The sequence below is a fragment of the Tachypleus tridentatus genome, chromosome 9 (assembly GCF_004210375.1).
Source record: "Tachypleus tridentatus isolate NWPU-2018 chromosome 9, ASM421037v1, whole genome shotgun sequence".
In the NCBI taxonomy this organism is placed as follows: Eukaryota; Metazoa; Arthropoda; class Merostomata; order Xiphosura; family Limulidae; genus Tachypleus; species Tachypleus tridentatus.
Genome location: NC_134833.1, coordinates 49,471,965 through 49,616,143, shown reverse-complemented (window position 1 = coordinate 49,616,143; position 144,179 = coordinate 49,471,965). Strand labels below are relative to the sequence as shown.

General features: G+C 32.6%; 1 protein-coding gene across 1 annotated transcript; it reads left to right on the top strand.

The window, feature by feature from the left end:
* Positions 1–30,190: 30,190 nt before the first annotated feature.
* On the top strand, positions 30,191–142,728 carry LOC143225214 (nephrin-like). Its single transcript, XM_076454229.1, has 13 exons — positions 30,191–30,519; positions 107,138–107,464; positions 109,050–109,160; positions 111,382–111,585; positions 113,616–113,912; positions 116,647–116,937; positions 123,916–124,203; positions 125,322–125,618; positions 131,398–131,538; positions 133,644–133,671; positions 137,747–137,835; positions 141,117–141,259; positions 142,534–142,728. The coding sequence occupies exons 1-13, from the start codon at positions 30,423–30,425 to the stop codon at positions 142,708–142,710; spliced, it is 2,490 nt and encodes an 829-aa protein (XP_076310344.1). The 5' UTR covers positions 30,191–30,422; the 3' UTR covers positions 142,711–142,728.
* The last annotated feature ends 1,451 nt before the right edge of the window (positions 142,729–144,179 follow it).

Here is a 144,179-nt window from a genome sequence, read left to right as displayed (position 1 = left end):
TGTAATTATTCGGGTATTTTTTTACCTCCTCTTGCTATCAAGACCTCCATCTGTTCTATACGTGTTTTCTGCTCGCGGTTGATTAAGTTATTGTTGATTCATATGAAAGATACAGTTTTAGAGACTCTTGAAATATTTTGTGACATTTCACGATGAAAATTCATCTTTAAATATCATTCATTAATACAATATATATCTGTAAGAATTTAGTTAACTTTTTATATCCTAAACTGATAGATATTTGGTTGCTGAACAATGAAAAATTAAAGAAATAAAGATGAAAGAAAGTTTTTACGGGCGCAAGTTTCAACTAATAGTAATATTTATTGTCAATAGTTAGGTTCTATATATTAATACAAATTAAACGTTTCAAATGACAAAATCAGTTACCTTGTACATGAAACTAACACAGTCACTACCAAATTCACGACCCCCAGTGGCAAAGCGGTATGTCTATGGACTCACACAGCTAAAAAACGGGTTTTGATGCCAGTGGTGAGAAGAGCACAGGTAGCTAATTGTATAGCTTTGTGCTTAATTCCCAACAATGAACCAACCAAATTCATACGAAAAATAATTTTCCACGCGGTGACTTGCACATGCATAAATAATACAAATAATTCACGGCTATCAATGTAATAAGTAGATTAATTCTATAAATTACAGGCCACAGGTACTTTTAAGGCAATAGATATCATTTGAAACTAGTAACTTTTAAACAAGTTGAGTTAGAGAATTGATTTTCATTTCATACAAAAACTGAAGCGTTGATTTTCCTAATATCGTTTCCTGTGTGTTTAAAATGAAGCACAAAGCTTCACAATGGGCTATCTGTGCTCTGCCCACCCGAGTATAAAAACCCGGTTTCTAGCGTTGTAAGTCTACATACATACCTCTTTGCCACTGGGGGCAAAATTCTCTGATTCTGTTATTTTAGTTAACAAGTATAAAGATTTTTAATAAAAAACATTTGGTTTGTTTATTTGCACTAAGTCTGGTTCTTCTACATACATTTTACCCAAATTATTTTCGTATATACATATTTTAGCTTTTTCTTGCCATTAAGAAATTTCCACTTAAATGATAGGAAGTATATGATTAAATTATCAAACAGTTAAAGCAATGGTTTAATGTTAATTCAAAAATTTTATCTGAAGACAAATATGAGGTTCATTTGCGATCACTTGGACGTAACGTATTTACGTTTTGTAATTCACTTTCAGAAAAGTTGGAATCGTGACTGTCTTGAAAGCAAAAAAGCAGAACGTGACATCTCATGATAAAACTACAACTGGTATATTTAATGTGTGTAACCTTCACTTTCCAAAACATTGTTTAACCCGAATATTTAATGTATACTTTGACATTCTTACATCATGGGAAAATAAAAAAAGGCTAGCTATGTTTCATCGATCTGATATTTCTTTTCTCATTTCAATGAGTATTTTCATATAATATTTGTAGATATATAAGTTAAGTAATTATATCATGAAATATCGATAATTTATTTCTAAAAATGACGGATATAGGTTTAGGAATAAATCATATTATAGGATTAGACTTGCACGTTATGTATATACCAATTGAGGATTAACTACTAAACAGAAACTTTATTCCAGATCCCAAATAATGTAAAGACTGGGCAGAGGGTGAAATACAAAGCATCTGTCACCTTTAGATCTTGTTGGACAGTCATCTTCATCACAACCACAGTTGGTTCCAAAACAACAGATAACAAGAGGGGATCATTTGTTTCACAGATAAACATCATTCTACGTAAGGATGGTAGAACTTGTTATCAGCAGCGCAACGAAGGAGATGCATATCAGAAAGAAAGCTTTCCTCCTAATTGTTAAAAGCAACCACAACGCAAACAGACAAATACTGGGTAAAAATAAGAGTATTTGGCCCTTGATGAATGGAAAAAGTCAAAGCAACTGCATAGTAAGTCCATCAACCAGATGTATGTGTTTGGCCATGCAGAAAGTTGAGGAAACCTCTATAACAAATTCATCACAATTTTACCAGCAAGATATCGACCTCCTTTACGTTAGTAAGACAAAAAGTCTAAATCAACATATATAATACTAGGAAACAATGTACCATACGGTGTAGCTAAGAAACGTGAATTATAGGTGAATGAATCGGATAATATACATTCAGAAGGCCATTGGTAATATAAGTAATGGAACTATCTTCTAATTCTTGCGAGACAACCAGTTTTCACATTAAAAGTCCCTGAAATTATATCTACCATTCAAATCAACTAATAAAAAAGATGGCGTTAGTTTTATATTAGCTTATTACTTGTTGATATTCACAATCTTTACCATAGTTTGTGTTACAAAAATCAAGTTAACTACAAGTTGTTTTTCCTTTTTAATCGGTTTACCTTAGTTTATTCGCTAACGTTTACGAACCTCAAAGCATCGACAAACCTTACAATCGTCAGAGTTTTGTGTGTGTGTGTGTGTTGTGTTGCTCTATTGAGGGGAGTTAGTGGATAAAAAATAAGTTGTTAAATTTCACGACTTCACTTTCACTATCCACCCGTAATTCAAACATATTCCTTCTGTAATGTTCTCCAGAACATAATTCATTACTAATTTGAAAACATTGCTATCACTTATCTTCAGCAATATATTTAATATTATGCATATGTTTTCGTGTCCCAACATAGGAATACTCATCCTAGTCTCAACATCATCTAACTAGTTTCAGAAAACGGGACTCTGATACCAGGTGACTGTCAACCAAGGTTTTTAGGTAGATGCTGACAGGCTTTTTGTACTTCAAAATTCATTATTCTTTTCCAAAATCGTGAGTCAGTAGAATTGGAAGCATGCCAGATCCGCTTGACTTTGATCTGGGGACGCGTTAAATAGCCTTGACGTGATGCTATCATGAAACATTTTGTTTGTATCAAACTAGTAAATGTATACAGTACATTTCCCGACCTACTTTTCGATCTCCTTATCTAACGTTAGCAGAAATAATATACATGCAAATGAGACAACTGAAATGTTTGTTTTATTTCTAGCGTGATATTTTAAGTTGTATCTGTCAATTTCTTCTCTTGTTTACTAAATTGATGACTTGTTATTTTTAGAGAACGATAATTATTAGATTAAAACACACATACACACATGTATATTAATAAGACTAAATATTTTCATTGTTTAATATTTTCCCATACAATCTATTACAGTAGAAACTATAGCATACTTGAAACAGATAACTCAGAGGGCTTTCAGAATAGTCATTAGTGGCTGTTGTTGGTGTTTTATGTTTCAGAATATTACGATATTTACCACAACTAATGCTGTTAGCAGTCTCACTATTTCAATCTTAAGATATTTTTAGATGTCTGAATTTTTATATGTTTTCTCTGTTAAAAATACTTGAAAGAGAAGACTAATTTAGAAGTTTTAACCGCAAAGGTATACAGAGGTTGCGTGCTTTCAATTATTAATTATAAAATTATTTTGTAACCTCACCGTGTCTTATAGTCCATGCTCTATTTAACGACTGTGCATCTTGAGGATAGTTCTGTAACATAGTTCACATTGCAAATAGCTCCATCGTAAGACCGTCATGTCTGAAGCACATATCTGCTTCCTGCTGGCTTACCAACATTCATGTAATGTAACGGAATGACAGTTTCCCAGCAACTTTTTTTTCAACAGCCACTCAACACAGAAATCAGTAAGCGCTACATCCGTCAATTTGACTGGTATGTGTCGGAATGGAAAAGCATGAATACTCATTTCACACTCCAGTTGCATGAAATATGTGATGGTTGAATGGAAGACATAAATGGAAACTTTATTTTAGCAAAAATAACCCACTGACCTCGTTTTCAAACAGATATCCTTCTTCATTGCGATTCTTACTTTTGCCAAAAGTGAAAGACTTGTCACTGACTTTTGTATTCGTGGATTCTCATCTGTCACAAGACTCTGTAATTTGCTTCCACGATGGGATACAACTTGTTAGAGATTTTTCTCTGGATGGTTCTGGTTCTCCAAGTTGAACAATATATCCTTATTTTCAAACGCTATTAATAACAAAGGATTATCTCCACCTTGAAAATTCTATACCCCTGAAATGAATATATGAGGCTATGAATATTTTGTGTCAGAAAGCCCTTATGTAACATTTTACGTTTCAAAAAAATAAAAGATTATTTATTTGGTACTTGTTTGTTTTTTATTTTAATTTCGCGCAAAGCTGCACTAGGGCTATCTGCGCTTGGTAAAAAAAATACTGGGATGGACTGTAATATTATAACGCTTGTTATAATAGCTCAAAGGGCGAGCATGTTTGGTGCGATTGGGCTTTGAGTTTGCGACCCTCGGATGACGACTCAAACGCCATTTTTCGGTACCATCACACTACTTATGAAAGGCGAGCAGTTCCAAAATGTAATTCTAATTCGTGTCATTCCACCATGAGTTGTGGTTGTCATGTAACGTACTGATTTGCGTGTTCAAAACTGTTTTATTTTAACGTACTCAATTCTCTGTAAACGTGATTTGTTTTCGCGAAACCACAGTAAACCAGTGGACATAACTGAGGTCATGTCAGTTTGACAGATTCATTAACTTGTAGTATGTAATATACCTTTAAAAACAAAATAGATAATAATAATATCTTTAATAGGTATGATAGAAAGGTAGAAAAACACTGTTTCTTTTTTTTTCACAAGCTCTACTTATATTGCTTTGGCCAAATTATTCTAATCAATATGGTTTTTAAAAGTATTTGATAGAGTTCAATGATTCAAACTTTGCCTTATATTATCATATATATAATATCATCGCAAACATCAATAACTTCTGAATTTTACATTTCTAGCATTCACATCACAATAAACGTCAATGGTTTTCGTCATAAAAGAAATTTATGGCAATTTCATGTAATAATATTTAACTCTTTTTACATTTTAAGCAATAAACGTAAGAGTTAAGAGGGCATTTACTATTATACTGCACGCATTGGAATAGTTATTGTATAGTTACAATAGGATCTTTGCATGACATGCAAAATGATTATAATAAATGTACTTTCGTGGAGGAGAGTCCCCTGACTTTGAAGGCGGAAATAATTCGCAAGATTCAAAGACTAAATTGCGACGCCAATCAAAGACAATGTCTGTGCTTAATCATCCATTAAATTTTATATCTCGCATGGTCCGAAGAGTGTAATAATAATCTTAACCTTAAAATAAAATTATAGGTTTCACTATCACATGTTCTTACAGATGACGTAAAGACATATGAAAGTAGATAAAATGGATTAAAATCGTTTTTTATTCAAGTTATCATATTTAGTAATTTTCAAGCCTTAACGTATATGAGTGTAAACTGGATTTGTATTTTTGTACAATTAAGAGAAGGGAAAATAGCAGGTAGTTATAAATATTAAACAAATAAGGAATCTTTATATGTATCTCCTCCAGGAATCAAAGGAAATAAACGGAAATTTAGTCAGACAGATTTTGTTGAAATTTGCGAAAAGCTACGAAAGAAATGTCTACGTTAGCTGTCCCTGGATTTCACTCGATAGACCAAAGCAAAGTCAACTAGTCAATACTACTCACCGCAAATTCTTAGGATATTCTGAAGCGTAGTGGAATTTAACACATATTCTTATATCATACCCGCTACCAAATTATATAGAGCATGATTCTGTGGTAGTATGACTCGATTCATGGGCCCTTGGATTCACTGTCTGAAAAGCTAATATTTAAGTCAAATACACAAATAAAGAGACAATAAAGTTAAATGACTTTGTGTTTTAGATATTTCAAAATATAATATTTAATAAACTTGTAGTAAAACCCTGAAGGATAAGTTGATGTAAAAATATCTTTGTTCAACTTGTTCTTTATTCCCGTGGTAATTCATCATCTACTTAAGGATATATTCTAGTAAAAATTCTTCTCAGGCCACAATAATCACATAATGCAGCTATAAGATAAATAGCTCATCTTAAGAACATGAAAATTGAAACTACAACTAATAAAACCACCCACACATATCAAACTAAATATTTGAGAAGCCTTTTTAAAACGTGCCATGACTTATTCACAGTTCTGTTGTGCAAGTTAATTCATACCTTTTGCAAATTGTAATAAGATATTTTAGAAGATCAGTTTTGTCAGAACTATACATGTGTATATGAGCTAGAAGACTGGGGAAGAAAATTTTACAATAATATAAAACGCTCCAAGTTTTATAATTTCGAAATTCAAATATGGACTCAAATGATTTATATTATCCTGTTGAAGAAGCAAGTGTAAACTCAAGACAAAGGTGTCAATTAATTGATTTATTGTGATCTATTGTTTAATAATTATTTTTTGTATCATTGAACGATATTTCAAATACGTTTTTCCACAGCTTCGATACACATGATGAATGAATGATTATACTCAGACTTTGCTGTAGAAAGGATGAAACAAGCCCAGCTAATGCCAGAGCACTGATATTGTCGCCACTGAGGCAAGTAGACAAACAAATAAAAAGACAAGGGATGCTCAACGAGGCATTACCTATTATCTGCGAAGAAAGCTCATATACAGCTTTAACTTATATCTCGTTTTCTTGATGCTTAAAGACATACATTCTAGATTGGGGAATGTTATCGTTTGTTTTCGTGTTAAAATAAAGTATTTTTCAAGTTTTTTCAAGTATGTCAATTCTTTTTTTTCCGTTAGATCCTTACAGCAGTTTTGTCTCAGGGGTTTCCCTTGTTAAGTATTTATGGTGTATACAGACGTTATTTCGATTTCTTTCTATTTAAACATTTGTTCTTCTCAGATTTCCTTTTCTCTGCTGTGTTGAAACTTATATGATGAAGGTGATAGGCTTACATAATAGTGAAAAACTATTTCATTGTCAAATACTTTTAATATTTTATTAGAGTTTTGTTTTTCTTCTAAATTTAGTTTTAACTTTATAAAACACTTTCTAGTTTTGTTGTACCTTAATGTGTTTATCGTGTTTATTTTTAAACAGTATTCTATCGTTGTACTTCCTGGTCTGACTTCTGTTTTTATTTTATTTTATGATAATACCAGCTCCTTTTATTTTATCTACTTTAAGTCTTTACAGGTACTAAGGAAATAATTAACTTCTACAATGTTTGTGCAGATGTTTTTTTATTCAGTGTCACACTTTGAATTAAAATATATACAGTAATAGGAATAATTAGAGAACACACAAAAGCGATACAGTTACAAGTCACAAACAGCGGGTAATGACAACCAGAGGGTTAATTTATGAATAGCTCGTTCACTTCTACTATCAGTTATATCCTATTTTATATCTCTGGTTACATTTCTTACTGAAGTATACAGTTATAACACAATTTTGTGCATAAAATATTCTTGATGAGCCGAAATTTTTATTTCTACATATTTATCATGCGGAAGTGTGTCGGACTGATTCAAGATAATAATATTGGATATTGCATGACACCGTATACTGTTATAAATTTTATATTACGGTGGATCATTTTGATTGGTCGAATGATACCCAACCACAACGTGACTATACTCTGGTTTAGTTTATTTTCACACGATAAAGGAGTGGTATTACTATAGTATTTGACTTTTAACGTATTAATCTTCACCATTTCTATAATTATTGTCAATAATGTACAAATAAATGAACTAATAAAAATAGATTTGTGCAGAAAATTTAAAGTCATATTAGTGAATTACTTCTACCATGAATGATTGAATGAGTAATTTCTGATAAAAGTATTGTAAATAAAATAAATTTTATAATAAACTACATACTTACAACACTGCCCATTGTACTTATATCATTGATTTAGGTGTATTATATCGGGTGTGTACACATGTGTGTGTGCGTGTTTCAAAAATTATAAGTTAAAGACTTCTAGTACAATATCTGTCATTAACGCAATAAAAACAATCGTCAACAGAAAATGTTCACAATAATATTTATGCTTCCGATAATATTTGTTATTGATATTTAGTTCGAACATTATTAGTAAATATTTGGAGAATAATGGCTGTTGTTTAAATTAAATTTTAGGGCCAGGAAAGCTTTGTAAGTTGTAATATGTTTGCCGTTAAAGTATTTTGTTAAATTTTCTAACTTTTAAAACTAACTAAAGAAGTTCACTTCAGAAGTATATGTTGATGATATCTGTTATATTTACACTGTAATACAAAGATAAATTTAGTTCCAATGTTATAGAAGATTGAAACTGACATGTAGGAGTGAGTGAGTGTTTCCTTATAGCAAAGCCCCATTGGGCTATCTGCTGAGCCCACCGAGGAAAATCGAACCCCTGATTTTAGCGTTGTAACTCTGTGGACATACCACTGTACTGTTGGTCAATAATTAATATGATACTACCTTGAAGGTTAGGTTTCGAAGAATTATTTGATTGTTTTTGAATTTCTTGCAAAGCTACTCGAAGGCTATCTGCGCTAGCCGTCCCTAATTTAGCAGTGTAAGACTAGAGTGAAGACAGCTAGTCATCACCACCCACCGCCAACTCTTGAGCTATTATTTTACCAACGAATAGTGGGATTGACCGTCACATTATAACGTCCCCACGGCTGAAAAAGAGAGCATGTTTGATGTTACAGGGATTCGAACCCGCGACCCTCAGATTACGAGTCGCACGCCTTAACCCACCTGGCCATGCCGGGCCGGTTTCGAAGAAAGAGTTGCATTTTTGTAATGTAATTTGGTCAGAAATGTTTTATTTTCATTAATCTATTTTATGGTTTTAATAAGCTAAGTAAATTAATTAAAACAAGATTTCCTAGTAAAATATAATTTGAAACCATTGAAAATATACATCATTCACCAGAAAGTACTAAGTGGGCGAATAAGATCGTTTGAAGGGTATAAAGTAATATATACATACATGAAGATTCAACTAGCTACTAAAGGATCAAAATGAAGTAAACAATTCTTAAAGATAGAATTGGTTTGAAAATAGTATTTAAATAACTTAATTTGAAATATTTGTTCACAGATTTGTTTGTTTAGAATTAAGCACAGAACTATCCAATACTCTATATTTGCTCTGTCTACCACGGGTTTAGAACCCGGTTTCTAGTGCTGTGAGTCCGCAAACATTCCGCTGTTTCACTGTGGGGATTATTGACAAGTAGGTAGATATGGTGTAGTAGTATTTAAATGTTTATACACACATAAAGACCTGAAGGTGATAGTCTTTTATGATTACGCACATTAAATACCTGAATGCCTTCACGACTAAACACATATGTTGGTCAGAAAATGATATGTTTTCAGTATTTCATACACTTAAAGACCTGAAGGTGGTAGGCTTTTATGATATACCATTAAAGACCTGAATATAATATATTTTTTTATGACTACACACATTATTACCCAAAGATCAAAAGGTGATAGATTACCCCCACCTAAAGACCTGAAGGTAATAGGTTACTTCTACATATACTATAGTTACACTCATATCTAATGATGTAATAATGATGAGGTTTTAAAATTATATACACATCTATACACTCTAAGATTATTTTTATTCATGATAAGTTACACATTTAAAGACCGAAATGTAATGCATTTTCGTAATTATTTATTTACATCAACATAGTTTATTCAATGCACTTACTTGTAGATAAACCTTAACGATATATATGTATATATATATATAACATGTATTTATTAATGAATAATTACATATACCTAAATGTCCAGGTAGCATAAACATTGATATTTGTATTTTATGTTACGTATTCTAGTTTATCTCGGTTTTCAGTTACCGGAAATTTGAATTTGAATTTAGAAGTTTACTAAATATCGATATGTGTTAAATTTATGACACTTGACATAAAATCAATACACACAATTTTCTTTTTTAACACAAATATATTTGAATATAAATACAACAATACAATTTATAATAATGATTATTAGCAATAGTTATTACAAATAATGGTTTATATATGGAAGTTTTACAAACTTCCAAACAATACTGAGCCTCCTCCTATATGGTCGGAAATTGATTTTTTATCGACGTTTGATGGTGAGCGAATTAATTCTATGTAGATACACGGGTACACTTCTCTTGATGGCTTAAAGCACACGCAAGTTTTTTACCGACGACAATATCTAATGTCCTTGTAGAAATACAAACGTCCGAGATTAATTCTCTGAAGTTGAACGGTTCGAAATACATATAAATGTTTCTGGGCAAATATTTGTAGTTTCCCGATTAATAATTTATAAACCTTAAGATGAGGTTTTAGAAAGTTCAATTGGTAACAATACCGACAATCACTAGTATCTTACATACATTGTACATTGTTGATTCTTCCTCTCGAGAATCTTCCACAAATTTAGAGAACATACAGGACATGCGCAATACACATATAACAACATAAGTTATACACCTTTATAAATATGTATAAACTGAAACACACAAAGATATTAAAATGTTAAATACATCACAATTTATACGCAATTAAGTACTTAAAAATAAAAATTATTAAGGTTTATGTAATTTCTGATAATCATAATACGAAATACGTTGCACATTGATATTTTTTGTAATTACAAACTTTCTAAAAATGAGAAAGTTTTAATATCTGTATAATTAAATGCATCCATAACACGTAACGATGTTACACATTGATATTTTCTACTGATACACTTGGACGTATTACATTTAGACATTTTACATGTTTTTTTGTTTTTTAAGATTAAAGCTAAAAAACTCATATTAAAATTTACATGCACCAAAAGCGTTCTCAGTTCACAATAATACGACTCTAAAGTACATTCTTGTGAAGAAGTTGATGACGGTGTTATGTTTAATATACTTATTCACATTACAGTAATAGCTATAATATCTTTCTAGTTTGGTTGCTACACTCTCTGCAACATATAAAAGCAGTGAATGTGATGACATAATATAAAGTAGCAACAAAAATAAATTTGAAGTAAAAAATTAAGACTCACCGAGATAACCAATGCACACAAGTATTTATGTAGAAGAATAGTTAGTACTTCACTAAATTGTGCTGCTAATAGGGTTAGCATAACATTCAACGAAAATTGAGATTTATTGACATTTAAGATTTGCAAAATTTATTTTAACTTTCAACAGTTATTTGTTTATATTTTTTGCTTCTGTGTTCAACAAAATGATAAAAAATCATTTGACTGAATTAAGTTTGAATTTTATGATCGACGATTGGTTTATTGTATAATGTATACAAAGTCTCAGCTAAGAATAACGGCGATTAAAATTCTTCTTAGAATCTTGTGTCAAATAAGTTAATAAAAAAACTACTTTTTGTGTAATCTTATAAACTTCGGTAATTCAGGCCCAAATAAAAAAATATTTATTAGTGGCAAAACATGCCCAAAATAATAAAAAAATTAACGTCGAATCAAGTTGAGTGGAAGGTTATTGTAGTCATATCGAGTATTATGGTGACTGTAGATCAGTCTCAAATAAAAATATTATTAATGTCCACAGTTGTCGAGTAAAAGAAGATTGTAGATCATTCTCAAGTAAAACTTAACATCTAAACATGTTAAACATAATAATTTATTGGGTAAAAGAAAAGAATTTGCTGTTCGTAACTGTACTATTTATTTATTTGTAATGACGTTTGATAAACAAGAGAAGGTTGATAGTGAACATCTTTCAACTATTTAATGTTTTGTGGGTAAGATCAGGTCTGGATTGGTTGATATTGTTACTTTGTAGCAGTTAAAGCATGCTATGAATTTTGTATTTTGAATACATTGCCTATTTATGTACCTGCCATCCATCAAACTACCAGTATAATTTAAAACTCTAAGGTTTTAGAAGATGTAGGATTTCTTCAAATATTTAAAATCCACATACATCAATAACTGAACTAAAAATCTCAGTGTGTTAAAGGTTAACAGTGATTACTATGATTGCAGGAGGCTTGTGGGAGATTTTACTAAACTATTTGTTATCTATTGATTTTTTCACTTGCTGTTAAGTACAATCAAAGAGTTTTGAGAACGTTTTTATGTTGCACAATGTGATAAAACTATAATTGTTTCTTGAAGGAAAATAGCGAGTTGTTACTTGGAAAACGCATCCAATAAATCTGAAATACGATTTTGGTATGTGTAATAGTTGTTGTTGATGGTAGAGAACTAAAAAATATTTATCTTTGTCGTTCCGGATTCACTCCTATACCTGAAGAAAATATGTTAGTAAATGTATAGCTAGTAATATTAGGCTTGAACCAAGCCTTAAGTCTAAGCAATTTTGACCTTAATTAGACCTTCTTTACTCTTTGTTTTTGGATTTAACATTTATGTTTTGAAGGTGTTATTAATTATCTTAAATTGATTTTTTTAATTTAGTTGTTTGTAAAGTTTATGGTACTTCTCTACTAAAGCCTACCCAAATTAGCTAAAGTTCTTACAATCATTCCTTGTAACAAGAATGTGTGGTTTGTAAGTCTTACCAAATAAAGCAAAATTAAGATGTTGATGGCCATGCAAATTTTGCAGCTTAATTTGACTGGCTAATATAACGGTTTATTAGAATTAATGAATATTTTCTCATGCTGTGGATTCAATTTGTAATAACATTAATTCTGACAAAACTAGAACTCATGTAACACACGTGTAATGTGCTACTTGTTTACCTTATGTTCAAAACTAGCTCTAACAATTAAGGGAAGCTTAATCAAAATGGAAGAAAATATACAGTAAAAATCTCGGTAAAATTTAGTTAAACCTGATATAAAAATTTTGTTAATAAATTTCTAAAAAGTATAGTAGATAATATTATAACCACAACGCACATGAGGTTAAATACTTGTACTATGATAATGTTCAAAGATACTGAAAGAAAGTTGTTAAAATAAAGCAAATTCCAACATTCAGTGTTCATATAATTAACATTTATTTGAGCTGGGTATCAGCACACTAATAACAAAAAGTAACAAAAAAAGTTATTTTAATTTAAACATGTAAGTCAAACATTAATGAAGACCAAGGAGTTTCCTAATCATTTTATTGAATAAGTCCAGTTTTAACTGTCAGTTTCCAAAAATTATTATTTGTTAAACATTTCTATAACTGAGTGCTTATTGTTGTCTATTGGTTTGTGATATCATGGTTATGTAATAACCTTCCTTTATGTTTTCAATTTCAGTAGTTTACAATAAGTATTTTGAGCTTCACCATAAAGTTCATTGATTCATTAAAATTGTTCAAAGGAAGTAATTAGTACATAACAAACGAACGTTCTTGTGCCGTCCTTGTTGAGAGATATGTCCTTTTTTTTCTCACATATTTTCATTTATATGTACCCAAGCTGTCCTTAGGAGAATCACTAATAGGCATACAGACTTACAATTTTAAAAAGTGGGATTCAGTTACCGCGGTGAACAAACTTGCTTGTTTATCATACTCTTTATCTTTCTACAGTTTATTGAAATCTATTATGCTGAATAATATATTTTCTTCTTGATTTTACAGGCCACGTTTTGCTTATAAATAATTTTAAAATCAGTTTTATGCGGAACTATTTATTTGCGTGATTCCTTGAAATTTAAAATTTTATATATAATGCATATTTATCTCACTAGATGGAAATGTTGAGATATACGCCTGCTAATTATTTCAATAAAAAATTGCATAATTTATATGCTAACTTACGGGAAATAAGATAAATAACAAATAGTTATTGTAAAACTCTAGTTATCTGAAAACTCTCTAACTATAGTATATAATAAAAATTTAAGACGTATGCATACGTTATAAGAATAATTAATATAAAAACAAATGTAAGCGATGTCATTATTATAGTACGTGATAATCAACTTTCGAATCAAAATTTCCTACTGAGCCAATAAAAAGTTCATAGATTTGTTAATAAATCATTCTAATTACATTGATACAGTTTATTCGAGATTTATTTAAAGGTTTTACATTAGCAAAAATAAAATTATCTCCAGAATAAATTGTCCTGCACCTGGAGTTGTTGATGTAGTAGTCGCCATAAAATACGAAACAGAATGTATGTGTGATGGGATGACACACGTCCAGCACTGAAGTCCGATTTTTCATTCATCCTTTTCACGCAGACTTGGTTAATTATTCGTAATCAATTTATTTTTTAATATCACGAATTTAGCCCTATTTTATGTTTCAGTAACTCACTTTTTTATCACAAAAATTGTCGTGTATTCATTCCCTTGGAAACGTTTACATATAAAGTATTTGTATTTATAGTAAAACTACTAAAGTCGTCACTAATTTTTAACTACAGACCAAAGGAACTGCCTTCAGTTAGAAGCACCCTACTACCTAATATCCACTCTGACTGCCATTCCTATAACCCATCCAAAAGTTAAATTGTGAGGAATATTCTGTGGTATTGAACGGATTCTAAACCGAATTGCTAGCTCCAACATCTATATTTCTTCCATTGGAACAAACCTACCTGGACAGAGATGAGCTGGAAGTTGATAAAAGTAGTACGTTGAAATAAACGTATATTTTAAATATTATAAAGGATTAATAATCTATATTTCATTTTCCGTTTTATATTAATTTATATAAACACTATAAATAATTTAATGTATGAGTTTAGGTCACGAGTGTAGGAAAAACAATTGCACCTAGATGTATAATGAAGTGTTTCTAAAACTTTAAACTTTACACACAAGAAGTGAATACTACTTACTTAAGGAAAAACATTAACAACAATATTATAAATACAATTACCTTTCAGTTATCTTATCCAGTTATTTAGATGAGTTGCTACGTGTGAGCTTCCAAGTTGACAACTGAAATACTGGATTTTTCAAGGTGGCCTTTCAAAGGAAGTTTCAAATAGACACTTGACTTCAAGAAAGTTGTTTCACTTACATTTATTTGTTTTATTTCATTTGTCACTAAATCACGTGAACAAATGCATTTTAAAATGTGTTTTGAAACTGGGTTATTCCTTAAATAGTATTATAAGTTTAGTTATGTTTACAAAATATTTTGATAACTGTTACATCCTGACATATCGATTGAACCCTAATAAAAACGTCATCACGTTCTCTTAGAATACAATATCTTGATAATAAATTGATGCATAATCAAGTTTTAGTAAAAATTTCACTTGATTCTAATAAAGTAATCTATATATTTCAAATTATTATTAAATATTAACGTCCTTTTCATTCAGCTCAACGTTGTAACTGTTAATGAATATACTTATACAACTTTTGTTTGATTGTGTAATAGGAAGGAAGAAATCGATTATAAACATGTAATTTCTAACATGAGGACTATAACTTGTTTGGTTTTCTAATTTGAAACTTTACTATTTGTGAGAGGCGGTATTATCTTATAGAACATTGTCCCTCGTACTTACAATTAATAAACAACTTTGCAAAAAATATGTCTGATGTGGTGATGTCAATGTCAAAAATGCAGAAACAAGGTAGGGATGAATACATAAAACTCTGGAAAAATCCCTAAATAAGAAGCCAGTAAATACGGAATCAATCTTATAAGCTTATAGTTATTAGTCACTGTAAGTCTGTATAACGTTATTCAGTTTAAAATATTTTATTAGTATCTAAATTCTTATTTATATCTTATATATTTTTAATATATAATTTTCTCTACAAGTGGGTTTTCTCGTCATCACGGACACTTGAACTCGTACAACTGACAGGGTTCAATATTTACTTTGAAATAAAGAAACTATTATTGGAAAGAGTTGGCTACTTGTAGAGTAGTTTTCTACGTTTTTATTTATTCCTTTCTACCTGGTTTCTTTACTTTCTGTACCCCTAGATCATACTTAGTTTTTTACAAAAAAAAAAGAAAAGAAAATATTTCCTCTTTTTTCAAACAATTACTTTGTTACAGTTGTAATGTAAACAGCTACATTGTTACAGTTGTAATGTAAACAGTTGCATTGTTACAGTTGCAATGTATATTGTTAATATCATATCATTGTTGTCAATTTCTCTAATTTTGGATTACCTTGGAACCTGTGAAGCTGGAATGTTTCCTCCAAATCAGTACAAGTAGCCCGGAGTAATGTATCAACGTTAAGGTGATATTCACAAAAATCACGTCTTCCAACTTCTCGCCAACAATTTGCATGTACATATAATAGACATGTCAGGGTCATATTGATTAACAAGGAGTATGTCATGTAGATCCCAGGTCATGAAGGCATACACATACGCAGCTGATGAGCTTGGTACACCTTGAAACTTGAAGTAAAGTATTTTGATAATTAGGAAACTAGTGTTTTTAAATTCAGATATCGATAACATGTACACAGATCTGTCTGTTCCTTCAGTACTTAGTGTTATTACAAGCTGGTGAAAAGTAATATAATTCGTAGTTTTTTTAGAAGCATTACTAAAACCACGAATGCACAACATTATTTTCAATAATTTATGTTTTTTATTATTGACAAACAATAACGTAATGACAAGAATTTACCTTAAGTGTTAACTCGAATTGACTAATCTGTTTCATTTTTTTAAATTTCCTATGTCTATCTAAGTTCATTCTTTACCAGCTTATATAATTTGCGCTTACAGTTAATGTTGTACTTTTGTATTATTTCTCAATTTCTTAAGTGAGCAGTAAATATTTGTGTCTTATTGTACATCCGAGCATAAATATCTCATGATTATACAAATACATTCTGAAATTTTGGTCCTCTTATTATCCTCGAGGACTAACAACTAGAAGTAGCACAATATTAATTTTAAGGACTGTTTTGGAGCAACGCCCATAATTGAGTTAGGTAGCGTGTAAAGAAGGTTGATTCAAATTTATCTCTTTATTTACTCTTGTTTAGTCGTTTCTTTGAGTAATTTGAGAGCTCTATCTCTTATATTTTGGAAAGATCCATAGTAAGAAAAAGAATAAAGATGATAGAAGATGAAATTTCAATTGATTTTTACAAAGACATCAGGGTCACGTGTATACATGCACTATACTGTGTAGCAATCTGCACTTTCAACCAATTGCTAGAAATACTACACTAGAGGGATTTTTCTGCTAAAAATAGTACAAAATGAGATTTCTGTCCGTGCTGTTCCTGGTAGAATTAAGGGTAAGTTTGAAAGGTACTTTATGATATTTAGAGTTCTCTGTGTTTCCAATGTCGATCTATTTTACCAGCATTTTAATCCTTTTTTCTCCGTGTTTTATGTTTTTTGTGCTTGTGTTATCAGAAACAAATGGTGGAGTTTCTGAGTTTGTATTATAATAGTTCAGTGCTCTCGTTTACAACAATTTTACCTTTCAGCTGTTAACGAGAGAGTTTAATAAATGTGATTCTATAACAAAAGACACGTCCTTTTCTAAGTAGTTGTTTTTATTTGTGCTGTAACTAGAACGTAAATTGGCATATGAACTACAGAGATATTTTAAAAAATACTGTTTTTATTTTCAAATTGTACAGTCATATGGCTGTTGTAATAAGTTTATTCTTGTAATTTTTAAAATAATTATATAAATTGTAGAAACCTTTTACGTGTTTTTATTTTTCACAAATATTGCTTTAAGAAACTCAAGCCTTTTAACATTGTAAAGAGTTTATAAAGTATATTTACTATTATTACTACTGAAACAGTGGTAACTCTTTGGATTTACAACGCCAAAATCAGGAACCCGATTCCCCTCGGTGGACACTGTGACTTTACTATAAAAAACACACAAACATTATTGTTGTTACAACAGTTCATTGCTATGTTTCTAAACATTACTAAATAAAAATCGTAGCATTGATACGTTAAAATACAAAATTATAAATTAAATATACTATTCTCCTTCTATATGTGGTATTTGTAAACAAATAAATCTTTTTAAAATATTGCTGATGAAATTTGATTCTCTGTTTGACGTTTCGGCATTTAATCGTTCCACTTTAAAGCTAAATTGTTATTCTCAGATTATGGCTATTTTACATATCTGATTTCAAAAGTTCAATATCATGTGGGAAATAGATTGCATACTCAACACGGGAAGTTGAAGCCTATGTCCAGAAAATAAGAACCATTTTATTTAACAGCAACGTTTATTTCGTGACATGCGTTTCCAAGGTGTTGTAAAACACATAAGATATGTATATTTATTTTTAGTTTTTAATATTTTCTCCTTGGCATATTTTACTAGTAGGGGGGACTGAGAGTACTTCATATAAAGAGGCTTGAGAGAAAAGCACAGTTTAAATAGAGAGCATAATCTAATTGTCTTCTTACATTAACGTCTCCCAGTGAAACAGCGGTAGGTTTCCGGATTTAGAATCTTAAAATTAGGGCTTCTATTCCCATTTGGACGCAGAAGAGAGGTCGATAAAACACTGTTATATGAAACACATATATGATTGTACATAAAATTTAAAAGTACATTTGAATTTTTGGTTACTCATATTACAACACTTATAAACGTAATACCACTTTCAAATAATCTTACTTTTTTCCCTGCCTGTCAATCTATCTCACTGACTGTTTTACAATAAAATACAAAATTTCAAGTTATTCTGTAAATGTAGTTTCAATGGTCTATCTAATGGAAAGGCTTATTTCACTTTTTTTCCCCTTTTCATTGCCCGACCTCTTCAGTTTCAACATAAACCAAACTCATTGTGAGAGGCTGCTTTATTGACTAAGAGTTCTGTTATGTCTTTCCTTAATTATAATTTGTACTTTTAACCTCAGGTTATACTAATGCTAGGATGACTGATATGATCAAAACGAATACAACTCACTTATTCATAATTCATTCTAATAAAACGAACCGAAAAATAACATCCGTCGATTCCATAATGGAAATACGTTTTTCATCATTATTACATAGATTAAAAATAAAACAGCGTTTGAGATACAAAAACCTTCATCAGGTCAAATGTATCATATTTGAACTTGCTCAGTAATATCCACAAATCTGAGAGGAGAACAAATGATATATTTTTTAAATAAGTTTCATTTTTTACAGTAAGGAATATTTCTCTTTAGAACAGGAACGGCGTTGAGATCATTGGTGCGATCAATATCAAGTACATAAGTCTTAACTGTAGAGAAAGTTTCAATAACACTGCACAACAAAGTGTTTGCTTCTTGAACACTGTTGGGTGTTCCTTATGGATTTTTGGCTGCTGATCACGAAAATCACATCCAAATTTGCCCATCACGTACCGTTTCATCGAAATATTCAGTTTTGTTATGTTTTTTTATATTTGTGTCAAAACATTTTCGTTTCTGTAAGAGACTTATGAACAATGTTTTGCGCAATCTGGGCAAGTCCAGGCATGAAATCATGCCAGGTGGGAAGTATGCAGCCTGGGCGTCTCTGGGTAGGCTGGAGCCAGCTTGACACTGTCTTAGCAGGCTATAAAAGTTGCTTGCATACACAGATGCTACTCATTGGATTAATACAGACCTTATAGTGTGTACATATTGTTTTAGAATATAAAATTGCCTCAGTAGCACTGTAACCAGTAAGTTAGATGTTATAGACGTTTTACAGGACGATTGGTGTCGGTCAGTATGTCTTTTCAATGTCGTAACAGCCGCGATACATTCTGCTATATTTGTGGCGAGTATACGCTTGTTCATCAGAAACGCTCAACGACTGCCCTTATGAAGAAAGCATATCATCTGTACTTCTGCTGTAAAAATGGTGATCAACACCATGAATGGACACCTCACATTTTGTAGTGCGACATGTGCTGTCTGTCTGAGAGCTTGGCTCAGAGGCACTCGAAAGACAATGCCGTTTGCTGTCACAATGATATGGCGAGAACAGAAAGACCATGTGACGGACTGTTACTTCTGTTTGACTAATGTGTCTGGTTTCTCTGCCACAACAAGAAATCAATTGAATACCCTAATCTGCCTTCACCAGTAAGACTAGTGCCACATGACAACAGTCTTCAAATTCCAAAACCACCAGAGGAATGGACCATAGACGAACCAGATGAAGAAACTGCAATGCAGAGAACTGGCAGTGACATTGATCCGAATTTTGAACCGTGCTCCTCAGGCGATCATAACACTGTCAGAATTAAACAATCTTGTCATAGATTTGGGTCTGTCAAAACCAAAAGCCAAATTGCTGGGTTAGAGATTGCAGGAATGGTGTTTGCTGTCACCAGGTATGAAAATTTCTGTTTTTCGAAGCCGCCAAGATGATATAACCAAATTCTTTACACAAGTTGACAGTCTCTGTTTCTGTGTTGACATCGAAGGATTGTTCTCCGCTTTGGGTTGTGACCATGACCCGCAAGAGTGGCATCTCTTCATTGATCCATCATTGTTAAGCCTCAAAGCTGTTCTGTCACACAATGACAACGTTCACCCTTCAATACCTGTTGGCTGTGCAATACACATGAATGAAACCTACGAGAACATGGAAATGCTGCTGAAGCACATCCAGTACCGCAAGTACAACTGGAATATCTGTGGAGATCTGAAAGTCGTTGCTCTGTTACTGGGACTGTAGCTCAGCTATACAAAGTACTGTTGTTTCATCTGTGAATGGAACAGTCGTGCCAAAGAGTCACATTATTCTAGACAGAGCTGGCCACTCCATAAAAAGTTAGTTCCAGGACAGAAAAATGTGGCGCATGAACGGCTTGTCAACCCGGCATAGATTTTTTTTGCCTCCTCTTTCCATAAAATTGGGACTTATGAAGAATTTCGTGAAAGCAATGAACAAAAATGGTGAAGGTTTTCGTTATTTAAGAAGATGTTTCCAAGAATAACTGAAGCCAAGATCAGATCAGACATGTTATGAGTGACAAGCGGTTCGAAGATCTGTTAGTTGGGCCGGAAAAGATTTCCTGAAAAGCCTTCAAAGACGTTGTTGACAAGTTTCTTGGCAATTACAGAGCCCCACATTACATTTAGCTGGTAAACAAACTTCTCAAAGCATACAATACAATGAATTGCAACATGTCACTCAAGATTCATTTCCTCCACTCACACTTGGACTTCTTTTCCGCAAATATCGGTGATGTCAGTGACGAACACGGTGAAAGGTTTCACCACAACTTTGCTACAATGGAAAAACGATATTAGGGCAACTGGAATCTGTCAATGCTTGCTGACTACTGTTGTACACTGCAACGTGATGCACCGGACATTGAATACAAACGAAAATCAGGAGCAAAACACTTTTAATTATATTGAACTTAATAGCATATTAGAAACATAAACGCAATTAAATACGTTATTGCCAGTTAACAGTTAACTGTCTGTTTCTCAGAGTTCCTACGTGATGAAGTAAAATCAAAACTATATTTGTGCATACAAATGCTGTCACAATCAGCAAAAACTTTTCAGGAAGCAAAACTTATCAAAAAAATTGTTGTGCAGTGTAATAAAGGCATCCAAGTAGTGTGCTATTTCTAGTGGTAGGGCAAATAGATTTTAGGTTGTATCTATATAACAATTGAATACAATTATAAAGAGGTTATAATTTATTTTTATAGGTCACTAGTTAAGTCACATTTGGAACATTGTGTTCAGTCATGGGTTCTTTACTTCAGGAAAGATATTGAAGTGTTTGAAATGGGTCAGGGAAGGGTTACTAAAATGATACTTAGGATGGAGGGGTTGTCTTATGAGGAGGGATTAAGATCCTTAAAATTATTTTCTCTTGAAAAATGAAGAGAAGGATCTGATTGAAGTGTTTAATATTGTAAAATGGATTTATAATGTTTATGCATAAACATGTTTTATACTTAACAGCAAGAAGTTTAGAACTAGGAGATACAAATGTAGAAGCCGGTATAAGCCGCCTTTAGCTAAAACAATTTTGTTTTTCAAATAAGGAGGTTGGTCTATGGAATGGGTTGCCTTTGGATGTTGTGGTGGTTGTAAATTTGAGTGCGGCTAAAGGAAAGCCTGATAAATATATGAATGAAAAGGGCTAGTTTTATTTTTCTTAAATTTAATAGTTCAATTTGGCTTAGACGATGAGATAGTCAAGATGGACCAACAGGTCCTTCTTTCTGTGTGTTTTGTAGTAGTATTTTCTAAATTTTTGATAAATAAATGCTAATATTTTCTGTATATGAGATAATGCAAGTGATGGGATTTTGTTTGTTTTGTGGAGTGTTTGAGTTTGTTTGTTAAGAGTCACTTGTTTGTGTTTTTAAATTCGTTAATAGTTCTGCATTTACATTATTATTGAAATGGTTTTTATTTTCCTCGGTGAATTAAATGTATGTCTTTAAACAGGTTGTTTATGTGTTTAAGAAATTTTTTTTGTTCACCTTGAGAAGTAAATTTGCAAAAAAAAAAAATCCTTAAACATAACTGAGCTAAAATGCAGTCTTGTATGTGAAAGTGACTGTAGAATGTTGTGATGTAAGAAAAGAGTGACCATGATACCTCATAATGGATTTCTCATGGCAATTCCGTGTAAATGAAAGAAGTACGATTCTCTGTATTGAAAGTAAATAAATGTAGCTAGTTGTAACAGTTCTATTAGGTGTTTGTGTTTTATGTTGATTCTCTTTTGGGGGTTTTGTGAAATAATTTCTACAGTGAGTTGTATTGTCTGATGACAAGGGATTCGAGGGAATAGATTTAGGACGTCAAAGCAAAACATAAGTACTTCAGTGTTTAAATGATGTAAGTGATGTAGTAGGTGTGAACTACATCACTTTTTTAATTAGATGCTTATTTGGAAAACATAATGTTCTAAAATACAGGTAAAGTATTTATCAAAGTTGTAGTTTTAAGAGTTATAAGAAGATATAATTGGACATAAGGTTATAAGGTCTTTAGGTAAAGATAGCTTCCAGTGTTCTTTTTTTCGATGTTGATGTAAATAGTGAAATCTTCTTTGCCGTTAAAACCTGTTTACTTGAGAATAATTGCACCAGTGATTGAAGCTTTGTAACTGTTGTAAAAGCAAATCAACTTTATACCGTCCGCTAGTAACAGACGCTGTATATAAATCGATTAATTGTTTTGTGTTTGTTGAACATGTTTCAATTTAAACCATTTAATACTTTATATTGTCACTTTTGGTTTATGTTTTATTGAACGCTGTGAACGAAACGTTGAGTGTTTAAATAAATAAATACAACATATTGGTGATATAAGGTCGTTTATTTCTAGTAGTAATGTTATTTTTACTGAAAGAACAAGAGGAATGTTGTTCAATCGTTTTCATAAAGCAGAAAACATATTTCATTAGGCACACTGTATGTTCACCTACACCTTTAAGAACAAGTTAGTAATTTGGGGATTACAAGCTAATAACATGAGCTCTGCAAAAATAGGTTAATTGGTTTGTGTTTGTTGAAAATGAGTCATAGAATCTGTAATCGTTAACACTAAGGGTTATAAAGCAAGTCAGTATCTATCATTACTGAAAGAAGTAACCAAAAGAAGTTTAACTGGAGCTACGGTTTCAGTGTGCTTAGTTAAATAGCGCTATTGTTTACTGTTTATTTTGATTTTATATCTTTTAGGAAATATATGATGACAAAATGTATGAGGAAATCCAACAATCGTTTAGTACCTTCCAACCATCTAAAACATGCTTAACTGCAAAATACTCATGATGAACACAAGAAGAAATCGTGTGTATTCAGTTAAGAGTAATTTGTTTTTTGTTTTCAATTTCGCGCAAAGCTACTCGAGGGCTATCTGCGCAAGCCGTCCTTAATTTTGCAGTATAAGACCAGAAGGAAGGCAGCTAGTCATCACCACCCACCGCAAACTTTTGAGCTACTCTTTTACCAACGAATAGTGGGAATAACAGTCACATTATCACGCCCTCACGGCTGAAAGGGCGAGCAAGTTTGGTGTGTGATTCATGGATTCGAACCTGCGACCCTCAGAATACGAGTTTAAAGAGAACACATATTAAAGAAAAACTGGAAAAATGCATATATTTGAACACAAATAGTAACAAACATTCCTAACTAATATATTCATGTAACAGATAAGTTACACGTGTTTTATTGTTTTACTTTGTTTTCTTAAATCTCAATATGCAACTGTCTACAATTAGTTTAACCAACTTAAACATATCCACATTTTTTCCTACACCATTGATCATACTAAAGGCGATTCTAGAATATATAATGTTAAAGTATCTAATGTTTCGTAAATGATATTTCTACTTGCATAGGGCGGATTTGAAGATCTTTCGGTTTGTATTAAAACATTAGTTCTAATGGGAACTGTTTGCTACCTTGACTGTCATCAATCACTTGATGAAATTAATACCCTTGTACTGCACTAACTGACATCTTCCTCCATCTCCATAAAAGTGGTTTAAACGCATTAATGCTTGATGATACCCATTACGTCTTCTTGTGCTACCTGTTCGAAACGAGAAGATAAGTATGACAGCTGGTTCTCCTCTGAAAAACTGAACATGTGTATAAGAAATGAACCTAATATCGTCCTCAGCTTTCCTACAGGTAATGAAACGACCTATGTATATGGATGTTATAGACCTTTTCAAATATTTTCCACGTCCACCCCTGTATATTTTTACATACAGTTGATATTAAGATGTTTTAGTTTTTTTTTAATTTCGCTGAAAGCTACAGGAGTGCTATCTGCACTAGCCGTCTCTAAGTTAGTAGTGTTAGACTAGAGAGAAGGCAGCTAGTCAGTACCACCTACCACCAACTCTTTGGCTATTCTTTTACCAACGAATAGTGAGATTGATCGTCACTGTATAACGCCCCCACGGCTGAAAGTGAAAACATGTTTGGTGTGACGAAAATTCGAACCCGCGACCCTCAGATTACGAGTCGAATGCCTTAACCCACCTGTCCATGTCGGGCCTAATATTAGAAATAAGTATTCTGTTGCTTTCTTTCTTCAACAAATTAATTTTATTTACCTGAGTTGATTAAAGTAAAAATGTAGCCACACACGCTGAAGTCATAATCTGAAACTATTATTAAAATCGAAAGTCACCAGATGTACGCGAATTTATTTCGTTAAACAAAAATAGAGTGTAGACTTTTCTGTGTTCGTTTTTTTGTTTGAAGTTAAGCCCAAAGATACACAATGGGCTATGTGTGTATATCCCACCACTGGGATCGAGTGTGTGTGTGTGTTTCATGTAGCAAAGCCACATCGGGCTATCCCCTAATCCCACCGAGAGGAATCGAACCCCTGATTTCAGCGTTGTAAATCTGTAGACTTAGCGCTGTACTAGCGGGGGGCACTGGGATCGAAATCCGATGTGTAGCACTATGAGTCTGCAGACATGCCGCTGTGCCACTACAGGCCTGTTCTCTTTTTCTTCATAAATTGCTCATGAGTATTAGTTGGCCAACCACTTTACCTTTTTTTAAAACTAGGCTGAAGATAATATCATAATTATTATACCTTTAAAAGAGTTTAAGCAATTAACAATAAAAATTATTAAAACAAATCCTGAACAAACGTTTATAAAGAGAAGAAAGTAAAAAATAAGTTACATAATTTGTTTAACACCCTTATATTGAAATAAATAGCAAATACGATTTTTAATATAAAATATGTGACACATTTCGACGTTCTGCGTGAGTGTCTTTGTATAGTTTTTTCGCTAAATGGTCTAACCAACTTGGTATAAGTACTTACTGACTTTTATTATAAATTCTGGCACTGTAATCTTACCTTTACAATCCCTATTGTTAGATGATAACAAACACAACGAAATCTATTAAGCCTAATCCTTTAATTTAATTTAAGGACATTCTTTAGGATAATTTACTAATCAACCACAAAAAGAGGTCTTAACTCTTTTTACCACAACAGATTCTATTTTATTCACGCTGTTTAGCAGAGACAAGCGCTATGGATAAAATGGATAAAACAAGGTTTCGTTTTTCGTGGTTTTATTTCGATAATTCTACGCTAGATTTTTAGTACAAAAAAACTGAGTGAAGGTGTTTGGCAGAGAAAATAGAACAATGTTTTCAGAATATATTTTTGAAATGTAGTTTTCGTGTAGGATACTGTAGATAGTTGTTACTTCTTATTGCTTTAAGTCTTGGACACCAAATAAAACTTATATTTTATTTAAATTAAAGTACGTTTACCATATGGTACTTATGATATTTATTTCAGTTTTTAAAATACAAAATTTATGGAATGGATCATAGTACAGTCTAAAACTAAATATAATTATTTCTAGTTTGCATTAAATACAAGCTGATTACTATACTTCAGTTCACTACAAATCTTATTATTTCTAATGTATTCTGTGTTCACATTTCATGTTCTAGTTTCGAGAATATAATATCACAAGATACTTAAGTTTAAATGTTTGTAAAGTTCTTTCTAAATTACTTTGCATGATCAAAATGTCAGTCTTACAGAGCCTTTTTAGGTTTAACGCTATACCATGAACTGATAGGTTATCTTTATATTATTAAACTTAAAATATTTTATTCAATGTTCTAAAATGACAAAAGAGATGTTTGCAATGCTCTTAGAAAGATTTGTAAGTATTTCCAGTAATATAACGTATCTAATGATAAAGAAATCTGACATTTCATCGTAATACCAGAGCTATTACCATTAAAGAATAGGGTAGCTCTAATTAATGGAAGTATATATCCGTAAATAAATAATATGTCAGACTAAATCTTATGAACATCTAACTGATTTTGAATACCTATACTTTAATACATCATTGAATAACCTTTAATAATGCAATTTTGTTTTCTTTATAATACATTGTAATTATTCTTGTAATATTTATAAAATATTATACACTTAATTAATATAATAAAGGTTTTAGAAACGTTTAATAAATAAAATTTTTGTGTGAAGAATCCAAGGATCAGAGAAAAAGCAAATAAATCAGAATTAGAGGAAAACTGCTTTATTTTGTCACGCGCGTATGGTGATGGATTTATTATATTGTGAAGGTCTTCCTTTGTTGCGGAAATTGGAATCTGTGAGGTTTCATAGATTTAGTAAATATAGATATGAATGTGCAATACACCTCTTACTTGGTAATTATTCACAACTGAAACACACATCTACTAGGTTCTGTCATTGATTTACTTGTTTTGACTGGGTTGCAGTGGGATAAAATGTTTTGTTTGAGCGACGCTGAAATGAAATACATAAGTAATGCATTCAACAGTAGAAACAAAACTACAAAAACGTGGTGGAAATCATATTATTAATTGGTAAACGCTATAGAAATTTGAATGAAAACTATATCTGAGTGCAAAACTTCAAGTTATTCTTACCTATTACAATTTAAACACAAAAACAGCAAAATTTTGGAAAACCAATAGGTCTAAAAATTGTTAAAAAACAAATTTTAAATTATAAATGTATAGATACTGACAATTTCATATCAGACTATCCTTATTTTGCTTACTTAGTAAATTAGTAAATTATAATCTTTGCAGGAATTTAATTTTAAAATGTTTTTTTCTCACTTCTTCGTATCTTTTTTAGCATGTTCAAGCATAGATGGCGTAACAAATTTCAAATAGGACTGAGACTATAGACCTACATACACACGTAGATACCAGAGTTTTGTATACCTGTTAGTGATTTTGGAGAAAGGGCGTATAAAAAAATATACCATGTGTAGTCAGCATTGATTGAATGTAGCGTCCGACCTCCTTTATTGATATGTCGGACTGATATGCACAAAAAAGTAACGTTTTTTTGTTGTTTGCGACGATCATATTGCGTCCAGTATTGGGCTTCCGCTGGAGACACAATAAGTTCTTATGTCTCAGCTCATAAAAGTGTAAATATTTGATGGTGTCTCAGTTCACGTACTCAGAGTTGCAAAGTGAACGGAATATCCATATTGTTAACAACTAATATCGGTTTGGTAAATGTAAATCCCCCGAATGCTGTTTTCTCCCCAGTATTTCATTCCAAATTTTAATATAGGTCTATAAGCTAGGAATATTTTCGTGTCATGAAAAGAAGGGAGGCTATACTTCCTCCAATGGTTCCATCTCCTATGGCAATGTGGAAAGTGCTAATATTGAAGTGTTGGTCTAAATCTTGTCTGCACTTTAAACATAGAACATTAATAATCATAACTACACGATGCAAACGTTGGTGTACTTCTCTGGGTAACTGTCAGTACACGTTTTGAGTCTAGTACTTAGTTTTTCGTAGCAACGAAAAGTCGATTCCCAATAACGTGCGCAAAAATGCTATAGAGGAGCATTTAAGCTTGTACAGTGATAATAACTGAAAGGTCGGCATTCAGTTTTTAAAGTCAGGTGACTATCTAAACTTATTTTATGAGCTGAACGATACCCGATTTTTAAAAACGTATTGGTTTAACAAGTTGTAATATTGGAATTGTTTACTTGGTCGTTCAAACCGAGAGTACAAGCATAAGAATTGATGCAATGGTAATCGAAGTACGGCAAATTAAAATTTTAATGATATAAAATGTGTATGCGTTCTTATAGCAAAGCCACATCGGGCTATCTGTTGAGTCCACCGAGAATAATTAATGATATAGAACAACAACGTTTGTTGGGAAACTACATGAATGTTTATCTAGTACGTGTAATAATTAATTAAATACTCAAAAAATATTAGTTAATGGCACTTGAAAATCTAAACACATATCTCAGTATCAATGTTTGTTCTCTATAGAAGATAATTTCTTCTTTAAATTTTGTGATATATCAAAGGACCACGATAGTTTACGTAAATGTTAATGCAAGCAGAGCACAGTAAAGAAAAAAATCCTAAAAAAAGGAATACGTGATTATTGCTTTAAGAATAAGTATGCTTGTTATATAAACCGAGAAAAGTAATGCTAAAGATTTTTTTTATCATACCTGCGGCTTATTTTATTTGACTGTAACTTAATTTATTATTTGAAAAAAGCATAAAAACTTCAATGAAACTTCAAGAGGAAAAAAGATTATTGTAAAGAAATACACGTTTATCTGGATAGTAGTCATGCAAAACATTTGTTTTGGTGTTATTTTCAATTTTAAGTCAAGATAATTCAACGTTCCGCTGAAGTTTTTATTTACTAAGTTTCACAGAATGAAGACATGGCTTCCTCCGGTTGCATTTCTTTAATAGCAACGAACTAACATAGAATGGGTACTAAATAAAGAAAGACCGAAAAAGGCAGTTTGTGTTAAATTACGTGACATTTATTCTTCTGCTTCAACAGCTTTGTGATATGACCAGGTAATTTCCATTATCTGTTTCCACATACAAAACATCAATTTTCTCATATATCGTAAGTGGAAAAACAATGATCAGGTAGCTTTCAACCCTTTCAAGTTTTTCTTCTACCAGTAAATACCTATTCTGAATAGACACAATGAAGAGTTTTCCAAAATTCAGATTAAAATTCGTATCTTAATATATATATATATATAGAGAGAGAGAGAGAATAAAGTAGCAAGGCTTAAAATAGAGAAAATTATTGCACTATTTGCAACACATTGTTTTTGTAATTAGGCACAAAACTACACAATGCGTTATCTGTGCTCTGCCCACCAAGGGTATCGAAAGTCGGTTTCTGTTGGTACAAGTCCGTAGACATGACGCTGTGCCACTAGAGGGCTTTATAACACAAAGGAGAGACTAATTAATTTTATAATATGTAATTATTTATCTTTATTTGAATTTCAACACCCTTCTTTGTTTGTTACTAAACATAAAACTACAGAATGGATTATCTGTACTATGACCACCATGAGTACTGAAAATCGAGTTTTAGTGTTATAAACCATAATATTTACCGCTGAGCCACTGGGAGATCTAATAACTTAAACTAATGTGTGTGCATATGTGTGTGTGTTTTCTTATAGCAAAGCCAGATTGGGCTATCTGCTGAGTCCGCCGAGAGGAATAGAACCCCTGATTTTAACTTTAAACTACTTAAATTAAAAAAAAAAGTTCTTTGCACATTCAATCCTCAATTTTAACATCAATCACTTAATGTATTTAACTTTTTGTCCTTTTTTTATACTATGTTCTATTCTTCTTATTTTCTGTTATATCTAACCTGATAAAAAACGAACATTTGGCAGTGGAAACGGATTTCAAATAAATGTGTACATTACATGATTCCTTATTATTGCTAAGGAAAACCACTAGATGACGCTTTACAACTAACTGTTGGCATACCGCCAGTGATAAAGAATACGGTCGTCAGCAAACTGCAGTAGTTGGGTTGGACAGACAAAAGTGTCCTTATACCCTCTGATTTGAACAAAATGTCATTGCATTGGCTCAACAATTGATATTTATTTAACACTCTGCAACACGATATTAAATTGTAGTATCGAAGTTCATGACTTGCAACTTAAAATAAAAGTTTGAATCAGTTTTTGTTGTTGTTGCTCCGATATCCATACATACAATACATTTGAACTCTGTGCAAGATCCTGCATAAAAGGTTTTTTTTACCATGCTGAAAGCTTTCTCAATATGGTGTAGACTTGTGCTTTTGAGCACATATTTGATGATGGTGACTACAAGTGAAAAGATTCAGACAAACCCACCAAGTAAGTGACTTTATTTGTTTTGCCAAAAATACGAGACCACGAGAAGGTAATATTGAGCAAAAAATTAAGCGAATAACGTATAGATGCATATTTTAAAAAATAATGCTAGAAATGGTTTTTACAAGTACCAAAAATACAGTTGAATTAGCGAATAGATTTATTGGAGCCAGTATATATATACTTTTTTATTCCTTGTAATAATTATAAAACTATTTCTTAGTTATTCAAAGAGTCAAACACCAGTTTTTGAAACTCAATTTACTCGCATATTTTTATATCAGGCATATAAACGGTCTGGGATTCTGTAACAAAGAATATTCCTACACAAAATCGAAACACATTATACTTAAAAGCTATGCTCGAAGCCTGTAAACGAAAGGTTATTTTAAGGTTCAGTTTTTGCTAGTTTTCTATAGGTAAAGTAAAGTTGATAGGTTTGTAGTTAATAGAAAGCTACACAATGGGCTATCTGTTCTCTGCCCATTGCCAGTATTGAAATTCAGTTTCTAGCGTTGTAAGTCCGCAGACATACCACCGTGCTACTGATGGGGCATCTTATAACGACCACTCAATCGCCGAGAGAAATTAAATAGCACTTAAAATATTGATTCTATTTTATCATAAAAGCCAACTAAGAAAAAATTACAATATTACATGGAAAAATCAGCACTTTGTAAAAACAATTTATGTACTAAAATATGACAGATATTAAATTATTCAGTTGCTATATTAGAAACTATTTCTATATGAGTATCTTAAATGTTAAAATAAATCGTGCAAAATTTATTCTTATTTACTTTTGATTTAATACGTATTAAACCTTTCTATTTCAAATATATACTAGGTTTTTGTTAATAAATAGACATATTTACTTAATGAATTGTTCAGATATAGATTTTCTTGTACTGTACTAAGTGAACTGCAAAACAATGTTGCTAGTTAGCTTGTTGCTTGACTTTTGTGAGCAGTGGAAAATTCAGATTAAATGATATTTGTTGACAGAAGAATTATGTGAAAATATAATTTTAATTCAAGCTAGCTGGAAAAATAAGTAAAAAGCTGACATGTCGTTACTGTGATTCATAAAACATCGTTATATGAGTGAATCATTTCATAGATAAGTAATAAAGTTTAAAGTTAAAATTATAATTTTGGTAAAATATAATAACTTTACAACATATTCGGATGACTAACTACACACGATGGCGTACAAATGTTTTTAATTTTTATAATATTTCAAAATTACAACAGTTACATTTCTAAGGATTCTTTGTTGTTTATAACATCTTTCTGTGCTTACTTGGATGTTTCTTGTGTGGTTATTTAATTACACATAGAAGTCAAACACATAGTAATAGAAAAGTAGGTTCCACTCTATCCGAGCAGCACTGTTTTTTAAAATATTTATGTGAATTGATATTTTGTTTACCTAAAGGTCGCCTTTGTCTTAGTAATAGTCAGCTGACAAGTAAGTCTGCTTTAATTTCTTAGTCTTAGAAAAGGGATATATATATATCAGTGCGCATAAATGTATTCAGGGCTGAAAATTTTATGCTAAAATTATTTTAATATACAAATTAACAAATTACGTAACAACTACAACATGTATAAATTTGCGGAGGAAGGTACTGAATTAGAACAAAATGCTGACGTTGTTTGTTGTTTATCGACACTAAGTGGTTTTGGGAAGTGTGTGTAATGATTCTTTCTTATACATAAATCTTCTATCTGAACCAGGGATATCCTTTATACTTAATGACATTTAAAAAGCAATGAATTACGGATCAGCATGAAGATGTAAGACAGGACATCCAATAGGAGACTTGCAACAAGTCAAATCTCAGATGTATTAAACAAAGTACGATGTATTTTTGTAATATATGAGAATACACGAACACCGGGCTCAGTATTAAAAGCCGTTTATGTATCTCAGCCAGCAACATAATCAAGTAGGACCTTCGTCATGGAAATCACTACAAGTCACGTGTAAACAAATCACTTCCGTGATATATAAGTTCAATCCATGAAATGGCTAGAGAAGTAAATGAGTATTCACGCTCCTTCACGTGAAGACATACTTGTCAAGTGGTTTATGGATTTCAATATAATCGGATTATTCAAACGATTGCTGGTATACTATTATTCTTATTTAATAGACGGATTGTGGAAGTGCAGGAAAAAGCATGTTCTGAACATGGTAGACTTACGATGACACCTTTTATCGTGGAAACCATTCTGTAGGTCTCTTGTCAACATGCAGTAATTCAGTTAGACTCCAGTCTTATTCTAACATCATCTTTTATACAGATATGTATATATGTATATATCAGAAAAAGCTCAATCTATATAAGTTGATTATCATAAATGCATGATAAATGTAAATGCAGTACTACAAACATAACCGGACCGTCTACAAGCTATTGGATAGAACGATTGAGCTTTCAATTTCAGGTTTTGTAGTTCATTTGTTGATTTTTTTTTTTCTAATTTTGCGCAGATCCACTTGAGATCTATCTGCGCTAGCCGTCCCTAATATAGCAGTGTAAGACTAGAGAGAAAGCAGCCAGTCATCACCACCCACCGCCAGATCTTGGACTATCTCTTACCAACGAATAGTAGGATTGACCATCACATTATAATGCCCCCACGGCTGGGAGAGCGAGCATGTTTGCTGTGATGGGGGTTCAAATTCGCAACACTCAGTTTACGCGTCGAGCGCCCTAACCTTCTGACTATGCCGAGTTTGTTTGTTTTTGAATTTCGCACAAAGCTACTCGAGAGCTATCTGTGCTAGCCGTCCCTAATTTAACAGTGTAAGACTAGAAGGAAGGCAGCTAGACATCGCCACCCATCGCCAACTCTTTGGCTACTCTTTTACCAACGAATAGTGGGATTGACCGTCACATTGTAACGCCCCCACGGCTGAAAGGGCGAGCATGTTTGGCGCGACGGGGATGCGAACCCGCGACCCTCAGATTACGAGTCGCACGCCTTAACACGCTTAGCCATGCCGGGCCACTATGCCGAGCCTTTCGTGATTCGTGGCCAATTGATTAGAAAACACTCTTCGCACTTTAGAACCGCAATTGCACTGTAGAACTGTTAGTGTAGTCCCGCTATTATGTCAGTTGGTGGTGGGTGCGATTGACGAGATGCTTTCCCTCTAGTCTATTGGTTCAAAGTTACCAACAGTTAAACACATTTCGTGAGTGCTTTGTGTGAAGATGTTAAAACACGCAAACCAAAAAAATCTCTAAATCAACGCCTATTGTATGATATAAATTTGAAATAGATTGCACAGATTTAGATATCTTGCGTTATCTTTATTCATATGTCCATTAGTGAGTAAACAGTGTATTATGGAAATTTTTGTATGGGGAAAGAACATTGTTTTACAATTGAACATTTTAACTACAAAATAAATATTCTGTAAATGTACGAGCTTTATTTGTCATATTATTTGCTTAGAAAGTTAATCCACCAGCACGTAATAAAATAAGTAGAGGAAAAAATACACATAAGATTGTAGTCGGCGTTCACCAGAAATTTTTATAAGGTGGTATTTTGTGCTAAAAAGGTGCGAGTTAACATATTGCTGTGCATTATTTTAGATCTATTTTAAAAGCTCCATTTTTCAGAGGCTTGGCATGGCCAAGCGCGTAAGGCGTGTGACTCGTAATTCGCGGGTTCGCGCCCGCGTCGCGCTAAACATGCTCGCCCTCCCAGCCTTGGGGGTGTATAATGTGACGGTCAATCCCACTATTCGTTGGTAAAAGAGTAGCCCAAGAGTTGGCGGTGGGTGGTGATGACTAACTGCCTTCCCTCTAGTCTTACACTGCTAAATTAGGGACGGCTAGCACAGATAGCCCTAGAGTAACTTTGTGCGAAATTCCAAACAGACAAAATCATTTTTTAGATGCTTCTAATGTAAAATATATCTAGTAGTGTCTCTTAGTGACTTAATTGTTAGTGAATAAAATTTTTCTATAAGTTCATATGGACTCTTATAACCGGTATTGTTTTAAATTCGTATCTGTCTTTTGCCACTTTTACCAATTAAATACCGGTTTGGTTGTGTCCGTTTCTCTAGTTATGCTTTCTTAAGAGTCGGCCCGACATGGCCACGTAGTTAAGGCACTCAACTCGTAATCCGAGGATCAAGGGTTCGATCCCCCGTCACACCGAACATGTTCGCCCTTTCAGCCGTGAGTACGTTATAATGAAACAGTCAATCCCACTATTCGTTGGTAAAAGAGTAGCCCAAAAGTTGGCTAGTCTTGGATTGCTAAATTAGGGACAGCTAGTGCAGATAGCCCTCGTGTAGATTTGCGCGAATTTAAAAAACAAACAAAACACTCATCTTAAAAATGAGCCACATAAGACTTGTGATGGGTGTAGTAATGGAAGAGATGCACCAGGAGAGTTTCCTTCTCCCAGCATTAGCAAAACATTTTGGTAATGGCTCACAATCTGAGGGTCACGGGTTTGAATCCACATCGTACCAAACATGCTCGCTCTTTCAGCGACGGGGGTCGTTATAGTGACAAACATTACCACTATTAGTTGGTGATGCCTACATGCCTTCCCTCTAATCTTTCACTGATAAATTAGCGACGGCTAGCGCAGATAGCCTTTGTATAGCTTTAGGCGAAATTCCCACCAATTCTCCAAACACATGCAATTGCGTAAATACAATTTGTTAATGGTTGACCTTTTTGTGGAACACAACACTAGTTGTCTTGTTTGATGAGAACTGTTTCATTTTACTTAAATATAATCAAAACAATTTATTTTAGTTATTCTTAAGTGAAGATGTTACGTGTTGTTACATTAACATTACACAAATATAATTGGTAGTTTCAGATTTTTGTTTGCTTGTTTCTGATTTAAAAGTGACAAAACGGGCTTTGTTACAGAACTCTGATCGTTAGCTTTATACTACTTAAGCTAATGTTTTAAAGAAAAAAAAGTATTCGCTACTTTAATTTTCAGCTAAAATATGAGTTTTGTAGTCCAGGAATAAAAATAAGGAAGAATTGTATAAATGTGGACATCTTTGTGCTTATTTAATCCAATTTATAGTTGAAGAATCGACTTCAAAAAATTGTCATCAGTTTAAAAAAGACTGGGATGTTAAACATGAAAAAAGATTTTTTCTCTCTACATTTCGTTAAACTACTTACAGAGATTGAAATTTTAATTTCACTTAAAAAGTCCATCTGACTTTTAAACAAGTAAAAGAGTAATCTACTTTTTGTTGTTTCGTTTCTTAAGATCATGACATCCACTCTTTTCGACGCTGTTTTTATCTTGTTCTTAACGTTTTTTCATAAAGTTCAATTATTTTAGCTAAGTCACGTTAAATCACAGAAATGTTAAAATACAGGACCAAAAATCATTTATTTTAGATGAAGTTTTGGAAGTATCAGTACGTGTGTTTGTACAAAATATATTTAGTTTTGTTTATTTTTAATTTCGCGCAAAGCTACACGAGGGCTATCTGCGCTAGCCATCCCTAATTTAGCAGTGTAAGACTAGATGAAAGGCAGCTAGTCATCACCACCCTCCGCCAACTCTTGGGCTACTCTTTTACCAACGAATAGTAGGATTGACCATCACATTATAATGCCCCCATGGCTGGGAGAGCGAGCATGTTTGGTGCGACTGGGATTCGACTACGCGACTCTCGGATTACGAGTCGAACGCCTTAACACATTTGGTCATGCTGGCTATGCTGTGAATGATTTTTACATTTATAAATGTATAATGTAGAACCATCATGAAAAAGAAACCAGTATATTTTTAATGATTCTAGTATTAATTCAAACGGAATGATTTAGAAAAGGAGACTGTAGGAAGAACTGTTGTTTACTTATAAAACATTTTGCCTTCATATTGCCGTAGGAAACATTTTTAGATTGTCAAATCACAGCTAAAAAATGTGATACCTGCTTAGGTCATCTTCAGGTCGAAACGTTGTTCTGTACCTTATTTTAATTAAAGTTTCAATACTTAAATCATTCGTGTTGAGAATACACATTACCGGTGTGCAAAGAATGCCCTTTCGATGGGAGTTTGAGAGCGTGTCATACCAAAAAAGTGTGAATATTTTTGTTATCAGATTGCATTTTGAGTCATTTGAACTACAAATTCTGCATATGCAGAAGATTTAATACATAAGCTGCAGCCATGCATGCCATAAAAAATGGTGAGACCTTGGCTTAACTTGCCTTACCGTTTCTTATAGCCCTGCTTCAAGAAACTAATCTTCTGTTTAGGAAGAAGTGTTCTCGTGACATACTATGCTAATTACATTTTTCCCTCTCGATAAATTAACCACATATATACATGGGTTTTAAGCATTATTCCATGATAACTTTGTTTAAAAAAAATTACAACATGTAGTAGTTAACAATTTATAGTGAAAGGAAAATAAAAAGAACCTAATGAGAGTAGTAAGGATAAATATTAACCAAGAAATGAAAACTGCTTATTAAAAAAATACAAAATGAAGTGCTTTGCGCTGCACACTATGTCAGCTGCGTTTGGTGTGCGTTTTTTCTTATAGCAAAGCCACAGCGGGTTATCTGCTGAGCCCACCGAGGGGAATCGACCCCCTGATTGTAGAGTTGTAAATGCGGAGACATACCGCTGTATTAGCGGAGGACCTACGTCAGTTATAACAATAATTAAAAAATTTTCAATTATCATTCAAAGATAATTATGTTCAAGATATTATTTGAGCTAATAATTCAATTAACGGGAGTTATATTAATTGTAAAACACAAAACTTGATAATAAATTTTAAAAATTCCTACTTCTCCAGTGGAATGTCTTCTACCAGGTGCGGTAACTTCTAGAAACCTATTTCTACTGATAACTGTTTCATATGGTTCGGAATATTTCGTATAAAGTACGACAGATTCCACTAACATACCTCTCTGGATTGTCTTCTATAAGATAAGATAGGTTTCAACAATCCACTTCCACTGGTGTTATTTCAAATGATTCAGAATGCCTTCTAATAGGCAGAACAGGCTCCTGCAACCTACTTTCACTGGTGTTGTTTCAACTGATTCAAAACCATTTCTGTTCAACAAAATACAATCTTAACCTCTATATTTTACAAGGATGCTTTATCTCGCTCTCAAATAAGTAAGTTGAGAAATACGTTCTAATCATATTGCAACTAATTTCAGTGGGTTTTGTGAAAACAGTCGCCAAAACTCTGTTCCTTCGCATATAGGTAAAAACGAATTATATTGTGAGAAAAAGACAGAACTAAAGCTCAGTGATTTTTTTTCTCATCAGACTCAGAGTTGACCTCTTCTTTCATCTCAGGAATTGATATTTTGTTTGCACTGTTACTAAATTTTAGGTCACACTCTTTGTTTCTTTGTTGCGTATTCATACTTTAATCAATTTTGTTCAATTTTCACATTAAAAAAAATCTAAATGACATAATATCTTTCAGTATATTTTGAATTTCGCGAAAAACTACACGAAAGCTACTTGCGCTAGCCATCCATAATTCAGCTCTGAAAGACCAGCAGGAAAGCACCTTGTCATCACCTCTCATCTTTGACTCTTGGTCTATCTTTTTACCAACTGAATAGTTGGACTGACCGTCACATTAGAATGCCCTCACGGCTGAATGGGTGACCATGTTAGGCGGTACGGGATTCAAACTACATTTTAGAATGGAAAACTATCGCTTCTAAAAGGCTAAAAAATAACAATTCATTTTAAAACTCACTCTACTTGACTAGCAAGCCGGTAATTTAAGTACCTGAAAACCTATAGCATCTTACATGTTTATAAGGAAGGTTGATTCGTGGTTTATAATGACTCGGTTGGTCGGTGAAGGTAAGTGAAAAGAATAACTTTATTAATCGAATTGATTACACTTATCTTTATCAAAATTTTTCTATAAAGACTTTAGTTTACGTATTTTACTATACAGTTAGTATTTTGTATTCATGAAATATTAGTATTTAATATCAAAAATAGAAGGATAACATTTATCCAAAATGTATTTTTCACACCCATCAAAATCGTTTCTAAATACTTATAAAAATTCATATTTTTCCAAATAAAATAACTTTGTTTAATAAAATACAAATGCCTGTGTTTTAGTGTTTTATTGTAACCTTTAGTTTGGCTTGAATTTTGCACAAAACCACATGAGGGTTATCTGTGCTAGATGTCTCTAATTTAGCAATAAAAGACTATAGTGAAGGCAGCTACTAATCACCACCCACCGCCAACTCTTGGCCTACTTCTTTACTATTGAATAGTGAGATTGATCATAACGTTATAACTTACCCACCAATAAAAGAGCGAGCGTGTTTGGTGGCCACCTTCAGTTTGCAATTCTAGTACCATGACCAACTGGACGTACGAACCGTTTCTTTCTAAGCTGAAATATTAGCTTCAATGTACATGAAAATGAAATATTAGCTTCGATGTACATGAAAAAAGATTTGGAAACAAGCCTGTCACTAAGAAGACAGGAGACGTGGGAAGTTTGATAACAAGCAAACAAAAATAACATCACCTCGTTTCAAGTTTTCTAACAACAAAAATCTGTTATTTGCTGATAACGCACATCCTATCGATAAGTTGAAGAACTTAAGAAACTTATCAGTAACTTAATATCAACTATTGTATGGTATAACACATTAAAATAGTAGAGCTCATAGCTCTAGATTCTTTCCTAGTTTCAATAATACTTTATTGTAGTAGAAAGTTGCATCTTGAAAGCAAAAAAAAAACAACAAACAAATAAAACATTACGTTGATGTTTAGATGAGTCTTATTTACTTTTAAATAAAATACTTTAATAAAATATTTTTATTAATCGTATACAGAGATACGTAACGAGGAGAGAATACTCAGTAAATAAGATAATAAATAGTTTTAGGTTTAAGATACTGAAATTAAAACCACAATTTTCTCTTCTTATATATCGCTTATAATATGCATATTTTGTTTTTCAAGATATTTAGTTGCACAAGAAAGATAATTCGTAAAACTAAAACGTTAGAACACTTTTTTTCTCTTATGGTGGAATCCAAATATTTATACAGAGTTGAGCACGTTTTAGTCCTTTATAATTTTGAACTGACAGAGGGAAGACATCTGGATGGTTCACAATTCCTATTTTTTGAACTACTCATATCTGATTGAATAGTGAGATTTTATTAGCACTCTTATAGCGTACGTATTCATGACTTTAAATTGCGGAGAGAAATTTCATATCATAGGGATGAGAACCGGAAACCCTAGAACTTACAGTTCGAGATTAAACATACTTTAGGATTTTGACAAATTTATTTTACTAAAGGCTGAATAAGCTATCAAGTACAAACATGTTTTGACAAGAGTTTGAAAAAAAATGTCAAAGCTACGGGCAATAAAACACGATGAAAATACTGTAGCAAAAATGAAAACACAGTTGATGAAGATTGAAAAGTACCAAAAGAAAAATTACAGATTTAAACACTGGAATCAAGCTTACTGGTATAACTAAAGATATAACTCAATTACAGATTAAAACACTGGAATCAAGCTTACTGGTATAACTAAAGATATAACTCAATTACATATTAAAACACTGGAATCAGGGTGACTGGTATAACTAAAGATATAACTCAATTACAGATTAAAACACTGGAATCAGGGTGACTGGTATAACTAAAGATATAACTCAATTACAGATTAAAACACTGGAATCAGGGTGACTGGTATAACTAAAGATATAACTCAATTACATATTAAAACACTGGAATCAGGGTGACTGGTATAACTAAAGATATAACTCAATTACAGATTTAAACACTGGAATCAGGGTGACGGGTATAACTAAAGGTATAACTCAATTACAGATTAAAACACTAGAATGAAGCTGACAGGTTAACTACAGGTATAACTCAATTCTCACATAGTGTTTTCAGGTTTATTGTCGAATTCAAACTCCCTATTAAGTGATTAACAGTGTTGCAGAACTTTACCAATAGCTTATTCAGTCAAATCGAGTAAATCTTGATCATTATAAAATTCCAACATGCTTGCAGTAAAATTATAGTCTGAAATGAAAGGAGCAGCCAAATACAGGATGGACGGAAACTTTCACCATCAAATTCTAGCCCAAAAGACTGTACCACAACTGTTAAATAACAAGACAAATTTCCCACGCTATATAGTAACTAATGAATAGGATGATCCATGATTATCGAGCAGGATACTGATATACACTTTGCAGTGTGTGTGACACTTACTACGTTGTATAAGACTCAACAGCGTAACACCACAAAAATACATTATAAAAAAATATTACTAACAGTTACTATAGTTCACCTAATGTCATATTTACTCTTAAACACTCCAAACGTGAATGACGGAGAGATACAATTTCAGGGACATTCGCCGCATGCATAATATAAAACATAAGAAAAATTACAATTGTAGCACTCACCAAGACAACTTTAAAAAGTGTTGGCCTTCAAATTCTTCTTAATTCTAATTCCCATGACATATGCATTAACCCAATCATGATGCCAATAATAATAATAATATACTGAAGTCCCTAAAAAGCTAAACAAAATAAAACATTGCAGTCCTTTTTAAACAAATTAACACATTTACTTTAATTAAGCTACACCTATTACCTTAACTGTACTGTCCTATACGTAGACACTGTAACATGCACACTGATTCTATACATATCACTAACAGCTAAGATACCCAAGAGATAAATAAACAAGTACATTGTAATCAGTGTACAATGACATTACAGATTTATTTTCGTTTAGCCAAAGGTAAAAAATAAAAAATAAATAATCTGGTACGCAGTGGCTAAATGTATTTATTGATTCGCTCTACCCTACTCTGGACTGAAGTTTCACTTATTTAAGGCTCATCAATCTGTTTGGATCAATAATGATACAGTAAAGCGATACCGTAAAACTTCTTGTAATACTGGTCTATGTTTTTATGTTATGTAGTTTTTAAGTTTTTTTAATTAAACTTAACGAAATAAATAAATTAAGCGCAATATCATAATATTATTCACACACGTGAATTAACTTGATTACTAAAAATTAAATGGGGAGCTTTGATAAACTTGAAACCCCAAAACTATCAAGCATTACACGTATTTGTTTTATGACATTGTATTTCCTTTGTTAAATGGTGTATTAAATTTGCTATATTAATTATCGGTATAATTTTAGTTCTGATCTATGTAGGTAGCTTGCTTTGATCATAAGTTAATTGAAATCTGTAAGGTTAAACAGACTAGCTTATCAATAAATGGTTGAACATGTAAGAATTAATTGCTAGTTTAATAATTGCTTAACGATCTTTATATTAACTGTAACTAGAAAGCTTATTACGATGATGAAGCAGAAGCTAATTAGGTAAAAGTATTGTAGAAAAACGCTTTACCTCCAAATATACTATTCGAATTAATCGTATATGACATTTTAATAAATCTCAGTGATAAAATAATATATTTTTACTCCAATCAATCGCTTGTTGTACAAGCGCTTATATCAATATAAAAGTAATACAACATTTCGTTATACAATTACTTAAATCAGTATTAAAGTAATACAACATTTTGTTATACAAACATTTAAATCAGTACAAAAGTAACAAAGCATTTCGGTTTAACATTATTCACGATCTTTATGAGTGAAAAGTTTGTATGTGACAAAAATGTAAAAATAAAGGTTTTTTTTTTCAATTTTATTGAAAATCAAAATATCTCCAGCTTTTTCTAACATAACATATGCTTATCTAAATTATTTAACTTCCTCCAAAATACAGCTATAATCCTAAAGCAACTACTTATTTTGTACAATATATTTATTTTTAATCTGTGTAATCTTCTGACAGAAGCTCCAATGTTATCATTTCCAAATGTAACTTTTGGACGTATTTTGACAATATAAAGGCATTAATATTTATGAAACACCCGAAAAGTATCAGTTTGTCTGACATATAAACGTAGAAATGAGGACACTTAAGTTAAATTTATGTGCAAAGAGACAGTTTTAAAACTGTTAATATGCCCTCTTCGCGTAAAATATAACACAATTAACAGGAAAAATGACAGCATTAGAAATAATATAAAGCAGAGCTACATACAAATTTAACGAAACAAGTTAGATTGGAAAGCATCATTATATGATGGAGGATAGAAGTCTTCTCCTGGTGACATCTTTTTTTTGTGGTTTGGACAAGATGATTGGTCAGTAGGAGACCCTTTTGGATAATTGCAGTGCTTCCTGGTCTAGTGCATCTCTCTTGATACATTGGCTGTATCTATCAATGTTTGTCAGTTGTTGCACCAGTGAACTACCTTCTCTAAATGCACACCATCTAGTTTGGTTGAAAGTGACACCTCAAGAAAACCTAAAAGTTTGTTTCTTGGGCCAAAATATGAAGGTAAGCTGGGTAACTATTTTGTAGTTGTAGTGGTAATGCTTACTTCTGAAGAATTATACGATAGATTGGCAATGTCTACCTTCAGAGGAATTATATCGTAAATTAAAAGAATGCCTGTTTCAGGCAAGTTACTTTACTGCAAAAAAATTATATCGTAAATTCCAGCATATATATCTATATCGGTATTGTATCTAAACATAAAGGAAAACTTTGTATAATATGTTTAGTAAATCTGTGTCAAAATTTAATTTATTTTAAAACTTCTTATTTTATTTTCTAAAAAACTCCTTTCTAATGAAAAGTTACAAACATTATTACTTTTATGAACATTTTAATACGTATTTGTAGTGTACAAAAGAATGTCTAGATCGTATAAGAAAACTTAGTAATATTAATATTCTTCTATATGTTATAGCGTTTTTCTGATGTTTAGCTTTTTTATGATTTAAGTTTGAGCTCGTAAAATATTTTATTATTCTGTATTTTCTTCGATGACATAATTTAATGAAATAAGATATTGCAACATCATAGCTAAATCAAGAAGTAAAAGTTATCCCAACCATTGCACGAACATCTAGTGCATTAAACATATATCAGCTGGTTACTGGTTTATTCAAATAAACTTAATTAAGTAAATGATAAGTGAGGACAAGCGTCGTGATGGTGTTAATAAAATGTGATGGCGCAGATTATTTTGAAACATAAATGACAAGTAAAAAATGTTCTCTTTACGTCTGGTCAATTTTCATCTGAATTGCAGAACCAAATCTCTTCCAATTTAATTTTTTTTTTTACATTTATGATTATTCTTATATTTAAAATTATACTTGTGGAATCAGCCTTTAACGTTAGAAAGCTTTTTCATTTTTCTTAAGCAATGATACTTACCTAAAGACTCTATTACTTATGAAAAATGAGTTTTATAAGATCTGTCTAAGTACTTTTATTTTCTAGTTGTTAGTTATGGGGTTTATCGCAATTAAGTGCAACAGACGGGTGCAGTTGAAATATTCATTATTTTAAAGTTATTTTATTGACAACTTCATAAACACACTTACATGTTCTAGATTTTGTAGCTTCACAAATATCTCCATTAAACATTTTTCAACGATATATGTTTATGCTGTTCCATAACACTTCAACTCCTTGGTAGACATTTTCACTATATTTAATAATATTCATTTTATAAACATTCAGTACACTTTCTAGTTAATGCTCCTTTGATTAACTTTCATCTGACCAATATCATCCGACAACTTGACCAGTATGTATGTCTTTGTATGGTATGGCATAATGTTTGTTTGATTTTGAATTTCGCGCAAAGCTACACCAGGAATATCTGCACTATTCGTTCCTAATAAAGCAGTGTAAGACTACAGGGAAAGCAGCTACTCATCACCAACCACGCCAACTCTTGGGCTACTCTTCTACCAAAGAATTGCGGGATTGACCGTAACATTATAACGCCACCACGACTAAAGGAGCAAGCACAGCTGGTATGACGGGGATTCGAACCCGCGACCCTCATCTTACGAGTGGAGCGCCCTAATCACATGTTTTATTCTAATGTTGACGAGACTCCTGAACTGCTATGTCGTGAAAGCAGCTGAACTATACGTAACTTTCTAGACGAAGATCTACACTAATAATATTGTGTACTGTTTAATGAGACATGTGGACGGTTTCTGCAACTTTTGAATTCGTGGATTCTCTCCTATTACAAAACTCCGCTTTTTCTGGATAGTTCTTGTGCTCCAAGTTGATCCACGTCTTCATTTTCCAAAGCCATTGAAAGCAATAATATCATGATGTTAGCAGTTATGAATCCCGATTTAAACACATCTTTATTATCTGGGTTAATAAATACTTTGCGTTGGTTGGGTCTGTTATATACCATTCCCAAAAGCCATTACGTTTCGATGTCATGACACTATTTATGAACGTCAAATAAAATGTAGTTCTGATACTTTCTGTCCCATCACATATCTTAGTAGCTATGATTATTACATAACCTGTTGATTTGCATATTCAAAATTGTTTTGATATGAAGAACTGCACCCCTTGTAGAATAGTTCTGATACTTTCCGTCCCATCACATATCTTAGTAGCTATGATTATTACATAACTTGTTGATTTGCATATTCAAAATTGTTTTGATATGAAGAACTGCGCCCCTTGTAGAATAGAATTCTATTAGCTTCAGTAATTTCACGTCTGATCAGATTACAACTTTATTAGTTGGCATTTTAAATGAGATAACTTTTTAAATCTTATAATAAAATCTACTTACAATTTTCTATCAGTTAATGCTGATGTGTTTGCTTTCATTCGACATAACTTTATATTAAGTACGCTGTGAAACACGAGTCTCTAAGGCTTTGCCTGCAAAAAGTCAAAACGCCCCAGGGATACTGACGATAAATGAAAATATATTTTAGTTCTCATAGATAACTTTATAAGTTTATAGCAAGAATGAGTCTTGAAGAAAGTTTTGTGGCTCAGGTAACTGTCAAAGTGTAGATTAAAATAAAACAATACACAATTCTGTATACCCTAGTGATTCGCTGGTAAATTAACGTACTTACAGCACTAAAATCTGGGGCTCGATTCCTCCATGGTGAACGAAAATCACATGTAACTTGTTGTTTATATAAACAAATAGCTCTGATTCTTTAAGACGCAAAAATGCTGTGATTTTAAATCCAAACCGTAGGTGATGTAAAGCGTATAAAAGTCTCCAATTTTTATTTGATATTAATCCCATAATATTTTGTAATGACTGTTTGTCCGATTTCGTGTCTCTTTTTCTTATTGGTAACTTGTGCTACTTCAGACAACGTCTGTTTGAAGAGAAATCCCTACATGTAATAATAGTCCTGTCATCAATATCTCTCCATAATAGTAATCTGTTGTTTTGGAATTTGTCATGTTGCTGAAAACACATTTTTTTCTTGTCTCAGGAGCCAAATAAAACAGCGTATTATGTAATAAGATACTTGTTGAAGATTTAGGATAAACGTAAAATTGTCATAAGGGCGTAAAATTTAGTTTTCAAAATATTTTAAAATAAATTATACAGTAAAGAAAGAGTGATGTTGAATATCAAAGTTCACTCTTCTTGCTTGTGAAAAGCTAATGTTCTTAAACGATTTCTTCATCTATACAATATCGGATATAAGAACTCGAAGTCAATTTTAAATAGGAATTCGGGCCCAATGGTTAAAAATTTATTTTTGGAGATATCTATTAAAAGAAAGATAAAGAGAGGCATTAACGTTTATACTTATCGATTTGTTGAACATCTTCTTTTTCATAATAAAAAATACGGAAAAAATATGAACAATATATTAAGGTCTTTCAGTACTGTCTTTCCCTGGATGATGGCGGATGTGTGACTGACCGAAACATTTAGAAGCAGATTAAAGCCTATATCTCGGTGTTTTTATTTCTTTATAGAAAAACTATATTACTGCTGCAAGTTTTATGGTTATATCTGTTCTAATATCAGTAAAATGCGATGTGGTTTCCTCTAGCAAATGTTTATAAAGTGTTTGCAAACAAAGTGTATATTTATACACGTAATATGCCATTGTATGTATGCGTGACCGCGCGCACATACGCACATATTATATTTATATATTTTTTTCTTTGCTAAGCAGCGATGAATGCTTCACTTTCATTCCAAACCGAGATTTCTTACATCCAAGGCTAATTTACAGTTATATATTTTAGTATTTCCAATATCTGTTTTTATATTTATATTTCACCTGTAGATATCATCGGCTAAAATTAAGTATATGTGTGTTTTTTAATATAATTATTTATGTGAACATAGTTAAAGATTATTTCTAAGCAGACGTCCCTGGTGGGTCAGCTGTAGGTTCATGGACTTACATCAAGTTTCGAAGTCCCTGGAGGACACTGCAAATAGACAAGAGTGGTTTTGCTCTTAAACACACACATAATCTAAATGGATAAGATAGTGTCGCTCGTTTATTTTTGAAATGGTGACAATTTTACGAAGTTCATTAGAAATAGTTCTTGTATAAAACATTTTATCTTATTTTATGATAAAAATTATTTTATTCACAAGCACTTAGTGTCAGTATGAGTACTTGTAATTAACTAATAGCGGGATTCACTCTTACTTTTATTAATAACCCACAGCCAAAAGCACGAATGTTTAGAAGCATACTGCAAGGTCGAACTTACATTGTTTTTTATCAGCAGGGAGTAAACTATTGCATTTTGATGTTAACGTGAACATCAGACAGTACATAACATTTCTACATAGGAAGTGCAACAATCTGTTTGTTTGTAATTCAGCATGTGTATCAGTGTCGTGCTCACCAGGGGTATCGAAACCCGCTTTATAGCTCTGTATGTCTGTAGAAATATCGCTGTGCCATTGGAGAGCACGTGCAATAAAATGTAAAGTTTTGAAACATCAAATCAATTTCCCTCAGTACATTTTTCGGTTGAAATAAAATCAACAAACTTATAACAGAAATATTAAATATAATTTAACTAAAATATTTTATCCCAATAAAAACTTTTCCTTATATAAAATAAAAAAAAAATATTTTCTTATAAAAGCTTGAATTATTTCAAGCTACCATATCTATACATATATTTATAATTGAGTTTAGGCTTAATAATTATTGAGCTTTAGCGACTTATAGAGCAGTAAAAAGTCAACTTACAAGATATGTGATAATATAGGTGAGGACAAGGTCAAAACCGCTAATACCGAAATCGTTGATCTATAAAAGATATTATCATATGGGTTTCAGGAAAATTTAGGTCGAATAGCTTAATACGCAAAATTACTGAGTTGCTTTTACAAGTAATGTGTAGTACTGGTGGGGTACTGATATTGCATCTGGTAATAAAACATATAAACCTTTGCTTATTGCGATACTCAGTGTTAGAAAATGTCAAAGGAAATTTGGTAAAATCAATCGTTTCTTATGTAACATGTACATATATTCAGGTGAAACTAATAGAATTGACTGTGTTGTTGATGGTACTTTTGTGTTATTTTTGTTTATGCTATTCATGCTGTTATGGGTTCTGTAATTAACAATGTTATGGAATCACAAACAGCATGGTTTAGTCACCTTCCAGTAGCTCAGCAATAAGTCTATAGACTTCTAACACCCTAAATTTGGGCTTCGAAACCTGCAGTTAACACACCACAAATAGTACATTGTGATGCTTTGCAGTTGACAACAGCAAATAAACAAAAGCATAGTTAGTCAACAGAAAAATATTTAAAAAACCCATATGAGAATTAATAAAAATAGGTTTCAAAAACTGATGGGTGATTGGTTTATAAAAAGGTGTTAAAAAAGATGATGAATCAATTTATCTACAAAAGTAGTTTAAAGAGCCGATAGAGGTTATCTATAGAAATCTGTTTAAAATACCGGTGGGAAGATTATTATATAGCAATAATGGGGTTAGGGGTTATTTGCTTGTTTTTGAATTTCGCACAAAGCTACTCGAGGGCTATCTGTGCTAGCCGTTCCTAATTTAGGAGTGTAAGACTAGAGGGAAGGCAACTAGTCATCATTACTCACCACCAACTCTTGGGTTACTCTTTTACCAACGAATAGTGGGATTGACCGTCACTTTTTAACGCCCCCACGGCTTAAAGGGAGAGCATGTTTGGTGCGACGGGGATTCGAACTCGCGACCCTCAGATTACCAGTCGAACGCCTTAACCCACCTCGCTATGCCGGGAATGGGTAGGGGTTAATTTATGAGAAAATGTATTTATAAAGACAATAATGGTGTTCAATAAAGATCTATTTAAAATGCAGATGGGAAGTTATGTTATGACAATTTGCTCTCAATGGTAGGATTAGAAATCCGAGAGGGAATTTAGTTCATGTAAAAGTGTTTAAAAATATGATAGGATGATCTATAGAAATGTGTTTATAAAGCCAAAGACGGTGGGCGATAACAGTGTCTTTCAAAATCTCGATGAAGGTTATATATATAGACTCAATCTACAATTCCATATTTAAAACAGTTCATCCACTTTTTTTTAAGATATTATGATTTCAACATTTTGACAGCATGTGATCAAATAGGTACACGTATTTAGATTCCAGGATAAAATTGTTTAGCTAATTTTAAGCTAATGTGAAGAGACACTGTTTAGAAATCCATGTTGTGACCTATATTGTGACTATGAGTACTTTTAGAATGTGATGTAAGCAATGAACGGACGTATATTATCATTAGTTACTATCTAAGTTGGTAATCTTCATGATATGACCTGAACCCCACCTTTCCAATCTTTGAGAATAGGGTATAGTTACAAGAATATTTAGGCGGTTTGGAAATTTTGTTTACACACAACAATGTCTGTGACATTAAGGTTTGAATTTCAGATTTAAGAGTGTTAGATATATGACAATCAACCTGTCAGATTTTGGTCTTGTTCAAAAATATGAAATTTAGCGCTATTTCCACAAATTGCCTTTTAATGTTATTAAAAAAGTAAAATTAATTTAATTGGGTTTATCATTTACAGGTGTAAAATCAAGTAAAATTTTCCAAACCCAGTCACGAGAGTTACAAGTAACAACTTGTGCGAGATTATTTGGGCATATGGTTCGTTACAAGGGTTTCAATGCAATAAATCATCATTGCGACCTAGTCTTTAGAATTACGCCACTCAAAATTCAATTACTTCTGAGGTACTTTCTGGGTCAATGAGGCATTGAAATTGATAGAAAAGGAGGAAGACATTTATCAAAAACTGTTTACAGAAATGTACATTATCGAAATCAAAGCTTTAGAAAAAACTAATAAAAAGACAATTCCAAAGCTAAGTGAAAACATTGCGTTTTTTTGCAAACAGAGTAGCTCACCGTTAGGAGACATGTATTTACCCTTTCTACTGGAGTAATGTTGTTGTTCAATGTATACAGTGCCGAGTAATTCCATTTACTTATTTACTTCAGATGGCAAAGAAAGAGAGGAAAAAGGAAGAGTAAGTATATTTTAAAAGAGAACTTAAAAAAAAGGAAGAACGTTCATCGGTAAACATTTACTTTTTTCGTTTTCTTCAATAGAATATTTTCAGTATCATGCCGAAAATAGTAGCCATTTAAACGTTCTGTTAAATTAGATTTCTTAAATAGAAAAATGGTATTATTTTGCTCATATTAACTTTATTTTATAAATATAATGTGAAAATAATGTTCTCCGAAATTCTCAACTGTTATACTTTTTTCCTTAATATCATTTAAATGCTATTCAAACATTTCTTACGATTTTTACAATACTGTGTGTGTGTGTTTTCTTATAGCAAAGTCACATGGGGCTAACTGCTGAGCTCACTGACGTGAATCGAACACCTTATTTTAGCGTTGTAAATTTACAGATTTATTTTACAATACTTGGAACTATTTGGTTTTGCCTCATGAAATGTTAAATTTGAGTCGCTTTGAAAATAATTATAAAATGATCTCGTTCTATGTTGAAAGTAAATCTAACTTTTGATTGATTAACTTCTTGGGAACTTGTGATGGATATAGTTTTGTGATTGAATAGGTGCATTAGACGAAGAAATAGAATAAATTACTTTAAAAAGAAGACCCAGCATGGCCAGTTGAGTTAAGGTCTTTGGCTCGTAATCTGAGGGTCGGGGGTTTGAATCTCTGTCGCACCAGACATGCTCGCCTTTTCGGCGGTGGGGGCGTTATAATGTGACGGTCAATCCACGATTTGTTGCTAAAAGAATAGCCCAAGAGTTGGCGGTGGGTGGTGATAACTAGCTGCCTTTTCTCTAATATTATACTGCTCTATTAGGGACGGCTAACGCAAATAGACCTCGTGTAGCTTTGCGCGAAAATTCAAAAAACAAACTCTTAAAAAGCACAATTATTGTATTTTATAGAAACATGATATTTTAAAAGGTGTATATTTTCCTAAAATAAAAGATATATTTATGCATACCTCGTTAAAATAAATGTCACTAAATTTTAGAAGTTGACAATAACAATTTACTCTATGAATGTTAGGTACTTAGCACAGTTCAATTTTTAAAGAAAATACAGTATTCATATAGAAGTATATAAACCACAAAACATGTACAATTATATTTGAATTTGAAATAATCAAGTGTTTCCAAATGCGTATATTCTATGAAATATATTGTTCATTTGTGTGTTTTTAAACAACAACATCGGCAGTCCAATCACCCAATCACGGTGAATGTAGTATAATCAAATGTTCTAACATAGAGCAGAAAACATTTGTGATGAGACATTAATCAAAACAGAAGTCAAAAGATCATAGAATATTTTAAATAGAATGGTTACATCTCTGTCTTCATAAAGGACTCTTTGAAGAAGACCATAACAGAAAGAAAAGATAAAAACATTACTTATACTGCTTGTTTCCCTTACTCAAACATATATTCGAAACGTTCAACACAGAAGTCCAGTACAAGTCTTACAATACAATAAGATTTGTTCTAGTGAAAACAAGATAGAAACCTATTTATGATAAACACGAAAACATCAAATCATAATATCTATTCTAATGAATACCAAGCAGAATTCTACTTACGAAAAACACAAAAAATATCATCAATGAAATTTCACGTTCCTGAAAGAAAACATATAATGGAAGTGAGAAGACTCTGGACAGTAATAAAATAACACGTCATGAAAAAACAAATTTCAGTCATTACGAAAAAATCATGCTAACTGTACACAAAATAAAGTAGGATAAAACTAAAATCATTGATATAGAAAAATATAGCCTTTATAGGTTCGGGATTAGAGGTGAGAAACCAACGGTTACCATTTATTGAAGCCACATGCAGCCATTACACTGATCAGAATCAAGGAAAAACAACCAGTTACAATACGTCTTCCATAACCCACCACGTTGCCATGAAAGACCTGTAACATCCTTCTTATATATAATAGCTACATTAGAATGTATTAGACCTTTAGCAGAATAGGGTTGCACAAGTCTTGGTAATATATCAGAAAATCGGGTTAGAAACTACAAATTTAACAGAATCATGCAATAAGAACACCCTACAGACTACAGACCAACACGTCAGTGATTTACCTTAATTGATTAAGAGCAAAACACTCAAATTAGCAAAATAACTTTACAGTAAAGTCATGAAACGTAATCTGTTAATCAGTAAATTTTAAGTTCTTTCAGCCCTCTCTTGCGTTATGGTTCACCCACGTGTTTACCATTAATTTAGTTAACACTTTTTGAATCTCATACTGACGTATGATAATCAATACGATATGATAATTTTATGCCCACAGCTAAGACATTATAGGAACAAATTATTCGGCATCTCGGTAACGAAAGTGGGTTTTTCTCAGGATACGTTCCTTTTCCTTTCACATCAAAATTGATTGTGTTTGGTCCTTAGATTCACATCCAATATTTTTGTTACAATCCTCATTAAAATTAGCATGAAAAAGAAATTTATTTGTTCCATCGTCAGTGGTTTTTCCTACTTTTTGATTATCCACGCTCTTTAAGTCTTATAGCTATATTGTTATTATCTTTATTCAATCATTTATGTATACTTATTTATGTGTGTGTGTATATCTACTTTTTATCAAGGCCCCCTGCTGTAATTCTAACCCAAAAGTGATAAGAGAAATAATTTTCCTGAACTTCTTTGTTTTCTTTGACCCCTCCCCCCAATTAGCCTAAGATCGAATTCAATTGATTTAAACTGAAATAACAACCAAGTGGTGTATGACTGTCACACACAGACCTGAAGACAAAGAACTTTCGAAAAATTGTTCTCTACACTCGTGTTTTTCTACAACAAGCAGTTGCCGCCCATTCCAATGTACTCATCAATCATGGACAACCTTTCTTGAAATATTCGAGAATTTCCAATAACATGTATTTTCTATGTTATGTGCTTAAACAAAATACATATCATCAATATAATACACCATAAGTAATTTATCGTTGCCGAAAGAATAAAACGGTGTGAGGTCTCATCAAATATTGTTTGTTTTGAAGTTCGTGCAAAGCTACACAAGGGCTATTTGAAAATTTAGCAGATATTTTAAAATTGATGGAGACGAGATAACTTTGATTACATATTGTATAACTGGTTATGGCAATATAACTTTAATCACATATTGTATAACTGGTCATGGCGATGTACGTTAATCAGATATTGAATAACTATTTGTGGTGAGATATTTTAATCAGATATTGTACAACTGGTTGTGGAGCAGTAACTTTAATTACGTTTGGGTAAAGAACATTTTTATCAGTTCTTGTCATTATTATGTATTAATTAAGCGCTGTCTATTTACGATACCTTAAAGTTAATTCTTTATACAAAATCCAGAGTGAACAAAAACAATAATAAGAAAAAGAAGCTTGGAATATGGGAAAAAGTATCTACGTAGCTGTTAAGTAAGATATAAAGATATAACAAACTACTCTCGTGTTATGAAGGGTATCACTACACCAAGTCATTCTCAACTATTAGCTTTTACTTTCAGTAATGATAGCAAAACTGTATTAGTTTTAGTAACAGCAAAGTCTGTCCTGCTTTTATCTAATGTACACTTACAGACGAAAAAATTGAATAGAATGAAAGGATCGCACACTCAGAAGAGTCTGGTATCTATACAAAATAAGGGTAAAACACATTTATTTCTTCTTGAACTTTTCGTTCTTATCGTTTTAGAATAAATAACTATAGTTTGAAACTATAATAAAGCACTGGAGTTAATAAACATATTAATTGTAATAATCAGTTTTGCACACAGCAACGTCGTAGAAATAAAGTCTTACTGTTCTGACGCTACAGGATAGATGAGGGCTAGTCTATTTTTTAAATCTCAGAATTTCCATTGTTATGAATGATGGAAAATATCTCTGTTTGTAGTTAAATATCATTTTCATGTTCATTTAATTAAAAATGAGATTTTTATATTGGAACTGTAAATTCTTTTCAGTTACCATTAAAACCAATTTTAACATTTAATTTTTATAAAGACTGTGACAAGAAAAAAACGTCATGCCATTACGAAAATTTTTCTTCTACAATTAAGTTATAAGTACTAATTGTTTGTCAGCTGATGTTTGATTTTGTGAGGAATTAAAGGATGTATATTGAAATGTTTGTTCGTTATCAACATGGGTCTCAAGTTTTCACAGAGAGAAAAATTAATAATAACTATGTAACTGAGATTATTTTCTTGATGTTTAAAACAGGTTTACAAAAATGTTTACAAAGAACTTCTTGTTGTTGATGAATTAAGTCGTGTAAAACCCCTCATTATTATAAATAAAATATCAAGGTGCTTGTGGTCACATTGTTTAAAACACCTCATTTTGTTGTTTTAAGCGAGAACACTAGATGTCTTTTGATTCAATTTCTTAGAGTGTTTTCATTTTGTTATGCTGAAATACCAGATCTGTGTTAGTTAAATCGTTTAAAAATAATTGATTGTTTTACGTTGGAAACGAAATGTTTGACGGATATTGTTTTAAGCCCAAATACTAAACCATTCTTAGTTAAATTGCTTAAATTAAAAATACTCCATTTTCTCACGTTAAAATACAAGATGTCTGGTAGTTAAATAGTTTAGAATAACTTAAATGAAGATTTTATATTTTTAAGTTACAAACTATTAATTTTTATTAAAATAAAGATTGTAAAGTCTTATTATTAACAGGAAAGGTGAAATATATCATTGCAGAATAAGAAGTGTTAGGTTTAAAGAAAAAACACATTGCAAGCGATACGAAAAAAAGATCACAAATCTTCCTGGTAAAATTCATTTTAGACGTGTGATCTATGCAGCAGATGTCCTTGTTTTAACATCTGACCACGATAACTTATTGGAAACGTCTTTTTTGTAAAATATATGTTGTTTGAAGATTCAAAATTTTTGTGTAAATGCAATTACAACTAAACCTTAATAAACGTAAAGTAGCATTTTGTTAATTAAACTTTGTGTTTTACAGTTCTTTCTATCGCCACTCATAAATTACTGCGTTATCAAACGATACTGTTTAACACTAGTATTACGTATCAGTAAAAGTATAATTTCTGTCACCCACAGTTGTAGATGGGCTCTTCTTGAAATAAATTTCATACTAATGAGAGTTTATTACTGCCTGGAGAGATTTTATGTAATTCTGATGTAGGGGTAAGAGAAACATAGTTTGATATAATTGATATATATATATTTATATGTGTCTGCTTGTATAATGTAGTAGCTTGGACAGATGTTTGTATCAATGTATTTTCTCAACATTATATTAAATTACGATATTCTGCCGTCTTTTAAGATCAAAATATAGATTAAGTTTCCACATTAGGTATAAAATCAATATCTGTAAAATTGTTCTTTTCAAAGTATTGTTTGAAAGTATATAATTACATGCAATCATGCTATAGTTACATCAATGTGATATTTATCTGACAATGATGAAGACTGTTGTTTACGAAATATACCACTCACCTGACCAGCTACTAAATCAAACAAAAAAAAATTATCTATAGAAATTAGTGCTTATGTTTGTTTCTTTAAAACAAATATCCCCATTGTTAAAGATATTTTGAAGGTCTAATTCATCACATAATCACAGAAAAAAATTGTTAGTTTTACATAAACATAATAAAATCAATTGCACGTGTTTCCTTTTGTGATGTTTTAATGTATCAGGTAGGATTTATTTTCATTCTTTAGATTTTTATTTTCTATGGTACAGATACTTGAATGTTGTCTATTATACATTTGTATAAAATTTATAGACATTTCTACAAGAAATTAGAATGAAAAGCTGTAGTTCGTTGTGGTATTTTGTGCAAAGTTATTTGAGAGTTATCTGCGTTAATTATCTCTGACTTTGAAATAGTTAGGTGTGTATTTTGGCTCCCAAAGAATGTCAACTCAGAGGGGGGTTGTCAGGTAGAGACAATGATATCATAGCGTTAACGCATTTAATTTATAAATTTAAATAGGCAACATGCACCATGCTGGTTTATAATGTTAGGCTGAACGAATGGTTTGGTTTTAATTTCGCTACACGAGAGCTATCTGCCCTACTCGTCCCTAATTTAATAGTGAAAGAGTAAAAGGAAAGCATCTTGTTACCAAGACGTACCGCCAACTCTTGCCTACACTTTTACCAACGAATACTGGGATTGACCATCATATAATAACACTCTCACGGCTGAAATAGTGAGAATGTTTGGCAGCTTGAGATTCTGATTGCAACCCAAGCGCTTTAACCACCAGGCCTCTAACAAACAGATTATATCAAAACGCTAGATAAGGATGCAACCATATCTGATGTTCAATACGACTAGAGTGTTTTATCAGAGATATAAACATTTGTCATTCGAAGCTCTACCTCTAGACATTTTATAAAGACTGATTGATGATTTTATTACAATGCATTATTTTCACACTGAATTAACCATTTCAATGTCCTAAATAGAATATCTGTGTTTTTCTAGCCCAATTAAAAGTGAAATCTTCAGCGGAAAATGAACGAAACAAAGTACAAACTAGGTTATGTTATTTAATGTTCTAATAACGTATGCTTTCATGTTTACTGCGTTATTTTAATTAGTAAGTTAGCTCCTCCACTTCACATTTTATGGTAACTTACATGTCTATAGATACTAAATAAAAACGCTATACTCTCCACAGTTGTTACGAGTTATTATTCATGAATAAGATTAATTACGTATTGCCATTCGTCAGTTTGAAACTTTCCTTACTCATTTTGAAGTTTAGAGATTGTTTTTCTACAATGTGTGTAAAACATTCCGAAGTTCCAAACACAGAACTTTATTTGCTCTTTATAAGAACGATGTTTCAGGTGATCTGATGTACTTAGAACTACTTCTTTCATCGTTTAATCATGCTTCGCTTGATGAACATGATTAGACACTATTAACTCACACAATTATAGTAAGTTGCAAGGGTAGAGAGGTCATTCTTAAACACACATTTTGACAAACTGTCCTCATACTTTCAAATGTACGTGAACCTCAGCTTCAAAACCTACTCTCGAGTAGATGAAACGTGCAACGTCCAGGAGTCTTAAGATAGCATTCACAAGGACCATTTGGTTCTTCAATATTTCTTATTCATATCCATTATGAAAATGAAGAAGAAGAAATCAATGAATCTTCTCTTAAGCTCCTGCAAGTTGTCGGACTCCACTACTTCTAATAGTAACTCATTCTATAAGGTTATCACTCTGTTAGAAATATAAAATTGTCCTCATTGGAGCCAAACCTTTCTATTACAGATCTATCCATTTTTTATATTGACTTCAAAAGTTAGCACAGATAATTTAGACAATAATATTGTAAATTTCAGCAACATGAGGTCTTATCTATTTTTATCAAGAAAAATAATCTTAACTCAATCATTTAAGATTATTATTCCATTTTCGGAATCCTTTTTATAGTTTTCTTGTAACTTTATCCAATAAGCTAATATATTTAAATAAATAATGAGACCGAAACTGTTTGCAGTATTGCAGTGAGGCCTAATAAGTGGTATTAATAAAGAGATAATTATAATTTTTAATGTTACTGTGTTGAACTGACTCTCATATATAAAATGTACTGATAACCCAAATGCATTACCTTGCATTTGCTATGGTTAATGGCCATTTGCTAACAACTTTCCCATGTAACTAATTAATCCAAGCTCTTCTTTAGTAGCTCAATATCTTCAACACAGCAACAAATACCTAAGAGATTAATCTCATATGTAAACCTTTTTACATTTAAAAGGTATGTTATTAGCATAAATAAAAAAGGCAAATACTCAAGCAGAAGACTTTAGTAACAATGTTCAGTTTAATTGGACTCAATTAATATCACATTTTTCTCTTTTTTTCACCTATTTGTCCTTTAATATTTAATTTATTAGATTATCTTTCATTTACTTTATTAAAAGTCTTTTAGAAATTCAAATACGGAATCTTTCCACTATCGAGATAACAAGTAATATCCTGAGAAGTTTTGAACAGATTAGGGCGGTAAGATTTCACTCTCTTATATCATATGGTATTTCCTTAAGCGATTTAGAAAAGTTTCTTTCTATCAGAATGTGAAGATTTTTTACCACTTTACAAGTACGAGTGAGGTGTCTAAGATTTCCAAGGTAACTCTTATCAGTTCATTTAAAAAAATAGGAATAAATATAGAATATTTGATTTCTCAAGCACCTTCCCACGAGATGTTGACCTACTATTTGAGATCCATTTAGGATTGCAACCCTACTCCGAATGTAATTGCTATGATTCCATTTTTTTGTTCTTCATCTTTCTCATGCAGATGAAAAACCTTTCAAAACAACTTTGATTTCAAAACAAAGCTGGAAGTTTGTGTCTCTTCATGAACTCCAAATTTTTGTTTATTAACCTTTTAAGGGTATACGGGTATCTAAGCGTTATACTGACTTATTTGAGTAAATAAAAACAGAAAAGAGTCAGACTTCTTTTCGATACTAGAAAAGAGACTGAATTAGCTCGGACAAAATCAACAGGTTTTGTTTATGTGAAAATATCGAAACTACTTGCACAATTTACTTTGTCATACTCAACACCAATAAACATACAGAGTTCTAGGAGTTGAATGACATATTTATTTCATTTAGAGATTATAAATTTAATCCACGTGAAAGCTGTGTTTTCTAATAATACAATTACGTTATGATGTAGCAGATATCATTCTCAACCGAGTTCTGTCATACAAAGTAATAATTGTAATATTAAATTAACACCGAACATAGATCGGAAAGTTCTGGTTTTGATATAGAACATAAAAAAAAAACTGTTAAAAGATTTTTAGAAACACGTCATTGAGGAGCTTTGCAAGTTGTAAATTAATCTTATACACAACCACAAACAAAATAACACCCAAGCTGTGGCCAAACCTTTATTCATTTATATTCGGAATCAAAGCCACTTTATCTGAAGAAAAATGAATAATCGTCATATAATCAAATTCAGGCTTCAATGACATTTATAGTGTTTTTGCCTGGACAGGCTCTTTCTAAGCCACATACTTAATGTCAAGAATATCTATTCTCACTCTGAGGAGATTGGAAGATACAAATTCTGTAATTTCATGAAAATGGCACATTTCTAACCTGCAGTTTGTCAAGATATTTTCGTTCTTTTTTCCTTTGGTTTCTCTTTCAAACTTTATTTCCATGATTGACAGAACTGAACATGAAATTTCAAAGGTGTCCAATCTGCCTGCTCGTTCATGCGGGCGATGACTGAAAGATTCTCTGCTGACTTTCTCCTCTCGGAGTCCTCGAAACGAACGGTTGAAAGACGTGAGACACTGAACATAAAATCGTAGCTCCGTCAATTGGTCGTCTCTTTTCATGGTGCACGAATCTATAGATTTTGTAAAACGATTATTGTCACTTCAGTGGCGTTGGAAGCACTTCCCTCCACTTTTCAATCTGTCCCACTAAATATGAATCAAAATTAGGAAGATGACTCTCAGGAACAAAAGAAAAATGCATGAAATTTAATAAAGAATTTAAGAACTTTGAGTCAAACCCTGGACCTCAGTATATTTTATATCAAATCCTGAGCAGTACAAAAACATTTATGAAAAAACATATATTTGATTTCGAATTCTAAGTAGTAACATTGCTAACAACACCATACATTTAATATCGAATTATAAGAAGTAATAATAATAAGGGTAACGCTAAACGTGTTGTATAAAAACGTGTTGTTTGTAATATATTAACGTCTAACACAACTGCACTGCAATTTTATTTTCTATAGAAGAGCTGAGAAACATATAAAATAATGACTTATTTGTATCTTTCTTTCTAAGCTTTCCTCTAACTGTCTAACACATCTCTATAGTAAAACAAAATTTAAAAAAATTAATTATTTCAAAAAAGTTAAAGTTTTAGTTACTCTTTAAAACAGGAAAAGGCTTAGTTTAATCAAGATTTACGTTAATAAAATTTGAGTGTTTTTCTAATGCGTACTAAAGAATCTTCATTTTCTAAAAAATAAACATACTTAATATTCTCTGTTAAGAATGCATTATTCGTAGTTGATCTAAGTTAAACGAAGAAAAATTGTAATCCCCTTTCGAAAACTTTATTGTAATACAAGTAAAAATAAATCTTTTAAAAAAGAAAATACATGGAGAGGTGACTAATATCAACCCTTCAAAAACAATATAAACAAGATAGTAGGAATGGCATTTGCATCATCCTTACATAATAGTACAGGCACACAGTGTAGTAGGATGTTAACAGACAAAAATAGGCCTAGTTGTTTTCTAAATTCAGACGAAAAATCTAACTATCGAGACAGTGTATACATATAATGTTCCTGCAACGCGGTAATATTAATGAAGATTAAAATAAATAAAAATTAACGTAAATATATATCTAAAGAATAAGGATTTTTAGGATATTTGTAGAGTAACCGATAACATCGTGGAGTCGATGGCAACGGAAGCTTCATCTTAGACGAACAAAAATGGGATTTAGTGGACAATCTCATAAAACTGTCTTATGTGGGGCGTCGTCTTTTTCGGATGAGTGAGAGAATGACATCAGTCCAATCTGTATTTAGTCTGCAAGATCTAATAACTCCAACCTATTGGGAACTGATCCAGGATAAACTTGTTGTTAATTACATTTCGCAATAGAGTACTGTAGCTGACTGTGTTATTCATCCCTAAATTGACCTGTTGCGTGTAGTATATGCCCATTAATAGTGCTCCAGTGTCATTCTTATTGCTTCACTAGGTATTTTATGTTTGCCCAAATTATGTTGAAAGCATGCTAACAGTGCACTCCAGTAATGGCTTCCCTGTGTTTTTATATATTCTTCTTTCTTTTGAAGTTTATGGTGGCTGTCATAAAATGGCTTGTTTATAAGGGCAACATAGAGAGTTAGTTCTCTGCTTATTGTGCATTACAAGTTTCATTCTTCTATTATGCTCGTATTACTTTCCGTGGTCTCATGTATACCTTAAACTACTCTGTGCAAAAGTAATAAATTGAAATTTTCTTTTGATTATTTGTGTCCATTGTAAATTATAATGTTTCATTTAGAATTTTTTATATTTTTCTCTATTTTTGAGACAAAGTACTGTGTTTAGTTGTCGTTATTATTGTTGTTTTTAAATTAGTTTATTCAGCTCGAGATCTTATTATTATTATAACTAAAGTAATTGTCATGAATTTATATTCCTCTTATTACTTAAGATATTGCAAAATAATGAACTATAATTCCTTAACTTGATTTTATGTTAATAACAACACAATGAATATTATCTATAATTATTTGAGAAGGTCACTGTTCATTACAAATTTTCAACTTTTAGTCTTTAGGGTAAGTTGATGGGTTTCCTTTAAAAATCATGATTACTTTAAAATACCTGCTATAGTTGAGAAAAACATTATTTCTGACAAAGTATTGTTTGATATCCAAATACTTGTCATGAAAAAACAATATAAAACCATTTGCATCGCTTCCATGAAGTTAAGTGTAACTGTTCTATTTTCCTAAACAGTTTCAAATAACATCATTATTAGTGTGGTTAACTCGCCAAACATCTCAATGTACAAATAAATAGCTCAGATCATTTTACTAATCACCATTTTAACACGGATTTTCACAAAGCTGGAGTGATTTAACACCTACACAAAACTTCTTCTGTTCCAAGCATTTGATGGTGAGAAGGAAGATAACCACGCAAGTTTTACTTAAAACTTCGTATTTTTCTGTCATATTTGAACTGAGGGAAAATGAGATCGGTTTTAGTAGTTTCTCGTTCTTCTATCTTTAATAATTTTCTCTTCAACTCGAACGAATAAAATAAGAATAAACGGATTCCAGGAGAGAACACAGACTTGCTTTTAAAAAGTATTTGTTTTTAATCCACAGCTTTCCAAGTCGTATTGATGTTTACTCTGAATATAAGACAGGAGTTTCTAGACTGACAGTTCACTGAAAATAGGCAGTTCAATTTTGTTGTTACTTCACAGTTAATAACATCCGTTTACATATATCAAAACTTATAGTTTATTATACCGACAAACTGATATTCTACGACGTTTATTTTTCAACATTTCATGAAGGTTTAACCCAATAAAAAGTTTTAAATCTCAAATGTGCAGATTAAAGGCAGGCTTTTAAAGGGTGTTTCACAGTTCTGTAAAGATTACATAGTACAAATACTAACAGCACGGGATTTCTTCAGATTACCAATGTTTTATCTCTTTTATTATTATTACCATCATTAAAACATATACATTAATATTTCTCTTTCACCAAGTAAGTATATCTTTTAGCACGTTCATAGTAACTTAACCTGTACCTTATTTTGAACTACTAGCGCAAACGAACAGCTGCTAGTTAACACATTTGTTTAATTTAGTATTTTATGGCGTCATAAGATGTACTTATATTCAATAACGATAAATGTCTCTAAAAACTAAAACAAAAGGAACTGACTGGGACTCTGATATATATGAATATATAATTAACAAAAGGTTGGTATTAACTAACATTCGACTTTTAACATGAAAAAGTTGGTATTAGGTGATGTTCAGCTTTAAATAAGAAAGTTTTGGGACTACTTCCGACTTTAAATTAAATAAAGTTAGACATTTTGTCTTATAAAACTAACAAATAAGTTTTAATGGTAACTTTAAACACTATAAATATAGTTAGTAGTAATGCAGTTTTATTGGTACAAACCTCATTGTTTTTCACTTTAGAGTAAAAAAGTTTTTACTAATCGATCGACGGCCCCCGCTAGTACAGCGGTATGTCACTGGGTTTATAACGCTAAAATCAGGCGTTCGATTCTCCTCGGTGGGCTCAGCAGATAGCCCCATGTGGGTTTGATATAAGAAAACACACACGCTCACACACCAATCGTTCAAGATTTATAGTTTTAAAGGTAAAAACGTTACACCTTTTTTAAGGGAGCACAATGCAAAAATGCACAGTGTTAACTGTTCTGGACCCACCGTAAGGATAAAATCCCAGATCGAAGCGTAAAAAGCTCTTATTATATCTGACTAATGAGAAAAGGGAACACTTTATGTGTAAACACTAAATTGTAAGTCTATATGAACTTCTATCTATGCACGGACAATTTCATTTTTAATTTATCCATTTTCACAGTGCACTGATGTTAGGGAGCACTTACGCAGATGTTAGGGAGTAGTCGTGTACTGATGCTAATATATATCAAATTTGCGGTATTTGCTAACAAGATTGACATGCACAATTTTCTTTTTTAACACAAATATATTTTAATATACAAACAAAACACAATATACTTTATAATGACGGTTATTACTAATAGTTATTACAAATAATGGTTTATGTACAAGAGTTTTACAAACTGACAAATAATACTGAATCTTATATTCGGTTTAGAACTGTATAATTTATCGACGATCCAGGTCAACAACGAGTAAATTAATTATGAGTTGATATTCACACACTTCGTTTAAGCTAGCTAGCTTGATTGGCCTCACACCGCTTTTTCCCAAAGAAAATATATAACGTCCTCTTAAAAATACTAATGCTCAAAATTAACTCATTATGTTGAACGGTTTGTAATGTTCGAAATTTACAAACGTTCCTGGTTCAACTCTGTAGTTTTTTGATTAATAAGCGTTATTCACAATTATACCTTACGAAGCCTAAAGCACATTGACTGTAGATGACTGATAATATTTTTATATTATGTCTCTCGGCTAGCTGCTTTTGTACGAATTACACGAGTTTCTTTGAGTTTCAACAATGTTCAAAAACGCGATAATGTTTTCATAAAACATTTTTATTCTTACTCTGAAGAATGTTCTACAAATTTAGAGAACAGGCGGGACCTGCGCAGTACACAAACAAAAATATACGTCACATGCAAAAAAGAAAACTACATTGAAACAAGCGTAGGTATTAAAATAAACATATAACGGTACATTACATCCGTTACAATAATACAAATAAAATCAATGAACAAATAACTAGGTTTTATTCCACACTGATGTGCTCGCTCGGTTTGCATTTTCTGTTATCAGAAATTCTTTACAAAAGTACATTATAAAATTTTAAAATATTCAGTAATAACCCAGAATATTAAACGTAATGTAATGAACTAAAAAACAAAGTATTGTAAAGAAAGACATTTCTCAGGTGCTGAAGCACCCACCGCCCTTCTTCTTACACCTTATATACACATTTTAAACGATTAATTTTCTTCAATCTTCTATTCAAATCAAGACAAAAGAAAAATATTTGGTTTTAAAAATAAGTTATTTTTACATTTAAGTCGTTTGAGTGTATTATGAGCCTGTAAATATTTTACCTCAAGCGTGTGAAACAAAATAACAAATAAAGAAGAAGCACCCCAATATCCTTTACGTTCACTCAATCAAAGTGAAATAAAACCAGCATTTCATGTAAAACGTTGGATTCTGGATAACTAGTATCTGAACACTATGTCGTGTTTCATGGTTTGTGGCTGTGCTTTAAGAATCTTACAATCATTCTCTTGGTACATGTTTCTCATATAATTCGTCGTAAAAGTAAAATGTTCACATCTATTATTTTTATCAAGAAATCAGTAAGTATGTTTAATGTTGTATACGATTCCTTCCTAGCACGTTACTGATGTCAGAATGATCCTGACATATATATGTGTTTAATTACATTGTAAATCTAATTCTATAAACGTAATTTGTACGTTTTGACGTCACTTTTGGTTAGCATTTAAAATATAGTTGTAACCAAATAATACTCAGTCGTCTAAAATTAAAACTGTACGATCTGAAACTGATTAAGCAAAATTTTTCAGAAGATAAAAGTATCATTTTCCAACAATGTCATACATATATATATAGAAGAATTATTTTAATTAACTTATTTACTGATAAAATACTTGAATGTATTTATTTCACACATTAAGCAACGTAACATACTGAGGCACAATGTAATTTATTAGTGTCGAAGTCAGATCTTAGTATAACAGTTTTCGTGGTATATTCTGATGGCTGTATAATAGTCATCGAAAATTATTCATATCATAAAAGTAATTAACAGCTCGTAGTTCATATCTGTTTACGTAAGTAAACATTCTAGAGAACAGTGTCTAAATAACAAGCGTCGCACATAAAGACACACAAAAGCTCAGATACAAACCACAGTGTGAGAAGGAAAGTGTAAAACAATTTTCTTCCACACACGTGATGTGGTAGATATATTAACTCGCATCCTAGTTTTATTGATTTGTGTTTTATGTACAACGATTTGTTTTGACTCTCTTGTATGAAAGGTTGTATTTAGATACAAAGATAAAGAGATGCGATTTTTATATTACCCTATTTTAAGTTATAAAAATTAACATAATTATTGCCCTGTATTTGAAAATCTAATATACGTCTAAATATACATGTGTGTGTTATATTTAAATATCTTTCGGGCTTAATAAATAACTAACAAATAATTTATAATTTAGCAAGTTAATGAAACTGAATCCTCAACTTAACATTTAAATATAGATATTTTATTTGCTTTGGTAAGATTCGTATTACTTTATCTGACGAAATAAGCGAATTTAACTTTTTAGTTTTTGCTTTAAAACTCTAATATTCTGGTTCCTTATAACTCATTTAATGTGCTCTAATTTCACAACTAAAATATATGGAATATTTTGTAACATAGGTTGTTTTTGTTAGATAACACTTTTATATCTACTGGAAGCCTTAACGTTAACGGATTAAAATATTAAATAAACGGAGAGTTTGAATGTTTACATGCTATTGAATAAAATATATCAAAATTAGCATAAACTGAACATTTATAGATGTTAAAACTGCTTTTACAAAAAAAGTATTTATACCCAAAATTATTGTCTACTCTTTTTTACTTTGTCACCAGAATGCACAACATATTCAAAGCAGTTACTGAATATTCATATACATTATAAATTACGTTGACATAGGAAATAGTTAATTTCCAAATTGTTAAGTTGTTGTGGGAGGCAATTTTAGTAAGATGGAATAAAACAACTATTTTCATAAGGCTAACATTAGTTAATATGATTACTCGCAGTTAGTTCAACTTCCATATATTTCAATTACATTGTATTTCTCAATATTTGTAGTTGCATTTTCTCTTATGATGCTATTTAAAGTGTTTGTTTAATGTGCTATTCATATTTGTTTTTTATTTGTGTTATACTGTCTGTGCAATTATCTGGTTCTAAAAAAGGTTATGGGCATGTCGGGAGATTGTTTGGATAATATTGCATAACATAGAACTATTTTATAGGTAATGTTAGTTCTATTTTTCAAAGCAATAGTTTAATACATCACAGAGCCAAGCAGCAAGAACTTCATGTTATCAAATAAACTGAAAGTTTTTTATATCTTAATCGTGATTGGTTGGGTGTTCGCATATGATACTATATATAGGTGTCACGTACCTACTATGTTTGAAACAGCACAAATGGTTTACTAGATTGGAGTTCTGATTATATACCCTGATCAAACACGAGTCACGTAACTACAATGTCTATGAATTATTCCTTCCAATTAAATATAAACTTCTCTCACCATAGTTCTACGTTTTGTTGTCACATAGCTGCTATGATTGAGAATAGTTATGATTATGTATCCTGAGTAAATGTTTCTCAATTATAATGTAAGTTATAAAACATGTCATCTAATTATACCAAGACTTCCGTTAAAATGCTTCTAAGTTTTGTTGTCACGAAAATACTATGTTTAAACAACATCAGTAGTGCATTACAGTGAAATTTCGGTTATGTATCTTGAACCGACTGTTTCAGACTGTTTATATTATAAGGCGTGGGCTTAATTGAAACTTCTGCATAACTTATAACATCACTTTACTAATCTTATGTTTTAAAGCTACTAGGTCTCTTTTGTTTCGTAGGTACTGAAGAAATAGGATATCTCAACCGCCTGTTTTATACTTGTGCATAATGTTTTTAACTATGCATACAGTTAAACTACAAAGGGTATAACTCCGATAATTATTAGTTTGTACTTCTTGCAGATGTTTAAAGAGCTTCTGTTAGTGTTTTGTAATGTTACGTTAATTTACAACTTACCATGTTTTTACCAGTATATATTTTTTCTCTTTTATCATATACTTATGTATGAGAGAGAGACACAAATACAACAATATAAATATTATTGCGAGCATATTAGTATTTTAAATTATGTAATTTGTAAATTAAGAATCTTCTGTTAACTCTGTGAACAGTCTATCGTATCGCTTTATATAAATGATACTATTTTGAAGTTATCTTATTAACTGGCCCAACATGGCAAGGTGATTAAGGCACTCAACTCGTAACCCAAAAGTTACGGGTTCGAATTCCCCTCACACCAAACATCCTCGCCATTTATAGTCGGGGGGGGCGTTATAACGTGCTACTCTAAAAAACATACTCTATTAAAAGTATCTCTATGAGACTTAATTTATTTGTTGAAATCGTCAGGGAAAGTCTATCACATAGGTGTTAGCACCTCAATGTAAATATGTAGGTTGTGAGCATATTTTAATAAGCCTCGAGTTGAAAAATTAATATAATTTTGTTTTCCCAAATACCTGCAATCTATTTAGTTCTGAGGTTGTTATGGTTTCTATATAATGAATTGAAAATACAGAGTGTGTCGTCCGTGCGTTTCTCAAAAGTTTAATGGTAAAAGTAGTTTTCAGCTCTCAATTATTGTACACTTACTGGTTGGACCACCTTTTGCTAGAATAACAGTCATGATACGTCATGACATAGCGTCTAAATGATGCTGGAAAATTTACCTGAAAGTTTCTCTCCTTTTATCTGTTGATATCGTACACAATTCATGGAGCAAAGTAGGCAGAGAATTGAGGGTAAATAACTGAAGGTGCAGTCATGTTCCTTAAGCCATATACGCACAATTTGGACACAATGAAGGGAAGCTTTGATGTCTTTAAAGAAGCTGTTTTCATTAGTCCATAAGAAGTATCGCTAGTGGTGCTTGATCAGAAATGAGGATTGAATGAACTTTCATTATGATGTCTAAATAGATAAAGGGGGCTAGGTTATGCTAAGAAAATACGATCCAAATTAGCACTGTACTTCCAGGCGTGTAGATTTGGGACCACATAAGAAGGATGTTTATTATAGTGTTTTTCTCAAATCTCTCTTACCCCATTTGTACAAAAACTGATCACATCACCTATCACCAGTCCTTATTAGTTGATAATGTCTTCCTACTACCATGATTTATTGGTTATAACTTTCTTCGTAAGATACGGCTAGAGATGGGGTATTATAGTTTAATTTTAATTTGGCTCACTTGCACGAATATACTTATTCAAAGGAAAATGGTTGAACAATAAAATCAAAATTAATATAATAACAAAACAAACAAAATTTTAAAACTTATTTATTTCTATGCCGTCTATTATATAAAACGCAAAAAAGCACGCGTAAATACGGTTAGTTGTTGCTATTCTTTTAAATTAAGCACTAAGCTACACAAAGGACTATCTGTGCTCTGCCCATCATGGGTATCGAAACCTGGCTTTTAGTTTTGGAAGTCCATAGACATACTGCTGTGCCACTAGGGGACAAATACATGTGTGTATGTGTGTGTGTTTTCTTATAGCAATGCCACATCGGGGTATCTGATTTTAACGTTGTAAATCCGTAGACTTACCGCTGTGCAACCGGATTGTAGGGGGTAAATACACTTAAAATTTGTTTGTATAATTTATATTAGTTTATACCGTGATACATACAAAATAGTAAATTTCTCTTACATATTGTCCCTTTCCAGTGGCAAAGCGATATGCCTGCGGACGTACAACGCTAGAAACTGGGTTTCGATACCTTGTGCTTAACTTCAAACAGAGAAAGAAGCTTAAGTAGTAGCCTCCAGTAGCTTAAAATATCACGGCTTCGAAATTAATATAAATAATATATCTTTATTATATTATATAAATAATATATCTTTATTATATTATATAAATAATATATCTTTATTTAAAGTAATTTTCCAAAAATAGGTTGCTTGGGCTTATTTGGACGTTCTGAACGAACAGGATACGCCCATCCTTCTTTCATGTTTAAGACTAGTGTAGGTGTGCCTGTGTCTTCTGAGAAGAGTGCACTATGTAAGTCGTTAATTAACAATATTACTTGGCGCATTAGACAAATGTAAAGAAAATAATAGCTTTTAACGGATGAGTTTAATCTCGAAACGTGGATGACATTACATCCTATGAAGTCATACATAGGTTGATCTTAAGGATATTTTCAAACTAAGCTAGTAATGGTTTGGGTAAAGCTACCTAATGAGTCTCTGGTAAGAGGTTCAACATACTAACAGAATTTGTCTATTTTTCTTATAATGTCCTGGTCAGATTGTTTTGTTATTTTTTTACTATAAAGTTATGCTTACTTGTAATTATGAATCAGAGAAGCCAGTTAGAAGTTTGGGCCATAAAACATATTATTGGTTTCACGTGTGATTGTTTTGTAAGTAAAGTGCTGTTGTCATTAAATAACTAGCTTTATTTTTTGTCGAGTTCGACTCATTCAAGAATTGAATAGACATTTTGAAAACCTACAATTTTCGCGGCCATAATGCTTATCTGTCGGTTTCAACTGAGGTTACAAGGAGTTTACCAGAAGCATGGTAAATTTTACAATCCTAATATAAGAGCTACTAGATAATTACTTATTTTTACATAATACTTTTTGAAAATTACTGATAATTAAGTTGAGGTTTCAGCTTCTTTATGTTCTGCATTATGAGCACTGAACCAATACATTTTGGTAAAAACCAGTATTCTTGATTTACAATAAATGAATCATTAAATCAGATTTGTTTTCCCCAAATTCGAGTAAGTGTAAAGAATGTTAATGGAGTCCTTTAGCTATGTATTTGTGTGTTGAAAAATGCTATGGGCTTTTCCAGATAAATTTCATTTTATTATGTATGTATTGAAAAAAATTATTGGAACCAGATGTGGCCTAGTGGATAGCATAAATATGAAAACTAGTGGTTCACGAATTCTTGCTAAACAAATCATGCACTTTTTGATCGTTGGTATGATATAAAAGAAACGCACATATCTCACTGTTCGATCATACAATAGTAGCTCAATTGTTGTCGGGTGGGGGAGGTTTAATTTGTCGATCATGTAGCCATGCTGTGAAATTGAACATTTCATTTAGCAGGCAGTCACATCACCCATGGACTGCGATATAATGTTCACATGAGAGTAGTTGACACATTTTGTATATGTAGAGCCCATTGACACCATTTACTCATGGTTTAATTGGTAAGTCCATAACTAATTAACGGTCTATGGCAACCACTATTAATTTTATCACTTCTAGAACATGCTAAGAAATTTTAAATCCTATTTTCATAAAATAAGATTGAAAAAACAAAACGTAGTTAATAAGGAGGTTTATCAAGTAATCAAACCCGTAACTTCACATAATGGGGTTTTATATGAACTTTCTAAAATACCCAATGAAAGTTGCCCGATAAGACAATAAAACCTATTGTATCATATATCTAAGTAACATTATAAGAGAACATGATAAACAATTTACTCTGAAAGATAATATGAGCATTCAAAGAAAACCAAAAACTTGAACTTCTATAAATAGGATTAGTCAGTCTCACTCTCGAATATTTATTTATTAATTCTACCTTAAATGTAAAAGTGTAGTGAAGCCGACAAGGGAAGGGCGAAACTTCGGCACATTTTCTGTTTCATTGTACTCAGCTGTTAGTAATTAGGATTATTATTATGTATCCTCGTTATAAATTCTATCAAGTAGAAGTACTTAACACTGTATGCATATCAACGCTGATTAGTACATAAGTTAAATATAAGTACGTAAAAATACAATCCTGTCAAACACCTTGTGCGGGTGTTTCGATAGACATACCTTGCTTAATTTGCATACAAAGTATTTCATGTCATCAGGACCGTTCGTTTTCACTACATATCAAGTGTTAAACAAACGGTAGAACCTTCAACCAATCAAAGTAGGAATTCAACACAAAATTTGTCACTGTTTTGTTTAACAAGTGGCAGTGCTCTAATATTTTATATACTTTAAAAATCACGATAAGCAGATATAAATACACTGCTGGCCAAAATCTTAAGACCAATGAACATAAAGAAAAATATGCATTTTGCGTTGTTAGACCCAACCACTTATTTGAGTAGAGCTTCGAAAGATGAAAATAAGAAAAGGGAAAAAAATTATCATTTAATAGGGAAAATGTGAACACAATAAATTAGCCTAAAGACTAGCTGGTCAAAAGTCTAAGGCCATACTGAAATGAAATTTTAAACATAGTAGGAAATGCCCAACAAGAGATCTCAGAAGTGAGTTGCACGGCTGTCATTCGCGTTGGCATGGTCGATATAAGCGTTTGAAGAAAGCTGGTTGGAATTTTATTCCGAGTGGTGAAGATGGCTTCACGAAGATCATGCACTGTTTGGAATTGATGTCCATTTCTACAGACTTCCCTTGTCATCCACCCCAAAAAACATTTTCAATGGGGTTCAGGTCGGGCGAACACGCTGAATGGTCCAAAAGAATCACGTTATTTGCCATAAAATGGTCCTTTGTCCTATGGGCACTGTGGATTGCAGCGTTGTCCTGCTGAAAGATCCAGTCATTTCCAAACAAGCGAGACCCTTCAGTCAATAAGGATGCTCTCTCCAACATGCCAATGTAGCCAGCTGCTGTTTGACGCCCCTGTATAACCTGAAGCTCCATTGTTCCATGGAAGGAGAAAGCACCCCAGATCATGATGGAATCTCCTCCACTGTGTCATGTAGCAAATGTATCCGGTGGGATATCCTTATCGTGCCAGTAACGTTACAAGCCATCTGGACCATCCAGGTTAAACTGTTTCTCATCAGATAACAAAACCTTCTTCCACTTTTCTACGACCAATGTTTGGTGCTTCTCAGCAAAGTTTAACCAAGCTGTTTTGTGGTGTGGAAGGACGTTTACGGTTTTTAAAGCCTTTCTCTCGTAGATGCTGTCTGATTGTTTTTGAGCTGCATTCTGCGTCCGTAAAGGCCTTAATCTGGTTCGATGATCGGCTGGTGTCTTGCCAAACAACCCGTCGAATCCTCCTGTTCAACGCCGACGAAACTTTTTTGGGCCGACAACTTGAAATTCTCGTTGCGTATCCCTTAGGGTCTTTTAAGAAATTTGCAACACCATTTTACTACGTCCAATCTCTCCAGCGATGGCACGTTGAGAGAGACCTTGCTTTTGCAGCTCGACAATTCTGCCACGTTCGAACTCTGTCAACTTTTTAGCCTTTACCATGTTTTTACACAATGTAACACAGGAGATGCTGACAACGCTAATGCTTGAACGGAATTGACTAAATTTTGTTACGTGTTTACCGATTAACGTTTCGTTTCAACAGGGTCTTAAACTTTTGACCAGCGAGTATCTAGGCTAATCTCATAGTGTTCGCATTTTCCCTATTAAATGCTAAAACGTTTTTTTATTTTTATTTTCCCTTTTCTTATTTTCATCTTTCGAAGCTCTACTCAAATAAGTGGTTGAGTCTAACAGCGCAAAATGCATATGTTTTCTTTATATTAATTGGCCTTACGATTTTGGCCAGCAGTGTATATGTATATTGTTAAATAACCTGAACTGAAAATATTGAATGACCGGTTAAGTTTGCAATGTTTAAAAAGTAACGTACAAAAAAAAAAAAAAAATCCGGAAACGAATATAAGAAGAAAATAATTTATTAAATCGTTTTTTTTAAATAATAAAACTATTATGTTTTATATATATTATTTTATATTAAATAATTTAAAAGTGTACTTTGATTAAATGTTAATAGATCGTTTCTGTTATATAGTTAGCCCCCCAGTGGCACAATTGTATGTCTGCGGACTTACACACTAAAAATCGGGTTTCGATACCCGGGGTGGGCAGAGCACAGATGGGCTTGGCATGGCCAAGCGTGTTAAGGCGTGCGACTTGTAATCTGAGGGTCGCGGGTTCGCATCCCCGTCGTGCCAAACATCCTCGCCCTTTCAACCGTGGGGGCATTATAATGTGACGGTCAATCCCACTATTCGTTGTTAAAAGAGTAGCCCAAGAGTTGGCGGTGGGTGACTAATTGCCTTCCCTCTAGTCTTACACTGCTAAATTATGGACGGCTAGCACAGATAGCCCTCGAGTAGCTTTGTGCAAAATTCAAAAAACAAAACAAAACAAACTGTTATACAGTTATACTGAAGGTAAAATAATAAATTATGAAAAATATCATCGATCAGTAAGATAGCTTCAGTACTGTTATTTTACCGCAGTGCCACTGCTTAAATTAAATTATTTAGACATGCACTGTTACAAAAAATATAGTTATCATATGGCTAGAGAAGGTTTTAAGAAATTATTGGAAATAACAAAAAAGGAATCACACTGAATTTTCAACAAGAAAATGTTACATAAAAATGACGGTGTTTAAGTGTAAGTTCATTTTCAACAACTATTTTGACAAATATTTTTATGTGTCACTATGAGAAAGACAAGATTGAAAATTTTCCGAACAGTTTTAAAGTTTTAGGGTTACGTGAATGAGAACAACTTTGTATTTGTGAGAAATCGGAACAAGCAACAACAGTTTTTTAATTATATCAATAAAAGCTACATAAGCTTTAATTTATCTTATAATTTAAAATTTATCTTCTTTGTCTTATATTATATTAAAGTTTAGGCCCGACATGTCCAGGTGGGTTAAGGCACTAGATTCGTAGTCTGAGGGTCGAGGGTTCGAATCCCCGTCGCACTAAACATGCTCGCCTTTTCAGCTGTGGGGCGTTATAATGTTACGGTCAATCTCACAATTTGTTGGTAAAAGAGTAGCCCAAGAGTTGGCGGAGGGTGGCGATGACTAGCTGCCTTTCCTCTAGCCTTATACTGCTAAATTAAGGACGGCTAGTGCAGATATCCCTCGAGTAGCTTTGCGCGAAATTAAAAAAAATCAACCTTACATACAATTAATAAAAATAAAAACGAAGACTATTTTGAAGTTGGTATTCATCATAAAACTGTTTTTTTTTCTAGTCTATATTTTAATTGAGACTATTTCGTTACAATAAATTTAAGTAAAACTTAAATCACAATTGTAATCAACAATTAGGTATTGTTTAAACAGGAAGTAGATTATTATATAGCCTATCTAAAGAAAACTGCTTTCCTGTCACAGTAATTGAGAATATTTACAAAGACATTACACTTAGTATTTTAGTCACTGAACAAGATAAGTGGAAGTAAAAAAAAAAAGATATATTTATTACTTCCCCTCTTACTTGTTTAGGTAAATCAAAATTAATTATCTGAGAAATTTAATTAGAAAACCATATCCACAAGTCAAGTTGCTCTGTATATTCAAACGTTCAAGAAAATTACACAACTGCTTTGTTTTCAAGTATCAACTTCCTTCTCGAAAGCGATCTACTAATATTAGTACTTCATGTTCGGAAGCCTATATATTAAACTTATAATTTGATGCCTTCACGAGCTCATGAAAGAGAATTCGAAGAACAAAGTCATAGGTTTATCCAGCATAATATTCTAACCTATTAATCAACCATAATAATAAACTTACAAAATGCAGATGCATAAAATTAATTAGATAAAGCATGTTAAATGTTGATACTCTATATGACTACTTTCAGCCAGCGTCTGACGCTGCATTGTCATTATCACTGAAGTAAATGGATTTGCTTTCTTCATTCGAAGCAATGTTATAAGACTTTTTCCTTAAGTCTTAACATGACTTTTCACCTTCGCACGTAGATGTCACTGTGTGGAACAACTGCAGCTCATCTGGCATTGTGCTTTTTTGTACGAAGAAGTTATTACCTTTACAAATGCTTATGGCCCGTCATGGCCAGGCGGGTTAAGACGTTCGACTCCTAATCTGAGGGTCGGGGGTTCGAATCCCATCGCACTAAACATGCTAGCTCTTTCAGGCGCGGAGGCGTTATAATGTAACGGTTAATCCCACTATTAAAAAAGAGTAGAGCAAAAGTTGATGGTGGGTTATGATGACTAGCTGCCTTCTCTCTACTCTTACACTGCTAAATTAGGGACGGCTAGCGCAGATTGCCCTTGAGTAGCTTTGCGCGAAATTCAAAAACAAACAAATGCTTACGGGGTCTTGTGTCATTAATGCAAGCTGTATTGTATCTCCTCCAGTTTCTTATTTATTCCGGATGGGTGATGAACAAGGTTGGTTCGTCTCAAGTACCAATTTTTCCAAATTAATTAATAGTAATATGTTTAGTTGAGGTTGTAATCGAGACAGTATATGGAGGATGGAACATATCATTCATAGCCTCTTTTCTGTAGATGAACTTATATCTTATATCTCATATATCAGCTTATGTATACATTGTACCACAAAGTTTGCAAATTATCTTGTGGCTAGTTTTCTAGTTTTATCGCTTATTTTGACATTGTTTCCAAGTTCTACGAGTTTTTCTTTGCTACATTCAGGAGGGCATCAGTTGAATCACAAGCCTGAAAAGGATATAGAACGAGGACGAAAGAGTTGTTTGCAATATTATGGATCAAGATTACTCTATACACCCATATAACTGAACATATAAAATAACCAATTTTGTGTCATAATTCCATAAAACAAAGGGATTCCTCTCTTCTGTAACATATGAAATACACCGAATGAGTGTAGTTCCAGCTTCTGGGTATTTCCATGCTACCTTGATCAAATCCATTAGACCGCAGCCTGGTAGTAGACATTACTTACATACCCGGTGTTTATGTTTGGAGAACATACAACATTATTTTTGTTTGCCTTTTTACCAGTTCCTCAGTAAGGCTGACGATTTAAAACTCTAAAACGCGGGTGTCGATATACATGGTGGGCAGAGCACACATAGCCCATTGTGGAATATTGAACTTCATAACATTATTATATGTTCTTCGTTAGTTTTTGCTATGTTTTTAAATTTTGCTTGGTTAAATACAGATTCTACGTTAAAAATACACACACACACATATATTTATATATTTCACATAAATATTATATAATTTTAGTTATAGTTACAATTTTTAACTCTGCGTTTGCTCATGTATGTTAGTAATACAAAAATCTCATAAAATTATCATTAACCGTTACACACACCAGACTTTCAAATGGCATGAGGTGTCAAATGCTGGTGACGAGTGTAAAGTGACAAATTGCTGACTTTAGATAGATTATCAAGAATCATTGTATCGTAACCTTGTCTCTAGAACACAGTTTTAAATAATATCTTACTTACTGAAGTTTCCTAATTTATTAAGAAATCAGTGGTACATAATATATTTTAAGAGGTTTGTACGATAAAATTATACTAAAGAAAGATACAATCTAGACAATTTTTGAATGTTTTTTAGCCAACGGAGACAGTACTTTTATGGGTAGGGACATAAAAATAAATGCATACACATATACCTTTTATCCAATGCATAGGAAGCATACACTATTATTTTACAATTAAATAATAAAAACAAACATTTCCAACAGCTGAGTTAAACTGGAGTTCATCTCTATAATAAATTCAAAAGTTATTCTTATGAGTTGTACATAGAAAATAAATATTTGTTACAATCTATCTCGAAAGTTCTCGAGATGTGAATTATCGACAGAAATGAAAACCGAAAGATATGTGAGAAAAATTTCTATTCGTCGCAGTTGTGACTTAAAGGTGAGTTTCGGAGCTTACAAGGATAAAATTCGGGATTAGATGTCCGCGGTGAACACGGTACAAACACTCCATTATGTAGTTCTATGTTTAACAAAAAATAAACAGTCTATCCAATTATTTTAATGCTGATATTAAAATATAGTTGTTTAATGTTTAGTTTTCTGTGTAAAATTCAAGAGGTCAGGTCACTTTTCCAGTCTAATCATTCATCTATGTGATTATTGTTTTCTATAAACGTAAAATAACTTCATATTTTGCTCACTTTGTGATAAGGTTAGTTGTATTGAACTTTGGTTTCTTTGTTTCAGAGCGAAGCCACACAGTTATCTACGCTCTATTCATCTCGGGATATCAAGTGTTGCAAGCTACATATGTATATAAATCATGAGATAAAAGAACAATTGCATACACCAACTTAAAATGTGCCCCAAAGTCTTATACATATATATTTTAACGAATGATCTTTGTTCACTATTTTGATGTGATGTCTTACACATTATGAAAAATATCATTAATAGTAAAAAAAGTTTCTGAATATTGGATCTTCCCCAAAATGCAAGTAAACTTAACTCAGACTTACCTCAAAATGTTAACTTTAATCCGAAATTTTAACCTCAATATAATACACTTTTCCAAAATGTTCACCCATGTAGAAAAAACACTCCACCAAATAACTATCGTAGCTCACAATTCCCCGAAATGGAAACATTTCAAAAGTGTTTACTTTCGAACAAACGTTTTACCAAATAACCATCGTAACTCATACTCTCCCGAAAATAAACATTGTAGACCAGACTTCTCCAAAATGTTAACCATTTCAAAGTATAGATCAGACTTTCCCACAAACAGTTACCAGATTTACGTTAAAATACAGGCCACTATTGTTTATTCTAACGACTATTAAAACTTGTCTTATCTCAGGTTTTAAATAATTTGCACACTTTACAAATACTAAATAAGATATATTGTCTTTTCTGATTGGCTAATTGATTTTACAAAGCAACCCGGTAAGAGAGCATTATATCATCGGAATATCACGTTAGAAACGAGGCAGTCTCTAACACGTCGTCATTTCATGTTGGGTAGTGCTAAGTGCAGAAGCTTGTTCCACGCTACAAAGAAATTCTCCCGAACAACACAGAAAAGTAGTTTCTATTCCTTATTCAGAAATTGTTTTCGATTCTTATTATCGTAAACAGTGCATTACAAAGAATATTCAAACAGCAAAACGATTACAGGCCACCCTAAGCCAGAACACACTTCCAAGGAAACTTTTTTTCACGAGTTTCGTTTACACGGTTAAAACGCAACGTTTTCTGTTATAAGTCGCACCTCATAATATATAATTTTCATTTAGAAGCTGTTGAAGCTCAAATTCCTTAAGATATAACCAGTATATATTAATTTTTACACAAGCACTTGCAGTGCTAAATGAATCTGATTTTAGAAAAATGTTATATTTGGTTTATAGGTAGGCTCGGCTTGGCCAGGTGGTTAGGGCGCTTAACTCGTAATCTGAGGGTTGTGGGATCGAATCCCTGTCTCACCAAATATGCTCGCTTTCTTAGCCGTGGGGGCGTTATAATATGACGGTTGATCCAAATATTTGTTTGTAAAAGTTACTTGAGAGTTGGTGGTGGGTGGTAATGACTAGCTGCCTTCCCTTCAGTATTACACTACTAAATTAGGGACGGCTAGCGCAGATAGCCCTTGTATAGCTTTGCGCGAAATTAAAAAACAAAGTAACAATCAATCAAACAATCGTTTGAAGGTTATCGTGGAAAGTGTATTTCCAGTTTCATAAAAATATACAGATGTAAAACAATGTAATGTCATATCTGTACGATATTTTGATTTCACGTTTTATATTGTTTTGTATTTGGATGTTATGTGATATATCAGTCTCTAAGTTTTAGGTAAATGTACATTCGTATCATATGTTATATTTATTTGGCGCACTTAATGTTATTTTTCGAAATATATACTCTTCAAAAAAAGAAACGCAAAGGGGATATTTTTGTTATTTTAAAGAGAAATATATGTAATAACGTTACAAGCTCAGAGTATGTGATGTTACACGTGTTAAGGCACTGATTGTCAGACTAAAATGACAATAAAAGTTGTGCACTTTGAAAACGGAGGAAAACATCGGATTTTTCGCCAAAACGCATGCGTGTCCAATAAATTTGTTTGAGAGATCTGCATGTTCCGTTAGTGCAACATGTGCCAAATCCCTATAAAAGTGACGGATTCTCGGTTTCCATAGCTCAGTGTTAAGCCACCGACACGCAATACAATTACGCCAAGACTGACTAAAGCACAACGTAACAACGCCATTGGTCGCTTGGAAGCAGGCGAATCTCGATCAGATGTTGCCAGAGCTGTGAATGTCCAACCAAGCACCATCACAAGGCTGTGGAATCGTCACCAACAACATGGATCAACTCGTGATCGTCCACGATCTGGCAGACCTCGTGTGACCACGCCCGCACAAGATAGCAATATCCGGTTACGTTAACCTTCGGGATAGGACCACCACTGCGACGTCTACTAACTCAACCATACCAGGGCTGCGTAGGATTTCCGATCAGACCGTACGCAACCGTCTACGAGATTCTAAGACCCCATGTGCAACCCATCATGGTGAACGTCAACGACGTTTTTCAACATGACAACGCCCATCCTCACACAGCCCGACTCACCACTGTCTTCTTGAGACACCACAACATCAACGTTCTTCCCTGGCCCTCCAGATCACCAGATTTAAACCCCATCGAACATCTTTGGAACGAATTGGACCGACGTCTGCGACGGTGACAACCTCAACCGCAGACTCTACCTCAGCTTGCAGCAGCTTTGCAGGCTGAGTGGACAGCCATTCCACAGGATGTGATTCGTCATCTCATCGCTTCCATGGGCAGGAAATGCCAAGCAGTTATTGATGCTCACGGGGGGCATACTCGTTATTGACGTTGAGTGACGTTAAACTTCACCTAGTGAGCGTGGACTTCGCCTTTGCAGACTTTGGATGTTCAGCAGTGAATGTGCAAAGTTTCACACATGTCATACAGAACTACCCGGAATAAACTTGTTAACAATTTGTCTCATATTTTTCCTTTTGCGTTTTGAAGAGTATATTTATCTTTTTCACATCATTAGGCATGGGTTAGTGTTTGGTATGTAGGGTTTCTTATCGAAAGGTCCAAGGTTTGAGCCTCATTATGCATATGCCGCGAAACATTTGTAACTGTTGTACTGTTATTACATTGAGAACCGGTCTTGTTAGTAGTTTGAGTAATTGTATACACTGTTGACTAGTATTCTCTGCTGGTTGCTGATCAATGGGTATATTTCAGCAGTTTTAGAAAAAGGATGACTATCCGACCTCAGGTATTTTGTAATTTGATCATGCAGCTCACACATAATCCACTGCAACTCAGGTTGAAACACCAATAACAACTGAATCATGCACTTATACCTGCCTTTTACTTTTTTGTTGGGCGACATATAAGTGTTTATCGAGAACGAATTGCAAATACAAGAGCTCAAAACTCGTGTCTTGTTGCCGCAAAAATTCCTTCTGAAAGTTGGAACTAATTTGAAGTGTTTGGAGTGATATGTCTTTCTTCAGAGTAAGCATTTTATTTCTGGTGTCATTTTCCCTTTAAACAAAATGTGGAAACAGAATACGAAGAAAGCAGATCTCTAATAAGTTTTACAATTGAAGACCACATAATTAATTTTGTCATGTAATTAATGTGTGCATCCGTAGTTTATCAGTCTAAAACATTGAGTAAATATTTTAAACATTTTTTACGTAAATTAGGTCGGTCTCGCATAGTAAGAAATATCAAATGTGAATTAGCAATTGTTTTGCACATCTTGATAAGTTAATGGATATTTTCCATAAAATTTTTTCAAGCGTATTATATATTTTTTTAAACAGTGTGCTAAAGAATTAACCGCTGTAAGATTGCTTTTTATGCCAATATAATTATATATATATATTTAAAAAGCACGGCGTGACTACGTGGTTAAGGCACTCGACTCGTAATTTGAGGGGTCGCATGTTCGAATTCTCCTCACACCAAACATGCTCGTTCCTTTAGTCGTAGGGGCGTTATAATGTGACGGTCAATCCCATTATTCGTTGGTAAAAGAGTAGCCCAAGAGTTTGCAGTGGGTGGTAATGACCAGTTGCCTTCCCTCTTGTCTTACACAGCTAAATTAGAGACGGCTAGCGCTGATAGCTCTCGAATAACTTTGCGCGAATTTCATAACAATTTTTAAATGGTTTGAAAATAGGCTTAAATTGGAAAAAATTAATATTATTTGTTTGTTAAATGGCGAACATGTTTAATGCAACGAGGTTTCGAGCACACGATCCTCGGAATACGAATCGAACACTTAAACCCACCTGGCCAGGCCAAATAAATATTAGCTTATTATATATAAGTCTAATTACACGGTATTGTCGAAAGCACTTTGCAGATGAGATACCCATTTTCAGGCACGTCGTCAGAATGAGATAGAAATGTGTCGATTTCAGGTGAGAGGTTCTACAGACATCATATATGATGACGTCATAGTTCTACGGATTGTTACCAGATGGCGCGTTGCTAAGACAAACAGAAACAGAGGGAGTGTTGCAAGGCGTACATTCAGTATAGTACAAAACTATAGCTAAATATGGTGAATATTATATTTATTTAAAAATATGTAATTATGTAGAATTTGTACTGTTTATTATCATTATTAATATAATTTAAACATACAAACAGCGACAATATATTATAACCGTCTTGTTCAATTTTTGTTTTCATAAAATGTTTCTGCTGTATTTATCACCCTCTTCGTTCAGTAAAACTATGCATCAGTTAAAACGCCGTACCTTCAAATGGAAGTCTCATATCCTTTAATAAACACACAAGGTCAAATTTACAACGCTAAAATCAAGGGTTCGATTCCCCTCCGTGGACTCAGCAGAGAGCCTGATGTGGCTTTGCTATAAGAAAAACACACACACACACACACACAAGGTTAAAAGCTTTCTAAACTTGATATCTGCCCTATGTAATTTCCAAAACCAAAGTGAACCAATTAGTGGTCTTGTTATTTGAACACGTGATTCATGTCAGGAATAAACTGAATAAGTCTTTGTTTAACATATGTAATATAAATAAACGAAAATTATAAATATAAGTTGAAATTCTGTGGAACACTATCCAACTTTATAAAACATTTCCAAGACAATGAAATATTAAAATGAAGACATTAGTTGAGACCTGTATGTGGCAAACAAACCTAGTAACACCATCCATATTTCTAAAACTTATAAATTAATACTATAAAATAGTGTGTAAAAAGAAATAATTTTCCAAAAACAATAACAAATAGCCATACGACGAGTATAAGGCCAAGCTCACGAATCCATAATGTTGTTGTTAAAATAATGCTTTTACTTGTAATATAATTAAATTTAGATCTGGATGACATGTTGAGGCACTTTATGATAAGATTATCAGACAGCCCAGAAGCATGTTTCCTGGACAACTTTCATTGAAAGAGAATATTAGTGTGTTATGGCATTTATGCGCTCTCGTTCCACTTCTTGGAACAATGACGTCACTCCTAGCAACGATCTCCCTGTCTTTTGGTGATACTTCATGAAATTATGATGTCAACGTTCCTGATATCATAGACATCAGGGTGTTTACATCTTTCTCACAAGAGGTCGACTCACTTATGTCACTCTCCAGCAATGTGCCTAGTAGAGAGCCCCAAATATCAACATTGGATCCCTTAAAAACATTCACATATTTCTACAAAATAAGAAAAAAAAAAAGGATATCTATTTGAGCTACCATGTGCTTAGTAGGAGTAAATAGATTTTATTACAAATTAATTACTAAATTTCTTGATGCTTCTCTTTAGTATACCGAAAACATGAAGGAAAATTTTAATTATTTATTTATTTTGTTTTCAATTTATACGAACTTTAAGCATTTACGTTCGTTAGTGAGTATTAGTTAATAAACAGAGTTACGTATTGTTGAGTTGTAACAACAAATTTTAAAGAGTGGCAAATGTTTCAGTAACCTTTGTGGAATGTGTATGATGACAAGTTGATCGTGACGAAGATGCCATTTATATTCATGTAAAATTTTTGCTTTTATGTGTTGAACATGTAATATTAAAATTGTAAGTAATAAAGATTTCTACGTTTTTGAAAGTAAGTATTCTTGATCAAGGGAAGTTATTTATATTTTTTCTCATGTAAAACTTAAGTATCATAAAATATATGTATATGAGACAATGCGATACCTTGATTTTACAGTTTATTCGGCAATAATTGCTTTCTTACAGCACTGCAGGAATACATTAGACTGTATATATTTGAACTATAGCATTAATGATTTTCAAATATTAAAGGCATAAACTCATTCTATTAAATGTGAAAGTAAGAACCCAGGCTACAATAAGATACTAACAAATATCTTTAATTATTATTTACTCCTAAATACAAGCCCGGCATTGCCAGGTGGCTAAGGGTCGCAGATTTGAATCCCCGTATCACCAACCGTGCTCGCTCCTTCAGTCTTAGGGGCGTTATAATGTGACGGTCAATCCTACTATTCATTGATAAAAGAGTAGCTCAAGAGTTGGCGGTGGGTGGTGATGAGTAGCTGCCTTCTCTCTAGTCTTACACTGCTAAATTAAGGACGGCTAGCACAGATAGCCCTTGTGTAGCTTTGCGCGAAATTTCCGCACAAACCTACGGTACGACAAACGTATTACAAGAAACGTACTCCAAGAATATGGTATTATATTTATGTGTTTGGGATATTTGAGGAAAGCTGAAAAAAAGAGTTATCTGTATTAGCGTCTCTAATTTTGACCTGATAGAACAGGCCATCAACATCACACACGATATCAGTTGGACTATCATAATCGAATCGTGAAACTTGACTGTCAGTTTTATTATATATTTATGACCACAAATGTGGAGCAAAATTTCACGGCAACAAACCTTCAACAATGAAATGCGAAACAAAAACGCATTTTTCTCAGCACTTCGATACCATATTTATGTGTTTCTTTTGAAAACTAAAACAATAATGGATAACTTTCTCATTTTACGAAATAATTCATCCTCTAAATACATTTTTACTGAGAACTTGTGGTTGCATATTCATAAAGCTTATTCGATCTAGTTTCGAAAACAACGTCTTCCTTCACGGTCATTCTTTGAAATTTGCGGTCATGTGGACAATCACACTTTTTAAGGTTAAAAGAAATTGCACATGTATGTTCATGTATACCTACTACTGACTGCACAATCTGTGATTTTTATAAGCTATTACATATTATACAGACAGGTTGTAAAGCTAGTGAAAGAGTTTTTAAATACAGAAGAAATATGAACAGTAATACGAATGAACGAGTTTTCTAACATTATTTCGATAACATCTTAATGTCTGTACCATTTGAGCATTCTTCATGTGAAAGGGAGAAAGATAACGTTATTTACATTCCAGGAACACTTTCTTAACTAGTACTTATATAGGAAAGTGTCTTTTATCTAAAGTGTTTTTAGAACTAACTGTCCAAGTTTTGTTTATTGCCCCTCAGTAGGTTTCAATACCCGTGGTAAGCAGACCACAGATAGCCCATTGTGTAGGTTTGTGCTTAATTCAAAACAACAACTTTTGTTTATTGAGACCTAAATATAAACCAAGGCCCTTTGTTCTCTCATTTCTTCCTTTCTTTCTTGAACCAGGGGTTTAGTACCCTCGATATAAAAATGTGTTGTATTGTCATCCTCTTATTATAAACAACCATTATTTACTTTTTATCATTTCTTCACATTTTATGTCATTAAACTAATACGAGCTGTCTTTCAGTGTCTAACAATAATGTTTTTTGATCACTATAGGACAACGTCTTTTCAGCAATTCAAGTACATTATTATTACCATCCGAACTTGCCTTGTGTGTAGTTTATATAACGATTCCAAACACTACCGATAAAAGGCCTTGGTCAGAAAAGTTAACTGTTGTTAATGAGTGACAATTTTTTTCATTTATATTGATCTATCTATACAGATTTTAAGCTTCTTAGAGTAATGTTTGTCAGATAATTCACTCACAGGAATCTATGAGATGATAACTGACATACTTGTTACCACGAACACATAAATGTTTCTCAAAATTTGTACAAAACAAAGACTAATTTCACAAGTCTTAACAGTCGATGACTCTTGTATGTGTAAGAGTTTAATCACTTTTTTTCTCTCTGAATATATGTAGGACTCCAATCTAAAACTGGATCAATGGGACTACCTTAAAATACAACAGAAAACAATACCACAACACTCATAAAAACGTAGACTGCTAACGTTTGCTTTTTTGTAGATACAGTTCTTATGAAGTTGCTTTGTTAAGACAAGTTGCCTTGTTTATTTGGTAAAGGACCCGCTTAGTATGTGAGATGTCATTGCTCCAACCGACACTTTGCATGAAATGAAAACGTATACCCACGTGTTATACAGTCACTGATTGATGAAATACGAGAAAATTACAAATGCATGATAAATCCTATAGATTAGGGAGGTATATAAATGATTTCTATCCAATCAATAAAACTGATTACTGCAATACGTACAAGTGAGCAGATTTCTAATACCATGGATGAAACTTCCCTGCTAAACAGATGTTTTATCTGGAAATATAACTCATGGTATGAATAAAGTTGTTTAAAAATAATACCTTTCCTGTGTTAAGTATGGGGTTGTATTTATAAAAGTTATAACTGTTTTAAAGGTTTATCATTTTATATGCTCTGAGTAACTTTTGAATATTTTGTCGTTGTTCTTTGTCGTTTTTCATTTCATAGTAACTATTGTTTTCTTGTTTGGATTTTCATTCTAAGCATAGATAATTTTATTTTCTACAAAGGAAAGTCTGCTAGGTGAACTACACTCCAGTAAGCTTGAAAACTAATCCAGTTGTTATCACCAGTATAATATTTCGAATAGCATATGCCCCAAAAAATCAACAAATGTTTTATTTGTAATTTTATTATTGTTAATTTTGTTGGAAGCCAAAGACTTACAATAAGAAATAAGAAAACCTTTTGATGGAGAATAATCTTACTCCATAATTGAATTAAATCTTATGATTACTTATTATTTATTGTCTTGTCTGTTCTTTTCAACTAGGGTGTTACAGATGCTCATTCCCACGAAATTCTGTTTGATAAATTCAAAATCCCTGACAAGCAAAACGTACAGTAAGATCTTTGTAAACAATATAAAGGAACTAGTAAAGTTCAATGCAATGTTTAATCGCAAATCGAAATCTTGAAACAGAATCAAAATTTAACATGATATGAACAGTAAATCACTTATTCATTTATATGTGACTTCAGCATTTTCGGAGAGAATAAATTAGAATGTTTAGAAAATATATCACTCACACAGTAACGCTATATTTATGTAGACATTTCAAGAATATGCAGCATTGTTGATATTAATTAAACCTTCTAATTTGTTCAGCCCTATAAGGCTGCATACGTTACATTCTAGAATGTCTATCACTAAGCAAGGCGGTAATTAGTATGTAAGGATGGATCAAGGAAAATATGGGTGACACGTTTAATCTGTTATTCTATGATCCTTAGGAATAACTGATTAATCTGAGTTTTAGCCTTATTTGAGCATCTAATTGCCATTATCGAATGTTTCACAGCTTGTATAACAAATATACTACTCGGTTCTTCTACCACACGTAGCTTGTATAACAAAAATACTACTCTGTTCTTCTACCACACGTAGCTTGTATAATAAAAATACTACTCTGGTCTTCTACCACACGTAGCTTGTATATCAAAAATACTACTTTGTTCTTCTACCACACGTAGCTTGTATAACAAAAATCTACTCTGTTCTTCTACCACAGGTACTTTTATGGGGAAATAATGAGAATAAAAAAACTATTACTAAGCAGTGAGTTCAGTTTATAAACGTATACTATCGTCGTGTTTCATAAATAATATATTCATTTTCGGTCGCTAGATAGCAGCTTAAATTGTTCTTATATAACGACCGTTTGTCAGTTTTCCTTACATAAACATATCTGCCAAAACAATGTTATTAAAAACAAATAAATAAAAAAATATCTAAATTAATATTCCAGTTATCAAGAAGATGAAGGGTGTTCTCAAGACGGCTGGTATGGGTTTACAACTTTAATTAAATTAAAGTACAGAACAATGTTTCAACCTTCTATGGTCATCCTTAGGTTGAAAGAGGGAATCAAGTATTTATGCAACTAACATATCACCAGTGGGAGTAAGTCTGGCAGTTGTTTATGTAATTTGTGGTATCACATTTCATGAGCTGAAATCTGTATGATGCCCTTCCAATTAATCGATATAGCTCTAGCATGTGGTGGAGTCGATTGTACGTAAATGCAGTGAATTGAGAGAAACTGAAAGGTGTGGGTTCTTTAAGTATCGACTTAACGCCAGTGAAGTACTCCAGGATACTTGTATTATTTTGAAGGATTTTTTTTGTTTTCGAATTTTGCACAAAGCTACTCGAGGGCTATCTGTGCTAGCCGTCCTTAATTTAGCACTGTAAAACAAGAAGGAAGGCAGCTAGTTATCACCACCCACCGCCAACTCTTGGGCTACTCTTTCACCAACGAATAGTGGGATTGACCGCATATTATAACGCCCCCACGGCTGAAAGGGCGAGCATGTTTGGCGCGACGGGAATGCGAACCCGCGACCCTCAGATTACGAGTCTCACGCCTTAACATGCTTGGCCATGCCTGGCCCATATTTTGGAGGAACCATTCTAGATTCACAGGCCCCAGTGTAACACAGAATCAGAGAAACTGACAAAATGCAAATTATATTAACCATTAAATTATACAAATAAAAGAAATGTTCGCTTATCAACCTATTTCAATGAAATTGTTTAAGAAATAAAAGAAACTTTAATAAAAAGTTTGCAATTTAAGTATGATGTAGAGATGGCAATGGAAACAAGTACAAAAACAGAAACACAGATCCCTAAATCAGTAGTTTGTAAATAGTGAAATCAATCTTACGTGCTTCTAGTTATCAGTTACTATATAGAATTATTAAGTTTAAATGGTTTATATTCAAACTTGAATTCATGTAAATGATAGTAATTCGATATTTAGTTTGATATAAAAGCTATTTGTAGAGTATTTGACTCCTCATGTATGGTTTTGTGTACTTATCCCTACCATGCTTCCGTACTTTTTAGCATTGTCATCATTACGTCGTACTTAATTTTTGCAAGTTTTTATTACTTGTAGGTAGGTATGAGTAAGGCTTCACTGAACTTCATTAATTATATATATATATATTAACATGACGTGTTAAATTTACATAGGGTTAAATACTTTATATTCAAATGATTTTGAAGCCTCACCTCGTCGTTACAGTCCGTGTCGCCAAATATGTTGTGTAGTTCATTGTTGCCTGGGGCATGTGAACGCTTTCCTTCCTGATCCGTGTCTTCACGGACTCAACAAGTAAGACGTTACGCTTTAATTTGGGATACGAGTAGCTGCAGGTCTATTTTTGGAGAGTCCTGTTTCTCTCCATTTACCATCTTAGAAATTATACATCCCAGGTATCAACACCCTTTTATGTTTCTTTGATTATTTGAAGTTAACCATAAACCTATATAATGGGCTATTTGTGCTCTGTTAACCACATGTATTGAAACCCGTTTTCGAGCACTGTAAGTCTGTAGACATACCATTCTCCTGCTGATCTGACTGTTTGAGTAGTTTGCTACAAAAAGGGATGTTACACATCCTTTCCAAAAAGCTTCAAAATTTGATAATATTACACTACCTACAAAACGCCAAACAAGGTAAAAATGTAGTTCCAAAGTTAGTTTTTACACAACGATTATCTCTGCACTGTGGCTGTAATTGAATTTGGTTATATGCTTATTAAAAATCACTAGAGTAATACACACTTTACCATGTGTAAAATTATTTCAGTTTAGTCAACTGACAACAGGTGGTGCTAAAATGCCTTTTCGTTTTATGGCAAAGCTGCGTGAGGCTACGTGCTGTGTCCACTGCGTAGAATGGATACCCACATTTTAACGTTGTAAGACCAGAAATTTACTGCTATCCTACAGGGAGCCATGTTTAAAATGCAACAACAATGACATTGTAAGGATACAATAATCGTTAAATATGTGGTAATGCAGAGTATACTTTAATCTGGTAATGAGCTCAGTCCCACCGAATTCCACTCGACTCATAATCTAAGGGTCGCGGGTTTGAATCCCCGTTATACCAAACATGCTCGCTCTTTCAGCCGTGGGGGCGCTGTAATGTGACGGTCAATCCCATTATTCGTTCGTAAAAGAGTTGGCGGTGAGTGGTGATAACTAGTTACCTTCACTCTTGTCCTACACTGATAAATTAGGGATGGCTAGCGCAGATAGCCCTCGAGTAGCTTTGCGCGAAATTCAGACCAAACCAAACCTACCGAATTCGCTTGTGAATCTTAAAAGTGTATTGCTAGATAAGTCTTAAAAAATCAACAGATACCACATCAGGCCTAGTTGAAATCAAGGTGTCGCAAATAAAAGAACTATAGACTTACAAGTCTGTAATTACTTTGTCACTAACGTCATTTTAAACTAAAATCCACCCTATGTGTTTCTGGGCAGTGAAGGATTTTATCCGTTTAGTCTTAATAACTAGTAGTAACACACACACATATATATAAGCAGTGTGTTTGAAGAAGAATGGTTATTGTATACAGCATTATATTCAAAAGTACCGTGGTGAAGAAGTGATTGGAATATTTATCTCAGTTTCTCTAATATTGGTTATTTCGAAACGCGAAGTGAAATAAAACTGAGCAATAGACATATCTCAGTTATTTAAATCTTTGCTGGAATATAAGGACATGAACTCATTGACTGCCTCCAAGGACAGTTTGCATCAACAAACCATTTATAGCAGTTGTGAATGCAAGATGTTAGACTTGAAAATTACAGTTTTCATCCAGATGATTTTGAAATAATTTCGTTCAACAAATGGTAGTAACTGTCTTCATTCTGTGATTTAAAGCATAGGATGTCACCATCCTTTTTAAGATGTGGTGTGCTAACGATTTTGAAAAAATACGAAGTTTATAAAACAACTATAAATTTTGGTTACAAAATTAAATAAATAATACTAAACTTACACATAATTCTAGACTTAAAAGGCCACAAGAATTACTTATAATTAATTGTACCTTAAAGAAATATAGTTCATTTTGTTATCTTGATGGTTAGAGCTCTCGACTTCTAATCTACAAGACGTAGAATAGAACCTGTTCCGTACATGATCGCCCTTTCTACTGTGGGTACGTTATGATATGAAAGGCAATCCTACTATTTGTTAGAAAAGAGTATACCAAGAGTTTGTGGTGGGTGCTGCAGCCAAAGTGCTTTCCTTCTGGTCAGAAGTTCAGAATAAAAGACGGCGGAATACAGCTTTAGTAGTTTTGTCATAGGCCAACACCACTCTAGCCCACTTTAATTCATCATACGAGTTCTAAGTAATGTCTTTTGCACCACGTCTATCGACGTGCATAGACTTTCTATGCAGAGATGGCCAAGGTACAAATATGCATGCTAAAAATGAACAATGGTAGAGAATTTTTCTTTAAAATTATTGATACTCAATTTTATTTGCTTCTTTACCCAACAAGCCACAAAACAAGACAAGAAACCATCGCTGATATACCAAACCACAGTGACCAACCCATCATTAGTTGATTTTTCAGATACCAAACCACAGTGACCAAGCCATCATTTGTTCTTCTTTCAAATACCAAACCACACTAACCAACCCATCATTGTTCACCTTTCAGATACCAAACCACAGTGACCAACCCATCATTGTTCATCTTTCTTCTTCTTGTGCCAGCCAAGATAACACTAGAATTAATTTATTACTAACGTCAGCGTAAATCTAAACCTACTCTATGTGTTTCTGGACAGTGATCGATGTCATCGCGTAGTCGTAATAATTAGTAGTAATTAAAATAAATCACAATTATTGCATGAACGATGTTATCATTACCCGTTGAACTTGGCTTTCTTACAGAAATATATCCTTTCTCTAAAAAGCTCAAGTATTGGGTGAGGAACAATCAGCTAATAATAGATGAACATTAGATGACTGTAATATGAAAAATACTCAATGATTTTTACACTATACAATATAGATCATTAGGGAGACGACTGCTGTATTATATATAAAATTAAGGGTGAAAAATTCAATGTATATGATATTAAATTTTATAAAACACATTTAATATAATACACCAGCTTTCAGTTGTAAAACAGGTCAAACTATTTTGTAAATGTAAAATGATGTTCGGTTGCCAGTACCAAAAAAACAAACAAACAATAATATAGCAATGAAACAGCTGTACATCGATCATCCCTACATGACTTTCAATAATAAATGTTAATGTTACATTGTCAAATACATACTTGGCGTTAATATTACTGTTGTTAGAAGTTACAAATTTCTGTCTGTTTATATGGAGTTTGTTAACCACAGTATCATGGTTTTATTAGGTGTAAGAATCGAGTATCTGATAATATATTACCAAACCAAACCACGCAAAAAGAATAAATTTAGATAGAACTATTTGAGGAATGAATTATTTATCCCTCAGGACTCCTTTTCAGACAGCAGTATGAATGTGTTTTTTTTTCTGGACACTTGGAGTACTGATAACGTTACTCTCTTGAGTTTTCATACTTTCCCTCAATATCCAGGTTTTGAAAGCTTCACTTGATCTGGTGTTTCTTATTAGATAAGTCTACCAGTTTGTCATTTTTATTAGACCATTCGGTTCAAAGTGTCTTTTACACTAAGAGTATTTGATAGGTATTACGTGTTGTGAAATAAATATAACATTTAGATTTAACCTCATAATCATCTTGGTGCTTCGTAAGGCCATCAGTTTTTATCAAAATTCTGTGTATCTAATCTCTTACATGAAGTGTTTAGGAAGTTACTTACCCGTTTTAATTGCATTAAATACGTATAACTATCTTTACATTTTATAATATTTGTGCATACATATAGAAAATGTTACAACCAAAAATATTTCGTACACGAAGCACGAGTTTCCCCACCCCTCTAGGTCACATGTTAATAAACTTCTGACCGCATAAGGAAAGATATATTTCTCTGTATGGAGTCAATAGAATATATTAATGCATGGAGCAAACGGGCAAAAACGACTCATCTTCACTTGTACTTTGAAAGGAATAACATTTAATAAAACTGTATATTCAATAAATTGGTATCAGTTCCATTACATTTGTTACTACTTTCAGAATAAGGAAGAAAGTTATTTTAGCATAGATTATTTGATTAATTATTTTTCATGACTTTTTCTCACCATCTCAGTATCTCAGTATATACAAAATCGTTTTGAGAGAAATATATATATATGTACACAAATTTATATTTAACTAATCTATTTTTAACAGATTACATGAAGTATAATTAGAATTAATTTTGTACAATCTAAAAAAACAACATAAGTGAATAAACAAATGAAAAAATGAAAACACAGTCACAAAAATATTCAACACCTCGGAAGAAAACGTGAGGTGGGTCATTATATAACGTGCTCTAATTTTTTGACAAATCGACAGAAGTAAGACCCAAAATGCGTTAGAGGTATACCATCTATCCGTTTTAACCTCAATTTTGCCAACCTCGCAAGCTTAAAAAAAGAAAGAAAGGAGCACTTTTGTTAACTGAATACCACAACGTTTCACATCTTTATCATCTTTCATTATCTGCAGTCAGAAGCGGGAAGATGGTTTCTTACAAATATGATAATAAGAAATGCTACTAAATATTGTAATTAGAATGGTATACGTCAATCGGAGAAAAATCAAAACTGTCATTGAAGCTGTTATTCCCGCCACCAGTATTACGCTTGGATATAAACACCAAGATGTTAAGGTACACTTACTAAGGCTAACAAATGTTATTAGTATAACTCCCATCGTATACCTTTCCAGGCCTGAATCCCTGTTCTATTGAACATGATCGCACTTTCAGCCATGGAGACGTTATACTATGATTGCCAATCCCACTGTTATTTAGTAAAAATATTAGCTTTCTTCCCTCTAGTCTATCGCTGATAAATTAGGAACAGCAAGCGCAGATAGTCCTCATCTAGCTTTGCGCGAAAACCAAAACAAACAACCCACCCTTCCATGCTAATAACTGAATCTTCAATGGTTCTAAAGAGAAACACACAGTAGCAGGTATCTTGTAGGAAATGTGATATGACAACATCACTCCACCTGTTGGATATAAATAATTGTTTAGTACAAGAGTTATTATTTAGTGGTCTAATATTTAATAATTATTTAGCTTTTATAACAAGAATGTTAAAAGTAATTATTTCAAAGGTAATCGTCAAGACAAGTTTTGTTACATAATGTGGTCGGAGTCGTACGTTTTGTGTGTTTAGTTCAGTTGTTGTAAATTGACGTCACATTACTTGAACCTTGTCTACTTTTCTCGTTGCCTTAACTAGGTATCGTTACATTAGTTTGTAGAAGGTTCTAGAACTAACTAACTATATATAGATAGATAGGGGTGACCAAGTGAATACAAGTTAAATAAAGTTAAATCAGAAAACGTTAGGTTAGTGACAGTGAAGTTAGACTGCATGATATTTATAGTGAGTTTAATAGTTTTGGAAATAGATAAGAATAATATTTTTTCTTGGCAAAGGGTGTTATAAAGTAATTGACCTCGCTTGTTTGTAAAGAGAAAAATATTAAAATATCTCTATACAGCTGTGGTATCCAATGGGGTAACGTAAGTGATTTTATTACTATATATACTGTGAAAACAGAAGAAAAAAGTTATTTTTTTTGTAATTAAGCGCAAAGCCCGTTCAATGGGCTATCTGTGCTCTGTCACTATGGGTGTCGAATCCCAGTTTTTAGCGTTGTATGTCTGCAGGCATATCGCTGTGTTTGTCAGAGCAAAAAAATAAAATATAATTATTTAGAGATTTAGGTACAACTGTGATATATAGTGTAAATATTTTTGTATATACAGTTGACTTGTTTAGAATATATTATTTCATAACAAGTGGATAGTGTATTGTCTCTTTATTGTTCGAATATTTCGCCAACAAACCAAAGGCATCTACTGTAGAAGAATCTAGACCCCACATTCAAAACATGATACCATCTATATATGAGATAAAAACATCTGAATAAGCAATTTTGATTACTTTACTTCTGACTAATAAATAATTTTATTATTTCTTACTTTTTATATATTATAATTTTACTTATAAAATTATATTCAAATTTATCTAGGTGTGACAATGATAACATAAACCTAATTACAAATTGATTTTCAATGGTTTTATTAAAATTCCTTAATCAAATGTTTTAAATTAACTTGTAATGAATGGAAAATATTTGATAAAAGCATATTTTCATTAAAGCCATAAAAATCAGTTTTGTACTAATATATTTATATTCGTATACTATAAAAACAGTAACAAATTTAATTAGAACTAATCGTTTTGAAAATCAAAATATGCTGAAAGAAAGATCTCTGACATAAATGTTGACAAGAACATGCCGGAAGACAACTTTAATAAATGCTTAAACACCGCTTTGTTCAACATTCAGTGGTGTATTAAGATCAATAGTGAATTATTAAGAAGTATGATATATCATGTTAGTTTTTGTGCAGTTTTTCTATTTCAGGTGTTTTCCGTCACTTTCTCGTCTTTCAAATTCAAAGTGAAAACGAACGAGTTCGTTCTTAAACATATATCACGAAGTTTTTTGAAAAATTCTTCTCTCTATTTTTTATGTTAATTATCAAATATTTTGTAAATTAATTTAGAATTTTAAGAGCTAAGGTATTTAAGTTAGTAGACTTCTGTTTATAAATACACAGACAATTTCAACTCGACACTCAAAGTTTTTATTTAAGAATATTTATACTTTTAGAGTGTTAAGAATAAATTCTGTGGTAGAATTGTTTTTTATGAAAAAATGATAAAACTGAACTCTTATGTAGATTAGTTGTAACTCCTATCTTTGAGTACAAGTTGTGAATGCTTCATGAGAATACTGCATGCGATAAGCGGTATTGATTTCTACAGTTATAATCACACGTTTTCGTTTTAAATAAATTTTTTTAAATAAACTGTTTCCTGGTAGGTGAGCAAAAGGTTTAGTAAATTATAACGCTAATATATGAAGTTCGATATCCCTAGTGAGTAGAGTGCAGAGGGCCTAATGTGTGACGTTGTGCTAAAGCAAATAATCAAATTTACTATATTATTTAACTTTCAAATAAAAACCATAAGGAACATCACTGCAAAGTCTTACGAACTTAATAGATTCTTGTTCGTTTTACTTAAAGGAAATTAAGAATTGAATTTAATATTTCTTATCAATATAGGAAACAAAATATTTTACGAAATTTATATTTTGGTTTCAGTTTTCATTGATTATAATTTTCGATGATTTTTCTTTTAACTTTGAATCACAATAGAATTTTAAAAGTGTAATGTGTCATAGCACCCCAGTTGCACAGCGGTATGTCTGTGGACTTACAACGCAAAAAAAAACCAGGTTTCGATACTCGTCGTGGGCAGACTACAGATAGCTCATTGTGTAGCTCTGTGCTTAATTCAAAACAACAACAATATGTCATATGCTGTAATAATTAAAACTTGATGGTTTTGAAGTTCACGAATGAGCAAGCGTTAAGTCTCTGGTTTTTTTTTTTTAATTTCGCGCAATGCTACTCGACGGCTGTGTGCGCTAACCCTCTCTAATTTACTTAATTTAGCAGTGTAAGACTAGAAGAAAAGCAGCTAGTCATCACCATCCACCGCCAACTCTTAGGCAACTCTTTTACCAACGAAGAGTTGGATTGACCGTTACATTATAACGCCCCCACGGCTAAAAGGGCGAGCATGTTTGGTGCGACGGGGATTCGAACCCGCGATCCTCAGATTACGAGTCAAACGCCTTAACCCACCTGGCCAATTTAGCTGCATGTTGGCATTTATAGTAATTTTTAAGCCAAGCAGTAAAAAATAGTTACGACTATTTGAATTATTTCAGTTGGAAAACAGTTTTTGTGTTTTCGTCTTGTTGAATAATAATATATTACATAATTATTTTATAAGATAATAAAGAGAACTCAAGAAGCTGAGAACAAGATTATTAGAAGAATAATTACCGTTGGGTATCTAGTTTATGAAAACAAGTAATAATAGAATTTTCCTTTCTTCTGGTGATGAAATACTCAACATCAATATTTCTAATGTTATCTAACTTTAGTAATATAAAAACTAAAGTGAATCTGCTTTGATTTTTAAGAAAGGTAATGCCACTTATAGAAGAAAGTGCATTTCGAAAACGTTTGCAGTTCTATTAAAGATTCTTTAATATAATTAAAATGCGATATTTAAATTAGACATAATTTATCTTGTTCAAAAGTTTTGTCCTAATTTGCAGGGTCTTGATAGTATGTGGTTGGAATATATACAAATATTTGATACTCCGGATTAGTGTATGACGTGACTAGATATACAGTCAACTGAAAAACTATTAAGGTATACTATTCTCTGTACAGCATAATTGCATATTTTAACTTTTATAATTAGTAAAAGCAGTATATAACCAGGTCTGAGTTTTACGAAATTATTTTGCACGATGCACAATATATATATGCGTATTAGTTTGCCTGCAAAATCCATTTTTACTGGTAGGTAAAATATTTTTTCTGATCGATAATAATGCGAATCCATTAATGCTACAGCATGAGAAGTGTCATGGCCACGACACACCCATTTGTTTTGTTATTCACACATGCTGGTAATCCTTTTAGAACACTTGTTTTTTTCCCCCAAAGAAATGAGATGATGCGAAAGAAAACTCCCAGAGATACCATTTAAATTGTGTACAAGTGAATAAATAATTTTCTTTCTGTCATTCGCACGGTGCAAGATATAATATGTATATATATAGTTCTCTACTATCATTTTTATCTTACTTCCTCAAACTACTGACACATTTTACACTCCTAGATTATTTTCTGTACTCTAACTTAATTTGTCTGTCTAATATGCCTATAGATAGAAACATGTATATATATACAAACACTGCTGGCCAAAATCTTAAGAACAATGAACATAAAGAAAAAATATGCATTTTGCGTTTTAGACTCAACCACTTATTTGAATAGAGCTTCGAAAGACGAAAATAAGAAAAGGGAAAAAAAATTAACATTTAATAGGGAAAATGTAAATACTATGAAATTAGCCTGAAGACTAGCTGGTCAAAAGTTTAAGACCATATCAAAGAGAAGTCCTAAACAGGGTAGAATATGCCCAACAAGAGGTCTCAGTAGTGAGTTGCACGGTCGTCATTGCAAATAACTGCAAACATTCGCGTTGGCATAGTCGATATAAGCGCTTGCAGAAGGCTGGCTGGAATGTTATTCTAAGTGGTGAAGATGGCTTCACGAAGATCATGCACTGTTTTGAATTAACGTCCATTTTTATAGACTTCCCTTGTCATACACTCTCAAACATTTTCAATTGGGTTCAGGTCGGGCGAACACACTGGATGGTTCAAAAGAATCACGTTATTTGCCATAAAAAGGTCCTTTGTCTTATAGGCACTGTGGATTGCAGCGTTGTCCTGCTGAAAGATCCAATCATTTCAACACAAGCGAGGGCTTTCAGTAAGGATGCTCTCTCCAACATGCCAATGTAGCCAGCTGTTGTTTGACGCCCCTGTATAACCTGAAGCTCCATTGTTCCATGGAAGTAGAAATTACCCCAGATCATGATGGAACCTCCTCCACTGTTTCGTGTAGAAAATATCTCTGGTGGGATATCCTTATCGTGCCAGTAACGTTAGAAGCCATCTGGACCCTCCAGGTTAAATTTTTTCTACGTCCCATGTTTGGTGCGTTTTAGCAAAGTTTCACCGAGCTGTTTCGTGGTGTGGAAGGAGGCGTGGCCTTTGAAGACGTTTACGGTTTTTAAAATCTTTCTCTCGTAGATGCCGTCTTATTGTTCTTGAGCTGCATACTGCGTTCGTAAGGGCCATAATCTGGTTCGACGATCGGCTGGTGTCTTGCCGGAAAACCCGTCGAATCCTCCTGCTCAACAAAAAATGGCGAAATTTTCTTGGACCGACCACTTGAAATTCTCGTTCCGTAACCCTGAGGGTCTTTTAAGAAATTTGCAACAGCAGTTTTACTACGCCCAATCTCACCAGCGATGGCACGTTGAGAGATACCTTGCTTTTGTAGCTCGACAATTTTGCCACTTTCAAACTCTGTGACGTTTTTAGCCTTTGCCATGTTTTTACACAATGTAACACAGGAGATGTCAGTGGGAGATGTTAACAACGCTAAAGCTTGAACACAAATGACTAAATTTCGTTATGTGTTTACCGATTAATGCTTCGTTTCAGTATGGTCCTAAACTTTTGACCAGCTAGTATTTAAGCTAAGTTCGTAATGTTCACATTTTCCCTATTAAATGCTAAAAAGGTTTTTTTTATTTTCCCTTTTTTTATTTTCATCTTTTGGAGCTCTACTCAAATAAGTGGTTAAGTCTAACGACGCAAAATTCATATTTTTTCTTTATGTTTATTGGCCTTATGATTTTGGCCAGCAGTGTATATATATATGTTGTTGTTTTTTGTTTGTATGATAACAGTTTCAAAGTTCAACTTAGAATTCTATGAAGTGTCTTCATGGTCATCAGTACATTGTCGGGTAAAGCATGCAGTATAAGTCCAGACGACAGACTACGCGATCATTTGATTTTGTATTGCTTTTCCAATACAACGTTCGTTTCACCTCTTTTAATCAGGAGACTTATATTAACATTCCTTACATTTCATTGTACTCAAGAATAACCTTTGAACAAAAGTTTACTACCAGTTTTTCACAGTCGCATACTATCCGCCGATTCAGTATTTTACGTTCATTTTACACAGTTCTCGCAAGATCTTTGTAGTTTGCATTTTTGAAATATGTGATGTAATTCTTCTGATACAAAACGTGTCTCTGAAGTTAGCCATCGACCTATTTCTCTGAATACGGGCAATATGTATTTTTTCACATTTTTCTTTTTTTTTTCCTCTTCAGATAATACTTTGTTTTATCCTAGGTACTGAACATATGTTTTACGCATTAGGCTTGTTGGGAATTCACACATTTTTCCATGAAATTATATTAAGCACTGGTGTGATAAAGTTATTAACAAAGAAACTATATTTTGAAAAATTATTAACGACAAAACTTTTAATAAGTCACTTGCGTAATACATTCATATTTAGCAACTACCACAATAAGTAACGTTTAGCTTTCTAAACTATAAAATATACCTGGAAACAAAACTACTTTAAGAAAAGCACCACAATATATAAAGATTTCCACCATCACCTAAATAATTTGTTTGCTTGTTTGTTTTGAATTTCGCGCAAAGCTACTCGTGGGCTATCTGTGCCAGCCGTCCCTAATTTAGCAGTGTAAGACTAGAGGGAAGGCAGCTAGTCATCACCACTCACCGCCAACTGTTGGGCTACTATTTTACCAGTGAATAATGGGACTGACCGTCACATTATAACGCTCTCACGGCAAACAGGGCGAGCATGTTTGGACCAACCGGGATTCGAACCCGCGACTCTCGAATTACGAGTCGAACGCTTTAACACACTTCGCGACGCTGGGCCAAGCTAAATAAACTTCATTGTTTATGGTTACGGAATTGTTAAAATGTGAAATCGTATTTAGAAAGACTGTGTTGTGAATTCATGTGAATTTACAGTTAGAATAAAGAATACAGCATATTTTCTTATGTGCGCCAGGGCTTATGCACTATAAATGTACACTCTTTAGCTTACCCAATTTTGATAAGATTGTACTTTGCATTGAAATATAACATTGATTCATGTAGACTATAAACTGTAATTAGAGTTCAAGTGGTAACAAATTAAAACACTTAAAAAGGCACTGTCTTTGTATCGTATCTAGGTTTCTTTTTTGAGTCGATTACTTGTATACGTTTTACTATTAGAATGAACTAGAATACTAAGATTCAATAAAATAAGACAAGGGAGAGAAACTTCTATCTCGCATATACTGCTTTCTAAGTAAATACATAGATAGATGTGTTTCTATAACAGTTTCTACAGCTACTATAAGCAGATGATGCTACAAAGGACAGTATTAGTATAATTCGTAAGGCTGATTAATCAATAGGATTTTGCCTTTTCCCTATCATAGTTCTTACAACTCCTGAAAAGGAAACTTATTTTCCTCTTTAGTCTATATGTCAACAGAGTCTAAAAATTACAACTATCGAAAGGCATTTATGTCTGTAGGTCATTAACGTAACCATTCTTGCTACAGGTAATATTTTTAAATGAATGACATACTGTTTAATCAATCACCTTCCTATTATAAAAACTAATTCAAACAGCAACATTATATTGAGATATTTAACATATATTGTTAGATATTTATAGCACTTTTATTATTTGTTTTTACATATTATACTTTAAACAAAAATGAAATTCGAGTAATGACACTTACAAATGCATATATCCATTGACAAATCATATTTTCTATTATAATGTAACAACTTTATTAGGTAACACAAATAAACAGTTTATAAGCGATAGTGCACAATTCTTGTATTTTACAACAATCAGTCAAAACTTCAGATTATGCCAGACGGCTTAAAATTATTTTTTTCTCAGTTTGATTTTAATGTCTATTTAGACATTTCTATGTATATGTATATGTATGAGATTCCATTATACATTTAAATAATAATTATATGGATAGTGTTTAGTCTCAAACTCAGTCTAGAGTCTAATTATTATTTTAAATACACTATGTTATAATGTTTCAAAACTATGTATGGGATGATTTTTTTTCAACTAATGTATGTTGAAGTATTTGATAACTACATGAAAAAGGTCAGTAATGAGCTGACCAAGTCTATTTTATAATATACATTAAATTTAAAGGTCAGTAAAATAGTGATAAAAAATGGTAAATGTGCATTCATTGTTTGATGGAACATTTCAGTTAGTTTTCAATTCTTATATATTTTCTGTTCAATTAGTCTCCATAAACAAATTTATGTACGAAAAATCAAAAAATTTAATTAAAATTGATGACTTATTGAAATATGTAACAACAAAACGTTAACATAAACATCTTACTTTGTAAACGAGTGGTTTAGCTTTCATACAACTTCAGTACATTATGTCTATATGACTAATTATTCTGTTTAAGTAATTACTTCGTTTCTACAAAACAGAGAGACAAACCAGAAATTCTATTTCCATATGTTTCAAAATTTTACTGTATGTGCATTTAAATTTAATAGTTTTTCAACTAATCTTTTCAGAAATGAAAAAAAACAACAACTGAGAAAGTACTTTCATTAGGAATCGTGATTATTCTTCGATTATTTCAAAGATATTTTCCTCTCAAAGGTTTTAAAACACTTGATGTATTATCTTTATAAAGATATTATCAGTTACAAATGAATAGTTGTGATTATTCTGTATAAAATGTACGTTTCATAGGAAACTTCAAGATGTATATATACTATTTATAAATATATTTTAATTTATACAGCACAATATAATAAAACCTTTGGGATATACTCATTCTAGCATGCTTGTAGTCAGATATAATAAATCACCGTAAATGAAACATAACGAGCATTCAACAAGGTGGTTAAAGTTTTTTTTTTTTTTAGAAACTATACAAAACATATCATGTACTTGAATTATCTGAGAAAATTAACTGTTTCCATCATGTCAACCTCACATTACCTCTCATATTTCATTATATTCTATTATCTAAATAAAGACTGGCAAAGTATCACAAATGATGAACAATTTATCAACAAAACTTCAAGATACATTAACACAAGTATTTTAGTTTTTGAAATATTAGACTAAGTCTCATAGAACTTTTGTAAGTTATGTTGATATTAATATTTTAGGAGGAGTTTGTATTTATTTTGTGTAATGTTATGTGCAAACGAACACTGAATTTATCACAAAACATTTTAATGTAGATTTTAAAACAATGTTACACTAACATATGATGTATTATCTTTTATACTTACACTCAGAACATTAAATATTATTATTTGTTTTGTCATTTATAATTAGAGTTCACTTTCAAACGTGAGATTTTGAATAATTATACTCTTATTAATATTGAAATTTATTGTGTTAAAAGTTACAAGCTGTTTTCCTTAGTAGAGGTGATATTTATAATCATGGGTTTCACTTTCTCAGAGCAAAATGGCTGTTAAATTTCTTATGTTTCAACAAAATCGTTTTCTTGAGAGAAAGTAGATAATAATATCGCCTCTATTTTGTTTACGTATCGACTTGATTAATCAAATGTCGTCTTTAGTTTGAAATTCGCAATGGTGAAATTTGTGTGCACAGATATCTCATTTTTGTGCTTATGTAAAGGCTACAGTTCATAGTGAAAAACACTGAATTATCAATTCAAACTGATTCTTATTCATATATGTATATATGCTGAACAATTGTACCGTATTCTGTAATTACTGAAGAAATAACAATGTGAAGTTGACGTTCTTTGAAAGAACAATGTTGCCTTGTTTCATTACATTGTCAGCCTAATTTAGCAGTATGCAGTACTGTACTACCAATATGTTAAAAGCAACATTGCTGTATCGCATTAATAGAGCGTGCTTCGTTGTTGGACTATTTTACTGGATGGAGTGTGATACATTATCCATTGACCAAGATGATTGAGAATGTAAATATGTTGTGTTCGTGCACTATTGTCTGAGCACATTGTTTTTCTGCTGCATGTTACACTCTGTAAAAAGGTTATTTAAAAGTGGACCAAAATGTTTAAAAGAAACGTCTCTCATAATACATGTAAATTAATTGCTTAACATCCTTTTAAATTTACATCCTACTTTGCAAGAATGCATCATGACGTATATTGTGAATCTCTTGTAACACCTTTGTAAAATACACGCAACATGTTCAGTACAACCACCCGCCTAAGCAACATTATCCATATTTATAACACGTATGTGAGAAAGCTATCAAGTTGAAAAAAGTAAAATAACATATTGTTTTACATATATCAGGATGTTAAATATGATAGTAGCATTAGAAACAGCAAGTGTATGATTAAGTACAGATGGTCTGGAACTAATGAATTATTGATGAGTTTTATATATGAAAGGTAACTGTAAAATTATGTAAAGTAAATTACTTACTATAATATATATCTTGTGCAACTGAGGTATGATAAAAAATTCTTATTTGTAACAAAGTTGTAATAACAATTTCGTTAGAATAATAGCTTTACTTGTAATGTAATAAATCTAAGTATTGAAAACACAATCACATTTTGTAACACTCTATAATGATATCATCCTGGCAGCTTAGCAGTGCACCTTTTGGTTTCACTTTGTGGTAAGGTTTCTGGACAACTTCTATCTGTCATTGCGTTGGTGCCTTCTGGCGATACTTCTCGAAACTATGACATAATTGTTCCAATTCTCTCCCTTCCCCTGGTGTCTGAGGTCGGCATACGTGTGTAACCCTTTAGCAGCGTTCCACTCGGAAATCATGGAATCTATTAACATTAATATAAATTTTGGTAGGGAAGAAGTCATTTACAGCTAAAGCAGCCTGTGGAATGAGTTGCTCTCAGATTTGGTGAATGGAGCTAATGTAACGAAGTTTATGGTAAAGCTTGATATACGTTTGTATTATAAGGACTGGCTTTGAGAGTTTTTGTTTTTCTTACACAGAAAAGCCTTTATGTATCAAATTTCCCCTTGCTTCAGAGTTATCTTAAGCTATTTAGTTTTTTATATTGAAATTTATACATGCTGTTTAATGTGAGTCTCTTAACAGTGTCTAAAACAAAAAATTATGGAACCAACAGTGCTGTAGTCTGTCGTTTCATAATCCCTCTACCTTATAATATTGCTTTTCTATATATGTATATGGGAATTAAGTAACGTTAGAACATAAACAAAGATGAAAGCAACTGCAAGTCGGAGAAATATTAGCAACACCAAAAAGTGACGAAAATGTCTGAACATATTTATTCATAAATATATTCAAATCGTGCAGGAAAAAAGTAAATGAAAAAGAAAATATATATATAAAGTTGTAGAAGTGGTCCATAGTTTTCAAACATACATAAAAATAACTGTGAAAATAGCACAGTAAAGATATTGGGGATATTCCATTTCGTCAATTAACTTTCAATAAGTAGATGAAAACTGTTACGAGAGGAACTGAAGAACGACAATAAAAATGGACAAGGTTTTAGCTGGTTCAACCTTTGACATCCAAGTTGATCTAACGCCTATCATCCATGTTCTACAGTGTTAATTATAAAACCAAAGAATACAAAATAACCTTTAATCGAACTTACTCTTACAGAATAAATTTACCTGATTCTTGTCGAATGATATAATATAAATAAATGAGTTGTAGAAGCTGTATTATCTTCTTGTATAATTCGATAATAAGCAGTTACGCCTAACAGCTTCCATCCTTCATTTTGAGGTATATTAAGCATATGCAGAAAAGAAAATTTCGAATACAAAATAATATGTTTGATGTGGTACCAACATTAGAAGTTCCATTATCTTGGAATGGGAGCCATCGGTGTGGCATTTGCCAGTTATATTAAATCTTTCATAGATTGATTATTTTAAATTAAACATAAAGCTATACAATGGACTATCTGCGACCTGTGATGGTTATCGAAACCCGGTTTCTAGCAGTGTGAGTCCGCAGACATACAGCTGTGCCATTTGGGGCTGTATTAAATTTTATTTTTCTTTCTTTGCATGGGAGAAGATTTCGTACAAAGTAAATTGACATGTAAGACGACGAAAGTGTTAGAAACTCCTGATTGGGTTCAGTTCTGGCGCCATCTCTGCTTCAAAACTTGTGTTGTTTGTTTTTTGAGAGGTTTCAGATGTAGTACCTTATTGGCTTTGTCAACAGAAGAAGTCAACCAACAAGCCTGTTTATGTTGTGATTTGTATCCGCCTGTTTTCAACTTTGTTTAGTAAATTGATGACCATACATATAGTTTTTCCGCTCCACAGCGAACTGTTTATTCTTCTTCTACCTTTATTTGTTGCTCTACTAACAACTTATACCTTCGTTTAGTTTATTTTTGCTTTCAAAACTATGACCAAATGCATTTATTTTTCGGATATTATGGATCAAACCTACAACATAGTGTTTTTGCCTAGCAGCAATCAATGTAAATAAAAGATGTTGAAAAGTAGTAAGTTGAACTATCTGTGATGTTGACAATGTTCTTATTTAAAATATCATAAAAAATACATTTAAAATACCTCATTTTTTTCTTCAGTTTACTTCTGCAATCCACTTAGACAAATTTTCTTTAAACCTTTTAAAGTGAATATCGCCTAAAACAGCGTTTGTCAACTCATGATTTTTAGAATGTGTGACAGAATCACGAACAGACTTTTAAAATACATGGTAGGTTATCTATTTATTTAATATGTGTTTATTAAACTATGTTTTTTGCTATAAGGTTTTTATTGGGTTACGACTGTAACAATGAATTACAAATCGACCTTGTGCAAATAAGTTGAGAATGACAAACTTCAAACAAACACTTTTTATGAAGTTTTGTGTTCTGTGAGCAAGTTCTGTGTTTGATTGCCTAATTAATAACCAAATTAGCTATCGATACCGTTCTACATAAAATATTATTCTACTGATCAGCAGATAGGAAACAAACATCTAACCTATTTAAATTGTGTTATAAAAAATGTTATATAAAATTAACAAGTACGAAACTTATATGAATTATGTATGTGAAGTTTGGCAAGCTAATGATATTTAAGAATGCAAAATATCTCATAAACCTGTATTTAATGATTGTTGCTTCCACGCTGAATTATATCATGAATAAGTTAAACAATGATTCATATTCATAGCAGTTAGAAATTGTACTGATTTGTTTGTTTTTGAATATCGCGCAAAGCTACACGAGGACTATCTGCACTAGACGTCTATAATTTAGGAGCGTAAGACTAGAGGGAAGGTAGTTGGTCTTTACCACTCACCGCCAACACTTGAGCTACTCTTTTACCAACGAATAGTGGGATTGACCGTCACATTATAATGCCACCACGGCAAAGGGTAGACATGTTTGATGCGATGGCTATTCGAACCCGCGACCCTCAGGTTACGAGTCGAGATCCTTAACCATTTGGCTATGCTGAGCAAAATTTGTTGTAAAAAATTTATAACAAACTACGTGTATAGACAGTGATATTGCTCGCTAGCTTTCTACAAGAAATTTGCTGAAAGTGGAAGGACTATCTTAATTACTAATTCTTCGTTATAGCGTTCCTTAGTAAAATGTTTCTTGCACAAATGTGTACCATATATATGAAATGCCTGCAAAACTGTTTATAACTTCTAAAATTAATTTGTCAAAGCTGACCCTGTATACGATACTTGACGCTATAGTGATTGTTTGTTTGTTTTTGAATTTCTCGCAAAGCTACACTAGGGCTATCTGCGCTAGCCGTCCCTAATTTAGCAGTGTAAGACTAGAGGGAAAGCAGCTAGTCTTCACCACCCACCGCCAACTCTTGTGCTGCTCTTTTGCCAACGAATAGTGGGATTGGCCGTCACATTATAACGCTCCCACGTCTGAAAGAGCGGACATGTTCGGTGTGACGGAGATTTGAACTCGCGACCCTCGGATTACTAGTTGAGCGCCTTAACCACCTTGCCATGTCAGGCCTAGCGATAGTGAGTAATTCATACATTATTATTATTTAACAAGGATTTCGATCAATTGTGAATTTTACCAAAGCAGTCTTTAGGTCATTTCTTTTTCTGTCGTTGGTTTACCTCAACGTATTAAGAACATTTCACAGTTATTAGTCTTAGCTTTTCAGAAACAAGATAGAAGTGAAAGACCTTAGTATGAGCAAACAACGCGTCTGATAAATGAAATAATACCTCCTCTAGGTTCGCCATTTAAGGAGGGAAAACAAAACAAACCTAATTACAACTTTATTTCGTGGATTTAAAGTGTGTTTGTTACATTTAATATACTTATGTTAATCACTTTATTAGCACAGTAAGAAGAATAATTCTTTCTTTTATTTTCAGTTACTGTAATAGGGCTGGAAGGAGAAAAAGTAGAGCTACCTTGTAATATAACAGCTATTCCCGAAGAAGAAATTCCAACTCTTGTCTTCTGGTACAAGGATAACATCACTACACCGATCTACACTCTCGACGCCAGGAGAGGATCTCTTAGTCGAGCACGACACGCGTCTAGTTACAAAGTTACCCGAGTTTACTTTGCTACTGATACAGAACCAGCCGTTCTGAGGTTTAGATCACTAAACAGTAGTGACCAAGGATCATATCGTTGTCGAGCGGATTTTGATCGAGCTAGGACTCGATACACCGACAGTGTTCTGAAGGTTATTGGTCAGTGGTCAGTGATTACAGTCTTTTTCCTTAAAAAAAAATAATTTTGTGTCATTTAGCGAACGAATGTCTGTTCAGAAGAAATAAAGAGAGTTATCAAAAATTTACTAAAAAAACAAAAATACAATTTCATCATCAAACATTTATGGGTAACATAATAAAACATTATGTGTCATTTCTTAAAGAAACTCAAAATTAAACAAGTGATGTTTGTGTTTTACAAATGGGTAACTGTTTCATATATTTGTGTACATGTTTGCTCATTTTGGTCTCGCGTCTGTATCAAAATATGATGTGTTTTAGTTAGAAAAATATACGAGATAAACTTAAATATAACCTATAGTACACAGAAAGCAGCATTGGATTAGTTAGGTCTCCGTTGTTAAACAAATTATTATATAACGAACAAATAAGTACTTAATCAGCTTTCTTAAAATTATCAATTCTAACACTGGATAGCTAATACAAACATGTTCCCTATATTTAATATTATTTTATCAACAGTAACATGTTTTCTTAAAGAATATAACTCCTTCATTGGATGGCTGGTAAAGACATGCTACCTCTATATTTAATATGCTTGATAGCAGCTGTAACATAGTTTCTTACAGTGAGCAACAGTTTCATTAGATGGCTAGCAGTATCAATTTTGTCAATTAATTAAAGCATATTCATTCAGATTTTATACTATTGGAATAACTAGCTGAGCTGTGAGAGGTTGGCATGTATTAAATGTTTTGCCTTCATTATTTCCTTCTTCAGGCTATGACTTACATATTATGTTTTCGTTCTCATCTATTTCAAATTAAAGCAGGCTTTATATCCTGGAAAAATGTGACAATGATGTATGACTGCGGGCTAAAGTCAATCCAAAGTTACGAACATCAGTGTATACAATAGTCAACGAAATGTTAATACAATAAACTTTGACGAAACGACGTTGTAGTATAAAAATGTTGTACAATGAACTGTATTCGTATATTTAAATATGAGAGTAAGTTCCATATTTTATGTTCCCAATTTGTTTAATTTCTCAAACATTCTTGCTAGTCTGTTAACATAAGTTTATTGTGTATGAAATAAAAGTATTCTTTCCTTTAGAAAATGAGAAAATTATTAGCTTGAAACACTGTAAAAGTATATTAAAAGTATTTTATATTAATAATTTGCTTTATCGTGTGTTACATTCCATAGACAAGTATTTATCAACCTACAACATTTGTCTAATAAAGAGTAATGAAACATAACACTAGTTAAAAATTAATAATTGGCTTCCGGAGTGTCTCAACGGGAATTGTGAGGGTTATAACACTAAAATTTGTTTCGATTTTTGCGGTTGAGATACCATAACTAGCTCATTGTGTATCTATGTGCTCAATAACAAACTAATTAATTAATCCTAAAGAACACAAAAGTGAAAGCTTTTATTTATTTAAATAAAAATGAGTTATTTTAAATGTGCTGACAGTGACAAACAAGTTAATTAATTCAAACGAACATAATAGTGAACACTTCTATTTATTTAAGTTAAAAATGAGTTATTTTAAAAGGGTTGACAAGATGTTTTGTTTCCCTGTTTCTTTAGTGCCGCCCCAAAAGCCCGTGATTAAAGATCAAAATGGAAAAGAACTGAGAAGTCTTATTGGACCATACAATGAAGGGGAACCTTTGCACTTGTTTTGTGAAGTCTTCGGAGGTAATAATTATTTTTCAATGAAATTTTTCCAAGAATAATTTATGTTGTTTGCATTGAAAATTAGGTATTTGCACTGAAAGGTTGATTTTCTTTACCGTTGCCGTTTATAGACCATTTTTATTTCTAATTAAATATCTTCATAACTGTAGAAAAACAATAACATATTTTCATTCTTCCGAAAATTTCAATTTCCTATTTATTTTAAAAAAACGCTCATGTAGTATCCAAATGATTTTGACAAACATGACTTCTTAATTTTGAAACTTTCTAATAATTTTGAAAGATATTAATTTTATTAAAGTATTTCACCAAATATTAGAAATCTGCGCCTAATTACCTACCACATGAGTGATTCTTGATACACTTCGTGTTCATGATGAGGAAAATATAAATGTGGACTGAAACACTCTGTTGAAACTTGATCTGCATCACAAGTTCTGTGAAAGATAATCTAAAACAGTCTGTTAAGACACGATTTATCTCAGAGGATCTGTAGTTAAACTACTGCGTAAATCTTAGGTTCTGTAAAATACGGACTTAGCTTGATGAAACGTGGATCTGCAATTATAAAGGAATTTATTTCAGGTTCATTAAGAGATTAACTGAAAAAAAACGTTAAAATTGAACCCATTTCACGGTGCCTGTAATGCTGTATGAAGTATTGGGCAGTTCAGATCCTGTAAAAGAGACACAAGTGTCAACAGGTTGTTTCTCCATACTCAAATGTGTTAAAATATTCATCTAATATTTCATGTGTTGCTTGTTTACGGGAAAAAAGTCACCAGCGTGTTTAAGTAAATTTTAAACTAGTGTTTCAGATTTCAATGTTTGTTTGACGTTTAAAACTTGGGTTCTAAAAAAATCTTAAAGAGTTATGTCCTAAGTTAACAGTTTTGTGCATAAATGAAATATTTTTCTTAACGCTCATAACTTATTGTAGGAAACCAGAAGGTTTTTTCCAAAACGTATACAAATTAAACTATTTATATTCGTATCAAATCTTTTCATAGTCCCCAAAAATAGTTTCTCTCAGAATGGAGTTGCGATAAGATAGAACCAACAAATGGGTACCGTGGAAAGTAGTTTTACCTTACTTGAACTGGCTCAGTAATTGTCTTCCCTAGCTCTAGTTCAACATTAACATGTTAAGGTGAAATTAAAAAGGAATATTTTTATCCAAAACAGCAGTCAATACTAAAAGTTTAATGAATAGGTTGAATACTCTTTCATTAAAACGATGTTAAAGCCTTAAAGTGTAATAACACTCCATGTCGTTTCGCTATTATATTCTATCTGATAATTGTGTCTTCTCCTACAGCATAATTTCCATTGCAGAAGGTTCAGTCATAAGACTGACATGTTAAAAGCACATTCCACTCTCTAAGACCTTCCATAATGCATCTAGTGTACAAAGAAAGCGGTTTTCCAACACTCGTTTCAACAATCTTATCGCAGAAAACTCTATTTGACCAGTGTACATGTTCCGGGTGAGGGTGGTGATGACTGGGTGCCCTCCCACTAGTTTCGATCCCCAGCTGTTTGAGATATGCGATGATTGAACTGATACGTCATGGAAGCATTTTATTTCTATGTGAAATTTGTTGCTTTTCAGACGAAAAATATTCTTCATTACAGTGTGCACAGTTATCCTAGGCACATGGATAATTTTAGTGTTCTTAGATTCTCACTTATTACAAGATGTCGCATCTCGCTTATAACATTTGGGGTATGTTTTGTTGCAGGACCCTTTCTGATGGTCCTGGTGTTCCATATTGATCCACAACTCTTTGTTTTTCAGTGCCTTTAAATACAGGAGTATTCTACCTTCTAAATTTTAAATCACGGAATCTGAACACAACTTTATGATTCGAGTGAATGTATATTTTATGTTGGAAAGGATTGTTATCCTTTGCTTCTGAAAAGCGATTAATGTCGGAGGCATCACACGCTTTACTTAACGACAAACAATGGCAAAATGTAGTTCTGATACATGCCTACCCACCGTGTGTTTATATTACTTGTGATTGTCTTGTGACTTGCTCATTTGGTTATTGAAAAAAAAAAAAACATTTTAATATAAGGTACTCAACTTTGTAACAATTCTGAATCGTTTTGTTTAATTTAATACCCTTATAAACCAATTAAGAGAAACTACTGAGACAAGAGTTGATTGAGTTTGAAGATCAAAATTTACATAATTGTTTTGATTGGATACTGGCAGGAAATCCTTCACCAGAGGTAACCTGGTGGAGAGAATCTGTTCTTTTGGACAACACCTACAACATCACTGAGCCAGGAACAATTTCAAATGAACTTCTTATTCTAACCTTAGAGCGACATGACTTGATGGCGGCTTTCAGCTGTTGTGCATCCAATTACAATCAAAGTTTGCCCTTATCTTCAACCGTTACAGTAGACATGAATTGTGAGTAGCTTTGATAGAGCGTATTTTTATGAAAACGTTTACCACTAGACCTCAAAAATATTGAAAGTAAAGTTAATTTGAGAAGAACATAGACAACAATGATGACAAATTTAGTGAACTTAATATCTACATCTGTTATTCAATATATAACACAAACATTTATTGTAAGGTATCGTAAGAAATAATAAATAAACAGTTATTTTAGAGATCCAATTGAAATGTCTAACAATATGTGATTTTGTAGCTCTAAAACAAACAGTTATTAATAATCTAAATTAATTTGATTGATTTTTTACCTTAGTTTGTGTATTAGTTACCCTCTCTTTTGTAAGATGGCTTATTGACCATTAACTCCCGGCGCAAAATGGCCAGGTAGTTCAAGCACTTGAGTCTTAACCTCAGAGTCGTAGGTTTCAATTTCAGTTCCACCAAACATGTTTGCTATTTTAGCCATATTGGCGTTATAATGTAACGAGAAATCCCACTATTAGTTGGCAAAAGTTAGCGATTGGAGGTGTTGACTAGGAAAGTGCCTTTTCACTTGTATTTCACTTCTAAATTAGAGAAGGCGGGCGCAAATAGTACTCGTAAAACTTTGTGCTACATTAAAAACAAATCGTCATTAACTGAACTTAAGAGCTTAAAATAAGTTAAATGGACTACTTTATCACATCCATTTTATTTAGTTAGTATTCATAAATTTGTATAAGAAAACCGATGAAGCACCTTCGATATTTTTAATGGAGAAATGTGACCTTTTACATTTGTTCTCCAACAGGATAGCTGAGTACGTCCAATGTATGACATGGTATTTTAATCAAATTAATTTAAAATTTTAACAAGAGCCAGTTATGACAAAAACGGCTGAGAATTAAGCAGGTAAGCTCAGCATATTAACTATAACTTGTTTTATGACGTTTAAATAATTTTTTCGTCTGTTTATGTTTGTTTGTGTGCTTTCTTATAGCAAAGCCACATTGGGCTATCTGCTGAGCCTACCGAAGGGAATCGAAACCCTGATTTTAGCGTTGTAAAGCCGTAGACTTACCGTTGTACTAGAGGGGAGCATTTGTCTGTTAATAGCAACTTTTCTCTGCAAGCACAAAGAAATATTGTTACATTTTACAAATAATAACAACTACTGCTACGTTCTTAATAAAATATCTTAGTCTTTGTACTAAAGAGTTTTTATAAACCGCGTCTGCTTATTTTAAAGAACTGTTTGACGTCTTTTCATTTGCTATATGTTATGAGCTTATAAACTATTTATGTAAAATCAAATTGTGACAAGATAAGTATTTTTTCACTCATATGATGTTGTTTTGGTTTTCATAAAATATTTCCTATACCTGAAATACACTTAGCCTATTCGTATAATAACTGTTATTTAGCAAAGTCAGCAAAATCGAACATTATAGCTGCATGAAATTCTTAATTTATAAGTTTTATTTTTATTCAGCATATATTAATCCCCATCGTTTTTAAATTCGCTTTCTCTTTTTTACGACGGATACTACGATTGAGAAAACAAGAGAGAGATATTCATTAAGTTCACTGAGATGAGAGAAAGGAATCTTTTCCAAATTCTAAGGAATATAATAGTTAACCGAATTTGTGGATCCCTTTCAAATTACATTAAATTAGTTCAGTTGATCAGGTTTATCTCATTTATTATGGGAATTTTTAATCAATAAATATAAATAGTATTTAAAAACCTGCATGTATTACTATATAAATAATAAATCAAATCCTGGAAAATTGGCTTATTTTAAGGGACATGTAGAAAGTAATTCATGTTTAAAGTTCAATTGAGATAACAAGTTATCAAGTTGCTATATACGATAATATTACGACATTTTAACGTTAAAACACTAACTTGTTTTAATGGTTTGAAGAAATAGCTAATTCAAGAGTAAATTTTATAAAATTAACAGAGGAAGTAATTTAGTCTATTTTTATTTTTTTTGTGCATTGAAGCGATAACATATTACAAGCTTTTTAAAAAAAGAAACTCTGTCTCTGCTCCTCAGTTAGACCGCTGGTTCTTAGGATTGCTAAAGAACCCGAGACTCTGTCAGCTGGAACGACGACCAAGTTGGAATGTCAAGCAGTTGGTTCACGACCGTCTGCTATTGTGACTTGGTGGCAAGAAGAAACAGAATTAAGGACAACCAAGATGATGATTTCTGTAGATGGGAATATCACCACAAGTGTATTGACGTTCAAACCATCTGTTGTAGATAACGAGAAAATCCTAACCTGTAAAGCTCATAACCCTCTAATAAGGGATAGCACATTAAAAGAACAGAGAATTCTCAATGTTCATTGTACGTAAAATTATAGTAAATTATGAAATGGTTTTTCCTAGAATAATAGTTATTATAATCTATGTCTGTATGTTGCTTTTAAATACTACTTAAGTCATGAAAATGCACATATTGATTTAATAAATACTACAAATAAAACAAACTTATAACGCCAAAATGTTCTTTTTACTTAATTAGACACTCAACGTTTCGCTTTACACAAACCAAAACTGACAAAACCAAGCTTTCATTAAGTAAAAATAACATCTTGGTGTTATAAGTTCGTTTATTTTTAATATTAATCTATATGTTTTCTACAAACCAATATGCACTACAGAAATTAGATTATGTGAAACCAAGATTATTTGCTTCTTGTTGCCGAAGACCCCACGCTCTGTACTTCGAACCTATGGATGGACAAGAAGAGTTAATTCTTGTTATTTGATCACACAAAGAAGACTCAAGGTTTGTCGGTTGAATGTTTTAGTCTATCAGTTCAAAACTAGGTACAGCTGTACTCACATAGCCTTTGTGTACTCACATAGCCTTTGTGCATCTTCAGGTGAAAATTCCAAACAAACCAAAGTTTGTGTGGATACAATTAGGTGCAGAGTATTTGAATAAGTAACACATATGTCCCCATGTTTGACTTTCTCTAGGTTAAAAAAAAAAATGTTTATATACCTCTCAACTTTAAATCAATTCATATCGCTAATAAAAAATATTTGTGTGTCTTAGATTGAATTTAATTTTTAATTTTAGAAACAAGAAAAAACACTTTGGGTAACAATTAGCTTTTTTCCTCAAATAAAATAAAATAAACTTAAAAAAATAGAATAAATGTGATAAATTTCACGTGCAGATGGAGCTCACGAAAACAAATCATCATGAAGAAAAACGTAGTCTTTTAGTCATGAATAGAACCTTAAGTTACTTATAAGTTACAAACGTTATCATCGGAAATGTCATGTCAAATGCAGATACAAATATGAAAAAAAACATTTATACATATATTTTTACTTTCACTTAAGACGCATCATATAACATATTAGCTTTTGACGTGATCAGTAACGACAACAGTTCTGAGCACTGTAATTTCTCATCAGGTATTCTAGAATGACAACAGCAATTGCAACCTACTACATTATCAAACGAGACGTTAGTCTCGAGCATTGTAATATCTTGTCATATTATCTGGAGTAAGAACAAGAGTGCTACCTACTGAAGCGTAATTAACGTCATAGTAATTCATCTGCTGTAAATTGCATCATTACCTCATCATTACCTCTAATTTGAACCCTTGCACCCTAATATTTTTATTTAATAAAAATAAATTAAAGAAGGTGTATGAATAAAAACCTTACCAGGTTTGAAAACCTAAAGGTCACATTAAACAACATAGTTTTTGAATTTTGATAAGATCTTAATCATTTGATTTAATTGGCACAAAAACCTATACTTTTGTTGCTGTCATGCTAATCTCATTTTCTGTAATACAGTTATCTAACTATACAAAGAAAAACAACTTTAGTTACAGTTAAGTTATATTAGACACCAGTTGATATTGTTTCTCGAACACCATTTGCAAGATAACGTTTGGATATTTAAATGTTTCCAATGAATGGAGAAATACAATGAGATATCACACTAAACTATAAAATAGTACAAACACGTTAATAGCACTTGTATACCACCATTTTTATTTTCCTTTGAACACACAATCGAGTAATAGTCGTCGACCGCACATCAGTCTTCTTGTAGCTTGTCTGCCAGCTTCCTCCTGGACTCTACCACTGAAACCTGATTAAATAAATTGTTTTATCGATTCTATCGCTTCTCTTCTAAGAAAGACTAAAAATCTCTAGCTGATGATATTCGACTTTTGATGATACAATGTTTTTCACTTGCTTATAAATGCTTATATTGAGTTTTCTCTGTTGTAATTAAATCAAACAGATACGCTTGAAAACAAAGGACTGAGATTAACATATTGGCGCTTAGATAATACAATGATAAGATATATGTATATAATGGGAGGATTTGAGTTAGGAACTCAACCTGTAACTATGCTATATATACATATTTATATGTACGTTTTCTATAATGCACATTTCTTGTACGGTTGAAAATATTTCTTGTATAATTGGGCAAGTATTTTACGAGATAAATTATTGTTTGAATTTAGCAAACGTAAAGAATTTTGAGTGAATTCCACTTTGCAATTGTAATCCTTGAGTGCTTTACTTACAGTGTTGTGGAATTTAGAATGTACCTTACGATATGTTGAAACATTCTCTACTTTAAAATTCATTAATTTGTGTTTCTTAGAACTAAATCACTTTACGTGTTTTCTTTTTAAATGAATGAAATGCTATTGGTTACAATCAGATATTTAGGAAACTTTAAATCTTCTTTGCTGTGATAAATAATAAATGACATATTTTAACCTGTTTTTCAGCTCATAGATATAATTAAATTCCAGTAAAACGTTCTGTATTACATATGTCGTGACAACGAACTCAATGCTTGATTTCCAGCTCAAATGTATATGTAAAACATTAACAAAGACACTAAATAAAAATTCATTTCTATGAACAGTTGTATAAATATCTTGCTTCAATTAATTCGATCTAAGATGATCTGTTAGTGTGTTAGAACTAACCTCTTTTTAACCTCAAATTAGGGTTTTTATTTAAGATTTGTGATTAGAAATACTTTGTTCGACTAATGCTGATTTTAATAATCGCTGTTTCAGATGCTCCACGAATTAGTATAAACAGCTCAGGTGATATAAAGAATCCAATTGTTAAAAAGGGACACGATGTATTCTTTGACTGTAAAATACAAGCTAATCCTTGGGTAACTGCTTTCCACTGGCTCTTCGAAGACAAGGAACTCCATACCGATAAATCTGCTGGTATAATTATAAGTAATTACACATTAGTTCTCCAAAAGGTTGACCGTTCGAAGAGAGGTCGCTACGTTTGTAGAGCTACGAACATCGAGGGTTATGGAGAAAGTGAACCTATTCATCTTCGTATAGAATGTAAGTGAAAAGGCAATCTTCTTTAATACATTGTGTGAATTATCTTAATTAGAAGATCTAAACTAAATATATTTTTCAATTAAAAATAGATACATTCTAAGATAAACACGAAAAACATCTGTAAGCACTTTCTAAAAATTTTACTAGTGTACTAAATTGTGATACAAATACTTATTGCTTATATTTAGTCACCTCAAAAGAAAGGCAGAATAACCTAGTATGAAGCAAAATCATCAGGACAAAATAATATTTTGTCATTCTTTTCATTCTATGGAGCTAATTCCTCCATGGCGTTACATGATGTAAATTTCAAAACAATGGTACTGTTTCACTGATCCCTATTGAGAACTGAATGAGCCAGGGTGAGAATACTTATTGTTATTTAGAATTCTCATATACTTCTGTGTGTATTTGTGTTTTTCTTTTATATACTTGTACCAAGGGCATGTCATAAGGATTCTGTTGATTGAACATACTGATCAATAAATTTAGGATATTTTCTTACATATTATAATTTATCTTGGACAAGCCTCCAATTCATTACGTTACTTATTACAGTTTCAAATGTCCTGAAACTGACGTTAATTGTAATACAAACTTAGAAGTTAATTAAATGTCAAGATGCATGAGATTTAAGATATTTACCGACAAGACTGATACACACACTTTTGTTTCTTAATACAAATAAATATTAATATATAAACAATAATACAATTTATAATAACGGTTATTAAAAACAGTTATTACGAATACTGATTTTTATAGAAAGTTTTACATAACAACAAAAAAATATTGAGTTTTCCTATCTGATCCTAAACTTCCTTGACATGCTATTGAGGGTTCACGATGAGCGAATTAATTTCCAGTTAAAACAGGCACAATTCACTTAACTGGAAGCTAGCTATCCCCTTACTGATCACAGGTGAATTTTTTCCAGTTGATGTTAAATAATGTCTTCGTAAAGATACTAACGCCCGATGCTAATCCGCTAAAGTTAAAAGGTTTGTAACGTTAGAAGTCTATAAACGTTCCTGGTCAAATATCTGTATCGTCCCGATGAATAAGCGTTAATCACGGTTATAGCTTCCGAGGTGTACTGTATAACAACTGTAACAAACCAATAATATATGCTGATCTTGACGAGTCGCGTTGGTTTATAAGATTGAGAGGAGATTTTCTAGAAACTTCTTCTAAGACAATAATGCTGGTATTTACGTACATATACACATTGTTGATACTTACAATCGAGAATCTTCTACACATTCAGTGAATATAAAGGAATTTCGCGATACACATTTAAGAGTATAAGTTACATTCATTTCCAAATGCATATATTTAACTGAAAGTAAATATATAATAGAAAATCAGTCACACTCAAATAACTGTCATGGTAACCCCTGCAGTGTCTTAACCACACAGAAAGGAGCGAGCAATGAGTTAGCTTATGGTACTGGTATAAGCTAGAACACAAATAATAACATTTGAATAGTATTCAACTATGTTTAACACTATACGTTAAATTTTGTTTTCACGTCACGGTCCAAAAAGCATGGAAGATTATCTGTAGAGCAGGTATTTTGCATAAAACATTTACGTGATGTTCGTTGGGCTCTTCGACATATCGTGGCAGACCTGAAATGCTCCCCAAACATTGTCAAGTACATACGAGATCATAAGACAGAGGCAGGTACATATGAACATAGGAAAGGAAGAGGAAGATGACCCAAACTAAATTATACTGGTGTTAAGTATCTTTGTTCATCCAGCCTTCGGGACAAAAGGAAGACTGTCACTGATCTCAAGTATGAGACTAACGACCAGGTACCAGATGACAGAAAAATGTCCAGATCTATAGTATCGAGAAGATTCAATACGAATGGAATATTTGGTCATGTAGCAGTTAGAAAACCTTCACTTCGATCTACAATTGTTGGCAAGAGACTCAAATTTGTTAGAAAAGTACAAAACCTGGACTGGTGATGATTGGAAAAGGGTGTTATAAACGAATTAGTCCAAGTTTGAAATATTTGGTTCAAAATGTACATCTGACCAAAGAGAGGTACAAGATACTTACCTCAATGCGAGGGTGCTTTTCTGCTGAGGTGACAGAGATTGATAGCTCAGAAACATGACAATTTTGATTAAATACGTTGAAACAATGTCTAAAAGACTGTCTACAATTATTAAAGCAAAAGCGGGACCCAAAATATTAACTATTTGCTGAACTTAAACACTTCCACTGAGCTTCTTTTGCAGTAAATGTAAAGATTAATAACATGTTAAAGTTTCACCTGTGATTTATCTTTCATTGTTCATTAGAAGTAGTCAAAAACTATATGTAGCAACACAAAGCGATAAATGTTTGGAAATTTATATTTTATTTTTGCATATAGTTTGATGTAATTTAAAGGATATCATGTAGTTTGATATACTTTAAACGATATCATGTGATTTGATAAACTTTAAAGGATATCATGTAGTTTAATACACTTTAAAGAATATCAAGTAGTTTGATACACTTTAAAGGATATGATGTAGTTTAATACACTTTAAAGAATATCAAGTAGTTTGATACACTTTAAAGGATATGATGTAGTTTAATACACTTTAAAGGATATCATGTAGTTTGATACACTTTAAAGGATATCATGTAGTTTGATACACTTTAAAGGATATCATGTAGTTTCATATACTTCAGTTAAAGAATATGATCTAGATGATGATTAATGACCTTGGATTCTTAAATTTCAAGTGTTAAGGAAAGTGCAACGTCTTTGGAATTTTTTTATTTTATCGTCATAAGTCATGTTTTCTTTTCTTTCATTGATTCTCTAGATACTTATGTTATTTGGGAGACGGTCGTAACCGGAAATCTAACATTCATATTTGTAATATTTGCTGTTACGAAAAATTCAATATTAGGTTTTCAACAAGAAAAATGGATATGTGATTGTGCTGTTCATGCAAGATGCCAGAACATTTGCAAACTTTTACTATTGAGCTGGATGTTTCAACAGTAGAAGGTCATTTAAGGACAGTCTCTTTCAACACGTATAAGAACTTGAGAATAAAGATTGTATTTTCAATTGAAAAACAAACTTATTTTCCTCAAACATAGCAATATAAAAAGTGATAAGGTTATATGTTAACATGTTGATATATGGAAGAAGCTCCTACTAACTTGTCTCATAATATTGTTCATTAAATAGAGGTTTAATACTCTCCAATGATTGAACAATGTTAATATAAAAACAAATATTCTTTCAGGCCCATGGTTTGCTATAAGTCTTTTTTTTATTAGACATTCCTTACACTAATAATTAAAGAATTAAACGCGAATGTACCGAAAGGTAAGTTTTAGGTTACAGAACTCTAAGTAGCAGTGCAAATATTTAGTTATTATTCCGTAAAACACTATGTAAGACAATTTTTACTTTTTCTTGTTCCTGGTCAGAAAGTGTTATTTCCCAATTGCTTACGCCGAAAGTAAATGAAAAAGACCTATTTTTCTCTTCAAACTTTGCTTTTGTGACATGCGTAATGAAATTTTCAAATTTACTCATTTTTCAGAACATTCCAGGTAAATTCAGTGCTGAGTAGCTGAAAGAGAATTTTATCGAACTTATATGAATTTTCAAGAACTTTCTAGAGTGTTGTAGAACTTAAGAAAATTTTTAAGAACCTTTTAGAATTTTCTAGATATTTCCATAGTAATTTATATACAGGGGGTCACCCTTCACTACTTAAATTTAGTTCTAACTGCCTAAGTGAATACATAGACCTATTCAAGGAGGTTTTACAAAGTTTCCCTGTTATCTTTGCCTTTGGGACAGAGAGACACCGCAGCGCACTGCAACAGGAAGCACTGGTCACAACGGTCTGAGTTCTTTGTGGGGAGACACAATGTCAAGTGTGAGTCACTAGTGGACCTACAGAAGGTGTTTTTCTCACCATTACACATAAAATTGGGTCTTATGAAACAAGTTGTCACAGCTCTTGATAAGGAGTCTGCAACCTTCAAGTACTTTCGAGACTTCTTCCCTAAGCTGTCTGAGGCAAAGGTCAAAACTGGTGTCTTCGTTGGATCTCAAATGAAGAAGATCCTGAAGTGTACAGAATTCCCCAAGAAGCTCAGTAGGAAAGAAAAAAATACTTTGGTCTGCTTTGCCACAGTGGTTCGGGGCTTCTTGGGCAATCATAAGGCTGAAAATTATGTGAAACTGGTTGAGGCTTTAGTGAAGAAGTACGGCAAAATTTGCCGCAGGATGTCCCTGAAAGTATATATCCTTGACGTTGATCTTGATAAATTTAAGGATAACATGGGAGCATACTCAGAAGAGCAAGGCGGGCGCTTGCACCAAGATATATTGGACTTTGATTGCCGCTACCAAGGAGCGTATAACGAAAACATGATGGGTGACTATATTTGGGGGATAATACGTGAAAGTGATTTACATTACAGTCACAAATCTAAAAAAAAAAAAACTACTCACTTCTAAACATGTTTGTATAACTTTAGTATAAATACATGTAAATCTTGATTCATATGTTGTTTCATTCAGTCCTTATGTAAATGAAAATGTGCAAATATGCCCGTTTTTACCTAGAAAATAGGTTAACTTCTAAATTTCATTATCCAGGTCACAAAAGCAAAGTTTGAAGGGAATAATGGTCATTTTCTGTACTTTTACAACATAAGCAATTAAGAAATAACACATACTATCCAGGAACAAAATTTGTGTTATATAGTGTAATTTTATTAGGCAGTATGAAATAGAAAAATGCATACTTTATTAAATAGTGTAAAATAGTAAACTATATTACTTTATAAATTTTGAGATGCTTAATTGAGAGCATTAACGGTAACATCACGTTTCTTCGGGTAATATTTCACACTAAAAAGAAGGTTTAAAGCACATTTGAAACTTTCGATCTCACGTTTTGCGTTTATGATCAGTCGTTACAGCAGAGAGAACGGTGTTTTAAATATTGTAATTTTAGACGTATTTTCAATTCAAAATAATTTCTCAACTGTTGAAGATTCTAGTAAATGTTTACCTGATGTAAAATTTCTGTTTTGTATTAAGGAAACGTTTATTTCCCATCAGTTACTAGTTGCTGGTACATCAGTAGAAACGCTCTTCTTGTATTTCATCATGTTAATATGTTATTATAGAAGCAGATAAACAATCTTATGGTTTAAGTTACTACTCCTTGGGTTACACTGCAGAAGAAAAACATATTTGTTGTAGTTTTCGTCACACACTATCTACTTGTTGGCATGACAACAGGATATTTGAAGGCTTCATCATTTAAGATCTTCTTTAAGAACTACATGTAGGTATTGTGGAGAATTAGACATTTCAGTCACATTACATCTTACTTTCGAACTGAAGACAGAAGAGGAGGTAGAATAAGACAATTATTGATTGGTTGTCAGGGCAACACATCAGGTTTTGCTCTCCAGTGTGTGAGTGGCTAACTGCTCTCTCAACATTCGGCCTCGCTGAACATGTGCAGGTTACTCTCGGCCAACATATGATTTGTTGTCCTCATAAACGGTCAACAACTGTCATATTCTACACTTTCTTCTGTTTTCAGTTTTATTAAAATCTTACTACTTGGTGCTATTTCATTGTATATGACCTTAGATCTCTGGGGTTACATGTAAATATTAAGATTTTATTAAATATTTTAATCTCATTTTAAGAATCACTATTAAATGTATGATACTTATCTGTAATATTATTACCATTAATATTAAACAATATATCACATTCTCAGTACATGGAATTTCAGCATGCAGGCATATTTGTCTATACAAATCACTACTGGTAACATGATTATCAAGATCACAGGCCCATAATGAATATATCACTGAAAATTAGATCACAAAAACAATTTTATTGTTATGTGCATTCAAAGAGCAGAAAACGTATAAAATACGCACCTGTTCATCTTCACATAGATTGATTTATAATGCTGACGAAATTTCCGGCATTGTCATCCACGGTCACCCTTCGCACTGTATTTCTCGAATACTTTTACAGCTCTTTTCATTAGATTTTTAATACTCAAGTCCTTTTCGTCAACAAAACTCCACATCTGTGAGTATGTAAAGGTATTTCCACATTCATTTTAAAAGTTTGAGCTAGTTGTTTGTAATTAGTTATAAATGAATCAGCGTGCTTTCATTGTGCTGCAAAAGATTGTTATATGGAAAATTCTGCTGTGACGTCATACATCAATAGGAATGGCTTTGACAACCAGACAACATTCTTGTCATTTTTTTGACTGGATGTTTAAGGCAACAGCTCAAACGTTTCATATCACGTGATGTGCTTTCGTCAAATAATGACGAAGAATTAATATTAAGGACACAACAATATCATTTGTTACGTGAAAACAGCAATTATCTTAATCACTGTCATTACCGTGGATTGTAAATCGTAGTAACAATACTAAAATGAACCATATTTAAAAGGACGAAGTATTCAAAAGGAACATTACTTTTGAGTTGAAAATAAGAATAGTGTCCTTTCTATTTGTTTATTCCACATAGTAAGTCGTTCTTTCTATTATCTGAGAATGCATAATTTTCAGACAAAGTATTTCTTCCTTGCCATACAAGATTATTGATGATATATTTTTATTTGCCATAATTACGACCAGAAATGCCCTAATGTTCGGTGTATTAGATTGCTGACTGTGATGTCTGATGTATGAGCCCTAATATTTGGTGAGTCTTGATGGTTGTTTGCCATCCATCTGCTTAGTCTTTAGAAATTAGTAATGGCCATACATGAATGTTGGAGTTTCTGATCTGGACATTTATCCAACCCAAACACACACACACACACACACGTCTTTGTACTGACCGTTCAAAATTAATATGCTCTCACTGAGAAGCCTCAATTAATCTTTCAAGAAATCTGCCTCGTTATTATGAAATATCCCTTTCTAAATACTGTTTTTCAGTTGAACCAGTTTGTGAACCAAACCAGAGGGTTGTGTATGGGACAGCAGTGCATGAAACGGTGCAAGTATTGTGCGAGATTGATGCCGATCCAGTGCAAGTAACTTTTCGATGGATGTTTAACAATTCCCAGGGAAGCCGAGAAGTGTTAACGTTTAAGGACAACTTTACAAGGAGCGTAGCAAGTTTCATCCCGCAGAGCCAGGACGACTATGGTACGCTAGCCTGCTGGGGAAGTAATAAAGTCGGGATCCAGAGAGAACCATGCTTCTTTACAATTACTGCTGCAGGTGAGCGTTCTTTTTACCATTGTAGTTTTTTTGTCAATATCTTATCTTAAAAGCTACAGGTCATCATGGGTATAGATAAAACTTACAATTACGTTTTAATGATTAAAAATAAAGCTTTGTTAAGGGTACTTGTTTTTATAAAAGCAATTACCAAATTCAGAACATATATTTCAGTGTATTATAATTCTAATACTTATAGATAATAAGTTATTCATAAAGTAAGGTCAGTTCTAGTTCTAGCTAACTTCTTGATATTCTGGCCCAGCATGGACAGGTAGTTAAGGCACTCGTAATCCGAGAATCGCGAGTTTGAATTCTCGTCACACCAAACATGCTCGCCCTTTCAGCCGTGGGGACTTTATAATGATGGTCAATCCCACTATTCGTTGGTAAAAGAGTAGCTCAAGAGTTGGCGGTGGGTGGTGATGACTAGCTGCCTTCCCTCTAGTCTTACACTGCTAAATTAGAGACGGCTAGTGCAAATAGCTCTAGTGTAGCTTCGCACGAAATTAAAAATCAAACTTGATGCTTTTCTCACAACTTCACAAATTGCCACAGCAAGGTGTGTATTAGTATAGTTGTAACATAGAACCCTAAGAGATTATTATGTTGGAAGATGTAACTCACGTTTACGTAAGTTATGCAAAACTAAACTTCTGAAAACCCTATAGATAATATCATAGTACGTTTTATCTATTATTTACGTCCATTATACACAAATTAATGGCATGTAAAAATCGCAAAACATTTCTAAAATGAAAAACTTCCTGCTGCAGGCGTTCACAATTGCAAATATTGAACACATCCTGTCCATAGTTTGGTAAAAAGACAATATCTGTTTTTAAAGCCTAAGTGAAGCATATGGTTTTGCTTTTCATATTAATAATTTCCTGAAAACTGGTAAGAAGACAATTAAAAACTTTAAATCCGAGAAACAATTTATTTATATTAGTATTTTCTAATCCAAATGTAGAGTAAATACAGATTTATATGTTAATATATTTCACTATGTGTAGTAAATGATATTTCTCTGAAATAACTTCATTTGAATTTTTATGAATGCTGATAGTTGCGTAAAGAAAATAACTAGAGCCAATATATTATCGAATCACCTACAGGGCCTCCGGAAAAGCCCGTTAACTGTACAGTTATAAACGTTACAACAAACTTCATAGAGATTGGTTGCATGGAGGGTTATAACGGTGGCTTGAGTCAACATTTTGTACTTGAATTGTATGAAACAAACACCGAGAAAGTACACACAAACCTTACCGTCAAGAAACCAGAATTCTCAATTGTAAGACTTCCGGAAGATACAAATTTCCGTATTATACTATATGCAGTAAATGCCAAGGGAAGAAGTGAAGCATGGGTTAAAAATGTCGATACATCAAGAACCCCAGAAAAATCTGAAGGTGGGTTCATTGTTCTTTTCCTGAAATAATGTTCTTAAATAAATATGTCATACTTTAACATTTTTAGTATCTGTTAAGATGTGTATGTATTTTGCTATTTTTGTTAAACATATTATATATATTGTATTGAATTTAAAAATGATATTGTGTTACAAATGATACTTTGTGGTATAATTTTGTTAATATATTTCCCTAACTAATACAGTTACATTATTAATCTTACGTGAGAAACGGAAGAAAAGCTCTCATGGACTTTTCTAATGAGATGTTGCAGCTCAACTTTCTGCTTAAATAGGCCAATAATGATGGTGGAGCTGACACATATTGCGAAAACATAAAACCAGAGTTAAGCTTTATCAGATATATTTTTTCAATGTCAGTATATTTACATACATAAACACCTCGTGTAAGTATGGTAATAAATAACGTTGGTGTGTGATGTTCGACATGTTTAACGAGGTTTGGTAGTCAAGGCGGTCTGTTACGTATTATAATACACTGTTGGATTGATGGTATGGAAATACATCCCACAGATCGATGAACACACTTTGTTGTGGGTGAGATGTAGCCTAGCTTACCCTTAACTGTCGTACGATAAATAGCAAAGCGGATAAAGTTTAGTTTATAGGACAATTTACACTTTAAGCATGGAAAACGTAAATATAGTGCTCGTTGAGTTATTAAATTATGACATGGTACACTAGCGCAAACTTTAGGTAATTAATTCTAATGTAATTGAAATAATAGTAACATTTATATATATATATATATATGTGTGTATATATATATATATATATATATATATATACCAGCCAAAAGTATAAAAAAAACTCTCATATTTATTAGATGTTAAATATTTTAAGTATTATTTTAGTTAATTGTCCGATGAAACAATAATGATCACGTCTTTCAACAACTAATAGTTTTGTGAAGAATACAAGAGGGAATCTTCAATAGCCGTGGAGCTTGAAATTCACTTAGGCAGGATTACAGTAAATTAATACATGGAACCTTTTCTCCCCGTTTGTATTTGCTATATTTTGTGCGCCCAGTTGGATTTTATTACTCACCAGGATCTCTTCCAGCCTACCCTCTAACTGAAATTATTTCAGGCAGGATTACAGGAAATTAATATATGACACCTTGCGCGTGGTAAAATACATCAATAGAAACAGTTTAACTTTCTGATTTCAAAATTGTAATTATATTTCATATACGATGGAGCTATGAGACAAAAGTTTGAACTCGAAAAATAAAACAATATCTGAGCCGTTCTATAAGACGCTATTCTGTAGCTAAAATGCAAGTGAGGAATTATATGCAAAGCCATTTTAGATATCAAAATACAGTAAAGTTTCCTACTTACACGAGGCACAGGTTGGTCCTGTGTAAGAGTTATGAATTTCAGAGTTAGTGAAGTAGGTTGGGATGAATGCAATACCAGAACATATTAGCTATAATCCAAGCTGAAGATGCTTCAATTCCTCAATGTGAATGGAAGAGTGATATTCACTGGCTGTCTTCCATCTGGTCAGTGTTTGAAATTAAGGAGAGATAATCTTCGAAACTTTTTCATAAGTGCAAAATACAAATATAGAAAAATAAAATAAAATACAAAAAGTAGTTTTATTTTTAGCAATCCCAAGTTTCTAATGAAATAATATTTTAGTTACCAGTAAGTTGTCGTTGATCTGTTAATGTATTCAGTTAACACTTACGATACCCGAAGTAAAAAGCCAAATTTCTTAATTTCATTTCAAGAAAATTTAGTTTGCTTTGTTGTGATTATATTAATGTTATATAGGTTTAATTTTACTCTGATTGTGCATGAAAAATACCGGTAATTTTGATAAAACTGTATCGGGTGTCGCCTAAAAGCTAGCGTATCCGGAATATATTTTTCCACACAAAAATAGCCGAAGAGTTGGCAGTGGGTGTTGCTGATTAGCTGCCTTTCCTCTAGTCGATCAATTCAAAATTAGGGGACCCGGCATGGCCTGGTGGGTTAAAGCGTTCGACTCGTAATCTGAGGGTCGCGGGTTCTAATCCTGGTCGCACCAAACATGTTCGCACTTTCAGCAGTGGAGGCGTTATAATGTGACGGTCAATCCCACTATTCATTGGCAAAAAGTAGCCCAAGAGTTGGCGGTGGGTGGTGATGACTAGCTGTTTTCCCTCTAGTCTTATATTGCTAAATTAGGGACGGCTAGCGCAGATAGACCTCGTGTAACTTTACGCGAAATTTAAAAACCAAAAATGAGGAACAGCTTCGAGTATGCCTATGTGTAATTCTGAGCGAGAATTATAAAATAAACAACTTATGCCACACACGTCAACAGGAATATGAAGTAATCTTTTATAAAAAAAAATCAAAATGGTGGAGTTGTTTTATACAGCAATAAAAATGTATTTTGTTTAACATGTGTTTTTATATATTTTTTTCAAATGAATAAAAAATTAGGTTACATTCTTACCACTTTAAGTGAATAGAGGAGGATGAAACAAGGAAGTTCAAAATTGAGCGAACTGCCATGGTGATACTTCCTTTAATTTCAATGATAATACGTTGAGGGAGAATATTTGAATAAGACACTTAAAACTGAGTCCTACGTCATTATTCCTTAGGTTTGAGAACAACTATATGACTGGTCTATAAAGTTTTCGACGTGTAATATTTCGTTAGAGAATTTAAGTTTTATGCAGATTATTTACATTAAAACGGTGGAAGCAAATTGATCAAAACATAATAATAGGTGAGCTTAAAAAATAACTTGCCGTTGTATTACATTGTCACTTTCAGTGTAGGTACTGTCAAAGTAATATGAACACCGATGTTTCATGATTTCTTGAAAAAATGCTCAATTTTAATTTCAACAAGGTTTTCACATTTACCTTGATTTTTATTATTTGTCTATAAAAAGTGTATAAAAGAAAATATTGCTCGAAATAATATGGTCCTCACAGAAATGGGATCTGGTATAACCAGGTGGTTAGGGCGTTCGACTCGCAAATTCCCCACATGGGACAGCTAAAATCGGGGATTATTTGTCTCATGAGCACGTTAGAAAAGCTACAGTCAATTCCTGCTCTTTTGAGTGACAATAAAATGTCAAGGAATAGTACTGACCAGCTGCTATTTCTCTAACGCATCTATTCAATTTTCAATATTTGTGAATATAAAGATTCTACATCATTTATTTGAGTTTCAAGAATAATTAGGGGAGTGGTTATGGATTCAGAACTCTTACATTTCCACTGCACAACTCAGATACGTTTTAATGCATAAGAAGAGAGAGGAAAATCTATCTGTTATTTTTGCATATCGTAGAGGTGCTCTTTTATCCTAGTTTGGCTATTTCTATGCCATATTTTAACACTGAACTTTACATCGATCCAATAGTGCTGTTTTTTTCATGTTTAATGTGTTTTTGTTCCACCTGTGTCGTTGTTCCTTACTGAATTATAAGATTTTGAGAATGGCTCAATACGATTATTCTTAGAGACTTGCGACTAAATTTAATGGACAAAAAGAGAGAGAGTTGGAACACTTGTGTTATTCTTTGGCCCTGTGTTACATGTTGAAGAGATATATGAAGAAAATTTATTGAAACATGCACACGAGAGATGTTTTTCTATCTGTATATGGTTTACCACTTAAAGATCGATGTTTTGAATATTTTGCCTCACTGAGGATCTCAAGTATCAAGAGATCTCGTGCCACTCGACTCAATGGAATTTTCCTTGTCTACTTCTGGATAAAATCGGCGCAATTCTGAATGTTTATAAATAAATCCTTGAAGTTCTTGAAGTGTCTTTTATAGAAGTTGTATGTTCTACAGTTTAGATAAGCTAGCTTCTTAATTTCTTCTCGTTCGTAATTGACTGTTAAACACAAAATGTCATTATTTATGTATCTAATTGTGTCAACTTGTTATAATAAAGGTAATAGTGTCTTACCCGATAAACATTGAAATATTTAAATTATTTTACCGTCTGACTCGTTTCATAAAAACCAGCACTTTGTCGTTGTTTCGTTACAATAAAAATACAGATTATATAAAAAGCATGTGAATGCAAAGTAACTGAAAGGCTTATAACGTATTAACAACATTAAAGTTATCCAGAATGGTGTTGTTGCACATGTTAAGTACGTTATGTTAAAAAGATTTGGGATCATAATCATTTCCTTACACTCCACGCAGCCACATGAAGGTTGACTATATCCCTGCAGGATAATATCCTTTTCGAAGGGTTTTTTCACAAAGCTTTTCATGTTCAAAGCACATCATCCTTTGTATCGTCTTTCATAACCTGTTTATTGTACAGCGACGTTTCAGCAGTTCAGCAAAACAGGGGCCCGGCATGGCGAGGTGATTAAGATGTTTGACGCATAATCTGAGGGTCGCAGGCTCGAATCCCCGTTGCACCAAACATGCTCGCCCTTACAGCCTTGGGGGCGTTATAAAGTTACGGTCAATCCCACTATTCGTTCATAAAAGAGTATCCCAAGAACTGGCGGTGGGTTGTGACGACTAGCCCTTCTCTTTAGTCTTACATTGCTACATTAGAAAGGCTAGCGCAGATAGCCCTCGTGTAGCTTTGTGCGAAATTGAAAATCAAACAATCAGTCCGATAGAAATCCATAGCATTGCTTCAGACTTGATCAGTATTCTTCGTACGAAAAGCATAAATACTCGTTTCTTTCTTTAGCTGTTTGAAGTGTGTAACGAATGAACTGTATGTCGTGCTAGCATGTTGTGTACAAGTAATTTATGTTGTTTTTCTGGTAAAGATCCTTTTCATTAAGTTCCATACTGTTTCTGGTGCATGTGGATAACTCTCCCAGTAACTTTTCTGCTTGTCGGTTCTCACGTGCACAAGTTACTTATCATAGCTGAAGTACATAGTTGGTTCATATTCATTTATTTTGAATCCCATTAAGTACAAGGGATAATCCATTTTTCAGGTTGTAAATCCTTAACTTGAACTCATCGTCATGATATGAGTGTATAAATATTGTCCTTCAGAAAACGCTTTTACGCATTTTTTTGCAAGCACTATAAATTTTCAGTGATATCCATAAACTACAAACAATATAATATTTTTCTGATACTTTACTTTCTACAGCGACTTTATATCGGCTGTTTGTCATGTGATCTGCTTATTTGCATATTCAATATAGTTTTACATAACGTACTTAACCGTGTATAAGCTGTGTTGAAATCTAAGCAAAAATAGTAATATAATGCATAAAGAAAAGTGAAATGAAGACCTGTTTCGTCATCCATCAACGGTGAAATTTATATGAAAAGAGTAATAAACAGTGTGTAAAAACATACCATTATATGCTTTTTAAAATTAATGAAACTAATTAAATGTTACTATTACAAAGTCTCATTTTGTCTGTCTCTTTGATGTTAGCTTCAATGTGACACAATGGTCTATCTGCACTATACAGATTAACCTTCAGGCTTAACCGCTGACTCATTGGGGGTTGATTACATAGGAACCACGAATCATTATTCCTAACTTTTACACTTGCAAGAACAGCTTGATTTCATAGTTTTACAAAATCACAACGAATATTCTTTTTATTCTTCTGAGTATGATTTTGAAGAATAATATTCTGATTATTTTAGTTAGCCTATGGATTGTTAATGAGTTTTTGTCGTTTTTTCATTGATTATTTTATTTAATTGTATTACAACATCGTATTTTATTTTGACGTACGTTTTGTCATCACCTGGTGTTCAATATCATATTTTATTCAAAACTGTAGAACCTAAAGATGGATGGTTTGTAGAGTTTAGACCAGTACTAGTGACCGTAGTGGCTGGACTAGCTGGACTTGTGTTTGTGATCGCAGTAATTATTATTCTTGTCAAAGTCCGTTCCAGAAAACAGAGGAAAAAGAATACAGGTGAGAAACTTGTATTATATTGTATCTTTTGTTTCTATACGAACTGTTTCTTGAAATAAAATGGCGTCAGTTTGAACAGGATGGGAATAAAACTAGATGAAACAGAAATTCAATAAACACTACCCAAATTAATCAGTTTTTTTTAATATTTGAGAGATGTTTGCTATTTCTATTTTCTGGATCACTCCAACATTTAACGTAACTGTTACACATAATATTATTTTGTTCGCCGCCGCCGAGTCCTGAATTTATAGGAAACTCACTTTATAAGTGTCCCCCTCTGATACAGCAGTAAATCTTCGGATTAACAACGCTAAAATCACGGATTCGATTCCTCGGTGGACACGGCAGATAGCCTGATGTGACTTTGCTATAAGTAAAACACACATACTTGTAAAGTATATGAAAGTAAATTTGGAGCTAAAATGAATTTTTTAAAAATATTTTAGAGTAAATCCTAATTGGACTATCTGCTGGGCCCGGCATGGCCAAGTGGGTTAAGTCGTGCGACTCGTAATCTGAGGGTTGCGGGTTCGCATTCCCGTCGCACCAAACATGCTCGCCCTTTCAGTCGTGGGGGCGTTATAAAGTGACGGTCAATCCCATTATTTGTTGGTAAAAGAGTAGCCCAAGAGTTGGCGGTGGGTGATGATGACTAGTTGCCTTTCCTCTAGTCTTACACTGGTAAATTAAGAACGGCTAGCGCAGATAGCCCTTGTGTAGCTTTGCGCGAAATTCAAAACAAAAAAACAAACAAACTATCTGCTGGTTCACCTTATGCAATTGAAACGCAGATTTTAGCTTTGTAAGTCCGTAAGCCTACAACCGTTCCAAAAAAGAACCAAGAAAAACGGTATTGATGTCCAAGAGTTGTTAAAAAGGTGGAAGAGAGTGAACCTAGCGTTTTTCAAGCTAAAGATGAGATTTTAGTACGTATATTGGAATTAAATTTTAACATAAAATAACCAAGAACCGACTTGTAATCTATTACTTTTCTCTCTCAGCAATATTCGTGAATTCTGCTAAACTGAGTCATTGGCTAATCAGTCAGAAGTAGCAGTAATGATGTATTTCTCTACTTCCTGCTTGTTACAGAATAATTTGCCCTTAAAAAAATCGAATATTAGCTTTTAAGGTTTGTTTTTCGTACTGGTAGACGGGTTTGAAGTCCAAACTTGTCCGGAGAACAGTTCCATAACGTTACCCAAAAAGTACATGACAAATAGATCTTCATGTTCACAAGTCTTTCTGTCCTTTGCCAGCATTCACGCATATATTGAGAAAATATAAAATAATCTGACTGACGTTATATATTTATTGAATAGAAGAACAAGGACTGACGAACGAGTTTTCAGTATTGAATTTTGTAGGCTGGAGGGTGAAGAATTTCCACATTCTGTGGGGATAGATGAGCAAAAAACTAATAAGCTTGAATGACATTTATCTTTCCTCGTAGTTTTAATGGGTTAATAACACACACAGCCTTACAGAGGGAGAAAGGTTAGTTATTCTTCTATTCATTCTGTAATACATATTGGGATAACCTACAATGCAAATTCTCAACGTTGGTTGTTTTCTTGTGACAAAGCCACATTGGGCAATCTGCTGAGCCCACAGAGAGGAATCGAACCCCTTATTGTTGGATTGTAAATCCGTAGACATACCGCTGTACTAGCGGGGGATAACTTCTTAACGACAGTATCTGCTGAACAAGTAATATAACCGTAATTATTTTGTCATATTGTTTTAAATGTCATGAATATCCTTGAAGCAGATAAAATGACTAAACACACAAGTTAAAACAAGTTAAAAGAGAGCTTATTTATAATTGCAGCATGCGTTTGTTATGTTACTAATAAATGATATTGTGTAGTGGTAAAGCAACAGTGGTAAAGAGAAAATGTAAATCAAATATTTGTGGAGATATATATCACCGTGTGCTTAAATGTATACAGTATTTGTTACTGATGGAAAACACAATATTTGTGAAGGTATTTATAATGGATGTCTAGTTTTATTGATGGATAAATAGTTGTAAGATACGTATTACTGGATGTATAACTTTATGCCTTGTTTGAAAGAAATGTTGTCTCCCTTATTTGCAGCCAAACCTTTTGTTGGAGACGAACTTAGGTAAGTTTGTATATTGGTATGATTTCCAGAAATGTTATTTATATTGCCCATAGGCCAGACAAGTCTTACTGTTTAGTGTTCCTGAAGTCTCAGTCTGAGATTTATGGCTTTCGGGACTATGTGTAATCTATCAGAGTTGTGGTGAGATATGAGTAATCGAAGAGTTGCGTGGATGTTTTGGACTAGGTGCTTTCTCTTTAAGTCTACCAGTTCAAAATAATGGACAACTATGCGCAGATAACATTTGTGTAGGTTTGCGAAAGTTCTAAAAGAACTAAAAGCTGTTGACCATAAACAAATAATTATTTCTACACAAATAAGCAATATTTAGTAAAAATTAAACGTTTTGAATCTTCCAGCTAGAACATTATTTTCATTTAATTTCAATTCGGATTGCTTAGTAATTAACACGCCGGACTGTGAATCCGAGAAGTGTTTGTGTTTATTATGTTATGTTTTTCTTATGGCAAAGCCACATCGGGCTATCTGCTCTGTCCACCGAAGGAAATCAAAGAATTAGTGATTCATGTCGTGTTCCGGTAATAATGCATTATATAAAGACTGTATGTGTGTAACTATTCATGATTTTGAACTGATAGTCTAGAACAAAGGAAAATATTCACCACCACCCACCACGAACTCTTTGCCTACTCTTGCTTAATCGAATAAGGGGTTTTACCCTCAAAAGTGCGGAGCGAGTTTTTGCTATAGAGAACCTCGAATCACGACTTTGCAGCCCAAGCACAATAGACCAGTTTTAAAGGTAATTCACCATGATATTTTTATCATACATGATTTTGAATATCATGGACTAGATCTTTATTAATTAAGCCCTGACTAGAGAGTAGATATTCTATGAGCATTCATTATAAAGCAGGTTGTCACACTATTTGCTAAAATCTATTTAAAAAATGTAATAGCACAAGCGTTCAGATTGTTTGTTTTTGAATTTCGCACAAAGTTACACGAGGACTACCTACGCTAGCCGTCCATAATTTAGCAGTGTAAGGCTAGAGGGAAGGCAGCTAGTCATCACCACCCACCGCCAACTCTTGGGCTACTCTTTAACCAACGAATAGTGAGATTGACCGTCACATTATTACGCCCCCACGGCTGGGAGGGCGAGGATGTTTGGCGCGACGCGGGCGCGCACCCGCGACCCTCGGATTACGAGTCGCACGCCTTACGCGCTAGGCCACACCGGGCCTCAAGCGTTCAGAGTGTCGTTTTTCAATAAATTCAAATTATGTTGCTTAACGTGGGTCGATGTTTAGGCCGTTTGACTCACAATTTGTGGGTCACAGGATCGGAAGGTGAACAGTCTCGTTATAATGTGATGCTATTGATTAATAAAAAGTAGTCCAAGAATCGTCGGTGTGGTAGTATAGACTAACTGCCTCCTCTGTCTCTAAAAGTAGGAACAATTAATGTACCTAACATTCGAGTACTTTCGTGTGAAATTACATACACAAACAAAAAATAAATAAATGAAATAATACATGTTTACCAATTTATAAATCTTGACAAACATAGAGAATGCTACAAAATCACAACGTATCAATTACTTGATAAATTATCAACATTTATATCTACCGGGAATGATGAACGAATAGTTATTTTGATCTAATGTTCCAAAGCTTAATTAAGTTTAAGCAAATTGGACTGATGATCCTGCAATAAGTTACACGACTAAATTTATTGATCAGTCTGGGAAAAATATCATGCTATTCCAGACTTTAAAACATCAGTATTTTTATTGTTGAGCTTTGTTCAGCTACTTTAACCTCGTTATAGCTGCGAACAGTGTTTACAAGGTAACCACTCCTTCCCTATTCTCAACTACATGTTTAAGAATGTATTTAGAAACATAATGTGTGGTTTTCAATGACGCTGTATACTCATTATTTGTTTGTTTGTTTGTTTGTTTTGAATTTCGCCCAAAGCTGTACGAGGGCTATCTGCACTAACCGTCCGTAATTTTTTCAATGTAAAACTAGAGAAAAGGCAGCTTGTCATTACCACCCACCTCCAACTCTTAGGCTACTCTTTTACCAACGAATAGTGGAATTGACCATCACATTATAACGCCCCCACGGCTGAACGGGCGAACATGTTTGGTGTGACGGGTATTCGAACCCGTGACCCTCAAATTACGAGTCGAATGCCTTAACTACCTGGCCATGCCAGACCATTATTTAAAATGCTGCTATACAGGCAGAACGCCTGTTTTATATGACAGTTATTTTCTGTATCAATTTAAGATTTTATATAAAAATGTTGTTCATATTTATTGATAAAAACCTATCTGATCTTAAATAATTATTAAAATGTTTCTCCTGTTTCCAAACATTTCTTACTTCAAGGAAAATAACTTTTCTTTATTCAACGATATTTTACCCATATCTTTGTTTAATAAACCTGTTTTTCTCCATATGACTAAAAATTCAGAAAATATAACTAGTTTTATGTTTGTTTTCAATGTGACTATGATATTCAGAAATGGTAATTAGTTTTGTTCCTATTTAACAACGAGATTCGGGAAAAGTAATTAGTGGTATGTTTGGTAAAGTTGATCTGGCCACATTTAACTAGGAAATTTTAAAAAAGGTAATTTGTTGTATGTTCAGTAAACTTGTTTTGCTCCATATGACTAATACATCCAGGAAAGTTAACTGTTACACATTAAATGACACTGACATGTCTCTATCCCAATGTGCAATGTAAATAACATCAAAACATCAAACGACACTGGCATGTCAATATGTTTAGTTTATTTATTTTTTAATAAGCACAAAGCTACACAATGGGCTATCTGTGCTCTGCCCACCACAGGTATCGAAACCCGGATTTTCGCGTGAAGTCCGCAGACATACCGCTGAGCCACTGGGGGGCCAATATGTTTAGTGTAACAAATTGATAAGAACTGACTACAGAGAAGACATTAGTATTACATAGTGGATCTAAAATCTACTTAAGAAACTGGAAAGCCTGTGTGTCGAAGATTTCAGGAAGAAAACAATAAACCTAAATGGCAAATCAGCATCATGAACCTTGAGCAGACTTGAGAACACGGGCATGTGACCTAAGATTTTAAGTCTTAAATGTCTAAGCAGAACAAAAGCATTGGTTTCAACTTAATATTTACTTGTCTCCAAACATGTTAAACTAAAACAGTGCACCTTTCAATATTACATATATTTATCAAGGTCTAATACATAATAGATAATTGTTGCTACCGTGTCTTTGTAGTGCCCTCTGTGTTTGCTAATATATATAAAACCGTTTTCATTTGAACTCACTGAAAGTGGATGCAACTGGTTTGCTAATATATATAAAACCGTTTTCATTTGAACTCACTGAAAATGGATACAACTGGTTTCAAAAGAATTTGAGGTGCAACTTTTCCTGTATATATTTTAATTAGTAGTATTTAATAAAAGAGATTTGAAAAGTTCATTATCTGTTTGATTCAACGAAATATGGTAAGCAATGTCTATAAACAACGAGTACAGAGGAAATACGTGCAAACGTTGTCTTGGAGAAATAGAATACAAAAGTATTTTACTAAGAAGAAGGTGTTTATACATGATTTTGATTCCTAAAAAATAAGGGTTGTATTTACACTTAAATAATTAGGATACTATCAGATAAACGCTGAAACGACATGTATTCATTATAATTCCTAAATTATTCATGTGTTTAATCGATGCTTATGTTTTATAAAAGTGAATACTTCATCATATATTGATAATAAAAAAGTCATAAACCTAGTTTTCTTGTACCATTGACCCAGCTCAATGATAAGCGTAAGTGCTTGTAACTCGAAACTTTTTTTTGCTTCTTCTCTGCAGTGGACACAGCACCAACAGCCAATTGTGTAGCTTTGGGCTTAAAAAAGAAACAAGAAATCCACCTTTTAAGTCTATTAATCTGATATGAGAAATATCAATTTTAATTAATGTTTGTTTGTTTTTGCTTATGAATAAAATTAGTTGATTTAATGTTTTTCTTCTTCAGTGGGTACTTCTAAATATAACTAATATATTTAAGATACTTTCATGTTTACTTGATCCAGGAATGAAAGCGGGACTTTAAAAACCAGAGTCGAAGACTATAGACCGCTGTCAACTATAGAAGATGAGAGAGGACCGGATATTATACCAGGTTAGGAAACGTTCATTCTTATTATTATTTCAGTATATCAAAACATCAGGTCTGTTATAACTTACACCACCATGTATTTAACGGTCAGTTTTATTGTAAACCTACTTTCTATCTTTTTATCTAACTATACAATGAACTGTCGTCCAGTGTTGTCTGTTTAATTATTTTTGTTGTCATAATATGCACTGTTTCAATGCCACAATGTTTAGAATCTGCCAAAGAACGATAAAGTCATTGTAGACTATGTATATATATATATATATAATATAAGTATTTACTAAAAATAAACACGTTTATATATCAGTTGAATTAATAAATACGGGGAACTCATATGGTTATCAGTTATCTATTAATCACAATGAGTTTTAATACTAATAACATATTTTATATATAAGTCTAACTATCTGAGTTCTCAGTTTTCAGGTGTTATTTAACTTGACGTAGGAATTAATTGATTTACCTCATTTTTCACTTCAGCTACTTTTGTGTCGTTTTTTTTTACTTGAGCTTATTTCATTTTCTAATTCACGAGTTTATATATGTTTTTCAGCTTAGTACTAAATTACCCAATTATTTTCTTCAAGAAAACGGAATTTTAAAAATCAGTTGGGTTATTACACTCACTGGTAACAAATACTTTCGGCCCGGCATGGACAGGTTATTAAGGCACTCGACTCATAATCCGAGGGTTGCTGTTTCGAATCCCCGTCATACCAAACATGCTCGCTTTTTCAGCCGTAGGGTCGTTATAATGTGGCGGTCAATCCCACTATTCCTTTGTAAAAGAGTAGTCCAAGAGTTGGTGGTGGGTGGTGGTGACTGCTTTCCCTCTAGTCTTACACTGCTAAATTAGGGACAGCTATAGCAGATAACCCTTGAGTAGCTTTGCGCGAAATTCAAAACAAACAAACACCTTGAACGGCCTCCGCTAGATAGTTACCAAGAGCTAGCGATATAACAGTAAGTGTGATCATTTCTCTAGTTTAAAAGATAGATAAAACAATAAATAGAAGGATTCGTCATCGAAATATTGACATTGCTGTGATATTCAGGTACACTGATTTCTAACATGTAAGTTATATAGAATCTGCAATAAGCAACGTATTACAACAATGTTAAAAAGTGAATGATTTGAGCTGGGATGGCAGAGGGCAAGAAACTACCGAAAGGGAATATGAAAAGTATTGCACAAAGTAATAATAACTGGAGACTAAAAGGCTGATCGTCTTTTGTGTTCTTCCAAAACTCAACTGGATGCTGAAATAAAAAGGATTGTACACTTTTGCACAAAACGAAGATAGAAATCGGATTATTTCTTTATGGAACTGTTAAACTAGAATACAAGGTCCTAGAACAGTATCACTCAATTTTATGTCGACAATCCCTGATTATTTGATATGGTCATTATCTTTATAGATTGGAATGATAAAACCATAGCTAGTAGCCAGCTGATAGGGATCATGTTGATTTACTGTAGTTATTGATTATTTAATCGCATTAGTTAGAGATGTAGAATGTAAAGATGCAGCTTTATATTCTCCAAAAATTTGTTTGAGAATACAGTTTCCATTTATTTCTGTGTAACTAGAATCTCTATATACAATGCAAAGCAATAAGCAAATATAAGACACAAAATCCACTAAACGCGTGTAAAAGTTTACCAGTCCAACATCACCCTTTTCAAATAAAACAGATATGTCTAAAACTTCGCTTTAAATAAATCTTTGTGTATTTTAAGGTAAGTACTCTACCAATGTGTATAAATAAATGAATATTACATGTAATGATTTCTTTTTTACTCCTTCAATTAATACATAATATACAGGCTAGCTCAAAACACTGATTGTACAGTGTACAAAGCATTGAGTATGTACATGTTACAGTAATTTAATACTCAACTATTACTAGCTGGTAATTTTTATTTCACTTTGTACTTCAGCTTTTTAAAGGAACACCAGATATTTGTAAGAAAACTAACAGCAAAGGGTGATGATAACATTGTTTACACTAGAATTTTGATGTTTAATAGCTTATGTAAAACAGAAAACCAAGTCGACTTTTCAATATTCCTACAAACTTCATAGTACTTTATTTAGTATTCTACAGAAGGTTTGGATGCACTATAGAAAGCCGTTTTTGTTGTAAGCTGACAGGAGAATAGTAATAATTAAAAATAGGCAGCTTTTAACGGATTTTCTTGTAAATGTAAAAAGCGCAATTTTTGTAAATTTTTATATTTGTATAGCATTAGCAGTCAATAATAAAGGTTTTAAAGGATTATTTGAACTCAGTTTAAGATGCTTTTTGTCCGAACGTTCAGTTAGGGTTTTGTGCAATTACTTGCGATCCCTATTATGAACCATCATCGTGTTTCATAATGCCATCAGTTTCTTTTGCGCTGTAAATTAATATAGATAACTAACCTCTAGGTCGTGCTACACAGGCATAATAATTGCTATTTGATAAACAGCTGATATAAATAAAGTTTTACTGAGACATTGTGTTACATATCCAGCGGACCTGATGAACTCTGGTATTGAGCGAAAGGGCTCGTCGAAAGATACGTGTGGTATAAATGCTATTACATTATTCTTGCTGAAAACCGTCATGGGCCAGTATAGAAATATTTGTGGAAAAAATATTATCACAGTTTCTGTGATGTAATTATTATTGCTCGCATTTCTGCATTATACACAATAGAAAACAGAAGTTTTAATAATAATTCGTTATGTATTGTTTGTTTGTTTTGGAATTTTGCACAAAGCTACACAAGGGCTACCTGCTCTAGCCGTCCCTAATTTAGCAGTGTAAGACTAGAGAAAAGGCAGCTAGTCATCACCACCCACCGCCAACTCTTGAGCTATTCTCTTACCAACGAATAGTGGTATTGAACATCACATTATAACGCCCCCACAGCTGAAAGGGCGAGCATGTTTGGTGCGACGGGGATGCGAACTTGCGACTTTCAGATTACGAGTCGCATGCTTTAACCCACCTGACCATGCGGGGCCGTCAATACATATACAAACTTTAAACTGTTAAACGTTTGGAAATTTAAAGGGATATAATATTTTTATCCTGGATGTACAAAGCGATACACTCCAATAGTTTTAGTAAACGTTGTATCATTATTTCTGAACTTTTAAATACATTGAGCTGTTATACAATAAGTTAAAACGTCTTTTAAAACCAACTGATGTGTAGTTATGGATTAAATAGTAAAACCTTCACCCTCTATCTCTATAACTGTTTTCTTTATTACGTAATCATTCCATCTACAGCCAATGGAAATCTGGTAGAACTACGTAGTGTTATTGAGGGGGAAACATTTTTAATGGGTGACACTGTAAGATGGACAAGTCCCTTAGCTGAACTTAGCCTACAAAGTCATTCACTTGGTGAAGCTGGTCAAAGCCAAGATATGGTGAGTGTACATTAACTAAATAACCATTGGTCAATAAATAAATAATTTGTTTATTTATGTTTTAAAAATCTAAACAATAGAAAACGGATCATTCAGAGATAAGCCATAAACAAATGTTATCCTTTATGGACATTATGGAATTTAAAATAAATAAATGAAAAACTTTAAACCATCTAGGTAAACATATCTTTTAAACTTATCGTTTTGAAAGGGAAATATATCATCGGAAATGTTTGAAATTGTTCGAATAAATTTGTTAAACCTATTTGTTTTAGAAGATAGGGATGTCGTGTGAAAGCTTTAACCTCAGAAAACTAAGAAACTACACACAATTTTATAACAGATACATATATTTCAAATTTATTTGTAATGAATACAAACTAACGTAATCATTATTTGTTATTTGGGAAAAAGACACAAATATAGCTTATTCATGAATGTTACAAACGCAATATAAGAGATAAACTGTAGATGCGAATTGTATTTAACAAGCTAACAGAAGTACTTAGTACCATTGACAAATATACAACACAGTGAAGGTTTAGAGATTAGAAACTAAGCCACAAGTCTGGTATGTTCAGTATTAATGACATTTTTGTTTATAATCTATTGATATTTCTTTCAATTCGTTCTGCGAGCTTAGGACACTCAGGTTAGTCCTAAATATCTGTACTGAATTAATATTTCAAAATACTCTTTGTAAGTGTAAAATTATTAATAAGATAATAATAACCAAAATAGTATAAGAACAATAATAAAAACATAGTATTTTATTTATTATTAAATATACAACAATCTGCGTTTGCGCCTGAGATTCATGTGTCTCACTGATGCAGGAAACCTTAACATACTTATCAGTGTTTGCGAACATTATTTGCAGTGCATATATACAGAAGCAATAATAAGTCTAAGGTAGAAAAGTAAAATGTCGCAAACGAAAGATTACTAGCAACCTGTCTAGAGAGGTATATTGAAATTCTGTCACAGTTACCCTAGAAAAAGCCCTTGGTTTAGGTAGTTTTCAGCTGTTGTTATATACACCTTTAAATAATATCACATGTAAATATCTTCATATGTATTCATTCTTCTTTCTTAACAATATTTAATAAATGCATGCTGAGAAGTAATTATATAGCAGTATTCGTTAGTTAGTTTAATGCTTAGTGTTCTGCTACTAAACCTTCGTGTCATCTTATCACTACCTTGAAAAGTTTAAGATTCCTCGAATGTTTTATTCATTGATATTTTTCGTGATTAATATCCAAACCTTGCAGGAGCTTCCACGACGTTCCCAGTCTCGGAAAACGTTCAGTACGCAATCCCAACAAGAAATTCCTCAAGAACTCGGGTTAAGGGTGAGGGTGCTACCTTCGTCACCAGTTCTTAGAAGAATTGTTCCTGGTCAATCTGAGGAACTACCAGTAGCAGAAGGAAGAAACACTAATGTATAATTTACTTAAAATGGTAAAGTACGTATTTGCTCCTCAAAATTAAGTGTTTAGTAGATCTAATGTTGTTCATCAACCAGTGTTAGAAGTCCTGGACCGTACTGCTTAGATCAAGGGACACTTCTTTGTAAAAAAAAATAACAAAAAAATTCCACTTTATAAATATTGAAAACTCTAATGTAATAAAGATGAATCACACGAATGTCAAGCAACTTACAGTACTGTAGAAAATATTAAGACAAAGCCAAAAATTAGATTTCAGGCTACTTTAAAAGAACAATAGAAGATAAATAATATGTTAAAAATCAAAATGTTATTAATCTTCATATTCAGTACAACAGGAACTCAGTGGAAGTGCTTGAGTTCAGCAAATATTTAATACTTAGTGTGCTTCCATTTTGTTTTAATAACTGTAGATTGTCTTTCAGGCATTGTTGTAGCATGTTTAATGAAAATGCCCTTTAGAATTTAACTCGAGATATCTCTAATACACTCGTATAAAGTTTGTTTGGAAGTAACTTTTTTGTTGTCAAATATTTTGCTTATTAAATTTCAGACCCGCTCAATAAGATTGAGATTGGGGTTCTGTTGGAACTATTCTATCATTTGAATGACTCCAACAGCTTCTTTTTTTAGCTAAGTAGTTACTGCATATGTTGTTTGAAAATTTAGGAGTTACTCTCCTTTTAGGTAGTAGAATTCATTACCAGCAATACGCAAACCACTGTTTATACCATTGTAGATCATTATCTGATAATACTTGCAATGGTCCATTATTCCATCTATTTTGCAAATGTCTCCTGTAACTTAAGCAGAAAAACATCCCCAAACCATCACACTGCCTCTCCCATGCTTCATGGTAGGTGCTATGCGCTGGACTCATCCGTCCATAACACCAATCATCAAAAGTCCAGTTTTTGGACTTTTAAGAAATTTCACATTCTTGACAATATTTGAAGATCGAAGTAAATGTTTTTAACCGCTACATGACCAAATATTACATTATTGTTAAATTTTCTTGATACTGTACATCTGGACACTTTTGTCACTTTGTATATGGTCATTTATCCCATGCTTGAGATCAGTGGTAATCTTCCTTCTGTCTCGAAGTCTGAATAAACGAAGATACTTAACATCGGTATCACTGCGTTTAAGTGTTCTTTCTCTTTTTATTCTATTTTCATATTTACCTGTGTCAGTATCACGATCTAGTGTGTATTTCACATTGTTGGGGAAACATTTAAAATCTGCTGCAACTTGTCGAAGAGTCCAACCAACATTACGTAAAGTTTTTATGCGAATTATCTACTCTATTGACAGTTCTCTACGCGTCTGGGCCATTGCATGACAACAAAACTTAATATATAGTGTTAAACACTGTTTTTATCAAGGTTTATTTGAATGCTATTAAATTGATTTCTTTTAGCTCCTTGCTAGCATCTTTTTATATAGTTAAGACACTTCACAAGGAA

Excerpts from the sequence above, each read along its gene's own strand:
- LOC143225214 (XM_076454229.1), top strand. The coding sequence starts at position 30,423 with ATGCTGAAAGCTTTCTCAATATGGTGTAGACTTGTGCTTTTGAGCACA. Across the intron at positions 30,520-107,137 it reads GATTCAGACAAACCCACCAA|TTACTGTAATAGGGCTGGAA; the intron begins GTAAGTGACTTT and ends TTTTATTTTCAG. Across the intron at positions 137,836-141,116 it reads AGGACCGGATATTATACCAG|CCAATGGAAATCTGGTAGAA; the intron begins GTTAGGAAACGT and ends TTCCATCTACAG.